Source organism: Notamacropus eugenii, chromosome 2, assembly GCF_028372415.1.
Source record: "Notamacropus eugenii isolate mMacEug1 chromosome 2, mMacEug1.pri_v2, whole genome shotgun sequence".
Taxonomy (NCBI): domain Eukaryota; kingdom Metazoa; phylum Chordata; class Mammalia; order Diprotodontia; family Macropodidae; genus Notamacropus; species Notamacropus eugenii.
In genome coordinates, this window is record NC_092873.1 from 8,419,857 (window position 1) to 8,564,035 (window position 144,179).

The 144,179-nt window shown below is 36.4% G+C and overlaps 1 protein-coding gene and 1 pseudogene across 1 annotated transcript; both read right to left on the minus strand.

The window, feature by feature from the left end:
- Window positions 1–31,213: 31,213 nt before the first annotated feature.
- LOC140524331 (bromodomain testis-specific protein-like) lies at window positions 31,214–71,971 on the minus strand (annotated as a pseudogene).
- Window positions 71,972–80,092: 8,121 nt separating this feature from the next.
- LOC140524330 (uncharacterized) lies at window positions 80,093–97,402 on the minus strand. Its single transcript, XM_072638734.1, has 5 exons — window positions 96,313–97,402; window positions 93,649–93,798; window positions 89,381–90,178; window positions 86,712–86,861; window positions 80,093–80,248 (listed from the first exon to the last, which is right to left on the minus strand). The coding sequence occupies exons 1-5, from the start codon at window positions 97,048–97,050 to the stop codon at window positions 80,132–80,134; spliced, it is 1,953 nt and encodes a 650-aa protein (XP_072494835.1). The 5' UTR covers window positions 97,051–97,402; the 3' UTR covers window positions 80,093–80,131.
- Between the last annotated feature and the right edge of the window lie 46,777 nt (window positions 97,403–144,179).

Here is a 144,179-nt window from a genome sequence, read left to right on the forward strand (position 1 = left end):
TCATAGACTGATTTTCCATGTGTGTAAAGAATATTTTCAAAGAATTGTCAGAAAGAAAACAAAAGAATGCACCTTTCCTCCTTACGTAATACAGAAAGCTTTCAATGGTCCTGGAAAGCTTTGGTAACAGGATAGGGACGCTGGGGAAGGGATTTTACATCTTCTGAAAAATTGATCAAAAAATCATTCTTTAGACAGGGTGGGAAGGTACATATATGGGAAGAGATTGTAAAGTCAAACGACTTATTTAAAAACATCTAGGTCAGCCTAATGTCTGCTTTATTATCAATTGTTATATGTCCCTTTAGCTTGCGTAGATTGTTATTTCAAATAGGTTAGATATATTTTCAATTTTTCTGTAGTGGAGGATAGTGGCATTTATGATCTAACGATTAACAAATTATGAGATAAAATTTTGCATGTCCTTAAGGAGACAAGTGATAGGAGTGTTTAAAATGATAAAATGAACAATTAAAGGGCATTTGTTTGTCATGCTGTAGACTCGTATTTCTGTGATATAAAATCGTTATGAGGAATAGGGACAATATCTGTAAGGGTAAGAAGTGTACGGAGAAGTGTAACACAACTGAAAGCACAGGAAGGAGGCAGTTTATGAAGTTATTGAAAAATCAAGTAGAGGATTTTGTATTTGATCTCAGAGCTAAAAACGAGCCAGTGGAATTTATTGTGTAGAGAAATGAAATGATTAGTATATTTAGGAGTTAGGAAGACCACTTTGTCTGCAGAATAGGATATGGACTTGAAACAGGTAGTGACTGGAGGCCAGCAGATCCATTAAGAAGGTTCCTGAATAGTCCAAGAGCCAGTTAATGAGGGTCTGTATGACAATGATGGGATATATACAAGAGATGATGTTTAAGGTAGAAACAAGACTCGGTAAGAGATCTGATATGTGGTATGAATGCAAAGAAACAGTCCAAGTGATGCCAAGGTTATAAGCCTCAGTGACTGGAAAACTTTACCTAGTGTAAGACAGTTCCTACAATAAGGTCCAAAAAAGAAAAGAAACTCCCTCAATCAGTAAAAGTTTCTCCTCCTTGACGAAGGTAATATAAGTTTGAATGCAAGATCCTTTTAAGGTTATTAGTACAACGAACTCATAGATAGTACAAAAAAATTCATGACAAATGCTTGAGAAATTTGAATGAATCCCTTCGTGACGTCAGAAAGGGGAAAAATAACTCTGCTGCAGGATAGATCTTTTATGTCCAAGGAATTTCAAAGTGTTTTTTTAAGTAACGCATTAGCTTTTTAAGAAAAACAGATATTGCACTTTGGATATGAAGAATTACTTTAGAACTGTTGAAATTTTTATTACAACTCAAAGGTTCTTAATCTGTATTGTAAGAGTCTATGTTAATGTTCAAAAGGCTAACAATGTGCTATATTTCAAAAGGCATTGGTTATGAAGGTCGAAATGGAATCTTCAGAGCTAATCAAGTATAAGTCATTTACAAAGACATCCAGAGAGACGAAGTGACTAAAGTTACATAGCTGGTCAAAGTTCCCATTTCCTATGCAATCATTTTTCTCTTACACCTATACCTCTTGCTCATCAAAATGTTTAAGATGTGTCATCCTATTATGATTAATCATAGAGAACAACAAAAATAAAGAAATGAGATAGGAGTTTTAGTAATTCCTGAATTTTTTACAGTAAATCGCAGATTCTTCAATGTAACAACTTCTGAATTCCTAACATTCCTATTGATCTGAACCTCCTCTCCCACAGCTACTCTTTCCCCTCCACCCTTACCCTTGTTGTAAGCTTAAGGAGAAAAACGGTTAGGAGCTTTTTTTTTTCCACTGCAGCAGCGATGAAAGGAGTGGTATCAGATATTGCAGTCTGCCGATATGAGGAGACAGACTTCTCTTTTCATTTTCTGTTTTTCCCCATACTTCCCATCACTAGTTCCATTATGGGTACAAAATTAGAAAGTTCATTTGATTTGGGCATTGATCGTCTAGTAGTCTCAGTGAGTGGATCAAACATTGCTCAGAAAAGAGTTACAAGACACTAGTGTACATATATTCTGTTAGACTGTATTGCATTGCATTGCAATATATTATAGTTATTTTTATATTTTGTTATGTTACATCACGTTACATCACATCACATCAAATGACATCACATTACATCATCACATGATATATTATGTCATATTTTATGATATCTTTTTATTATATCATATATTATACTTGTATTATGCCATGTTATATGGTATCACATTAAATCATATGGTACTTATAATATCTCATTAACTTATTATATTTACTATCTCCTCCCATTTATTCAGCACCTCAAAATGCTATTATTTACAAAGTTCACTCCTCAGAACAACTCAGTTAGATAATATATAGAAGTGGATGTAGTAGACAATAAGGAAATATGCAGGAGAGAGTGAGGAAATATGAAAATTCTACTCTGAAGAATTTAACAAGATTCACCACTGTCGCACGGGCTAACGACAGTGATAAACTGGAAAAGGGGAAATGTAACACAAACTACGTGCGAAAATATACCTAAGAATCAAGAACTCAAAGTGACCACTCAAAAGTCTAACACCTATATAACATGAATATTTTCCTTAGTCGAGTAGGGAGACAACAAATATAGTGAACATTCATATACTCACTCACTCACACACACACACACACACACACACACACACTCAGAGACATACACACACATGGAGACATTTATCTTATAATAAAGGAAATCATGGGTTACTGTCATAATAATTACTTAATAATGAATTATCTTTATGTGGTTTAATCATGTTCTTGGTAGAGGCTAATCTTGGTAGAGAAAAGCAGTAGAATTATCTTTGAAGAAAAAAAGGGGATATAGCATGGAATTACATCAGCTGCAACACCAGAAATATAAACATTCAATGTCAAGTATTTTGAAATGGTCAAAAGGAAAGATATAGACCCTCATCTATTTCTTTTTTAAATTCATTTCTTCAATATAATTTGCTTTCTTCCATCACCAGAATTTTCCCTAGTGTCCTTTCCTGTACCTCCAGAGCCATCTCACATAAAAAATAATATTTTCAAAGTAAACTATAACAAAGAGAACAAGGAAAAGTTCAATTTAACAAATAAATCTGGAAACATAACCAATATTCCACACTGATGAACTTCCCACCAGTGTAAATGAGTGAGGTGGGAGTGCCATTTTAACTCTTCCTTGGGAACAGGCTTATTTGTCATTCTACCACATTCACTTTTGATTGTTTTGTGCTTGTGGTTTCATTTACATTACCATAGTCCGAGTATATATTGTTTTCCTGGCTCTGATTTCTTCACTCTGAGTCAGATCATGCAAATGTCTCCATGATTCTTTGTTTTCATGATATTTGCAGTTTATTATAGCACAGATAAATATCTGACCACATTCATGTACCATAATCTGTTTAATTATTCTCCAATTCTTTGGCATCTACTTTCTTTTCGATTCTTTTCTATGACAAAAATTAGTGCGATAAATATTGTTTTGTGGATGAGGACTTGATTCTTGTCAAAGATCCTAATAGTGCAATCTCTGGCTCAGAAAGTATGAATGTCATACCCTCTTTATTTGCACAACTCCAAACTGCTTTCCAAAATGATTGAACTACTTTGCTGCTCTACCGGCACTATGCCTCTGTGCTTACCTTCTTACAATCCCATACCTTGCTTTCTAAGAGTAGCTTGATGCTTTATGAAGGCAAAATTCTTACCACAAGGAGAATGTCCGGAAACATCATTTTCTTATCAGTCAGAGATGGCCAGGGAAGGGAAGGGCAACATAGAGTTAGACTACAAGCCCAATTGTAAGAGTTCGTAGAAAGTTAACCAATCAACAAGAGTTTCATAAGCATTTACTATATGCTAGTCACTGTGCTTAGGGCCAAAGAACATAAGATGACAAACAACATAAACTCACAAAACAGTGAGAATGAAAAGCAGTAGGGGAAAACGTTAGTGTGGAGTTCTTAGGGTTCTAAGTCGATTCATAAGTTACAGTGGATGAACAATATAGAGACGTGAAATGGAGCAGGTCTGAACATTTTTTCTGATTAGTGGTGATAACGGAACTACAACATTTGAATTCTACCTCCTCTATGCCCAGTTCAGAATGTGAGGAAATGGCAACAGCAGCTGAACAGATAAAACTAGGAAGAACACTTGGATCTAACCAACATATCCAGAAGAATTGCATAACGATAAAATTTACAATTAATTAAATGAATACAACAAAATTTTGATGGAACTGAGGAATATGTTTTCAAGATATCTGAAAGGAGGAAAGAGTTCAGAAGGAGTGAGAGGCTCCTTTCCTTTTTAAAATGTGACTCAAAAATACAGCAGCAATTAAGCCTCACACACAGTCCTCATCATGATAAACCATAGGAATGGACTGTGCTTGCATACAAGGTATCCTGGATGGATGCATCATAAGGGAAGAAAAGGTTTTCAGAGGTTGTTATCAAGCAGACCATACCTTCTTAAATGGACGTGTTTGGATATCTTTGTTAATTTTTAAAAGTCCTTGACTCAGTAAAAACGTTTAATCTTCTCCTGAAACATGATATCTCCAATCCTATGCTAAAATCATACAAAATTCTGTAACACAGGCAACCAGTCGTTTAACAGAGGACAAAACACAGACATATTTGCTTCCTTTATTTATCTTTTTCTTGCAGGATGTCCTTTGAAGATTGAAAATGAAAGGATCCCAATCTATTCAATGAAATTCAACAAACGTCTTTTAAAAAAATATGTAATTTATTTATTTTTCAGTTCTCAACGTATAATTCCACAAGAATTTGAATTAAAAATTTTCTCCCCACCTCTCCCCAGCCACTACTCCAGGACAGCATGCACCCCATCCACCCCTTCCTCCAGTCTCTCCTGCCTTCTAGTACCCACCTTCTTCCTTCCATTCCCCTTCACCTCTATTTTCCTGTAAGGAAAAATAGATTTCTGTAATTCTTTGCCTCTACATCTTCATTTCCACTTGCATGCTAAAGCAATATTTAACATTTAGTATTAAAATTTTGAGTTTCATATTCTCTCCCGCCCTCTCCACCCATCTCGATTGAGATAACAAGCAATTCAATATAGGTCATATATGTCTAACAGTGCAGGGCACTTCCAGATAGTTTGGTTTTAAAAGACTTACCACATTACTCTCTGTCTTATCCTGCCCTCCACTTATTCCATTCTCTCCCTTGACCTATCTTGCCACAATAGTGTTTGCTTCTGATTATCCCTTTCCCAAATTTGCTGTCCCTTATGTTATCTTCCCTCTCCTATGCCCTTTCCCTTTGCCTTCCTGTAGGGGAAAACAGATTTACACATGCAGTTGAGTGTATGTTATTCGCCCGCTCTAGCCATATCCCATGACAGTAAGGCTCACTTATTTCCCTTCATCCCCCACCCCTCGTCTCCTCCGTTGTAAAAGCCTTTCCTTCTATCTTTCATATGAGATGATTTCCTACATTCCACCTCTCCCCTGCTCTTACTCATAATACATACCCTTCAATAGTAAGTTTCATCTTTTTAGGTATTCTCGCTTCATATTCAGGTCATCCTGTTTCCTCTGTCTATATTGTTTGTGTGTATACATATATACACGTATGTATACAAATATATACGTATATATATATACATATATATATATATATATATGTATATATATATACACAGACACATATATACTGAGACACACATAGGCATATATAATATACATATTTACATACCCATATATATCTGCATCTACTCACAGACATATGGAATTATATACATAATACATATATGTATATGTATGTATATATACACACACATACATATACATATACTACCTCTAACTGCCCTAATAATGTAAAAGGTCTCAGGAATTGTAAATAACAACTTTCCACGTAGGAATGTAAGCAACTCAGATTTAATGTGCTCTTTAAGACTTGGCTTTCTTGTTTATTTTTTCATATTTCTCTTGATTCTTGTATTTGAGAGTCAAATTTTCGATTCACCTCTGATCTTTTCTTTTTTACAAATTCTTATTTCTGAGCATTCATTTCCACAAGATTTTGAGTTCCACATTCTCTCCCCGTCTCTCCCCTCCCCCATCCCAAAACACCCTGCATTCTGATTGCCCCTTCCCTCATTCTGCCTTCCCTTCTATTACACCCCTACCTTCCCTTGTTCCCATCTTGTTTGTTTTATGATGGGACAAGATAGATTTCTATACCCCATTACCTCTATTTCTTATACCCCAGTTGGGTGCAAAGCAATTCTGAACATTCTTTCCTCAAACGTTGAATTTCAGCTTCTCTCCTTTCCTACTTCCCCACTCATACCTATTCAGAAGTCAAGCATTTCAATATAGGCTCTATTAGCAGGGTTTTGCCAAAGACTTCTATGATAATCGTGTTGTGAAAAACTAACTATATTTCCCTCCATCCTATCCTGCCCCGTATTTATTCCTGTTTTCTCTTTAGATTTTTGTCCCTCCCCTAATGTGTTTACCTCCAATTACTCCCTCATCCCATTTGCCTTCCCACACCCCAGGTATCCCTTGCTCCCCTATTTTCCTGTAGTGTAAGATAGATATTTATAGGAAATTGAGTGTGCATGTTATTCCCTCCTTAAGCCAAATGTGATGAGAGTAAGCTTCACTTTTTCCCTCCCACCTCACCCCTTTTGCAGTCCATTGAGAAAGCTTTTTCTTTCCTCTTTAATAGGAGATCATTTGTCCCCTTTCATTTGTCCCTTTCGCCTCCCAATATATTCCTCTCACCTCTTAGTTTTAATTTTTACTTATCATTACTTCCTGTTCAACATACCCTCAGCCCTCTCTCTCTCTCTCTCTCTCTCTCTCTCTCTCTCTCTCTCTCTCTCTCTCTCTCTCTCTCTCTCTCCCTCCCTCTCCCTCTCCCTCTCTCCGTATCTGCACGTGTGAGTGTGTGTACTTCCATCAACTAGCCAAATACTGAGAAAAGTTTCAAGAGTTAGGAATATTATCTTTCTATATAGGAATGTCAACATTTCAACTCTAGTAAGTCCCTTATGGTTCCTCTTTCATGTTTACCTTTTCATGCTTCTTCGATTCTTGTCTTTGAAAGTCCAATTTTCTATTCAACTCTGGGGTTTTCATCGTGAATGCTTGAAAGTTTTCTATTTCATTGAATGACCGCTTTTCCCCCTGAAGTGTTCTACTCAATATTGCTGGGTAGGTGATTCTTGGTTTTAATCCCAGGTCCTTTGACCTCTGCAATATCATATTGCAACTCCCCAGTCCCGTAATGTAGAAACTGTTAGATGTTCTGCTTTCCTGATTGTATTTGCACCATACTGGAATTTTTTCTTTCTGGCTGGGTGCTGTATTTTCTCCTTGACCTAGGAGTTCTGGAATTTGGCTGCAATATTCCTAAGAGCTTTTCTTTTTGCATCTCTTTCAGGAGGTGAAATTTTTACCTTCTGCTTCGAGAATATTGGGGCAGTTTTCTGAGATAATTCCATGAGAGATGGTGTCTAGGGTCTTTTTTGGGATCACGACTTTCACGTAGTCCCATGATTTTTAAATTGTCTCTCCTGGATCTATTTTCCAGGTCAGTTGTTTTTCCAAAGAGATATTTCACATTGTCTTCTATTTTTTCATTCTTTGGGGTTTTTTATTGATTATTTTATTTGCTTTCAGTGTTGTCCAATCACTTCCCATTATCTTAGATTTTTTTCAGCATCCTCGTCCTCATTGTCTCCTCTCTCCGTACTCCATCGCAAAGACAGCAAGCGGTATTAAAGAGCCTATACAATACATTCCTACTGAATGCAATTTCACCTCCGTCGTGTTGTATAGAAGACTTAAAATGAGTGGGAAAAACCATAAAACCAAACCAAAGGTAACACACAAAAAATGGTTTGCTTCGTGCTGTGATGTATCCCACAGTTCTTTCTTTGGACGTGAAAGGCATTTTGCCTCCAAAGTCCATTGGGAATTGTTGAAGTCCTTGCATTGCTTTGCAGGACGAAGTCTACCAGAAAAATTCCTCACACACTGTGGTTGTACACACGCACTGTGTACAAAGTTCTCCTGGTTCTCCTCCTTTCACTCAGCACCAGTACCTGTAAGACTTTCCTGGCCTCTCTGAAGTCTTCCTGTTCATCATTTCTTATAGCAGAAGAGCATTCCCTTACATTCATATATCACATCTTGGTCAGCCATTCCCCAAATGATGGGCATGCCCTTGATTTCCAGTGTTTGCACATCATAAATAGAGCTGCTTTAAATATTTTTATACGTGGGAGACCCTTTCCTATATTGCTGTATCAAAGGGTATGAACATTTTTGTAGCCCTTTGGGCATCGTTCTAAATGGCTCTCTAGGATGACTGGATCAGATCACAGGTCCACCAACAATGAATTAATGTTCCAACTCTCCTACATCGTTTCCCACAATTATCATCTTCGTGTTGTCTCATGTGAGCTTATCTTATAAGTGTGATATGGCACCTCCAAGTTTTTTATTATTTGCATCGCTCTAATCAGTATTGATTTACAGAACTGGTTCATGTGACTACAAGTAGCTTTAATTTCTTACTCTAAAATGTGCCTATCCCTATCCTTTGACCACATACCAGGTGGGAAATGACTTGTATTCTTGTCCACTTGACTCAGTTCTCTCTATATAGTAGAAACTAGACCTTTTACACAGACCCCAGTGGCAAAACTTCTTTCCCAGTTTCCTGTTTTCCTCCTAATCTAGGTTGAATTGGATTTGATTCTGCAAAAACTTTTCAAGCTAATATAATCGAATTTATCCGTTGTGCACTTCATAATGTTCTCTCTCTCTTCAGTCAAAAATTTCTCCATTCTCCATAAAATGGACAAATACAGTATTACTTGCTCCTCTAATTTGTGTATAGTATCAATCTTTATACCGAGATCATTTGGACTTTATTCTTGTGTAGGTATCAGGCTTTGATCTCTGTCCAGTTTCTGCCACACTGCTATCTAGTTTCGCCAGGAATTTTTGTCGAACAGTGGGTTCTTTTCCCAGAAGCTGGAATCTTCAGCTTTCTCGAACAATAAATTGGGACATTCATTGTCTATTGTGTCTTGTGTACCTATATTTTTCCCCTGGTCGGGTCTACTCCTCTGTGTCTTAGCCAGTAGCAAATGGCTTTGATGAATGCTGCTTTGTAATACAATTTGAGATCTGGAAGTACTACCCCCACTCCACTCGCATTTTTTAAATTAGGTCATTTGATTTTCTGGACTTTTGTTCTTCCAGATGAATTGTGATTCTTTCTCTATCTTTTGTAGGTCTCTAAAATAGTTATCTGGTAGTTTGATAGGTATTGCACTAAAGAAATAATGTAATTTCAGTTGAATTATCATTTTATTATATTGACTCAGCCTACCCATGAGCAACGGGTGCTTTAATACCTACTGAGATCGGCCTTTACTTGTGTAAAAAGTGTTTTGTCAATGTGTTCATATAGCCCCTGGTTTTCTTCTGACAGGTAGAATCCCAGATATATTACAGTGAATACTGTAGCTTTCAGTGGGAGAAGGTAGAGAAGTAGGAACTCAAAGTTTGAGGAACATATTTTGTAGAATTGTTTTTGCATACAACTGGGAAAAAGGAAATAAAGGGAAGATAATGGAGTACAGAAATTTATTTTGCCCTACAAGACAAGGGAGAGGACGGGGACAAGGGAATGTAGGGGTATGATAGAAGGGAGGGTATATTGGGTGAAGGGGTAGTGAGGATGTTCATTGTTTTGGGGTGGGGTTGGGGAGACATGGGGAGTAAATTTGGAACTCAAAATTTTGTGGAAATAAATGTTGAAAACTAAAAATAAATAAACACTTGAAATCAACGAATGAATCAATGAATGAATAAAAGCTGTAGCTTACCTGGCCCTGAGGTGGCTGTTGTGAGAAAGCAGAGGCTAGATGAAATCATTCAAGATTTCCCAGCAGTTACCAGAGAGCTAGCTGCCTTAAGTGTGTGGGAGGAGTGGTCTGGCCACAGAAGATCTCCTCTGTTGAACTAGAGCATAGGAACACTCGGTGGTTGGTGAACGTGTCTGCACTACTGTCTTCCCTAGTCCCCTAGGATGCTGAGGCATGTATAGATTCCTGGTGTTGGTTTGTGGACTCCAACGCACTGGGGTTTCACATTTCTTCCTTGTTCGCTGAAGTTCTTGATAATTTCTTAGAAGATATTGTCCAGGTCCTTTTTTGCACCATGGCTTTCTGTTAGACCAAGAATTCTTGCATTTTCTCTCCTGCATATATTTTCCAGGTTAGTTCCAGAACACCTACAATACTGGTCCCCTTCAGCCTTAGCAAGGTGGACCTCCCAGCCCTTTGAGATATTCTGAACCTCACAGGCTAAGAGACTGTTTTCCACTTTGGCTGATCCCACTGTTCCAGGATTTGTCCTGGGGAATTATTTTAAGGGTTTTTCAAAGATCAACAATGGGAAGGGCAGAGCATTGAACAATCACTCCTCCATCTTGGCTCCCAGAAGTTCAAGTAGATAACTTACAGACTTTGGATCTGTGGGCTGAGAGTCACAGGAGTGACTGCTGCTGTTACCAAGGGTCCTGTACATCTCTCTCCCTCACTTACACAGGACTCCTTTCCTGGGCTGATATGTTGGAGAATTCGCATACCTTCTTCAGTTTCAGTCCAGCCAGGTGCTCCACTATGGTGTGTTCTGTGCTGATGCAGCATGTGCACTCCACGCTCCCCCAGCCCCATGTTAGAGATTCTTCCCATCGAAATTCCAGACCGTCCTGGGTTGGAAATCTGCCACACTCCATCTCACAGTGGATTCTGCCACTCTCGGATTGATTCAGGGTAATTGTAACAGGGCAGCAGAGTCAAGATAGTAGAGTGAAAAGAACGACTCACCTAAGCTCTTGGCAAAACTCCTTCGGATACCTCTGAAGGCAGAATCTGACCAAATTTTGGAGGTGTGCGATCCAGTGAGAGACAGACTGTGGCGGATTCAGAGCCCAGGACAGACTGGAAGGTCCATGGGAAGGATCGGTTCTGTGAGGGTCAACCCACAGCGCACAGTGCAGTGTATCCAGCACAGTGGAGTGGAGGGGCCCCGGGAAACCTCATAGCAGTAGGCAGAACGGGCTGAGCTGCAACCATGTTTGAGAGGCCATCAAAGCCAAGCCAGTGAGACCTACTCAGTGCCAGATATCAGCAAAGCAGCTCCTGAGACTATCAGCCCTCAGATCAAACAAGGTGAACCTACTTGAACTCCTGGGAGCCAGGATGGCAGAGTGATCAGTAAGTGCTTTCTCCTCCTACCCTGATGACTGTGAAAGAACCATAAAATATTTCCCCATAAAAATCCTGAGTCAGCAGGAACAGCAAAGGGGGCAAATAGTCTCCCAACAGCTGAGGCTAGGAATATAGGTAAAGAGAATTTCTCCTACTGTGGCAGAGGCAAACCAGATGGTCAGAGGACCCAGGGCAGAGAAAAGTCGCACTGGGACCCAGCCGAGCCTCAGCACCGTGAGAGGGGCTCCAGAAGGGGTGGGAACTCAGACTAGCATCTAGGAGTGTCTTAGCACTTCAGGAGAAAACGGGAAGACAATAAGGCAGCTGTGATCACCATCCCCTGAGCTTACTTTTGCCTCAGTGCAACTGAGGAGATCTCCTGTGACTAGACCACTCCTCCCCACACTTAAGGAGCTAACCTCAGGGCTGATATGGGATACACAAAGCAAAAATTTGCTCTTAGCTTTTTCACAAGTCAGCTCAACACCACGTTGCGCAGCTTCTAACTGAAAGCATTAGAAGCCACAACACACAATCAATATCATGAACAAGAAAAAGCAGAAGGGCAAAAACCATAGAATCTTTCTATGGGAATAAGGACCAAAACAGAAATATCAAAGAGGTCAGTACTGGGGCTGTACTTCCTTCAGAAATTTCAGAATGGTCTCGAAACAGCTCGCATGCACAAACAACTCTCCTGGAACACCTGAAGAAAGAAATAGAAGAAAAACTTACCAATGATTTTAAAATGATAAAAAAAGAATTCACTGATGAGAACATCTCCTTGAAAAGGAAAATCGAACAAATGGAAAAGGAATACAAAATTAACTGGAGAAAATAACTCTCTAAAAGGAAAACTTAGTCAAATGGAAAAGGAAGAACAAAACCAAACTGTGAAAATTGGGCAAATGGAAAAGGAAGTACAAAAATTAACTGGAAAAAAACACTTCTTCAAAGGAAAAATTGGGCAGATGGAAAAGGAGATGCCAAAGTAAACTGAAGAAAACAATTCCATAAACATTACAATTGGGCCACTAGAAACCAATTAATCAAGGAGACAGCAAGAAGCAGTCAAACAAAATCTAAAGAATGAAAAGATAGAAGAAAATGTAAAATATCTACCCAGAAAAACAACTGACCTGGAAAATAGATCCAGGAGAGACAATTTAAGAATTCTTGGCCTGCCAGTGAGCCATGATGAAAAAAAGAGTCTGGACAGTATCTTCCAAGAAATCATCAAGGAAAACTGCCCAGAAGTGCTAGATCCAGAGGGCAAAATAGTCATCGAAAGAATCCACCGTTCCCCTCCCGAAAGGGATCCCAAACTCAAAACCCCAAGAAATATCGTGGCCATATTCCACAACTATCAAGCGAAGGAGAAAATACTACAGGCAGCCAGAAAGAAACAATTCAAATATGAAGGAGCTACAGTCGGGATCACACAGGACCCTGCAGCTTCTATATTAAAAGATCGAAGGAATTGAAACCCAATATTCCCTGAAGCAAAGAAGCAGGGATTACAACCAAGGATCAACTACCCAGCGCACTTCAGCATAACATTTTAGGCAAAGAGACCACCATTCAACGAAGTGAAGGATTTCCAGACCTTCCTGACAAAAACACCCGAAAGTAATAGACAATGTGATTTTCAAATGCAGGTCTCAAGAGAAGCATAAAAAGGTAAACGGGGGGGGGGGGGGGGGAGAGAAGACTTGTTACTCAATTTGGGCAAACTGCTTACCTCCATATGAGGAAAGATGATATGTGTTAATCTTGAGAATTGTGCATCTATTATGAAATATCAAAGGGATATATGCAGAGGGAACGGGCATAAAGTAAATGATGTCATGTTAAAAATATGATTGCAGTATGCCCAAAGGATTCTAAGAGGAGATGTGAAAAGGAGGAAGCAGAAAATGGTAAATTGCATCACAGGAAGAAGTACAAAAGTATAGTAGAGGGAAAGAGGGGAGGGTGATGAGCATTGTTTGAGAGGTACTCTCATCTGATTTGTTTCAAGCAGGGAACAATAACCTTAATTAGATAATCCTAACTAGTTCCAGAGGCAGTAGGAGGGGAAGGGGGAAGAAAAGGGAGGGAAGATAAAAGGGAGGAAAGAAGCAGTAAGGGTAAAGGAGAGTAAAAGGGAGTGGGGTCAAAAGAAGGAAGGGAAGGCTGCAGGAGGAGGTGGTGAAAAGTCAAGTTTATTCAGATTCTCCTTTTGGAGATATCTGAAGGAATTTCTGGTACAGCATAGGGGAGTACACGCTCTCCCTCTCCCATCTTGCAAAACAGCCCCCTCAGATTCTAATAAAAAGCAGCAATCATCCAAACCACTTGGTACTGGCTAAGACATAGTTGGTTGGGCATAGGTTAGGTACACAAGAGACATTAATCAATGCTTATAGGATCCTATTGTTTGAGAAACCCAAGGATTCCAGCTTCTGGGATACAAACTCACTGTCTGCCAAACCTGCTGGGAAAACTGGAAAATAGCATGGCAGAAACTGGGCATAGACCAATGCCTGACAGCATATGCTCGAAAAAGAAGTCCAAATGGTTCACAATCAAGCTATAAAGGCTGATAATATATAAAAATATCAGGGAGCAAGGAAGAGATTATTTCTCAGTTGAAGGAGAATGGAGACATTTATGACCAAATAAAAGATAGAGAATATTATGAAATGCAAAATGCATAATATTGATTACACTACATTTAGAAAAGTTTGCACAAACATAGCCAATGCACCCAAATTAGGAGGGAAGCAAAAAACTGGGATTTTTATGAATATTGGCTGGAGAAAGGCCTCATTTCTAAAATATATAGAAAACTCATTCAAGTTGAGAAGAATACAAGGCCTTCCCCAACTGATAAACAGTCAAACGATATGAACAGGTAATTTTTAGAGGAAGTAATTAACGTTACGTATGGTGACAGGAAAAATGTCCTAAATCATTCTTGGTTAGAGACATGAGAATCAACACAACACGAAGTTAACTCTCAGTTGATGCACTAAGATGTTAGCAATCAACAGCAGGAACTCATTTATGTTGGACCAGTGTTCTCCAGTACACAAAATGGAAGGAAAAATACATCTGAAAGTAAGCTTGTCTTCTTTTTTAATTAAAAAATGACAACTAGTTTAGCAATTGTATCTGAATAAGATGTAAACCTGTCTTCTCTATTATTTCTTAAATAGAAATTACATTATAACGTTCAATGATAGGTAATTAAAGTGTTCTAGCCAATTTAGTGGTCTCTAGAATTCCTGCAACAACTAACAATTTGAGGGACACTGTTAAAAATATAGTGAAATAAACTTTTTTAATAAAGGATTGTACAAACATATTTTCATACATATACACATGGTGCATATTAAAACATGACACAACATATTTTCGAAGTCAGGATTTGTTCACTTTTGTATATTTAATGGAAAAGCAGTAAACATTGTTAAACATAGTTCATTTGATACATAAACATTATTTCTTCCTCTAAGCGTATTTCCGGATGCTGATTCATCTTTGGCATTCTCAAGGATTTTTTAGTCTGTTGTCTACTGGAGAAGTCCGTCAAGGTTTGTAATCAAAGTTTATCAGTAGCTGCTGGGAAAGCAAAGAAGGAAAATCAATTGACCTTATATATATGTACGTCTATATGTGTGTATGTATACACATACCACATATATGTATGTGTGCAATTCTTTACTTTTACTTGGGACAAAGGATTCATTATAGGAAGGAATTCTGTGTGTGAGAAGCATGAAAATTGTCACTGGTCCAACTGAGCCTAAGAGTGTCCTGAGCCCTTTGAAGTGAAGGAAGTTGGTCATGGTGTCATAAGCAGCATGTGTCTTATCATAGGGATGAGTTGAACTCAAGCTCTTGGGGAAGTCATCTACCATACAAGGTGTTTTAAAGTTCAAACACAAGGCTTTCAATGTTTCAAGTGCTATAATAAAGTTCATCTTTTTATTACACTTAAGATATGTGTTGATTTGATTTCAGCCAATTGTTGCTATGATCTTCCTTTTAAATTTTTGCTGTAGAAATCACTATATACATAACAATCAGGATGATGTTCATAAAAACCTCTTTACTTATGCTCATATTGAACTATGCTTCCTACTTAAGAATGCTGATGTTTGCTTTTGAGTTCACCACACAATCAATCATGCCAATAATTTGATTTGCCTATTTCAAGAAAATAAGAACCACAATAGCAGTTAGCGGCAACTTCTTTGTATCTTTTGGTTAAACTAATAACCAGGGCGTCAATAAAAATTTTGGTTTGATTTTCAGTACTGTTGGTCATGGGAAAAAGAGTGTCAATTGAGGTACTAACAATCATATTGATATTTGTAAACGGTTTTTCAATCCTGGCATTCTTAGTACCGTTTGTCCCCTCTCTCTTCACCCTCATGAAATCATCGTAGAATCACAGGATTAAACAGAATAATAGAATCTCAGGACTGAATATGACTTCAATAGCTTTCTAATCCAGACAGTCCTTGATCCTCTATCATCCTGAGGGCATTCGCCCAATGTGACTCATTTCTCATTTGAAGATCAGAAGGTGCTACCGAGAACTCAGCACTATTCTTTCTTCTGTTTCATGGGATATGGTGGCCAAAGATTCATTACTTACTGACCAGGCTTCGGCATCTGAGTCTCTCTGTAATTGACCAGGCTTCTCTTCTGGAAACAGACACAAGAGGGCTTGTGCCACCTTTCTAGCTTATTGGAAAGAAGCTGCTAAATCTTGCACTTCACCTGCAAAGAAGAATCCCTGGATGCTTCAACGTGATGAAGAAGAGGGATGTGGAAATGAAACAGCACCTCTGTGGAAGTTTTTCACCATATTTAAAAATCAGGTATAGTATCTAATTATAACATTTTATTTGTGACCAGTTAGGACATACCTTCATTGAATTCCCTAGTTATATTTTCTTCCAACTCCTGTCACATCTGAAATCAAATGAAAAGACAAGTCAGAACAGTGAGGTAAATGAGGAAAGGGGAAGTCAAGATAATACACAGAACTCAAAAAATCTTATAAATAATGCAGACATCCAAAGAAATGACTAATAAAATTAAGACCTCAGTATATTTGATTTTAGACATTCAACAGAAAAGCTATTGATGTAATAAATTAATATTATTATGAACACAATCATGAATTTCTCACGATTAAATACAAAGAGACATGTGAACATTTTTAGCACAGTAGTCATGTCTCAGGTTGGGAATACAATTTTCGTCTGTGTTAAGCAAATTGTGCCCTCTTTATTTCCATTGGATCAATATAACATTTTTCGTTAAAAAGAAAATCAATTTCATATTCTATGCTTAAAATACTTAATTTCAAACATTAAAATTGTCTTCATTAAGTTTCAGTATAAACAGAAAATGACCCGTAAGTGGTCCTTAACAGAAAAGAAAATTCCTGGAAATGATGAAATACAATACACTATCGCCAAGGAAGGGCAGAGAGTACTAAATGAAAGCCGCTCCTGCATTGTCTGTTACATTCGAATTATTTCTTTATCCAGGCAGACACTGATTTCATTTGAATTTCAAAATACATGCTTTCTCCTTGTGCAGATTTTAGAAACCACGCTAAGATAAATTCTACTTCCATCTTTAACTTGTAAAGAAGGAAGGAAAGATTGTTTCCTCATTCATTACTTCAATTCTTAAAACCACTTCATAGATACAGAAAGAGAAGATGAAATGAGAAATCACTGTTGATAACGATTAAAATGGTATAGTTTCCCTTTCAGGAGACAAATGAAATAGTTTGAATAGTATAGATAGATATGAGGTCAATCTTACAACATACACATACACCATTATTTGGACATTTTGTTTGTATTGAGTGTGACCTGGTGTGGAGTATGCCGACTTCTCATGTACTATAATTTTGTGCCTCCACTCTTAAGGCCACTCTCGTAATTAGTTTTTGCGTTCTGTATTCTGCAAATGTGAAGTTCAAGACGGGTTTGTGGGAATTATTTCGTGTTTACCTAAGTAATGATAATGTTTGTTGCCTACGTAAGGGTCAAGGATGCCCTTCGCGCTGAACGTAAGGTGAATGTAAGGTTAATGGTACATGGGGGAAGAATTCAAGACCTCCCCATCCATTAATGGGCCTCAGACATGTTTTGCTAATTTCTAACGAGGCACAGAGTCACAATAGTCTTGCCCTTCAGCCCTGAAAAGAGTATCTATGCTTAGACGTGAGGGTTTATTTTGGGCCTTAGTATTTGGACTCTTAATAATCACTCTGAAGGCAGGAGTGTCCATACTCTGACTACTTCTTAAAGAGGCCTATTCAATGAATGAGCAAGGAGTCACCCTAAGGGAATACCTGTATAGCCATTGGCCTAAAAGTGCCAAGGTCTCCCATTGCATCTGTGGTCATCTCCAGGCTTCCTGAGGAATATCACTTCACTAGATTCAGATGGCTCTGGGGACGAAGTGATTCTATTGACGTTGCACAGCCCTCCCTCACTCAGAACAAATTCAAGTGTCATCAGTTCTTTGATGGGAAGGTGTTCTTCGGGGATGAAGAACAAACACATGTACGTGTCCATGGAGAAAAATATTTATAGCAGCTCTCTTTGTGGTGGCCCAAAACTGGAAATCAAGGCGATGACCATCAATTGGGGAACAGCTGAATAAACTGTGGTATTTAACTGTAATGGAATGTGAATATACTATAAGAAATGATAAAGAGGAAGACTTTGAGAGACCTGGAAAAACTTGTATGAAATGATGCTGAGTGAAAGGAGCAGAACCATCAGTCCTTTTCACACAGCACCAACTACAGTGTGTGAGAAATGTTTCTAGTAGACGTAGTCCTTCATTGCAATGCAAGGACTTAAAAAATTCAGAATGGTCTCTTAAGGTAAAACGCCTTTCACATGCAGACAAAGAACTACGGAACTGGATCACAGAATGAAGCAGAACATTTTCTTTTGTATTATGTTTTCTTTTGTTTGATGATTTCTCCCATTCGTTTTAATTCTTCTAAGGAACATGAATAAGGTGAAAATGAATTGAGTAGGAATGTATGTGTAGACCCCATATGAAATTGTATGTTTTCTCATGGAGGGCGGGTGCAGATAGGAGGAAGGGGGGGAAGGGACGAGAAAAAAATCTAAGATATATGGAAGTGATTGTAGAACACTGGAAACAAATAAAATAATAATTAAAAAAGAAAAAATGTTATTCCATCTTCTATCTCCAAGATGTTCCAAAGACTTTCTCCCATGCCAGCATATAATCCCACCTTCCCTGGGTCTTCAGAATACCCAGTATCATTTGAAAGCTCAGTTCAAGTGCGTCCAAGTCCTATTTTCATTCCGAGTTCATTTGCCCACCGTGCAAAACAAATGACCTTGTAGGTAGTGTGTATATGCTTCGTACTTGCTTAGATAAAAGCATAAATGGCTTTTAGTCCTTCTCAAAGGCATCCCTCCTTCCACACAGTGGAGATGGGTTGACAATCATAGTTTAAGTCATTTTATGAATATTAACTCAACCGTTGGTAATTTCAGTGTACGATGACTGAGAAATTGCTCTGTTATTGCAAAAAATCCTTAACACACTTAATGAAGTCACCACAATAAGCGAGAAGACAAAATAAAATTCTAGTGAAACTGAAAGATAGCTTAGAAGGATCGATCATTGTTGGTTTCACTACGTGCTCCAAAGCAACAAGATCCATCTTTCCACATAATTGGCCATCACATACAGCAATGATTAGGACAAGTCTTTATAAAAAGACCACCATGAAGATAATTGTTACCTCCATGCCAGTAATGTGTTGAATAGAGCAAAGAAGAGACCTTCTGTGAGAAATAAAGAGGTATTTATTCAAATCATAACTTCTTTTGATGTTTAGTGACTTCAGAACAAAGATGGAAAAAAAAGGGGATTCTAGAAGGTATGCTGAAAAACATAACTCAAGTTTGAGAAATGAAAGAGAACAAAGGCTTTTAAGATGATTTAGAATATTTCTCTGTCTGCATGTCTCTTCTGATGATTTTTTTCCAGAAGAATTTGAAGGTAACTACCCAAAGCAAAAGAAAACCACACACAAAGAAGAAATGAAATTGGTTATTATGAGAGAAGAAAAGATTGATTCCTGGAAATGACATCAGAACCAGCTGACTACAATCTGAATATAGACTAGCTGTTGTTTTTTTAATGGCAAAAATAAACTTCTATTCATAAGGCAATTATATGGTGATATAGATGCCCCAGCATCTATGGTGGTCCAAGCCATGAACAGAGAGCAAGTAAGACCATTGAGTAATATTGAGTACACCCATTTTCATGGATATAGTTGCAGAGAACAGAAGGGTGAAACAAATTGTTGATTAAGGAGCTGCAGAAGTAAGAACACATGTATAGATCTTATACCACACGGTTCAATGAAATAAAATGAAGTGAAGGTGAGCTGATTGGCAAAGGGAAGGAGTGATTATAATTCCTATCTATGTACAAGTAAAACAAAGTGGTCAACTATGGCTTAATAAGGAGACTTTCTCATGCAATATTTTCCTAAAAATTGCAAAACTATCTGTTTTCAAAATGAACGTTTTAATTAAAACTTCACGATGAAGACATGTTTATTAACTTTTATTCATGTTTCATTATATCAAAATCACTCAGAAGATTACTAGACACTGACCCAAAATGCTTAATCATTTGATCTTCCCTGAGTGATTAACACATTCAGTACATATATTTTTAAGGCATTTTAGTAGTGTCTTTAAAAAAAATGAAACATTTGCTGTATTGAATGTTGACTGCATTACATTTATCATGTTGGCTCTGGGAGGTCCTTAGAATTAGGCACGTTTTATAAAGGGAGAGAAAGATGCCATAGATATGCAATATCTTTTAAGTTTCTAAACTTAGTTGAAGAAAATACGCATACATATAGGATATTTACTAATATACTATTTTACTATTAGTACTTTACTAATACTAATAACTAAATTAGGACGTAATTCTGTATATTATATGTGATGACTTTGCAAAAGATTTCTCTACAGTATTGAATAAAAAAGATGTGTTGATATGGGTATGGTTTTTTTTTTATATAGATGTTGAAGACGTTCTAAAAAAAGCAGAAGGATCACAGAAAGACTGTGTTTTAAGTGGTAAGATGCCAGTACCATGGGAAAATAATCAGAGGAGATAAAACCCATCTTTAAGAACTGGTTAAAGAGGAAATAGAATTCATTTTATTTACTTTTTTTTATTTTGTAATGTTTAACAATCACTGCCATACAATTGTGATTTTATCCCCCCCACCTACCACCCACTGCCCCCCTCCCTCCCCACGACTGCATACAATTCTGTATAGATTCTACATATACTTTCCTATTGAGTATATTTTCACTATAGTCATGCTATGTAGTCAGACTAAGATAAATGAAAGAAATCGTATAACAAATCAGAACATGATACACAAACACATACACATACACAAACATGATCTGCTACAATATGTGAGTGACTTCCATATTTCTCTCTCTGAGTGTGGAAGGCATTTTGCCTTGAGATCCTCCATTGGGATTTTTTTTTTTTTTTTGGTAAGAAGTTCTTGTGTTATTACACAAATCTAAGTCTACCAGAAAAAACTCTCACATACTGTGGTTGTTGCTGTGCATAAAGTTCTCCTGGTTCTGCTCCTTTCACTCAGCATCAGGTCATATAAGTCCTTCCAGGCCTCTCTGAAGTCTTCTTGTTCATCATTTCTTATGGCACAATAGTACTCCATTACATTCATATACCATAATTTATTCAGCCATTCCCCAATTGATGGACATCCCCTTGACTTCCATTTTTTGGCAACTACATAGAGTGCAGCTATAAATATTTTTGTACATGTGGAACCCTTTCCCATTTTTATGATCTCTTGGGGATATAGTCCTGGTAGCGATATTGCTGGGTCAAAGGGTATGCACATTTTTGTAGCCCTTTGGGCATAGTTCCAAATTGCTCTCCAGAATGGTTGGATGCGCTCGCAGCTCCACCAACAATGAATTAGTGTTCCAACTTTCCCACATCCTCTCCAGCATTTATCATTTTCTTGGTCTGTCATGTTTGCCAATCTTATAGGTATGATGTGGTACCTCAGAGTTGTTTTGATTTGCACCTCTCTAATCAATAGTGATTTAGAGCATTTTTTCATATGATTATAGATAGCTTTAATTTCTTCCTCTGAAAATTGCCTGTTCATATCCTTTGACCATTTATCAATTGGGGAATGACTTGTATGATTATACATTTGGATCAGTTCTCTATATATTCTAGAAATGAGGCCTTTATCCCCAAGCTTAGCTGTAAAAATTCTTTCCCAATTTACTACATCCCTCCGGATTTTGGTTGCATTGGGTTTGGTTGTGCAAAAACTTCTGAGTTTACTGTAATCAAAGTTATCCATTTTGCATTTCATAATGCATTCTATCTCTCCTTTAGTAAAGAATTCTTCCCTTCTCCATAGATCTGATAAATACACTATTCCTTGCTTCTCCAGTTTATTCATGGTATCAATCTTTATACCTAAATCATGTACCCATTTGGACTTTATTCTTGTGTACGGTGTCAGGTATGGGTCTATGCCTAATTTCCGCCACACTGTTATCCAGTTTTCCCAGCAATTTTTGTCAAACAATGAGTTCTTATCCCAGAAGCTGGGGTCCTTGGGTTTATCAAACAGAAGGTTGCTATATTCCTTGCCTACTGCATCTTGAGTGCCAAGTCTATTCCACTTGTCTACCTCTCTGTTTCTTAGCCAATACCAAGTGGTTTTGATAATTGCTGCTTTATAGTACAGTTTGAGGTCTGGTAGCGCTAGGCCACCTTCCCAAGCATTTCTTTTCATTAGTCCCTTTGATATTCTGGACCTTTTGTTTTTCCAAATGAATTTTGATATTATTTTGTCCAGCTCTAGGAAGTAATTGTCTGATAGTTTAATTGGTATGGCACTAAATAGGTATATTAATTTGGGTAGAATTGTCATTTTTATTATATTAGCCCGGCCTACCCATGAGCAACTAATGTTTTTCCATTTACTTAAATCTGACTTTATTTGTGCCAAAAGTGTCTTGTAATTGTGTTCATATAATCCCTGGGTTTGTTTTGGCAGGTAGACTCCTAAGTATTTTATACTGTCTACCCTAACTTTAAATGGGATTTCTCTTTCTATCTCTTGCTGTTGGACTTTGTTGCTAATATATAGGAATGCAGAAGATTTGTGTGGGTTTATTTTGTACCCTGCAACTTTGCCAAAGTTGTTTATTAATTCTAGTAATTTTTTACTTGAATCTCTGGGATTCTCTAGGTAAATCATCATATCATCTGCAAAGAGTGATAACTTAGTTTCTTCTTTGGCTATTTTAATTCCTTGGATATCTTTATCTTGTCTAATTGCTACAGGTAACATTTCTAGTACCATATTAAATAATAGTGGTGATAATGGACAACCTTGTTTCACCCCTGATCTTATTGGGAATGCATCTAGCTTATCCCCATTGCATATAATGCTTGCTGAAGGTTTTAGATAGATACTGCTTATTATTTTATGGAAAGTTCCCTTTATTCCTACATTCTCCAATGTTTTTAGTAGGAATGGATGTTGTATTTTGTCAAAAGCTTTTTCTGCATCTATTGAGATAATCATGTGGTTTTTGTTAGCTTTGTTGTTGATGTGATCGATAATGCTAATAGTTTTCCTAATATTGAACCAGCCCTGTAGTCCTGGTATGAATCCTACGTGATCATAATGTATTAATCTCGTGATAAGATGCTGTATTCGTTTTGCTAGAATCTTATTTAAAATTTTTGCATCTATATTCATTAGGGAAATTGGTCTATAATTTTCTTTCTCTGTTTTGTCTCTTCCTGGTTTGGGTATCAAAACCATATTTGTATCATAGAAAGAATTTGGGAGGACTCCTTCTTCCCCAATTTTCAAGAATAGTGTATGTAGTATTGGAATTAACTGTTCTTTAAATGTTTGATAGAATTCACTGGTGAATCCATCTGGCCCTGGAGATTTTTTCCTAGGGAGTTCATTGATGGCTTGTTCAATTTCTTTTTCTGAGATGGGGTTGTTTAAGTATTCAACTTCCTCTTCTGTTAATCTGGGCAATTTGTATTTTTTAAAATATTCATCCATCTCATTTAGATTATCGAATTTGTGGGCATAAAGTTGGGCAAAGTAGTTTCTAATTATTGTTTTAATTTCCTCCTCATTGGAGGTGAGTTCACCCCTTTCATTTTTAATATTAGTAATTTGGTTTCTTCTTTCTTTTTTTTAATCAGATTGACCAAAGGTTTATCAATTTTATTAGTTTTTTCATAAAACCAACTATTGGTTTTATTTATTAATTCAATAGTTTTCTTAATTTCAATTTTATTAATCTCTCCTTTGGTTTTCAGTATTTCTAATTTGGTATTGACTTGGGGATTTTCAATTTGTTCTTTTTCTAGCTTTTTCAACTGCAAGCCTAAGTCATTGATCTCCTCTTTCTCTATTTTATTTATGTAAGCATTCAGAGATATAAAACTTCCCCTAATAACTGCTTTTGCAGTATCCCATAAGTTTTGGTATGTTGTCTCACTATTGTCATTCTCTCGAATGAAATTGTTGATTGTTTCTATGATTTCTTCTTTAACCCAACCCTTCTTTAGAATTAGATTATTTAGTTTCCAACTGATTTTTGGTTTCTCTTTCCATGGCCTTTTATTACATGTAATTTTTAATGCATTATGATCCGAAAAGGATGCATTGATTATCTCTACCTTTCTGCACTGGATTGTGAGATTTTTATGTCCTAGTACATGGTCAGTTTTTGTAAATGTTCCATGTACCGCTGAGAAAAAAGTATATTCCTTTCTATTCCCATTTTATTTTCTCCAAAGATCTATCATATCTACCTTATCCAGAGTTTTATTTACCTCCTTAACCTCTTTCTTGTTTATTTTGAGGTTGGATTTATCGAGTTCAGAGAGGGGGAGGTTGAGGTCCCCCACTAGTATAGTTTTGCTATCAATTTCTTCCTTCAACTCCCCCAACCTCTCCTCTAAGAATCTGGATGCTATACCACTTGGAGCATACATGTTTAGTAATGATATTGCTTCATTGTCTATGGTGCCTTTTAGCAGGATATAGTTTCCGTCCTTATCCCTTTTGATTAGATCTATTTCTGCTTTTGCTTTGACTGAGATTAGGATTGCTACTCCTGCCTTTCTTACATGAGCTGAAGCACAATATATTCTGCTCCATCCTTTGACCTTTATCCTATGTGTATCCCCCCGTTTCAAATGTGTTTCTTGTAAGCAGTATATTGATGGATTATGGCTTTTAATCCATTCTGCTATCCGTCTCCGTTTTATGGGAGAGTTCATTCCATTCACATTCACAGTTATGATTACAATCTGTGTATTTCCCTCCAACCTCTTTCCCACCATTTGTGCTTTTAGCTCTCCTGTCTCCCTTCCCCTCCTCAATAGTATTCACTTTTCTCCCCCTCCTCCTGCAGCCTTCCCCTCCTTCTTTTGACCCCCCTCCCTTTTAGTTCCCTTTACTCTTATTGCTTCTTTCCTCCCTTTTAGCCACCCTCCCCTTTCTTCCCCCTTCCCCTCCTACTACCTATAGAGCTAGTTAGGCTTATCTACTTAAGATTATTGTTCCCTCCTTTGAACAAATCAGATGAGAGTACCTCTCAAACAATGCTCATCTCCCTCCCCTCCTTCCCTCTACTATAGTTTTGTACTTCTTCCTGTGATATAATTTGCCATTTTCTGCTTCCCCCTTTCCACACCTCCTATTACATTCCCTTCTCATACTTAAATCATATTTTTGACATGACATCATTTACTTTATGCCCGTTCCCTCTACATATATCCCTTTTATCGTAATAGCTGCACAGTTCTCAAGATTAGCAGGTATCATCTTCCCTTATAGGGAGGTAAACAGTTTTCCCTAATTGAGTAGCAAGTTTTTGTTTTTGTTTTTTCCCCTCTGTTTACCTTTTTATGATTCTCTGGAGACCTGCATTTGAAGATCAAATTGTCTATTGAGTTCTGGTGTTTTGGTCAGGAAGCTCTGGAAATCCCTTATTTCGTTGAATGACTTTCTCCTTGCCTGAAATGTTATGCTGAACTTTGCTGGGTAGTTGATCCTTGGTTGAAGTCCCAACTCCTTTGCCTTACGGAATATTGGGTTCCAATTCTTTCGATCTTTTAATGTAGAAGCTGCAAGGTCCTGTGTGATCCTGACTGTGTGTCCTTGATATTTGAATTGTTTCTTTCTGGCTGCTTGTAGTATTTTCTCCTTCACTTGATAGCTCTGGAATTTGGCAACTATATTTCTTGGGGTTTTGAGTTTGGGATCCCTTTCGGGAGGGGAACGGTGGATTCTTTCGATGACTATTTTGCCCTCTGAGTCTAGTACTTCTGGACAGTTTTCCTTGATGATTTCTTGGAAGATATTGTCCAGACTCTTTTCTTCATCATGGGTTTCTGGCAGGCCAATAATTCTTAGATTTTCTCTCCTGGATCTATTTTCCAGGTCAGTTGTTTTTCCAATTAAATATTTTACATTTTCTTCTATCTTTTCATTCTTTAGATTTTGTTTGACTGATTCTTGTTGCCTCATTGAGTCATTAGTTTCTACTTGCCCAATTCTAATCTTCATCGTAGTGTTTTCTTCAGTTAGCTTTTCCATCTCCTTTTCCATCTGACCAATTTTTCCCTTTAGGGAGCTATTTTCTACATTTAATTTTTGTACTTCTTTTTCCAATCGACCAATTTTCCCAGTTAGGTTTTGGGTTTCCTTTTCCATCTGATCAATTTTCCCAATTAGGTTTTGGGTTTCCTTTTCCATTTGATTAGCTCTTCCTTTTAGGGAATTATTCTCTCCAGTTAATTTTTGAACTTCCTTTTCCATTTCTTCAATTTTCTTTTTCAGGGTGATGTTCTCATCAGTGAATTCTTTTTTTATAGTTTTAAAATCATTGGCCAGTTTTTCTTTTATATCCTTCTTCAGACGTTCCAGGTAATCTAGTTGTGCTTGCGAGAAATTCATAGTCCCATCTGAGGTTTCAGATGGAAGTACAGTCTCAGCTCTAACCTCTTTGGTGTTTGTGTTTTGGTCCTTATCCCCATAGAAAGATTCTATGGTTTTTTCACTTTTCGTCTGCTTTTTCCGATTCATCATGTTGGCTGAGTGTTGTAGCTTTTGGTTCTTTCAGTCAGAAGGTACAGATCTTTAAGTTGAGCTGATGTGTGTCTGGGCTAAAAGCAGGCTTTTGTTTTTTGTTTCCCCAATTAACCTTGGGGTTAGCTTGTTAGGTGTGTGGGAGGTGTGGTCTGGTCTCAGGATATCTCCTCAGCTGACTTGAGGCAAAGGCAAGGTCAGGGGATGGTAATCCCAGCTTCCCTATTGTCTTCCCTTTTCCCCTGGAGGGCTGGGGCACGCCTAGAAGCTAATGCGTGTTCCCGCCCCTCCTGGGGCTCGTCTCCCGGCTCTGAGGCTTGCCTGGGTCTCAGTGCGAATTTTCTCTGCCCTGGGTCATCTGTCCCTGAAGATCGCCTCCACCACAGTAGGAAGAATCCCCCTTTGCCACTTTTCCAGCCTCTGGTGTTATGAGACCACCTGCCCCATTCTGCTGTTCCCGCTGATCCAGGATTAATCTGGGGAAGAATTTTATGGTTCCCTCACGGTCATCAGGGGGGAGGAGAGAGCACTTACTGATCACTCTGCCATCCCAGTTCCTGGAAGTTCAAGTAGTGACCCACCGAAGTCCGTCTTCAGGCTGAAGATTTCAAGGGCTGCTGCGCTGATGTCTGGCACTCAGCGGCTCTCACCAGCTCGGCCTGGCTTATCTCCTGCTCCGCTGGTCTCGCCCGCCACTCTCGGGCTCCTCTGGTCCCCTCCGCCCTGCCGCGCCGACCACGCTGCGCTGTGCGCCGGGGTCTTACCCCCGCGGAACAGATCCCTCCCTTGGACCCTCCGGTACAGCCTGGGCTCCGAATCCGTCAAAGTCCGTCACCCACTGGATTTTACACCTCCAAAGTCTGGTCAGACTCTCCCCTCAGAGATATCCAGAGGAGTTTTTCCAGGAGCTTAGGTGAGTCGTTGCTTTCACTCCGCCATCTTGTCTCCCTGTGTGTCTAGAATTCATTTTAAGGAATATGAATGGCACTTCTCACGGGTACATGAAATGTGTTCATTTATATATGGCTACAACTGAGGAAGTAACAGATGGCATAGGAGAGTTGATCCATAAAAACATAAGTACATTTGCATGCATAAAATTTAAGTATCTGGCAATTGTTCTTCCAGTAGAGGTGTTACCTCCGCAAATTTGCATGGAGTGTTTCTCGTGTTAAGAAGAACACCACGGGATTAATCCCATCCACTGTAATCTCCAAATGTAGTGATCTCTCCCTTTTATAAATACGTATATGTATATCATTCCCTCAATAGTTGTTTATGTGTTACCTTATATTAAAAATGAAATTCCTCTATTTTGCATTGGCTTCCTATTGAGGCTGTAAATTCTTCACGGAGAGAGGGCATGTCTTACACAAAGTCTTTGCAACCTACTGAGGACCTACTATAGTGTAATTAGCATAATTAACATGCACTAGTTGATGATGTAAGTTTTGAACAAGGAAGAAACTGTAATCTGACTGAAAGCTGACATACTGAAAACTTGCATGCTCAGGGACATTAGACGAAAAAGGCTGCCAGTTTTCCCTGATCACAAATAAAATGAGGTAATTTGTACTGCCAAAGATGGACTCTAACTTATTACTTCCTTGCTTTACCTTCGAGGGCTCGGTCCACACCTAGTTTTTTGACTGCAGCCTGAAGCCAAAAGCTTTGGAAGGTTAATATTTCCATCAATGTGCTCCTAAAAGAAGGAGGGAAATGAAGACAATGAGTGATAGGGGAGTTAAATGGAAAGCAAAACTTATTTCTTTGCTATACTGATTTCTGAAACTTAGAAAAATTTCTCAAACATAAAAATGCAAAAGAAAAGAAGTTTCCATAAGAATGAGACTGGCCCTCACAATAATTTCTTAGTTAAGACAAGTAAACTGAAATGAACCAGGTTAAGAGAACACTTTTTTAAAATTAGGAAGTGCTTATGAAAATGTGGGAGGCCGTGATTAGTTTAACATAATCGACAATGGTCACTATGTTTTTGGAGCAGAGACAGTAGCATTTATCATGTGTCTAACATGTGCCTAAAATAAAGGCCACAAAGCTAAAAGATTTACAATTATTATCTCATTTGATTCTTACACCAATCCTGGGAAATAGCTGTTGTTATTATCCCCCAAATGAGAAAGATTAAAGGAGTTGTGTCACACAGATAGCATCTGAGGCCACATTTGATTTCAGATCTTTCTAACCCCAGGCTCAACTTTCTATCCATAATTCCTTCAAAGTACCTCTAAGTGGAAAAGAATCTCATCCTCAAAAATTCTGTTTTTGACCACATTGGCTTAAATTTCACTTACTTTATCACGTATGATGGGTACTAGGTTGAAAATATGTTTCGAAGAACATCGCTATTATCCACTTCCATACTTTTTGGTTGGCATAATGATGAATAGCACACATAACTACATACAAATATGAGAAAGCAACCAAGAATGGAGAAATCTATTTGATGGTAATAAAGTGAACACTTTAGGAAAATTTCACTACAATGTTATTCTACGCTTAACTTTGCCTTCATTGTAATAATTTCCAATAATAATAATAGTGACAATACAATAATTATGTCCTGAATATGTATTTTGTCATTGAGGGCTCTGGGAAATTGAAAATGTGTTTAAAAAAATCAGACTAGAAAAACTCAAAATGCTTTAGTCCAAATGTCACCTTGCAACAATTTTAATTTTAGCTTAACTTTCAACTCATGGCAAAGTCCACAAATAAATCTTTAGTTTTCTTCTTCTTCTTCTTCTTCTTCTTCTTCTTCTTCTTCTTCTACTACTACTACTACTAGTACTACTGCTAATACTCGTACTCCTGCTACTAGAATTACTGCTACCACGACTCTTACAACTACTCCTACTACTTTTACTACTACAATAATAAAATTACTTCTACTGCTAACATGCTGAGAAAAGGAATCCTTTCAAAAATACCAAAGTATAAGTAATCCCTGTCTTCTAGGAACATTTTTCTAGTTGAGTTACAAAGACTTAGAAAAAAGAAATGATAGTTTGATAACAGATGTGAACACCATAATGAATATACAGTTAAATCCTAAATTATGTGATATCTGATAACATGTGGAATTCAGGAGATAAAGAAAGCAAGAGAGGTGAAAAGTCCAAAAAGGAGCATGGCAATACATTCGGTCAAAAGTCTCTTGAAGTTGAAGAGTAGAGTAGGAGTAGTTGTTGTAGTAGTAGTAGAGGTAGTAGTGGTAGTAGTAGTAGCAGCAGCAGCAGCAGCAGTAGTACTAGTAGTAGTGGTAGCATCAGTAGTAGCATTAGTATTAGTAGTAGTAGTTTTCAGAAAATTTATAATGTTGGTGAAAAAAGAGAAACATCATACTGAACATACTTTTCATTAACCAGGTACAAATTACCGATTGCGTAATTTGATTTTAGTTTTCTTTATTTCCTTCTGTATTTTTTTCTGATTTTCATTATCCATTCGATAAAATTGCTGTGAAACTGCGGTCTGCAATTGATATTTGAGGGAAAGACGAAATTTTGTTGCAGGTATCTGACTTTAGACTGATAGAAATATGTCCAAATAATTTCTGTTAAAGATTTCATAAATCAATATTAGCTTCCAGAATCTGCAATTTTGGACACTGTGCAAGAATAAGTGCCAAAGCAATAAAAAAATGGAGATAAATGAAAAAATTCTAGGGAAGCACAATTAAAAAATAAGATTAATAACACAAAAAACTTAATGCTACATGCATAAACATAATCCTTTTGAACAGAATTTACTGTCCTCAATTTTCCAGAAAAGTGGTGGTTCATGTTAGGAATTTCACTAAAAATATGATACAATCTTTAGTGTTTCAAAAATTAGTTCAGAGCAGTCTGAGTTGCAACTACTCAGACCATTCAGCATGTTTACATTCTTGTAAAACATATAATGGTAATATGCTCTAGTATCTCAAAAGAGATGTCTGATTTGAATTGTGATATTATTCCTAGCATGACATTGTAGAATTTTTCTTAAGTTTTAGCATTTCAAATAATTTATTCCAGTGCAGTATTAAAATGGAACATTAGGAATATTGTTAGAACAATAAATTTATCAGTATTTCTGCATTAATGATTTCCCCTATCAATATTTATTGTCAAAATTTCATGCAGTACATAATTTCTTTCAGCAAAGTGAGCCATCTAGCCTAAAAGATGATTTTAAAATTTTATTTGTATAATTTTATTTTCATTTTATTTTTATATTTAAGATTATTTTCATTTGTTTATTTAATTACCTGTATTTTATTACACTAATTTATTACATTCATATTAAATAAGAGACTATTGTGTCATTATTTTCTTATCATATGTCATATTATTGATTCTCATGCTCCTTTCTTACATAGCAGAATTTTTACAATAAAGTTAAAAATGTCTGCCTGCCGAAAATTTAAATTCCTTAATTAATTTGATCAAAATTAGTTTAACTTCCATTTCTGAAAGTTAAATGCTTCTCAAATACATTATTTAAAGACCTACCTCTGCTCAGCTTTCTCATTTTCATATTTACATATTTGCTCTTTAAATTGGTTACATTCACTGATTTAACCATTTTTTTCTCTCTTCTATCACAAGAACTTCCTTTTTAGTATCAGCATAAACTCTATTGAAGAGATCAAGAAACTGTACCTGGGCAAGACTCAATAGCTTTTCTTGAAGGATGACTGTCTTTTGGGTGTCTTCAAGCTGTAGCTGAAGTGACATAGTTTCACACTGAATTTGGGCACATATTTCTTGGATAGAGTCGTTTTTGACAGTATGTATTTTTGCGTATTTTTCCCAAATTATTTACTTATTTTTAATCTTCAACATGCATTTCCACAAGATTGTGAGTTTTAAATTTTCTCCCTATCTCTCCCCTCTCCCACCCCAAAACAGCGTACATTCTCATGACCCCTTCCCCCAGTCTCCCCTCCCTCTGTCACACCCCTTCTTTCCCATATCTCTATATTCTCTCTTTTCCAGTAGGGCAAGATACATTTCTATACCCCATATAAATTTCTACACCCCATTACCTGTATTTCTTATTCCCAGTTATGTGAAAAAACAATTCACAAGAGTCATTTCTGAAACTCCTCAAAACTGATTGCTTGTAATTACTTCCTCCTCCCATTTACCCTCCCTTCTCTCATCTCCCAAACCCTACTTATCCCTTTCCCCCATACTTTCCTGTAGTGTAAGATAAATTTTCATGCCAAACTGAGTTTGCATGTTCTTCGCTCTTTAAATCATACATGATGAGAGCAAGCTTCATTTTTTCCCTCTCACCTCTGCCTTACCATAAGTTTGTTTACATATCATCTCTTCCTATTTAAGTCAATCTCTGCCCTCTCTCCCTCTCTCTCCCCCTCTCTCCATATATACGTATATACTTACATATATATATATATATATATATATATATATATATACATATATGTGTGTGTGTGTGTGTGTGTGTGTGTATAACCCCTTCAACTACCAAATACTGAGAAAAGTTTCAAAAGTTACAAATATTATCATTCCATGTAGGAATGTAAATATTTCAGGTTAGTATATAGCTTATGATTTCTCTTCACTGTTTACCTTTTTATGCTTCTCTTGTTTCTTGTGCTTGAAAGTCTGATTTTCCATTCAGCTCTGGTCTTTTCGTCAAGAATGCTTGAAAGTCCTCGATTTCATTGAATGACCCTTATTTTTCTCTTAAAGTATTATATTTAGTTTCGCATCCTAGGTGATCTTTCGGTTTAGTCCTATTTCCTTTGACATCTGCAATATCATATTGCAAGCACCTTGATCCCGTAATGTAGAAGCTTCCAGATCCCGTGTTGTCCTCATTGTGTTGCTGCAATACTCAAATTGATTCTTTCTGGATGCTTGAAATATTTTCTCTTTGACCTGGGATCTCTGGAATTTGCCTACAATATTCCTAGGTGGTTTTTTTTTCAAATCACTTTCAGGAAGTGATTGGTGGATTCGTTCAGTATTTATTTTGCCCACTGGTTCCACAATATCAGGGCAAGTTTCCTTGATAATTTCATGAAAGGTGATGTCTAGGCTCTATTTTTGATCATGGCTTTCAGGTAGTTCCTTAATTTTTAAGTTGTCTCTCCTGGACCTGTTTTCCAGGTCAGTTGATTTTCCAGTGAGATATTTCACATTATCTTCTTTACTTTTCATTGTTTTGGTGGTGTTTTGTAATTTTTTGGTTTCTCATAAAGTCATTAGCTTCCATCTGCTCCTTTCTGATTTTTCAAAGACTATTTTCTTCAGTGAGATTTGGAACCTCCTTTTCCATTTCACTAATTGTGCTCTTTAAAGCATTCTTCTCCTCATTGGCTTTTTGGGCTGCTTTAGCCATTTGAGGTAGTCTATTTTTAAAGGTGCTAAATTTTTCAGTATTTTTTTGGTTGTCTTTTTGCAAGCTGTTGACTCGTTTTTCATGATATTCTTGCATTACTCTCATAACACTTCCCAATTTTCGTCACCTATCTTAGCTGATTTTGAAAATCATTTTTGACCTCTTATATGGCCTGAGACCACTGCATATGTATTTTAGAGGTTTAGGATGTAGAAGACTTGACTTCCCTTGATGTTATGCATTATTCTTCCTCATCCAAAGAATGGAAGAAATACCCGTTCACAAAGAAAATAGTCTTTTATACTGATGTTTTTTCCCTTGTTTGAACTTTTCCCCAGCCAGTTTCTTGACTTTTGAATCCTTAATCAAGAGAAGGGTATACTCTAGGTACATGTAAGTTCTCAGTGCCTGCGAGGTGGCAAAAACAAGGGGGAGGGATTGATTCCTCTCCTGGCCTCTGATCAGGTCTTGAGCAGTATTCCCTCTACAGAGACTCCACCAACTCCACCACACCAGCTACCACTCCTTCTCACCCCAAGGTCCCCACTCAGGATTGAGATCCACATCAGTTTCTCAATTCACCCAGGGGTTTAGGCCAGGGCTCCAACAATGGAAGATGCAGCTGCCTGGGTCCTGCATTAGACTGTTGCATTCCCTTCTCACCCAAATGAAAGAGCTTTCTCACTGACCTTTGAAGCTGTCTTTGGCATTTGTGAGTTGAGGAATATGGGACATGCAGCTGCTGCTGGTGCTTTCTTGAGGCCTGCTCCAGTCTTGTCCCTGTCACTGTGCCACCTATTCTGTGGTTCACTCTGCACAGCATGACAGACCTTTTCTGTGTACTTGCAGGCTGCTCTGGGCTGGAAATCTCTTTCAATCTGACATTTTGTGGCTTGTGCTGCTCTAGAATTTGTTTAGATTTAATTTTTACACGTATCTAATGGGCTGTGGGAGGAGAGTGCTAGAGGTGCGTGCTTCTACTCCATCATCTTGACCATGCCCCTTTGACAACACATTTGATCGGTTCATTCTTTTCCTGTTCTATTGTGTTTTCAAATTCCTTTGCCTTCTGTTTTTCATGGTGCAATTCTCTCTGTATGATTTCTCAAATGGATGTCTTTTTTCTGAGGGAATCATGTACATGGTACACCACTTTTTCTAACCTACTGGTGATGTTCACCTTTAGAGAGCTCTTAAGAAAGGAAACCACGGTTTTCTCTTAGGCTAGAAAAGTCATGACTTAGTTTGTGTTGTAAACGAAGCTATTCTTCACGTTGTCCCTGAAAGGAATTTTCAAGAGCTCTCTCTGATGTCCCATTTGGCTCATGAGCATGAACAGCAAAAATCAGAAGGGAACAGTATGATGCAATTTCTTTCTCTAGACTGCTGTCCTTCCCTTTGCATTGTTTAATTTAGAGTTCAGCACTGCATTCCCAGTTGTCAGAACTTTTATTTTTTCCACCCTAGTGGAATATGAATTTTATTAATGCTTCTTTAATCAGTTGTAATTCCTTTTGAAGTTCATCATTCTTTACTTTTAAAACTTCAGTGTCTTCTATATATTGATTTTATTTTTCCTGATCCTTAATCATTTCTGTGTCTACATCCACTTTGAACGTGGCAAATTCATCCTGTATGATTCCATTTTTATCCAAAAGATATTTTTCTTTTTCATTCCTAACAGGAACCTAAACATAATAAACAGAAAATATGTTACTCAAGATCAATTCATGTATTGTGAGTTTTGCTTAGAAATTCAAAATCAACCCCAGGAGGCCAAGAAGGATAGTGTTTTCAGTAAACTGAGGATGTTTCATCTATTTCACATTTCTGTCAGACTCAATTTTCCTAAAGAACAGGTCTTAAAAGTGCTTCATCAGTCAGAAAATATGGACTGTAATTTTAAGCCCACAAAGCTGTCTGCTTTCGGTATATTTGATTTCTTTTGCTCTATCCATTCTATCCCACACGGATTAGTCACGGTGTTACAATAAAAGTAACAAAACCTAATTATTTATGTGGGCCTTCTAAGGTTTTTCAAAAGTACTTTCAAAACATCATGTCACCTACAACTTGGATGACCCTTATGAGACACATATTTGTAGTCATCCTCCCCATTTTGCTGATGAGAATTTATGAATGAAATATCCCACACCAGAGACAACGTTTTGTAGGCTTGCTTTCCATGAGGAACCTGATGATAGTCACAGTCACTATAAAGTGACATGCCTTTAGCAACCCTTTATTACTGTGATAAGCTGATGGAGATTTCACATTTTCAAACGTTTTATTAAGCTATCGTCCCTGTTTTCGTCAACTGTTAATATCTCTGGAACATTACCAGTCTATGAGAGTCTTGTACAAGTTCACATACTTGAAGGTGGGAAGGAAAGATTGGGATGGAAAGCAAGGCAAATGGACCTGGCAGTACAAATCACACGTTGCTGTTGCATGCAACAAATACTCCATAAAGAGAACAGTTCTGGTCTTTCAAGGAACAGGTGTGCCACCTACACAGAGAGATGGAAAAGGGACACTAACCTGAATGGGAATCGCTGCTATTAGAAGATGTCGAGTTGCTGCTGCTGCTACCCCAGGGTGAGGAGCTGCTGCCACCGCCGTCGCTGCTGCTGCTGTTCTGGCTCAACCTTGTGCCCGCCCCCCGCGTGGCCTTGGACACTTGTGTTTTCACAGTGTGACATTTCCTGGGTCTCTTTCTCAGACACACCATAACGTATTTTTCTACTTCTCTCAGGACTGATGCTTTTGGTGTTTCAAAATCAATTTCTATCTTGTCAGGATTAGAATTCAGTAAAGATGATTCTCCTGACACTATTATGTGGACGACTCACACAAGTTTATCTCTGCGGCGTTTGTTGATAGCCAAGCTTAACTGCCTTTTCTCATCATAGTTCCTAGGCTTAGCATTATCTTCCTCCCCAGATTTATTGCCAACATTTGTTCCTTGAATTGTTTGGCAGGCAATTTTTCAGCTCTTTCTGTAGTTATTTGCTTATTTTTTTCCCTCTGACTTTCATCTTTCTTGATACATTTCTTTGTTTCTTTCTGCTTCTGTCTTTTAGATCTTTCATTCTTTTTCTTCAACTTATGGTAAGGTACTTTAGACAGAACTTGCACGTGTTGATGAATACATTTAAGTTGCTCCTGAAGTTTTGCACTCGCTCATCAGGAGACTCTCCAAAAGAGTTGTCTTCAAAGGAAGCACCACTGCTACTTTCTCTACAGAATGCTTTGGTGACATCCGTTTCTATATAGCACATAGACATTCTTGCAATGGGTTCATCTGTGATCTTGGAAACTGAATCTCAAAAACATCTGAAGTGTTGTTGCCATCACTACCACCTCAAGATCTGGTAGGTTATACTTGGAGCAATTCATAAACATTAACTGAACATCTGCAGCAAATTCACGTGCATCCTTACATTTCTGGTTATACCTTTTTCTTTAGTTGTGCCAAGGTCCATTGGATTTTTGACAACATCATTGTACTTATGGAGTTCTAGAGCAACAGGCTTATGGAAAGGTCAAGTATATGCTACCTTGTCCTTTGAAAACATTTCTTCAAGAATTTCATTACGGTATTTTAATTACTCAGTTAATTTAACATGTTCCCAACTCTATATTTTTGCTGAGAATCTGGTATGATATTCTTCCCTACTTTTTCTATTACAAGTGGTATTTTAGCAGATTTGTGCTCAACCAGGCTTGATGAAGATTCGCTACTTGATGTATCTATCCACGTTATACAGGTTGTAGTATCTGCTTTCCTTTTCACACCCCTTTTAACTTATGTTACAGTTGTGTGTTATAGCGTGGTGGAGCGGCTTTAGCAATGTGCAATGCAGAAAGTAATGTCTCAGGACATACTGGAGATGGAATCACTTGCTGTTTAGCTACCTTTTCTGATGCCCTAGGGAATGGTTTTTCTTTCATAGTGGAAACTCCTAAAGATTGTTGAGTACCTTTTCATTTTCTTTTCCTTTCCACCTGCCACTAGTTGTTCTGAAGGCATTTGAGACAGTTTTTGCAGAAACAGTATCTCTAAGACTTGTGTCATTAGAACAATGTCATCACCTGGCTTGCAAAACAATTGCAAAACAATATTTTCAAGTCTTCTATACATTCTGAGGCTTCCGCATAGTATTTATGTTCCAAGAGCTTTAGGAGGCTGTAATAATCTGGGAGAGTGAGCTTGGCCGCATCCACAGTCTGCTGGAAGGGTAAAGAGAAACTGTGCTGCCATAGAGCCTTCAGGACAATCTTCTGCAATTACTGCAGTTGGTTTGTGAGGAGGCCAGTCTTTCTGGCATTTATGTACTCTGGTGGAAGGGGGTTGGCAATAGCCATCTGTTGGCTTGACAGAGACATTCTGAACAGCTTTTTCCTGATGGAGTGTTGTCTTCCATATATTTGTATCGCCACTCACCCATCGGCGTTACTGCTCACTTGAAATGGTGACCAGCCTGAGTCATTTTGGAAGTAGTAGCTTCTATTTCTTTGTTCATTCATGGAGGTTTATTCAGAATTCCATCTTGCAAAGAACTGACACTCAGACCCTGCCTTTGTCTTTGAGTGTCATTTTGCTCTTCTTCAACCTGGGGAGAACAATATTGTAAAGTTTTTCATCACTTTTTTCTTCAGAATTCTGCAGAGACATTTTAACTTTAACTGGAATATAGAATGTGAAAAAGGATGGAAAAGAGATAAAAATTCTAAGAAAAGGAGGCTACTGAAAACGAAAGGGAATAAGGATATCATTTCAAAATTGCAAGGGATCCTCAACAACTATTCAGTCCAATTCATATCCATTGCTAGGTGTGTAACAGAAGTGCAGTTTACTCTTTTAGAACTATAGATTGTGAAAGCAGAAAGGGATACTAGCGATGAGTCAGCACATCATGGAATAAATGAGGAATCAGAGGCCTGAAACAGGAAGCCATTTGTTGAAAATCATCTGGATGGCAATGGACTGAGCTAGGACTCAAAATCTGGTAAAAGTCACACTCAGACGCAGATTTTGAACAAATTTGTGTATGTACACATGCATATTTTTCTGTGTACATATATATACATATATATATATATATATATATATATATATATATATATATATATATATATATATACAGGAACAGATATACATATATACACATATGCTTATATATATGCATGTGTGTATAGATATATACAGATATATACATATATACATATATAATGTAGGTACTTGGCAATTGTACTTCCAGCAGAGGTACTAACTTAGCAAATTTATACGGAATATTATTGGTGTTGGGAACCCAGTAATGGATCAACACCACCTGCGCGAATCTCCAACTATAGTGATCTCTCCTTTATATAAATACTTACAGGTATAGCATTTATTTAATACTTCTTTAAGTTCTACCTTGTATAATAAATGAAATTCCTCTATTTTGTATTGGCTTCCCAGTGAGATTGAAAATTCTTCAAGGCAACAGGCCATGTCTTACACCAAGTCTTTGTAACCTGTTCAGAACCTATCATAGTACTATTCACATAATTAACAGTCACTGGTTGATGAAATAAGTTTTGTTCAAGAAAGTAACTATCATTTCACTGAAGTCTTACATAGTGAACACTTTCATCATCAGGAAAATTAGACAAGAAATGGTGCCACTTTCCCCTGAATGTGAATTAAATGACCAATTTCATGTTGTCAGAGATGGACTCTAAATTGTTGCTTCCTTGCTATACCTTCGAGAGCTCAGTCCATGCCTACTTTCTCGACTGCAGCCTGAAACCAAAAGCATTTGAAGGTGAATATTTTCACCTATGTGTTCCAAAAGGAATGTGAGGGAAATGAAGACGACCTGTGATAGGGGAGTTAGTACAGAAACAAAAATATTTCATTCCAGTACTGATCTCTGAAACCAAGAAAAATTTCTCAAGCATACAAATGCAAAATAGAAGAATTTTTTTAAGAAGTAAATTGGATCTCACAATAATTTCTTAGTTAATACAGATATACTTATATCAACCAGGTTGAGAGAACTCTTCTGCAATATTAGGAGGTGCTTATCAAAATGTGGCAGGCAGTAATAATTTCTATATAATTCACAGCTGTTTTATCTTTCTTTAGCACAGAAACTAATATTTAATAACTGTCTAATATGTGCCAAGTATAAAGGCCATAAAGTTAGGAGATTTACAATTATTATCTCCTTTAATTCTCACAAACTTCCTGGGAGGTAGGTGCAATCATATTCCCCATTTTATGGTTGTGGAAACTGAAAAAGATTAAGTGACTTGCCTAGGATTGCACGGATAGCACCTGAGACCATATATGAGGGCAGATCTTTGTAAGTCTAGGTCCAAATTTCTATACAAAATTCCCCCAATGTATCTCTGCAAACTCTCACCATCCAAAGTTCTATTTTTGACTGCTTTGGCATAGATTTTGCTTAGTTTTCCACGTATGATGGCTACTAGGTTGAAACTGTGTTTTGAAGGTTATCAGAAATATCTATTTCTATACTTTTGGGCTGGTATCATGATAAATAGCCTACTACATAATGACACGTAACTGTGGGAAAGCAACTGATTATGGAGAAAGGTATTTGATAGTAATAAAGGGAGCAGGTTGTGAGAATTTGACTGCCATGCTATTCTATGATTAACTTCACATTCATCGTAACAATTTCTAATACTAAAAATGTTGAGAATGAAATAATTTTATACTGAATTTCTATTTTGCCACTGGGTCTCTGGGAAATTGAAAATGCATAAAAAATAAGACTAGAAAAACAAAAAATGCCAACTATTGCCTTAGAACAAATTTAATGTTACGTAAACTTTCAATTCATGGTAAAATCAACAAATAAACATTTACTTTCCTTGTTCTTCCTCTTCTACTACTCGTGCTACTACTGCTAGAACAACTACTACAACTTCTTGTACTACTACAGTAATAACACTTACTTATACTGCCAACACTTTGGGAAAAGGAAGCTCTATTGAGTAAATGAAGAATAAATAATTCTTGTCCTCAAGGAACCACAATCTAGTTGGAAAAGAAAGACTTAGAATCAGGACATGATAATTTGTTAACAGATGTGAACACCATAAGGCAATCAGTATAAAGTTAACCACTAAATTATGGTTTGTCCAAATCTAAGTGGAATTCAGGAGATTAGGAATTCAATAGGTATGAAAAGTTCAAAAAGCGTTATGGCAAAAGAATCATACTTTTGTAATTCAAAGTCACCTTGAAGTGAAGAGTAGATAGGTTTTGGATAGGTATACTAAGTAGGGAAGTGTTACTGAGTGAGAAGAAGAGGGTGATGAAGGTATGGAGCTGGAAATCAGCATGGTGAGGTCAGTTTGATTAAGGTAGAAGATAATAATGAGATTCTCCACCTAATTACTTTCATTCTCAATGGCATTTTGCTTGTGTATTTTACGTATTTACAAATTTTGACGAAATGACATTTTGCTTTTATTCAAGGAGTAGTTCGAAGAGAAGGAGACAAATAATTTCTACTTCACAGTGCTGTTTGGGGGAATAAATCAGGAAATAAATGTAAAGGTCCTTCTAAATATGAAGTATGATAGAAATGATTTACTTATTATTGGCAGTTGGAAAAATACCTGATTCTTTGTGTAAGGCTAGATAAACAAAATTGTCAAATACATAAACAGTGAATGCTATGAAATGATTAAATATTGGGTGGGGCCAGGATGGAGGAGTAGGAAGATGCATATACTTTAGCACTTCCCCCACAGCCCACAAAATAACGGTAAAAAGGTCTCTCCACAAAGTGTAGAGCAACAGAAGCCCCAGAGCAACAGAGCGAAAGAGGTTTCCAGTCAAAGGCAACCTGCAGGCTTACAGGAAAGGTCTATCTTACAGGAAAGGTCTCTCTCATAGGACCCTGAGCAGAGCAGAGCTCAACCCTGGCCATGTGGCACTGGGAGGAAGAGGACCTGAACAGACCTCTGGGAAGAGCTCCTAACAGGGAGGATCCCACTTACTTCAACCCACAAGCAACACAGAAATCACCCAAAGTCAATGGGGGAGCGATTTCCCAGCTGGGGAGAGATAAAGGGATTTCTTCAGCAATAGCCCAAAGTGATGGCAGAGGCCAGGAGCAGACACGGGAAGCCACAGAGGGTGGGAAGTAACCTGGGTCCATTGTTCAAGAAGCTCAACTGAAAGCCTCTGGCAGTAGGGAGCAGCTGATCTAAACGTCATCCCTGAGTGAGAGTAAATGGCTGTGAAAGTGCCCCAAAAAGGGAACAAATGTAAGACCATCAAAGGTTACATTCTTGGTGACCAGCTGTCTCCTCCCATCCTTTCAGACAAGAAAGAACAAGACTTACTGTCACAGGAAGTTAAGACCTCTGCCTCCAGGGCCTCCAAACTGAACTTAAAGTAGACTCAGGCAATGGAAAAACTCGAAAAGCAAGGTAGCACCTGGTTCAAAGACAATCACAAAAATGCTGAGGAAAATAAAACCTTTGTAAAGAGACTGACTCGATTGGGAAAAGAGGTCCAAAAAGCCAGGGAGGAGAAGGAGGCAATAAAAAGTTGAATTAGGCAAAAGAAGGAGAAGGTTCAAAAGCTCAGTGAGCAAAACAGTTCTCTGAAACAGAGAACTGAGTTCAGGGAAACGAATGAGTGTAAGATAAACCGAGCAGTTAGAAAACAAACAAAAAAGAGTTTGAAAAAATACAAGATAATTTGAAACACCTCAATGGAAACACAAATGACCTGGAAAATAGATCCTGGGAAGAAGATATAAAAATTATGGGACAACTTGAAAGCCATGATCAAAAAAGGAGCCTAGACATTATCTTCCATGAAATTATTGAGGAAAACAGTGCTGATATTCTAGAACGAGAGGCCAAAATAAACATTGAAAGAATCCACTTACCACCTCCAGAAAAACACCCGAGAAGAGAAACTCCTAGGAATATCGTGGCCAAATTTCAGAGTTCCAAGGTCAAGTAGGAAATTCAGCAATCAGCTAGAAAGAAAGAATTCGAGTGTTGTGGAAATACAATCAGGATAACACAGGATGTGTTAGCTTCATCATTAAGGGATGGAAGGGCTAGGGAAAGCATATTCAAGAAGTCAAAGGAAATGCGATTAAAACCAGGAATGAGCTACCCAGCAAAACTGAGTACAATACTTCAGGAGAACAAATGGTCATTCAGTGATATAGAGGACTTTGCAGCATTCATGTTGAAAAGACTTGACTTGTATAGAAAATTTGACTTTCAGACACAAAAATCAGGAGAAGCTTGAAAAGATAAACAGGAAAGAAAAGTCATAGAAAACTTTCTAAAGCTGAACTGTATATCTTCCTACTTTGAAAGAAAATATTTATAACTCTTGAGACTATTCTCAGTGTTTGGGTAGGTGGAAGGATTGTATACACATGCACACACACACACACACACATTGACAAAGAGTACAGGCTGTGTTGAATCAGAAGAGAGGATATCTACAAAAAATATATATAAAAAACCTAAAGTGTGAGGGAGTAAAATACTGGGAGGAGAAAGGGAGAAATGCAATGGGACAGGCTATAACTCATAAAGAGATAAAGAAAAATCTTGTTCAATGGAGGAGAAAAGGGAGAAGAGGACAGGGGGTAAGTGATGCTACTCTCTCTACATTCATCTAAAGGAGGAAATTAAATGCTCACTCAATTTGGTATAAAAGTCTCTATTATACTAGAGGAATGTAGGGGAGGAGACAACAAGAGGGGTGAGGGGAATGATAGAAGTGAGGGCAAATGGAAGAAGGGAATAACTAGATATAAACACTTTTGGGAAGGAGGAAGGTTAAATGAAGGAATAAATCATAACGGGGAATAGAACAGGATACAGGGAAATATACTTAGTATCAGAAAACATGATCATTACAGAAGTCTTCTTCAAAACGACCTGTATTTAGTCTGTATTACATTATTTGCCTTCTCAAGGGGAGGAGTAGGGAGGAAGGGAGGGAGAGAAAGAGTGAGGGAAAGAAGGAAGGTTGAATTCAAAGCAGTAGAAAGGAATGCTGATAATTATTATTGCATATAACCCATAAACAAGTAACACAGGTAGTGAGGTACAGAAATTTATCTTGCCCTAAAAAATAAGACAGAAGATGGGGAAAAGGGAAGGGTGTGGTGTGATGGAAGGGAGAGCTCATCGAGTGAAGGGGTAATCAGAATGCAGGGAATTAGTTCGTGTGGGGACGGGAGAGATAGGGAGAATAATTGGACATGTTACAAAGTGATGTTAAAGCACTTAACATTAAAACAATTGACAGAATTAATTACTGAGACTACATCAGAGACATCGTTAGATTGGGGAAATGAATTTTGTTCTAAACCTCCTAGAGTCAGGTAACCTGGGGTAAAATTGGCATTGATGGAAAGGTTAAGGTTTGATTGGTAAATTTGTTTTTATGATTATTATTTAAGTGGAAACTAAAACAGGTATAGAACGGCATGGAAGTCACTTAAGACTTCTCTCAAAAGATGTGCCTTAGCCAATGTGAAATTATAGTCATAACTGAAACCGTGGTCATTGCAACTTGCTATTGGAAGATGCTATGAGACTACTAAGTGACTGTTCTTCTGAATCTAACTCCATATATGGATAGCAAAATAGTAATCTGAGCCTCCAATCCATGATGCCATTAAACCTGTATAGGAATTGAAAAAGGTGATCTCATGGGAAGGGTGGGAGAGCGGCTGTACAGCCTGGGCTGAGGTAGGATTCTCCTGACTCAATTTCCCCACTGATATCTATCAGACTCGAAGCCTCAGTGAATGCAAGTTGACAATCTATTCCTGCCTGAAACTGACAGGAATTTGGGGAGATTTGTTTTTCGCTGCAATGTCCTAACACTTAGTGGCAATTTCCTCAAGTCAAAAGGGTGGTAAGCCTAATACGAGATCAATTAAATTATAGCTTGTTGGTAGGGGAACATCCAAGGTCAAGTCTAAAATTAAGCTATTAGGCTTAGGAGTTTAGAACAACAACAGTAAGCTAAGGTCGTCTACTTCTTAGTAGGAATGTGGAGACAATTAGAACAAGGGCTTTCATAAGCATACATAGTTATCATTACTATCTCAGTTGAATACCGCTAAAAAAAATTACATTGTGGTCTACATTGTGAACACTTTAAAAGAGACATCACCCGACCAAAGGTGGGAATTGTTTTATGTGATATGAAATATGTTACAAATGAAAAATAAAAAAAAATATTAAATATCAATTTAATTTAATATATTAAAATTCAAGTGTACAGGTGATGGAGTTTTTATGTCTGGCTTTATGTGAGTGTAAATGACAGGCATAGTGTTCAGAAAATTTATAATATTGATGAAATAAAGGAAATAGCACCCTCAACACACTTTCCATTAACCAGTGAGAAATTACAGATTTTATGCATACATACATTACTTTTCCTTTGATCTAATTTCTTCTGTAGTTTTTTCTTATTTTCAAAATCAGTTCGATAAAATGATGCAACTTGTGAAACTACTGTCATGGACTGATATCACAAAGAATCAGCAAGTTCTTCTTGAAGCTTTCTTACTGTAACCTGAGTGAAATATTTCCAAATTATTTCTGTTCATGATTCCATGACATGATATTAGCTCATAAAAAAACGAATACACTTTTAAAATGAACAGAAATTAATATTTTCTCATTCAACTTAACTTCATTTATATATTCATAATTACCATAGATTTAGAGCTAGAGATATCTTAAGGACTATTTAATACAAGCACCTCATTTTGCCAACATGAAAACTGAAGGCCAAAAAAGTTAATTGAATTACTCACGGTCCTAAAGGCAGTCATTGAGAGAGAAAAGGATTAGAACTTGGCTCCTGAGACTACAAAGCTCAATTAACTATACAACTTCACCTCCACTCAGCATGGATCAAATGCTGTCTTCTTCTTGCTCAGTGTACTCCCCATTAAGCAATGCATTCAACCTGATTTCCCCATTACCTCTTTCAGAGAAAAATTAAAAGACCTCCAAAGTTACCTAGGGACTAAACCCTTTTATCTGAAATTGACATGGAAGGGGATGTAATGGAGTGGGTATAATCAATAGTTTTTATATTTGATAGAAACATTAGGGGTTTCCCCTTCCCTTTTTCAGAAACGTGAACTACTTTCTTTCTCTGCTCCTGCCTTTACAATGAAGAAGACATGCATAAGAAAGGGATGAATTTTCGTTCCTCTCGGAGTTTCACCTGGAGAATGAACATAGGCGCTGATATCCTTATCAGGCTTAGTAAAAGGACTTGACAAGTATGTTTTAGTTTGCTCGCAGCCAAAACCGCAACATATATCGTTGTTAACTACCTTTCACATGTTCAACTCTCTTTGCCAAGCCTTCAAAGCAATTCTCTTATCCATTAGAATAGGAATTACACGTCTGGCTGTAGCCAATGGGCAGAGAAAATGGAAACAATAAAAATAGGGTAGTTTTCCACTTATGTATACACAGTATATTGCAAGGTCAGTGTTTCTACATACATAAGTATATTCATTCATATGCACATATCCATATGTCCAAATATGCACAGAAATACACAGTCACAAATGCATAGAGAGATATGCTACAAAATATCATCTTCACTTCACCATACAGCAAAGTATATGAATGCACCAATGAGTAAGAGAAAATGAAACCAAAAAATAAAAGGAACCAAATCTTTTTTATCTCTTATTAGATAATATTAAGTGCCTTGTAACACTAAATTTAAATAACGTCTAGTAAATTTTTGAAGGAAGGAGAAAGCAGAAAGATGGCAATAAAAACTTGTGAAAATAAAACTGACCTAATTAACTGAATTCATACAAGTAAACTGAATTGTAGTATGGAAGGACTGGATTCAAATTCATGACCATATATACTAAAAATAAAATTTAAAAATTTTTTTATGACGTGTTTCCCCATTGAATTGATGATGAATCAGAGAGAATGAGAACTGCTTGTAGATTGTAAGGGGCAATGCATATTCAACAAATAAAAGGCAATGATTCCAGAAACTGCAATTTTGGACACTGAGCAAGGATAGTTATTAAAACAATAAAAAATACTGAGATAAAAAAAAAATTAGTAGGGACGCCCAAACAATTAAAAAGTAAGATTAGTGAGGACACCTCAGGGGCTGAATCTGCAATTGCAACAGTGAGGCCTCAGACCCCTTGGCCCACAGGCACCAAAGGTCAGTGACGGGGTTCAATCAGCAGGCCAGGAAGGGAGACGGCTTTCCCATAGCTCTGACAGCAGGCAGTGGCCACAGATCTCGCACAGCAGCCCCTATGGAAGCTCCCTTGTTGGAGCGTAAAAACCCCTGGGGCCATTGAAGAGCTGAGTCTTGCCTCTGCCCTGGGTGGAGGCCCTGGGCTAGCTGCTCTTTGCCTCACACTGAATGATGGCCCTGCCATCCAGCCTATCTGAAAATCAGCCCCAAGTGCTGACTTGGGAACTCGAGGCCAAGTGCCAGTGGAGAGGTATCTGCTAAGATTCTTGGCATAGAAATCCCTCTCTGCATCCAGACCAGGACACGCTTGATTGTGCCACTTTGGAGGAAGTGAAATCTCACAGATTCCCGGAGAATACCCTACTCTTGACAAAGGACCCAAAAGTCAAGTAACTGGTTGGGAAAATGCCCAAAAAAGGGAAAAAAAATAAGACTGTAGCAGGTTACTTTCTTGGTGAGCAGATATCTCCTCTCATACATTTGGATGAGGAAAAGCAATGCTTACCGTCAGATAAAGACGTAAAAGTCAAGGCTTCTGTATCCCAAACAACCAAAATAAATTTTCAATGGGCTCAGGACATGGAAAAGCTCAAAAAGGAATATGAAAATCAAGTTAAAGAGGTGGAGGAAAACCTGGGAAGAGAGATGAGAGAGATGCAAGAAAAGCATGAAAAGCAGTCCAACACCTTGCTAAAGGAGACCCAAAAAAATGCTGAACAAAATAACACCTTCAAAAATAGCCTAAGTTAATTGGCAAAAGAGTTTCAAAACGTCAATGAGGTGAAGAACGCTTTAAAAAGCAGAATTACCTAAATGGAAAAGGAGGTCCAAAAGCTCACTGAAGAAAATAGTTCTTTAAAAATTAGAATGGAACAGATGGAGGCTAATGACTTTATAAGAAAACAAGGAATCACAAAACAAAACCAAAAGAATGAAAATATGGAAGATAATGTGAAATATCTCATGGGAAAAACAACTGACTTGGAAAAGAGATCCAGGGGAGACAATTTAAAAATTTTGGGATTACCTGAAAGCCATGATCATAAAAAGAGCCTAGACTTCATCTCTCATGAAATTTTCAAGGAAAACTGCCCTGAGATTCCAGAACCAGAGGGCAAAATAAATATTGAAAGAATCCACGGATCACCACCTGAAAGAGATCCAAAAAGAGAAACTCCTAGGAACATTGTGGCCAAATTTCAGAGTTCCCAGGTCAAGGAGAAAATATTTCAAGCAGCTGGAAAGAAACAATTCAAGTACTGGGGAAATACAATCAGGATTACAGAAGATCTAGCAGCTTCTACACTAAGGGATCGAAGGTCATGGAATGTGATTATCCAGAAGTCAAAGAATCCAGGACTAAAACCAAGAATCACCTACCCAGCAAAACTGAGTATATTAGTTCAGGGGAAAAAATGGTCTTTCAATGAAATCGAGGACTTTCAAGTACACTTGATGAAAAGACCAGAGCTGAAAAAAAAATTTGACTTTCAAACACAAGAACGAAGAGAAGCATGATAAGGTAAACAGCAAAGAGAAGTCATATGGGAGTTACTAAAGTTGAAATGTTTACATTCCTACATGGAAAGACAATATTTATAGCTCTGCAAACTTTTCAGTATCTGAGTAGTTGGTAAGATTACACACCCACAGACACACACACACACACACACACAGCACAGAGTAAATTGAAGAGGATGGGATCATATCTTTAAAAAAAATGGAATTAAGCGGTGAGAGAGAAATACATTGGGAGGAGAAAGGGAGAAATGGAATGGGGCAAATTATCTCTCATACAAGAGGCAAGCAAAAGACTTTTCAGTGGAGGGAAAAAGAGGGGAGGTGAGAGAAAAACATGAAGCTTACTCTCATCAATCCGACTAAAGGAAGGAATAAAATGCACACTCATTTTGGTATGAAAACTGATCTTCAACACAGGAAAGAGGGGGACAAGGAGATAAGCAGGGTGGGGGGGATGATGGAAGGGAGAGCATTGGGAGGAGGGAGCAATTTGAAGTCAACACTCTTGGGGAGGGACAGCATCCAAAGAGAGAATAGAAGCAATGGCGGGCAGGATAGGATGGAGGGAAATATAGTTAGTGTTACACAACACGACCATTATGGAAGTCATTTGCAAACTTACACAGACATGGCCTATATTGAATTGCTTGTTTCCCAAAGGGAATGGGTGAGGAGGGAGGGATGAAGAGAAGTTGGAAGTCAAAGTTTAGGAACAACTCTCAAGTATTGTTCTTACTACTAGGAAATAAGAAATACTACTAATGGGGTATAGCAAGTTATTTGGCCCTACAGTTCAAAAGAGAAGATCGGGACAAGGGAAGGGAGGGATGTTAGAAGAGAGGGCAGATCGGTAATAGGGGCAATTAGAGTGCTTGGTGTTTTGGGGTGGGGCAGGGGAGAAATGAGGAGAAAATTTGGAACCCAAAATTTTGTGAAAATGAATGTTAAAAGCTAAATAAATAAATTTTTTTTAAAAATCCCCCCAAAAGTAAATATGTACTGGTTGACTTTGCAGCTGCAAAAAACAAAAAATAATAAGCTTAGTAACAGAAAATATTAATGCTTAGTGCATAATTATATTCGTTTTAATAGAAATACTGTCCTAAATTTTAAAGGAAAGTAGAGACTAGTCATTGGAATTCCACTAAAAATATGATTCGTTCTTCAAAGTTTCTAAAATTAGTTCAAAGGAGTATGAATAAAAACTCGTCAGACTGATGAACATTTTAAAATTCTTATGAAAAGGGTAATGCTAATACTCACCAGTATCTCAAGGGAGATATGTGATTTTAATTGCTACATTATTCCTAGCAAAATTTTGTAGGATTCTTCAGAAGTTTTAGCATTTCCAATAATTTATTCCATTTCGTTAGGAAAATGGAATATTTGGAAAGGAATTAGAATAATCAATTTATCAATATCTATGCACAAGAGATTACACTATCTATACTAATGAAAAGAAAATTTCATTGACTATACAATTTCTTTAAGCAAAGTGAGTCATCTTATCTAAAAGATGATATTGACACTTTATTTTTTAATATTATTTTTATGCTTACATATTTTTATTTTTTTTATTTCTACATAAATATTTTCTTTATGAAAATTTATTTTTATTTCATAAAAATTTTAATTTTATATATTAAGTATTTACTTTTATTAACTTTATTACCTGTATTTTACTGTATTACATTTCATTACTATTATTAAATTCACACTTACTTGTGCATTCTTATGGTATTATTTTATCATTCTATTGTTTCTCGTTCTTCTTTCTTACATTTCAAAATTTTGACAATAATAGTTAATAATATTGGGTGCCTGCTGAAAATTCAAATGCTTAAATTATCTTCATCAAAACAATTTTGACTTTGATTTCAAAAAGTTAAATGTTTACCCAAGCTGAATATTTAAAACCCTACCTCGCTTTCAGCTTTCGCATTTTCATATGTACACATTTGCTCTCTTAAGTACATACATTCACTGGTCAACACTTTATTTCTCTATTCTACCGTAAGAACTTGATTTTCAGCGTCAGCACAAACTTTATTCAAGAGATCAATGAACAGTACCTGGGAATCACTCAAGAAATTTTCTTTAGTCATGGTTTTCTTTTGGGTGTCTTCAAGCTGTTGCTGAAACAACATATTTTCACTCTGGATTTCTGCTAATCTTTCTTGGATAGATTCCCATTTGATAACGTATTTGTTCAGTTTCCCCTTTTTCAGTTGATTTGTGTGTTGAAGTGCCTTTTCTTCTGTTGGGCAAGGTTTAATTCTCTCTGTATGCTTTTCAAATGAGTATCTTTTCCCTGAGGCAATCGTGCACCAGACAGCTCATGCTGTAAACTACTGGTTTTTCTTTCAGCTTTAGACAGCTCATGAGGAAGGACACCATTGTTCTCTCTTAAGCTAGGCGTGTCATGATAGCTTGTATTGTAAACAAAGCCACTCATCTCATTCTCCCTGAAAGGAATGTTCATGGGCTAGTTTGATGGCTGACTTTGCTCATGATCGAGAACAGCAGAAATCACATGGGAACTACATGATGCAATTACCCTCTCTAGTCTGTCTCTGCTTTGCATTGTCCAATTTAAAGTTCAGCACTGCATTTTCAGTCGTCAGATCATGTACTTTTCCACTGCACTGGAATGTAATTTTTCTTAAGACTTCTTCATTCAGTTGTAATTCTTTTGAAGCTCCACAATCTTTTATTTTCAAACTTTTATATCTTCCATACAATGACATTCTTTTTCTTCATCCTTAATTATTACTGTGTCTAGTTCGAGTTTGAGGTTGGCAACTTCGTCGTGTAGGATTAGATTTTTATGCAACAGACATTTTTTTCTTTCTCATTGCCATTAGGAATCTAAATATAACAAACAGAAAAAATTATTACTCAAAAACATTATGTATTCTGATTTTCTTTAGTAATTCAAAATAAATGCTAAGATATCAAGAAGCAGAGTTTCCTCAGAAAAAATTAAATTAAGGGAGTTTCACCTATTTCACATTTCTGTCAGACTCAGTTTTCATAAAGAACAGGTCTTAAAAGTGCTTCATCAATCAGAAGATATGAAGTGAACGTCTAGTCCCACGAAGCTGCCTTTCAGCATATTTTATTTCCTTTGCTGTATCCATTCTATTCCAAACTGCTTAGTCAAAGCGCTACAATAAAAATAAAAATATTTAATATTTACACATTGCCTTTTTTATATATTAAATTATTTTTTTGTTTTCTGTGTTCTACAGTCACTTCCATATAGGTTAGATGTTTTCCCTTTCCTCCTCCTCCATCACCTCTCTCTACACACTCTCTCCCTGATTCTGTGTACAATCTTATATAGGTTCTACACGTACATTCCTATTAAACACATTTTCCTGTTTGTCACGTTGCAGAGAACAATTAAAATGAATGGGAGAAACCATAAAACAAAACGTAATCCAAAGGAAAATGGTCTGCTTCATTCTGTGATCCAGTTCAGTATTTCTGTCTCAGGATGTGCAAGGCGTTTTGCCTCTAAAGGCCATTCAGAATTTTTTAGGTACTTGCATGGCAATGAATTACTAAGTGTACCAGAAAAATTCGTGGCACACTGTGGTTTTTTCTGTGTACAGAGTTTTCCTGGTTCTGCTCGTATCACTAATCATCACTTCTAATAAATCCTTTCAGGCCTGTGTGAAGTCTTCATGCCACATTGCCTTTTAAGGTATTTTAGAAAGTTCTTCCAATATATTATCACGGCTAAAATTTGCAACACACTTATGAAGGAAATATTTATATTATTCTCCCCATTTTACACAGCAGGATTTACGGTAGGACACATTACTGAATAACCTGCCCATTGTCACACTCAGTACGTAGTAGTAGCAGTGTTTCAAACCACATCTCTTCAAACTCCAAATCAAAGATGCTGTTGGAATAGCTAATTCCTCTTAGGAGCTGAAGACAAGCATTTGTCCTACGTTTAGAATCATTGTCTTGTTACAATTATATTATCTCCAGAACAATGAAGTGATAAGTCATAAATTTCTTAGTAGAAGTCCTCAGAAAATTCTCTTTGCTGATAGCTGTAACGTTTTCACAGCAACACTGATTTAAAACTTTTAGAAGTTGTTAAGTCAAAACCTCTCATTTTCGGGATGGAAAAAGTGAGATCTGCAGTGCGGTCTCCTCGTGATGGTAACCTACCCTTCACCATCATATTTTAAAAGAATGATGAAAGCATTACTGAGGCCAAAGTGTAAAAAGTGCATATTGCACTCCTATCATAGTAAAACTGGTCCAGGATCATTGTTCCCCATTCAGGACTGGTGAAAAGAGTTATATCAAAAAGCTTATTAGCTCCATTCTGTGACATCCTTTCTGGGAGTCTAGCAGGAGGGTATGAGGAGGTTTCAGCTGAGTTAAAACCAGCACTCCAAGGCACCGTTAACCAAGGATTACTGGGGGCCACCAACACAAATGATTTCCTTCAAACAACTTTTGAAGAAAATATGAAAATGCAAAATTGTAAATTTAGAATTTGATGAATATGTATTACTATCATGGTGAGCAATATTGAATTAGAACGAATGTAGGAATTCAGGTCACAGATAAAGCCAGAGGTCAGGAATCTAAGAAAAGTTTTTCTGCGGCAAATATTTTTTTACTTCTCTTTCATGGAACATGAATGAGACAACAAAGTGAAATACAGCAAATTAATAATATGTGTGTGTGTGTATATACATATATATGTATATATATATGTATATATATTATATTATTGTATTACATATTATATATTATTATATATTATTGCTCTATTTATATGTATTTGGTCTCTCTCTCTCTACATATATAAATAGTAACCCTTAATCTCTCTCGTGAAAAGTACAAAGAGATGAATCACTTAATCAAGGAATAAAAATGGTTTGTTTTGGAGGTGTCACTTTCTACCTCTTTGCATTCCTTTCTCCCACTAATTTAGGGGTTAATGACACTGATGATCTCCTCCTTTTCTCTGACCAGAAAAGGCAAAGGCATTACTGAAATCCAGGAATTTTTTGAGTTGAAGTAGAGTTGGGTCTCAGGAATGGCCATTGAATGAAAAAGGAAAAAGGAACAACCAAACTTAACAAACAGCGTGTGCGGATTTTGATAACCAGCCATGTCCCGACTTGTGTGCTGTAGACAGATGGACGGGACTGAGGATGACAAATATGTCCCAAAATGAAGAAGCACGATCCTGATTTTTAAAATACGGACTTAGGTTGGAAAGTGATCAAAGTGAATACCTCAGAAATCTCAGTGATTTGGGAAGAAGCTACTTCTTTTTCTTTCTGCTTCCAAGAGGATTATTCACAATTCCACCTTGTTCAACTCTGGCTTTCAGCTCCAGAAAAAAGTCTCTTTGAGATGAGCTCTTCTTCGTCCTGGGGACAACAATTTCAGAAAATTTTTAATCATCCTTTTTCCTTCCAAAGTCAGCAACAACATTTGACCTTCAACTGGAATATAGAATGTGAAAAAGCAAGGAAAATAGCTTTATAGATTCAAAGAAATGCAGGCTACCGAAAATGAAAAGCCAAAATATTATAGCACTTCAAAGATGGAAAGCAACCTCAGTCAGTAACCAAGGCAAGCCTTATCAATTCTTAGGGACCTAACTCTTACAAGCCTCAACCTGAAGTCTTCACAGGTGGGGGTGGCCACCACGTCTCAAGTGAGCGCATTCTGTTTCAAGATGTTTCTGTTGGTTAACAATTTTTTCCTGACATTCACCCTAAAAATGTACAATTTGGAAACTCTGATCCATTGCTCCGAGCTCTGATCCTCAGTCTGAAGCACAGAATGCTTCATCTTTCTTCAAAATGACTGTCCTTCAAAATCCTGAAGACATAAGAATCAATATCTTTAGTTCCTTTAACAGATCTTCAGAAGTCATGGACCCCCAGGGTCTTCCTGTTAGGCATCGTTCTTACTATTTATCATAATTCTGTGAGAGTCACAAATGAATTAATCAGGATAAGTAAATCTATTCACTTCAGAGTACACAGGGATTTTCACCTTGTCTGTTTTGAAAGCTATGCTTCTCTGAATAGGATGCAAAATTACACTAGCTTTTGGGTTCTCAGATAACAGTACTAACTCAGCTTCAGTTTAGAACTGACTAAGATTAACATCTTCTCAGACAAAATGCTGTCCAATTCTATTTCTTCCAATTTATGCATATGAAACTATTTTGTATTTAATTATATAATTTTGTATTCATTCTTACTGAATTTCATGTGATTAACAGGTTCCATCCAGTGCTCTGACTTATGAAGACTTTGCCTTTCCCCCATGTAGAAAGACTTGAATAATTTTACGTAAATCAATAAGAAAATAAGTAAAAGATAAAGATCCTAGAGAACAACGAACTATTCTGAAATAGTGAGGGATGTATACTAAAGTGTAATGTAAGAAAGAGCAAAACGGAATGATCTTGAAATTTCATTCGCCAAGAATTTTCAGGTAAGGAAATACTCTCTGCAAAAAGAGAGGATTTCTCTGGAACTTACATTCTTATGGAAGGTGAGGAGAGATCAGTGGTGTCAAATAGATTCCCCCAGGACTGAGTTTTGTGGAGAAATTCGGGCCAATTTCAGACCTCTGGCTCAGAGTCAGGTAAGATGAACTCTGTGTCAACATTTGAAACCAGATCTTTCTGGACTTGAGGCTTATTGTATTCATTACATCATGCTGATTCTGTATTGGGAGAAATACTTCACAAAGTATCAATTCCATTGTACTTTTCCATGGCCTTTTAGACTGTAATTTTACATTCAAACGCTACTATACAGGAATTTTTTTTTGTTTTATATTTATGTGTGCATATTTACAAATGATTGAACATAACTCATTTATTTAAGACATTGTTTATTTTATGTCTTGTTTAGGATGAGGTAGCTTGGTAAACTGCGTTGCCTGTTGTATTTCCCATTTACACGGAAAAACAATTTTATAACATTTGTTTTCAAAACTTTGTGTTCCAAGTTCTCTCCCTTCCTCCCTCCCCACCCACCTTTATTGAGAATTCAAGCAATTCAATATATGTTAGACATTTGAAGTCATACTAAATAGTTCCAAAATAATCATATTGTGAAAGAGTAGCTATATTTCCCTCCATCCAATCACACTTGCCATTTATTCTCGTCTCTCATTTCACCCTGTTCCTCCTTCAAAGTGTTTGCTTTGGATTACCCCCTCCCCCAAACTTCTTCCCTTCTGTCAATCCCCCCCTCTTATGCCCTTCCCCTTACTTTCCTGTACGGTAAGATAGATGTCCATACCCAAGAGAGTGTGGATGTTATTCCTTCCTTAAGCTAATTCTGATGATGGTAAGGTTGACTCTCTCACTCTCACCTCCCTCCTCTTCCCTTCCATCGTAAAAGCGTTCTCTTACCACTTTTGTGTGAGATAAATTACTCCATTCCACCTGTCCCTTTCTCCTCCTCCCGGTACATTCCTCTCTCAACTTTTATATTACATTTCAATACCATCCTTTGATATTCAGCTCACCCAGTGCCCGCCAGCTATCATAATGAGACAAGTCTCATGAGTTACAAATATTTTTCCATGTAGGAATGTTAACAGTTTCATTTTAATAAGTTATTTATGATATCTCTTTCCTACTTTCCTTTCCATGCTTTTCTTAAGTCTTGTATTTGCAAGATTCTTATTCTGTGGAGCTCTGTTTTACTCAAATATGTATTAAATTCCTCTGCATCATTGAATATAATTTTCCCCCACTCAATTTTGATAGGTAAGTAAGTCTCAGTTTTAATCCTTGCTACTTTGACCTCTAGAATATATTCCAACTTCTCTGACTTTTGTTAATACCCAGGCGCCCAATTCTTATGTTATCGGGATTGTTGTTCCACAATATTTGGATGATTTCTTTCTGGCTGCTTCCAATATTTTATCCTTGACCTGGGAACTCTGGAAGTTGGCTATGACATTCTGGGAGTTTTCCTTTTCATATCTCTTCCAGGAGATGATAGGTGCCTGCTTTCAATTTCTATTTTATCCTCTGTTTCTAGAATATCTAGAATATCAGTTCTCCTTTAGAACTTCTAGAAATATGGATGTAGAGACTCATTTTATATTATGTCTTTAAAGTAGTCGAAGAATTTTTCAATTATCCCTCCTGCATCTATTTTTCCAGGTCAGATGCCTTTTCAGTTAGATATTTCAGATTATATTCTGTTTTATATTCTTTTGGTTTTGCTTAGTAATTTCTTGATTTCTGATACACTCGTTAGGTTCGATTTGCTCCATTCTAATTTTAAGGAATCACTTATTCAACGAACTCTTGAATTTCCTTTCAAATTTGGATGATTCTGCTTTTTAAGGCATTCTTCTCCTCATTGATTTTTTCCACCTCTTTTGACATTTCGTCTAGTCCATTTCTTTTTAACACGTTATTTCCTTCAAGATGCTTTTGGTCTCGTTTAAGAAATTTTTGACTCCTATTTTGCGTATGATTCTTTTTGCCTTACTTTCCTTTCTCTTCCCAGTTTCCCTCTATTTCTCTTATGTGATTTTCAAAATCCTTTCTGAGCTCTTCTATGACCTGAGACCAATTTATACTTGTGTGATATAAAAATCGTATCCCTTTCTTATGATTAAAGAGACTATAATACTCACCTCCCTATTTCCAGGAAACCCATAAGTATTCTTAACAAAAAGAGATGGAAATAGTGACTTTTAAATTCCATTTTCCCTGATTCAAATGATTTGCTACTGTTCTCAGTTCAAGGTCCAGAATTCTGAGAAAGCATTGAAGTTTCTGTTGAGTTCCACTTTTTTACATCATCATTCTTTTTTCCTTAACTGATGTCTAATATTTTCAAATAGCATTTCTGCAGTCACTTGCTTCATTTCCTCTTGTTTCAGAATAAACCTAGGTAAAAATTGCCTTTTTTCAATGACAGTTCAGTGGAAGGAAGTAATAAATGCCATTTGAATATACTCATCTGGATGTCTAAAGGAAAAAGAACGTTCATTTCAGGGGAACTAAATCCATGTAGGGAACTCATTGTCAAGAAACTCCCTCTATTGATGCAGAGTGGTCCGTGCTCTGCCCTTTGAAGTTTACCTTTTTGAATTACCTGTGGCACTGAGAATTTATTGGTCTGCACAGGCCCACAAAGTCAGGACATGTCAGAAATTGATGGGGTGCTTGACTGGATGTGATTGGACTCCAATTCCAAAATCACATTTCTCTTCAAAGATAACATTTGTTCTTAGCCTCAAAACACTATTTCAGGCAGTTCCTCCCCAGTCCAAGGACACGGCCTGCCCCAGCAACAACTATTTTCTCATTTACTGATACCATAGCAAGCTCCAACTATAGAATTCATGAGTTTAAACAGCTGTATGCTGGCTGACCTGGTTGTGTACTTCATCATGACATTTACTACTCACTGACCAATCATATGTGTCTTAGACTTGCATATAAGTACACTACCTTTCATTTATCTTCTCCAGCAAGATATTCATGAGAGCAGGACGGTATTCCTTAGTCAGTCCTGCGGTCAGTGGTCAGTCCTGACCACTAGCTGACTTAGTGATGTTTCAGGCCTAAAATCATACCTCCATGGAGTGGCCCTTATTCGTTTCCAGACGAATGCTGGGTAAAATACCTCCACAGTAGCAAAACTACATGTTCCTTTAAGAGCCTATTTGGCCCATGTTTTACTATAGAAAATGCTCTAGAAACATTACCTGTACACAGATGAGGTTGCAGGTGCCCTAAGGACCCTTGCCTGCTGAAAAATGTAAATCTTTACTTTGAGTTCAAAAATGCTTGAGTCCTTGCATTCATTCGAAGGGAACTGCCGCTTGTACTATGATCTTGGGAACGGTCTCACTGCCCCCCCTTCTAGCCTTCATCAAAATCAGTGAGGAACACATTTTTTATCCAGGCTACTCGAGGCCATTATACTTCTATCAAAAATGGGTCATATTCTTATTTGTGTACAACTTCTTTTTTGTATTCAATGAAAAGAAATTCCATACATTCTATTTAGCTAGAACAACAGATTTTTTTCATTATTCCTGAGTTTTGACACATTGGGATGACTGGAGAAAAGTGTAGAGGGGGACGTATATAAAATTCTACCCATTTTCCCATTATTATTGATTATTCAGAGTTGATTTTTTTTACTTCATTTTGAAAAATAAAACACAAATAATTCTGCTACAATTTTCAAATTTTACTAAAAATGCATCTCTTCCTGATATCCCTAGAGTACAAATGAAAAAGTAAGGCTCAAAAATAATACTGCTTTAATGACGTAGTCCTTTTGCCCTTCTAACCTGAAATCCTCTGTCACCTTTCTTCAACAGTAAGAAAAATGCTTCCAAGGCTTTATTTAAAATCTCGAGTCTCATACCTGAGGCAACGGAGTTCTCTGTTCCATTCTGCTTTTTGGTGCTTGAACCCAGATATCCTTTGCCCTGTTTCTGGTAATTCCATGAATCTTGGTTTATAAACTCTTAACTTTTCTGGTGAGTAGTGGGCAATTCCTTTTTCACGTTGTATTGATCAGTCCTATCCAAGAACAGCATCGTCAAGTTTCACAAGTTTAATAAGATGTATACAGACAAAAACACAAAATGAAAGTACGAGTATTTTAAAATCTGCAAGACAGTAGCAGTATTCCCAGAACTGAAATACTCTTGCAATGGCAAAATAATATTCACGCATAAATCCGGAGAATATATCAAAATATTACTTTGTCAAAAAAATCACATTGCATATCAGAATAACCTATTTGTCTATGAGCATTGAAGAAAATGAAAAAAGATCCCTGAGGGATAAATTACTTAACAGAAAAAAACATGAAAGCTCAGAATTCTTCACAGTATGAGAAAAATATGTGTGGAAAGAAAATATTCTGATGTGTACTCTGGATGGGACAAATAAGATTAATATAATAGATGATATACCTAATATCTATATATTTCAAATATACTGAATGATTTTATAAGTATCATAAATGCGTTTTATTTTATAAAGTTGTGTGGAAACACGGCTTCTCCTTTAGAGATGTATAATACCAAAAACCATGCAAGATTCATAGGGTAATATCAATCTTCATTTATTCATTGGCCAGACTTCTAGTACCTTGAAACAAATATAGCTGAAACAGCAAAGCGAAAAATTCTTCAGAGTATTAAGCAAAAGAGCTGCCCCTTTGCTCTTCAGAGAGGCATGGAGCCAAATTGTTACCTAACCCAGAGGTAGTAACGTGTGTTATGTCAAGTTACAGACTCAACAGATTTGAATATTTGGTTTCCCTTGGTAACTTTCAATTCTTCATGTATTTCAGTGTTTAGCAAAACTGAGGCAACAAGAAAAACTCGGTTGCTAGATGGAGCCACACTGATTGTAGCAGGAAGTGAAGCTGACGGTAAGAGAAATGATAAGCTGAAACATTCAAAACAAAAGAAGAAGCTGTGCACAGAGAAGTCAAAGGACATGTTAATACTCACACAATTGGTATGTGTATAAGGCAGAATCTGAAGCTAGCTGTTCCTGGTATGGTGTCCAGGACACTGTACTATATGTCATGTTGACAGAAGAATTACAAAAATTAGGCAGAACACTGACAAGATTGTTGACATTTTGGGCCATTTTATGGAAGATTTCAGTAATTTAACCATTGTTTTCATGAAAGAGATCACTGCCTGACATCTTGATACTTGAAGTCAAGTCAATCTCTTCAATGGTTCTCCTTTCACCAACCAAGCAAATAAAATTAATGCACCTTACCCTACCATGAAATATTAATAACACACATTATATAATACAACAGTTAGAGGCTTACAAGATACATCCTCCAAAAAAAAAATGCTGTGAAGTATGATATTTTCTTGATTAAGAAATTGAAGCTTCAAGGTTAAATGACTTGGCAACAGACAAAATCTAGGCCCTCGGGTAATTTATAATCCCCTAAGTTTCCATATTTAATTCTCACTGCTAAATAATGTCCAGAAAAACTCGATTTTTCGCTGTCACTTTTCTGCCTTTTTACTCAGTTTCCATAGTTCAAAGGTTCATTTCACCTCCGTATACTCCCAGGATCTATAGCTACTGAATTCATACCTATCCTTTAAAACTCAACTCACATGCTACCTTCACACAGAGGTTATTTTTTCTTGAAAGTTAGTGTTCTTTCCCCCACTGAAACTCGCAGAGCATTATGACTGTGCTTCTCATGCATATGTGTATATACACAAATATACATTTGTATGAATATATATATATATAAATACATATATAGGACATGTGTACACATATATCTACTTATGTACACATGCACTTATATTTATATGAATATACATATCGGTATTCGAGTTACTTAGGTAGGGTATAGCCCCTATTAGATTGCATATTCAGTGAGATAACTTATACAAACTTTGTCTATTTAGCACAAAATAGGTACTTAATACTTCTTTTTGAACTGACACAAGTAGAAGATGGCTGAAAAATTTATGACCCTGCAATCAACACAATCCCTTTTGCCTTGGCCAAGGCCTTTCAGTGATTGGCTTGCCTCTATTTTGCTGTGAATGAATGGGATAGGATTGCAGTAGTATCTTCTTGTATACACGCACATCCTTGATTTCTGTTTAGTAGTTATTATGTTTCGAAATTTTAAACTGTACTTACCTTTGCAATCGACACTAAGCTGTTCAATCAATAACAAAATATTCTTACACTTTAAGGGAGATAAATCTTCATCCTTTATCTTTGTCTCAGAGGACTAAGTGAGGTCATCCCAGTCATTTGCACAGCACTTTGTCCTGTAAAATAGGTAACAGTAGGGGAAAATTCAAAAAAAATCAGAAAACTTTAAAAAGATAACAGTGGCTAACATTTCTCTCACACATGAAGGTTTTCATAACACTTTATATACATTATCTTGTGGCATCCTCACAGCCATTTTGTGAGACAAGCATTACTCAAACTCATTTCTCAGTTGTTAGGTGGCTTGTCCAGCACCACAGAGTTAGCTAGGATTCCAAGGACGGATTTTAATGTGAGTAGAAGATAAGGTAGTTCAAAGTTTAATCTAAATTCTTGATGATGAACCTTTTAACTTTCAATGTGCATTACAAATCTAAAATGCAAATAACAGTTTATAGAGTTTATGTATTCTCATTTCAGATATTATAACATGACCTTTATACTAGGCTCGAAAAGTGAAAATAAAGGACAATGACGTATGAAGGTGATATAAACACCAAACTATCCAATATATGTTTAATTTCTGGGTTTTTAAAATTTCTCCTATCTTCATTGAATTTGGCATCCTTTCAGGTTATTTTTATGTAGTGTCTCCCCTCATTTTCCCCGTCTAAATATTAGAGTTATTTACAGTCACACCTCAAATCCATTTATCTGACTGTGACCCTAAAACTCTACTCAAACTGCTTACCCCAAGGTTGCCAATGGTATCTTCACTGCTAAATCCGATTGCACTTTTTGAAGTCTTTCTCTTTCATCATCTGACCTAGCACCACAGCCTTGGTAATGAGGTTGACACAGGCACTGACTGACCTAACTCAGTGTTTGGGAGGGTCCGAAGAATATTATGGGAGAGAAACGGTATTATACTCTTGTACGCCTCTGAAACCTGGACACTATAGCAGGTCCATGCCGGGGAACGGAATCTCTTCTATTTGAATGGTATTAGGATGATTCTGAAGATTATCTAGAAGGCCAAAGAACCAGACTGAGGTCTTTTCTAGATATTGAACTTTCAGGCCTTCAAACTCTCCAACTCTGATGGGCTGGTTATATGGTTGGAATGAAAAACTTACGCTTGCAAAAAAGACTCTTTTATGAAGAACTCACCAAGGGCAAGCATTCACACGGTGGTTAGAAGAAGCAATGCAAGGACATTCTCATGGTCTCTCTTAAGAACTCTGGAATTCATTATGTGACATCGGAGACACTGGCACAGGACTGCTCATCATGGGGTGCCCACATCACAAAAGTTGTTGTGCTCTGTGAACAAATCTGAATTGAGATAGCTCAAAGGAAACACAGGATACCCAAATTTGTTCACAAATACTCACAAGGACCATTTATGCCTAAAGTGAGGTAGACCATTGCCTGTCGGAACCGGTATCATCAGCCACAGTCAGACACACTGAATCTGGACTCAAGCACAAGGACATACATACTGGAAGCATTTTCAGGTTGAGGAAGGATACACTGGAATTGTTATTGGCAACTGGAAGATGGGTTTAATTTCCAGGAGAGAGGGATAGCTTATGCTACTGGATGTGATCAAAGTTGGTCCGTATGTGTACATTCTTGTGGGGATCAATCAAATCCTGGCAATAAGGTGATGATTGTTTTTGTTGAGAAACGAATAAAAAAGTCTCTAGGTAGCTCAGACCAGATGGGGAAAGACACTCGGGTTCAATCTGTATCAGTTTTAGGGAACCTGGGCTAGAGTCTAGACCAATGAATTCAGGGATCCCTGGGATAATTGAACATTTACATATAATCATTTTCATTTCTATTTAACATTTGTTCAGTATTTCCCTTTCTGAAAATTTCAGGGAAAAAAAATGGCTGTTAGGTCAAAGTTTGGTAAACCTTGGGATGGATTACATTATCATATATGTAGTAGTAGGTACTCTGTAACATGAATTGATAGGGTTTTTATTTAGTATGCCTTTAAAAGAAACCAATAAATCAATTTATTGGGAAATGATTATCAGGGAGATGAGCAAAATCCAGGAAAGCTTCCCGGACTTTACACCTGTGGAAGTTTCTGAAGGAAGACAGAGATTTCAACGGATGGCCTGAATGGATACAGAGCAGGACAAAATACAGAGTAACTGAGAGAGCAGTTTGGCTTAAAAATGAGAGTGAAGACGAGCAGGATGAATTAAGACTGGTCAGAGTCCTACTGTCAAGGGTCCTAGAAGGCAGAGCTCCTTCATCTCCTGAACATTTGCTGGAAGGTGTGTTTTTCTGCTGGGCATTGGAAATATTTTTTTAACTTTGTGCATTATCCTATGCACACCACTTTTGAATATCCTTAGACTACATATCAAGATAGCAACATGCCAAGAAAAGGAGGCAAAAGGTGCAAAGAAGGGTGAGAGCAAAAAGCATGATCTATTCTTGAATAAATGAATTTAGGGAGGGAAAACATATGTCTGGGTAAAAGTCAGTAATAAGAACTCCCAGAACAGACTGAGGCCTTCATACCCTCCCTCATACTTTATGAAAGTAAGGGAATTCTTTGTTTCTTTTTCTTCCTGATTCCAATGAACTCATTTCCTACTATCTATATTTCTGACTTCCTATTGCCTACATTTTTCTTCAGTCACTGTTTGCTGTCATCAGCCTATGGAATCTCTTGTCCAAAGTTACAAGAGTGTGAACATTAACAGCCTTTCGAAAGCAGATACATAAGATTGTTTTTTAAAGATGAAGGTTATTACTCATTTTCTTCAGTTTGTGTTTTATCTGATGGACACAGTGAATAAAGAACCAGAGGTATCGGGATCAGGGGATGAGAGAGACCAGGGAGTAAGCATCAGAGTGAAGACTTGAATTCAGGTCCTCTGCTTCTACAGCCAAGGAAACGTTTCTCCAATGGACCACACTTCATTCCTGTCTACTTAGTTAACATTGAAAAAAAAATTGGTTTACTCATTTGTATTAACGAATATAATCTCTACACTTGACACCGAGTTCCCAATGGTGTCATGGGTTTGTGAGTTAAGGATTTGTTCAGAATCAACATCGAAAAGTTCAAGAGCAATCTGATAAGCTCAAGTATTATTTCCTTAGTGTCTCTGCCTCAGCTTACCTGTATAATTTGTTTGACAATAATTGTCTCATTTTTAAATCTTCAGAAGAAAGCTGGGTATGTTTCTCTCTCTCTCTCCCTCAGTACCGTCTTGATATGAGTTTGTCATTCCTGAGAGTTTGGATTCCAGATCTCTTATTGGTTGCTCCATGTGGTTCCTGAGATAAGCATTCTTATTTTCTAGTTTATAATTATAAATATTTATAATTTATTTTCTCTTCATTGTTCTAACTTGTCTGTCTCTGTTGAGTCTAAAGCAAACGGAAAACAAAGAATGAAATTAAGGAGAAACTGCCCAGTTGTATCGTGGAAATTAACAGATGTCTACTTCTTAGCTTTCATTTTAATTTCAGTCAGGGATTCAGAGACCGATTCTGAATTTCTAAAAATAGATTCGAACTTTGAAAGTACTGATCATAAAGTTCATCTGAATTGAATTTTAGCTAAAAGCAACAACAGCCCTATTTCTACAGGAAGTTAGTCATTAGTTTGCACTTTGGTACTTACTCTGGTGCTAGTATTAGGATCATTACAAAAAACATGTATAATTCCAAAAGTTGTCTTCAACTCCAGAATCTCTCAGAATGTTTAATGTGGGCGTAGAACCGGGAAAAATATCCTAAAATTTCATTTACATTGAAATATTTCACAATCAGAGTGGTGGTAAATGAAGTTACCTGTAGGAATGTATGGAGTTTCTTTGGTTTTTCATCAATTTCCAGCCATGCTCGTTCATCAAGATCATGTTTCTATTCTGTGCCATTTAGCTGCATTTTAGCATAGGAATTTCCACATGATGTCTAATAGTAACGACGTCTTCTTCCAGGTGTTTGCTGTCTGCTTCCAACTGGTCACATTTCTTTTGCAAGATTGTCATGAAAAAAACCTCGTCTTGAAGATTTTGATTTATTGATCCCAAGTGTTTTTAAAATGAAAATGCTGCTTCCAATTGTTGTGTAAGGTATTTAATCTGTATAAAATAACATTATCAAATTACACCAGTTCAATTTAGGTCTTTCAAACTAAAGACTAATTTTAAACTGATAACATTAAATTATTTGGAATTCAGTTGTAATTAAATGCATCATTCTCTACGTATTATAGCTACAAATTGTATTTCTTGAAATGATTATTGAGGTAAAGTGACAAATCAAAAACAAAATTAAGACTGAAATGACAAACCAAGAATTTCTTTGATTCATTCTGATACTCTGTGCAATCCACATTTTGCACTTGATCCCATATTGTCTTCTGTGATCTCTCATTTTCTCATGCATCTTTTTTTCAGCCCTTAATACAGTGAGCAGATATCAAAGAAATTCATATTCGAAGGAGATTAATAAATTCTTCCTCAGGTATGCCAGGTCTAAGGCAGCAAGACATCTCAAAAGGAATTTGGAAAGACATGAAATTTCCTTTCTCATTCTAATGAGAACACTGATTCTATGTTCAGAAACTTCAGTGAGAAAGTAATTACATTTATAGCCATTTGAAGGCCACATGGTAGGATTTTGGGTTACAGAGCCAGGGAAAACCAGAGAGGTCTTTCTCAACACTCAGGTGACAGTACCCAGGGACAGCACATCGTTTCTCAGAGCTTCTGTTGTCAAATGGCCCTCTTCCTGCTCCCCATGTGCTTTAAGAGAATAAACCAACAAGCTAAACAGGACTCGATCATTATTCCTTCAGACCCAGGGGTTAGAGGACAGACTGAAATAAGTGATCAATAAAAAAATATGCCACCACTGCCTTCCAGAGGACCAATCCTCAATAAATGTTAAGAAGTTAATTCTTTATGGTAAATATTGATGAGAACTGCAAGACAGAAGATATCATCTATCAACATTGATGAGAGTTAAGATATGTTTCCAAGGAGTCACTTGACATAGAAAAAAAGAGTATTACTATTAGTTAGCATTTAAATACCACTTTAAGCATTATCAGTGGGAACACATTTGAACACTTGTTTTTCAAAACCTCTCTAGGAGTTTCCCCCAACTCCTGCTGGGAGTTGGGAAAATGTCTCAATATTACCAAACACTAGAATCCTTACAAATTAAGAAATCGTTCAAGATGATTTAGTCAACTTATTGTTCCTCAAGTTCGGGAAAATCTTTGCTTCCCTAAAACAGAAGACTTGAGGCTTATTGTATTCATTACATCATGCTGATTCTGTATTGGGAGAAATACTTCACAAAGTACCAATTCCATTGTACTTTTCCATGGCCTTTTAGACTGTAATTTTACATTCAAATGATACTAGACGGGAATTTTTTTGTTTGTTTTATATTTATGTGTACTTATTTACAAATGATTGAACATAACTTATTTATTTAAGACATTATTTATTTTATGTCTTGTTTAGGATGAAGTAGCTTGGTAAACTGCATTGCCTGTTGTATTTCCCATTTCCATGTAAAAACAATTTTATAACATTTGTTTTCAAAACTTTGAGTTCCAAGTTCTCTCCCTTCCTCCCTCCCCACCCACCTTTATTGAGAATTCAAGCAATTCAATATATGTTATACATTTGAAGTCATACTAAATACTTCCAAAATAATCATATTGTGAAAGAATAACTATATTTGCCTCCATCCAATCACACTTCCCATTTATTCTCGTCTCTCATTTCACCCTGTTCCTCCTTCAAAGTGTTTGCTTTGGATTACCCCCTCCCCCAAACTTCTTCCCTTCTGTCAATCCCCCCCTCTTATGCCCTTCCCCTTACTTTCCTGTACGGTAAGATAGATGTCCATACCCAAGAGAGTGTGGATGTTATTCCTTCCTTAAGCTAATTCTGATGATGGTAAGGTTGACTCTCTCACTCTCACCTCCCTCCTCTTCCCGTCCACTGTAAAAGCGTTCTCTTACCACTTTTGTGTGAGATAAATTGCTCCCTTCCACCTGTCCCTTGTTCCTTTCTCCTCCTCCCGGTACATTCCTCTTTCAACTTTTATATTACTTTTCAATACCATCCTTTGATATTCAACTCACCCAGTGCCCGCCAACTATCATAATGAGAAAAGTCTCATGAGTTACAAATTTTTTTCCATATAGTAATGTTAACAGTTTCATTTTAATAAGTTATTTATGATATCTCTTTCCTACTTTCCTTTCCATGCTTTTCTTAAGTCTTGTATTTGTAAGATTCTTTTTCTGTTGAGCTCTGTTTTACTCAAATATGTATTAAATTCCTCTGCATCATTGAATATAATTTTCCCCCACTCAGTTTTGATAGGTAAGTAAGTCTCAGTTTTAATCCTTGCTACTTTGACCTCTAGAATATATTCCAAGTTCTCTGACTTTTATATTGCCCAAGCGCCCAATTCTTGTGGTATTGGGATTGTTGTTCCACAATATTTGCATGATTTCTTTTTGGCTGCTTTTTATCCTTGACCTGGGACCTCTGGAACTTGGCTATGGCATTCTGGGAGGTTTCCTTTTCGTATCTCTTCCGGGAGATGATAGGTGCCTGCTTTCAATTTCTATGTTATCCTCTGTTTCTAGAATATCTAGAATATCAGTTCTCCTTTAGAACTTTTAGAAATATGATGTAGAGACTCTTGTTATATCATGTCTTTGAAGTAGTCGAAGATTTTTTCAATTATTCCTCCTGCATCTATTTTCCAGGTCAGATGTTTTTCGGTTAGATATTTCAGATTATTTTGTGTTTTATATTCTTTTGGTTTTGCTTCGTCATTTCTTCATTTCTGATACACTCTTTATCTTCTGTTTGCTCCATTCTAATTTTAAGGACTCACTTACTCAACGAACTTTCGAGTTTCCTTTAAAATTTGGGTGATTCTGCTTTTTAAGGCATTCTTCTCCTCATTGATTTTTTCCACCTCTTTTGCCCTTTGGTCTAGTCCACTTTTTTAACACGTTATTTCCTTCAAGATATTTTTGGTCTCGTTTATGAACTTGTTGACTCCTATTTTGCCTATGATTTTTTTTGCCTTACTCTCTTTTCTCTTCCAAATTTCCCTCTATTTCTCTTATGTGATTTTCAAAATCCTTTCTGAGCTCTTCTATGACCTGGGACCAATTTAGATTTATGTGATATAAAAATCATAGCCCTTTCTTAAGATTAAAAAGACTATAATACTCACCTCCCTATTCCAGGCAACCCATACATATTCTTAACAAAAAGAGATGGAAATCGTGTCTTTTAAATTTCATTTTCCCTGATTCAAATGATTTGCTACTGTTCTCAGTTCAAGGTCCAGAATTCTGAGAAAGCATTGAAGTTTCTGTTGAGCTCCACTTTTTTACATCATCATTCTTTTTTCCTTAACTGATGTCTAATATTTTCAAATAGCATTTCTGCAGTCACTTGCTTCATTTCCTCTTGTTTCAGAGTAAACCTAGGTGAAAATTGCCTTTTTTCAATGACAGTTCAGTGGAAGGAAGTAATAAATGCCATTTGAATATACTCATCTGGATGTCTAAAAGAAAAAGAATGTTCATTTCAGCTGAACTAAATCCATGTAGGGAACTCATTGTCAAGAAACTCCCTCTATTGATGCAGAGTGGTCCGTGCTCTACCCCTTGAAGCTTACCTTTTCGTATTACCTGTGGCACTGAGAATTTGTTGGCCTGCACAGGCCCACAAAGTCAGGACATGTTAGAAATTGATGGGGTGCTTGGGTGCATGTGATTGGACTCCTATTCTAAAATCACATTTCTCTTCAAAGATAACATTTGTTCTTAGCCTCAAAACCCTATCTCAGGCAGTTTCCCCCCAGGCCAAGAACACAGCCTGCCCCAGCAACCACTATTTTCTCATTTACTGATACAGTAGCAAGTTCCAACTAGAGAATTCATGAGTTTAAACAGCTGTATGCTGGCTGACCTGTTTGTGTACTTGATCATAATGACATTCACTACTCACTGACCAATCATATGTATCTTAGACTTCGATATAAGTACACTCCCTTTCATTTATCTCCTCCAACAAGATATTCATGAGATCAGGACGGTATTCTTTAGTCAGTCCTGTGGCCAGTGGTCAGTCCTGACCACTAGTTGACTTAGTGAGGTTTCAGGCCTAAAATCATACCTCCATGGAGTGGCACTTATTCGTTTCCAGACGCATGCTGGGTAAAATACCTCCCCAGTAGCAAAACTACATGTTCCTTTAAGAAGTAACCATTCCCTAATCCCACCTTGAATCATCTAGTTAGCCTATTTGACACATGTTTTACTATAGAAAATGCTCTAGAAACATTACCTGTACACAGATAAGGTTGCAGGTGCCCTAAGGACCCTTGTCCGCTGAAAAAGGTAAATCTTTACTTTGAGTTCAGAAATGCTTGAGTCTTTGCATTCATTCGAAGTGAACTGCCCCTTGTACTATGATCTTGGCAAGGGTCTCACTGCCCCCCTTCTAGCCTTCATCAAAATCAGTGAGGAACCCATTTTTTATCCAGGCTACTTTAGGGCATTATAGTTCTATGAAAAATGGGTCATATTCTTATTTGTGTACAACTTCTTTTTTGTATTCAATGAAAAGGAATTCCATAAATTCTATATAGCTAGAACAACAGACTTTTTTCATTATTCCTGAGTTTTGATGCATTGGGATGACTCTGGAGAAATGTGTAGAAGGGCATGTACATAAAATTCTATCCATTTTCCCATCACTATTGATTATTCAGAGTTGACTTTTTTACTTCATTTTGAAAAATAAAACACAAATAATTGTGCTACCATTTTCAAATTTCACTCAAAATACATCTCTTCCTTACATCCCTAGAGTGCAAATGAATAAGTAAGGCTCAACAATAATACTGTTTTAATGACGTAGTCCTTTTGCCTTTCTAATCTCAAATCCCCTGTCACATTTCTTCAACAGTAAGAAAAATGCTTCCAAGGCTTTCTTTAAAATCGCGAGTTTCATACCTAAGGCCATGGAGTTCTCTGTTCCATTCTGCTTTTTGGTGTACGAACTCACATATCCTTTGTCCTGTTTCTGGCCATTCTTCCTGTAGTCCACGAATCTTGCTTTGTAAACTCTTAACTTTTCTGGTGAGTAGTGGGCAATGCCTTTTTTCACGTTGTAGTGATCAGTCCTATCCAGGAACAGCATCCTCAGGTTTCACAAGTTTAATAAGATGTATACAGACAAAAACACAAAATAAAAATATGAGTATTTTAAAATCTGCAAGACAGTAGCAGTATTCCCAGAACTGAAATGCTCTTGCAATGGCAAAATAATATGAAAGCATAAATCCGGAGAATATAACAAAATATTACTTGGTCAAAAACTTCACATTGTGTATCAGAATAACCTATTTTTCTGTGAGCATTGAAGAAAATGATAAAAGATCACTAAGGGATAAATTACTTAATAGAAAAAAATATATGAAAACTCAGAATTCTTCACATTATGAGAAAAATATATGTGGAAAGTAAATATTCTGATGTGGACTCTGGATGGGACAAATAAGATTAATATAATGGATGCTATACCTAATATCTATATATTTCAAATATACTGAATGATTTTATAAGTATCATAAATGCGTTTTATTTTACAAAGTTCTGTGGAAACACGGCTTCTCCTTTAGAGATTTATAATAGCAAAAACCGTTCAAGATTCACATGGTAATATCAATCTTCGTTTATTCATTGGCCAGACTTCTAGTAACTTGAAACAAATATAGCTGAAACAGCAGAGGAAAGTGAAAAATTCTTTATAGTATTAAGCAAAATAGCTGCCCCTTTACTCTTCAGAGAGGTATGGAGCCAAATTGTTACCTAACCCAGAGGTAGTAACGTGTGTTATGTCAAGTTACAGATTCAACAGATTTGAATATTGGATTTCCCTTGGTAACTTTCAATTCTTCGTATATTTCAGTGTTTAGCAAAACTGAGGCAACAAGACAAAACTCGCTTGCTAGATGGAGCCACACTGATTGTAGCAGGAAGTGAAGCTGACGGTAAGAGAAATGATAAGCTGAAAGATTCAAAACAAAGGAAGAAGCTGTGGCACAGAGAAGTCAAAAGGCATGTTAATACTCACACAATTGGTATGTGTATAAGGCAGAATCTGAACCTAGCCATTTCTGGTATGGTGTCCAGTACACTGTACTATATGTCATGTTGACAGAAGAATTACAAAAATTAGGCAGAACACTGACAAGATTGTTGACATTTTGTGCCGTTTTATGGAAGATTTTAGTAATTTAACCATTCTTTTCATGAAAGAGATCACTGCCTGATCTCTTGATACTTGAAGTCAAGTCAATCTCTTCAATGGTTCTCCTTTCACCAACCAAGCAAATAAAATTAATGCACCTTATCCTACCATGAAGTATTAATAACACACATTATATAATATAGCACTTAGAGGCTTACAAGATACATTCCACCCCCCAAAAAATCCTGTGAACTATGGTATTTTCTTGATTAAGAAACTGAAGCTCCAAGTTTAAGTGACTTGGCAACAGAAAAAATCTCGGCCCTCGGCAAATTTGTAATCCCCTAAGTTTCCATATTTAATTCTCACTGCTAAATACTGTCCAGAAAAACTCGATTTTTCGCTGTCACTTTTCTGCCTTTTTACTCAGTTTCCATAGTTCAAAGGTTCATTTCACCTCCCTATACTCCCATGATCTATAGCTATCCTTTAAAACTCAACTCACATGCTACCTTCACACACAGGTTATTTTTTCTTGAAAGTTAGTGTTCTTTCCCCCACTGAAGCTCACAGAGCATTATGACGGTGCATTTCATACATATGCGTATATATACAAATATGCATTTGTATGACTATTTATATATATAAATACATATATATGTATTTATATACGTGTATATACATGTGTACACATATATCTACTTAGGTACACATGCACTTATATTTATATGAATATACATATCAGTATTCGAGTTACCTAGGTAGGGTATATCCCCTATTAGATTGCACACTCAGTGAGATAACTTATACAAACTTTGTGTATTCAGCACAAAATAGGTACTTAGTAATTATTTTTGAACTGACACAAGTAGAAGATGGCTGAAAAATTTATGACCCTGCAATCAACACAATCCCTTTCCCCTTGGCCAAGGCCTGTCAGTGATTGGCTTTCCTCTATTTTGTTGTGAATGAATGGCATAAGGTTGCAATGGTCTCTTCTTGTATACACGCACGTCCTCGATTTCTGTTTAACAGTTATTATGTTTGGAAATTTTAAACTGTACTTACCTTTGCAATCACTACTGAGCTGTTCAACCAATAACAAAATATTCTTACAGTTTAAGGGAGATAAATCGTCATCCTCTTTATTTGTCTCAGAGGACTAAGTGACGTCCTCCCAATCATTTGCACACCACTTTGTCCTGTAAAATAAGTAACAGTAGGGGAAAATTCAAAAAAAAAATCAGAAATCTTTAAAATAATAACGGTGGCTAACATTTCTCTCACACATGAGGGTTTTCACAACACTTTATATACATCATCTTGTGGCATCCTCACAACCATTTTGTGAGACAAACATTACTCAAACTCATTTCACAGATGTTAGGTGGCTTGTCCAGCACCACAGAGTTAGCTAGGATTCCAAGGACGGATTTTAATGTGAGTAGAATATAAGGTAGTTCAAAGTTTACTCTAAATTCTTCATGATTAACCTTTTAACTTTCGATATGCATTACAAATCTAAAATGCAAATAACAGTTTATAGAGTTTATGTATTCTCATTTCAGATATTATAACATGACCTTTATACTAGGCTCAAAAAGTGCAAATTAAGGACAATGATGTATGAAAGGTGATATAAACACCACACTATCCAATATATGTTTAATTTCTGGGTTTTTAAAATTTCTCCTATCTTCATTGAATTTGGCATCCCTTCAGGATATTTTTATGTAGTGTCTCCCCTCCTTTTCCCTGTCTAAATATTAGAGTTATTTACAGTCACTCCTCAAACCCATTTATCTGACTGTGACCCTAAAACTCTACTCAAACTGCTTACTCCAAGGTTGCCAATGGTATCTTCACTGCTAAATCTGATCACACTTTTTGAAGTCTTTTTCTTTCATCACCTTACCTAGCATCACAGCCTTGGTAATGAGGCTGACACAGGCACTGACTGATCTAACTCAGTGTTTGGGAGGGTCCAAAGAATATTATGGAAGAGAAACTGTATTATACTGTTGTATGCCTGTGAAACCTGGACACTATAGCAGGTCCATGGCGGGAAACGGAATCTCTTCCATTTGAATGGTATTAGGAAGATTCTGAAGATTATCTAGGACAAGGTACCAGACTGAGGTCTTTTCTAGATATTGAATGTTCAGGCCTTCAAACTCTCCAACTCTGATGGGCTGGTCACATGGTTTGAATGAAAAACTTACGCTTGCAAAAAAGACTCTTTTTTGAAGGACTCACAAAGGACAAGCATTCACACGGTGGTTAGAAGAAGCAAATCAAGGACACTCTCATGGTCTCTCTTAAGAACTTTGAAATTCATTATGTGACATCGGAGACACTGGCACAGGACTGCTCATCATGGGGTGACCACATCATAAAAGGTGTTGTGCTCTGTGAACAAATCTGAATTGAGATAGCTCAAAGGAAACACAGGATACCCAAATTTGTTCACAACTACTCACAAGGACCATTTCTGCCTAAAGTGAGGTAGACCATTGCTAGTCGGAACTGGTATCATCAGCCACAGTCAGACACACTGAATCTGGACTCAAGCACAATGATGTCATTTTGGTCTGCTTTGAGAACAGAGGACATACATACTGGAAGCATTTTCAGGTTGAGGAAGGATACAGTGGAATTGTTATTGGCAACTGGAAGACGGGTTTAATTTCCAGGAGAGAGGGATAGCTTATGCTACTGGATGTGATCAAAGTTGGTCCCTATATGTACATTCTTGTGGGGATCAATCAAATCCTGGCAATAAGGTGCTGATTGTTTTTGCTGAGAAGTGAATAAAAAAGTCTCTAGGTAACTCAGACCAGATGGAGAAAGGTTCTCGGGTTCAATCTGTATCAGTTTTAGGGAATCTGGGCTAGAGTCTAGACCAATGAATTCAGGGATCCCTGGGATAATTGAACACTTACATATAATCATTGTCATTTCTATTTAATATTGGTCCACTCTTTCTCTTTATGAATAGTTCAGAAAAAAATGGCTGTTACGTCAAAGTTTGGCAAACTTTGGGATGGATTACATTATCATGCATGTAGTAGTAGGTACTCTGTTACATTAATTGATAGAGTTTTTATTTAGTATGCCTTTAAAAGAAACAAATAAATCAATTTATTGGGAAATGATTATCAGGGAGATGAGCAAAATCCAGGAAAGCTTCCTGGAATTTACACCTGTGAAAGTGTCTGAAGGAAGAGAGAGATTTCAACAAATAGCCCGAATGGATACAGAGCAGGACAAAATACAGAGTAAGTGGTAGAGCAGTTTGGCTGAAAAATGAGAGTGAAGACGAGCAGGATGAATTAAGACTGGTCAGAGTCCTACTGTCAAGGGTCCTAGAAGGCAGCGCTCCTTCATCTCCTGAACATTTGCTGGAAGGTGTGTTTTTCTGCTGGGTATTGGAAATATTTTTTTTAACTTTGTACATTACCCTATGCCCACCACATTTGAATATCCTTAGACTACATATCAAGATAGCAACACGCCAAGAAAAGGAGGCAAAAGGTGCAAAGAAGGGTGAGAGCAAAAAGCATAACCTATTCTTGAATAAATGAATTTAGGGAGGGAAAACATATGTCTGGGTAAAACTCAGTAATAAGAACTCCCAGTATAGACTGAGGCCTTCATACCCTCCCTCAAACTTTATGAAAGTAAGAGAGTTCTTTGTTTCTTTTTCTTCCTGATTCCAATGAACTCATTTCCTACTATCTATATTTCTGACTTCCTATTGCCTACATTTTTCTTCAGTCACTGTTTGCTGTCAAGAGTCTGAACATTAACAGCCTTTCGAAAGCAGATACATAAGATTGTTTTTTAAAGATGAAGGTTATTACTCATTTTCTTCAGTTTGTGTTTTATCTGATAGACACAGCGAATAAATAACCAGAGGTTTCAGGATCAGGGAATGAGAGAGACCAGGGAGTAAGCATCACAGGCAAAATTTGAATTCAGGTCCTCTGCTTCTACAGCCAAGCCAACGTTTCTCCAATGGACCACACTTCATTCCTGTCTACCTAGTTAACTTTGAAAAAAAATGGTTTACTCATTTCTATTAATGAATATAATGTCTACTCTTGATACCGAGTTCCCAATGGAGTCATGGATTTGTGACTTAAGGATTTGTTAAAAATCATCATCGAAAAGCTCAAGAGCAATCTGATAAGTTCAAGTATTATTTCTCTGCCTCGGCTTACCTGTATAATTTGTTTGACAATAATTGTCTCATTTTTAAATCTTCAAAAGAAAGCTGGGCATATTTCTGTCTCTCTCTCCCTCAGTACCGTCTTGATATGAGTTTGTCATTCTTGAGAGTTGGGATTCCAGTTCTCTTATTGGTTGCTCCATTTGGTTCCTTAGATCAGCATTCTTATTTTCTAATTTGTAATTATAAATATTTCTAATTTATTTTCTCTTCATTGTTCTAACTTGTCTGTCTCTGCTGAGTCTAAACCAAACGGAAAACAAAGAATGAAATTAATGAGAAACTGCCCAGTTTTATCGTGGAAATTAACTGATGTCTACTTCTTAGCTTTCACTTTAATTTCAGTCAGAGATCCAGAGACCGATTCTGAATTTCTAAAAATAGATTCGAACTTTGAAAGTATTGATCATAAAGTTCATCTGAATTAAATTTTAACTAAAAGCAACAACAGCCCTATTTCTACAGGAAGTTAGTCATTAGTTTGCACTCTGGTACTTACTCTGGTGCTAGTATTAGGATCATTACAAAAAACATGTATAATTCCAAAAGTTGTCTTCAACTCCAGAATCTCCGGGAATGCTTACTTTGGGTGTAGAACCGGGAAAAATATCCTAAAATTTCATTTACATTGAAATATTTTACAATTATAGTCGTGGTAAATGAAGTTACCTGGAGGAATGTATGGAGTTCCTTTGGTTTTTCATCAGTTTCCAGCCATGCTCGTTCATCAAGATCATGTTTTTATTCTGTGCCATTTAGCTGCATTTTAGCTTAAGAATTTCCAGATGATGTCTAATAGCAACAACTTCTTCTTCCAGGTGTTTGCTGTCTGCTTCCAACTGGTCACATTTCTTCTGCAAGGTTTTCGTGAAAAAAAACCTCTTCTTGAAGATTTTGATTAATTGATGCCAAGTGTTTATAAAATGAAAATGCTGCTTCCAATTGCTGTGTAAGGTATTTAATCTGTATAAAAGAACATTATCAAGTTACACCAATTCAATTTAGGTCTTTCAAACTAAAGACTAATTTTAAACTGATAACATTAAATTATTTTTAATTCAGTTGTAATTAAATGCATCATTCTCTACATATTACAGCTACAAATTGTATTTCCTGAAATGATTATTCAGGTAAAGTGACAAATCAAAAACAAAATTAAGACTGAAATGATAAACCAAGAATTTCTTTGATTAGCTCTGATACTCAGTGTAATCCACATTTCATATTTCATCCCATATTTTCTTCTGTGATCTCTAATTTTCTCATGCATCTTTTTTCCAGCTCTTAATACAGTGCGCAGATATCAATAAAATTCATACTCGAAGGAGATCAATAAATTCTTCACTTATGCCAGGCCTAAGGCATCAAGACATCTCAAAAGGAATTTGGAAAGACATGCAATTTCCTTTCTCATTCTAATGAGAACACTGATTCTATGTTCAGAAACTTCACTGAGAAAGCAAATACATTTATAGCCATTTGAAGGCGACATGGTAGGATTTTGGGTTACAGAGCCAGAGAAAAGCAGAGAGGTCTTTCTCAAAACTCAGGTGACAGTACCCAGGGACATCACATTGTTTCTCAGAGAGTCTGTTGTGAAATGGCCGTCTTCCTGCTCCCCAAGTGCTTTAAGGGAATAAACCAACACGCTAAACAGGACTCGGTCGTTATTCCTTCAGACCCAGGGGTTAGAGGACAGAATGAAATAAGTGATCAATAAAACATATGCTACCACTGCCTTCCAGAGGACCAATCCTCAATAAATGTTAAGAAGTTAATTCTTTATGATAAATATTGATGAGAACTGCAAGACAAGAGATATCATCTACGAACATTAATGAGAGTTAAGATAAAATGTTTCTAAGGAGTCACTTGACATAGAAAAAAAGAGTATTACTATTAGTTAGCATTTAAATAGCACTTTAAGCATTATCAGTGGGATCACATTTGAACACTTGTTTTTCAAAACCTTGCTAGGAATTTCCCCCAACTCCTGCTGGGAGTTGGGGAAATGGCTCAATATTACCAAATACTAGAATCCTTACAAATTAAGAAATAGTTCAAGATGAATTACTCAACTTATTATTCCTCAAGTTCGAGAAAATCTTTGCTTCCCTAAAACAGAAGAGCAATGTATAGGCCATACTGCAAGGAAGTCGGTTTCACCCACGTCCTGGTGGAATGATATGAAAATCTTCTAAGTATTCCACTCCTTTCTCCTCTTAAAACAACTCAAGTCCTGTTTTCACTTTTAAATCTTTTAACTCAATTACCTTGTATTATGAAGGTTCTTAATCAGCGGTAATCACCTTGCAATCAAATTGCTTTCGTTGTTGTTTTTTTTGTGGGGGGAGGGTGTTTTTGCCATTTTAAAAGCTCTTAAAGAGCGAGTGCTTTTCAAATTGTTTCTGCTTAGTAGTCATCTTTTTGGGGGAGATATGATTTGGATCTTTAGAAATCCAGAAGAAGTGTCAGAAGAAGTTCAGAAGTTCTAAGAGATCCTGCAATCAGTGCCCCTAAAAGACTTTCTATCATGTGTTTCTTCAAATAGCTTATCTCCCTCTGGTAGCACTCTGATTGCTAGAAAGTTTTTCTTGAGGTCCAATCTAAATTTCTGTCTTTGCACACTTCCATTGATGAGTAGAACAAGTCTAATATTTCTCTCACCTGAGAAAGCTTTTTAATCCTTGAGAAGTACCATTAACACAATATATTTAAATACATTCTATTTGATATAAGTTCCAAGACGGCAGAAGAGGAAAACCTTCTAGCATATAAATCTAGAAAGAAAGTTAGTAGAGCCCAGAATTTTCAGGGAGATTATCAATTCCCAAGCTTGTTTACTGAGTTGCTAAGAACAGCAAGAGGAGACTAGGCCTGAAATAGTAATTGTTGTCTTCCTATCATGGGGAAGATGTAAATCTCAAGGACATTGGTGTCCAATGGCCTGGTGCATATTGTAACTATTTCAAAAGGTATATCAAGGGAAGTCATTTGACACAATTCAATATTCAGAATTACCTGATTTTTTAAAGCATTAATTTCTCTATCCATTTCAGAATGAGTTCACTTCACTCCCACCCTGGTCAACAACATCTCCATTTTCATATTCTTTTAATGCCGTCATGGCTGTTTGCAACGCGTTGAAACATCTGTGACAATGAACAGAATAATTAAGTCAATGTCTTCATAGCTTTCATATTATACATTTCAAAAGGGTAATTTTTGAACCACTACCTTAAATTATCCTCAATCATAGAGAAGAAAATAAATATAAAAAGAGTTCTTGTCATTACTCAACACATCTGACGATATTTTGGGAAATAAAACCAGAGAAACAGTAGCCTCACCAATGATTTCATCTCTCTTTCAAAAGATATATATTCGTCATCAGCTCTACATTAATGTCACTTCATTTTAGAACACTGCCCACATGATTTCTCGTTATGCTGTCATATTTGTAGAACGAAGGATGCCTTCCAAATAATATAATACAACAAAGGATAAGGAAATTCATTTTGAATAAAAAAAGTTTTACAGTGCTGTGTTGTTTCTTCGTTATTTTCATTGTCGATCCATATAAATTGGCTGGGCAAGTGTTTAAAGGTCCTAGGCTACAAAACACAAATGATCTCATTTAATGCTATTGGAATACCAAGTTGCTTTAGTGGATGGAATTACAGGTAGTCTCTAACTTGAAAAATCAGATGGATCTCAAACGCTCCTTTGCAAACTGACTTTGTGGAACAGGGGAGGCATTTCTCCCTCCCACTCAGAGGTAGTACTCTTAAAAGCAGTTCAATCAAAGCCCCGCAAAAACTAATTCTATCATAACACTGCTAAATTAAAGTCCTGGAAAATGCAGGACCATTTGGAGATTCTCCTCTCCCACTAATACGGCAACCTCTCTCCTGTGGTAAGAAGATCTGATACCTCAGCGGTGATAACTTCTTGCCACATTCAATTAGAAGTCATCCACTGGAATTCAGTTACAATGCAATTTGAAAGCATTAAATGCTTACCTTTCAAAAGTGTGACAGAATACAGAATTTAGACAGACTATGGTCGATGCTCTCATCCAAGTGGGATATGAAATAAATGTGCAGATAATGACAATATACAACCACGTGTAAGAGCTTTAGGGGAGTGTAATCGAAATTTCAATGTCAACTCTGATGGGGAAGGTCATTCATTACCAAAAACAGAGATCAGAGTAGGCCTCAGTGAGGAACTGCATTTGGGTGAGGATGAGTGTAGATACCATGGGTAAATATCACAGGCACAGGACAGATTTGGGAAAGCCCAAGGCATGTTTTGAAGCACAGAGAATAGTCCAGTTGAACAGGAGTGTAAAGTATAGAAGACAGAATAATATAATTGAAGAGAGAAAAGGCACGCTGCTGGCACATCGTGAAGAGCCTTATATCCCAGGTCAAGAAATGCTGTGGGGTCTAGCTCAAAAGTCATATACTTAACTTAGTTTGGCTGATCCCACAAAATTAGAAGATGCCTTTTACTCCTTCAGTCTCTGACTGCATTTCATTTCGACCATTCTAAAGCACTTAATACATTCTCATTTGCACAGCTTATTTGGGTCCCTACATTACCTCTTTGAATAGCCTACAATCACTCACTGTCAAAGCAGGGACTGCACATTAGTAATGGACCCCTGTCACTCCAGGACCAGCACAGTATTTTATATAGAATGGATGTTTGATAATACTTTTTGACTGAATGACAATTGAACAAATTAGATAAATAATGAAGGAAATAAATTAGGACAGAAAACATAGAAATTTACCTTAGAGAAGCATTTGTGTCCAGAAATAGTATACAGAACAAGCGACTGTCAAATGCTGTATAGTATCATTCCACCAAACATACTTTAAGGTACAGGTGCTATGCAGCATTTTACTATAGCTTCAGAGATGCAGGACACAAGGTATATTTGTCAGCGGTAGGTTAGTGAAGAAAATGAAAATTAAAAAAAAAAACCCCTTTGTTCACTTAGAATCATCCATGGTGGAATTCTTTAAGTGTTAATATACAAAATGAATTTGTACTCAGTATTTAACAAAAGAGTGAAATCCTTGCTTACTTAATGTTTCCTTTGAAAGGCCTGCCAAAAGGGGTCTTACCGATTTAAATCTTCCTCTAATTCATCATTTCTCTTCATTTGTAGTTCTAGAGAATCTTCCAGACATTGCTTCCACTCATTGAGTCTCGTGAATTTTTCCCTTTCAATACGAAGCTTTAAAAAAATTTTACAATGAAAAATATCACAATTGAACTGGCATTTCTCAAAGGGATTCTCTTCATTAACTCTAGCTGCAACTGTAAATATCAATTTAAGCATAGATTGTTAAACCAAAACAAATATGGAAAGATTTGAAAATGATTGATCTTCCTTGACATGACATACCTTTCCTGTGATTTCACTACAAACTATTTCTTTTCTTTTGAAATTTAAATCAATGAAAGTTCTGATTTGATTCAATATAGGTATTACTTTTACTGACAATATTCATAAATTTAGAAATGATTGAAATGAATAGGAATGAATAGAAAGTGGGCCAAGTTTCCCAACACACCACACCTTGGAGGAACATTGGCCTTTCCTATTTCTCTAGAGCCCATGATAATTATCCGTTCAGCTCCACTTCCCCTTTGCGTTGGCACACCTGACCCATGTTCCACACATTCCTATGTTGAAATGACAATGTATGTCTTTGTAAGTAAGGGTGTAAAACAGTTCTGCTAATCTCTTTGTACTGAAATAAGAGAGATGCAACGTGAGTAAATTGACGTTTTCTTTTTCTCCTTGAGTGGTTATCTGTTGTTCCCGATTATGAGCCAGGTGCTCTTTACTCTCTTGCAAAGAAAGACAGAAGCCTGCTCATTGTGGTGAATACTGCATGATTGTATTGTAGACTCACTCCTATTTCTCCTCTTTGCTTCCACATTTCTCCAATGAATTTTTACCACAGCTGCATTTCTTCACTTCCTATTTCCATTTCATTCATCTATTTATCTGTAACTCTTCCCTTATTTATTTTCTATTTATCTGTGACTTAATTGGTATAGGAAATGCCCAGTCATAACGTTTATAACGTATCAGTACAAAGAGGTCCTGCCCTCAACCGACGTCTCAGAATCTGCAACTCTCAGAGTTTTACTGAATAACTTAGGGCACCAAAATTATGCAAAACTGGCCCAGGATCATGAAGCCATTTGTGTCAACATTGGGATTTCAACCTATGCATACGTCTGAGGCAAGATCTCTATTCCTAAAACATAGTGCCTTTCTTCATTGCCATAAAATCAGTTATTCCCTCCTTACTAGTCTACTACAACTGCATTCTCAAGAGGTAGAAGTCATACTGGTATCCAAAAACTTTTCTTCTTAGTCTCTGACTTCACTGAAACATAGATCCTCTTTCTCTTCTGTGATTGGTAATTTATTTTCCCTATAAATTATCCTTTCACCCTGTTTCTCTTTCCTCTTCTATCTCATGGAGACCCCTTTGGTCCTGGATCATGACTTCAAGCCGAGGATCAAAGAGTGAGGGAGGTGAGCATTTAATCCCACCTTCTCATTTTACAAAGGAGGAAGCAATCACACTGGTGTTAAATCAGTTGCATACAGTTTAATTAAAAACAAAAGGGCTACAGAGTCTTTCTGTTCTAATTTTGCCCGCACACCAATCTTTCCTACAAAATGCTAAGCCAAGTACTATCAAACATCGTTGAGATCATGTTACTGCCATGTACAGGAACTTCTATGGGCTATCAGATTGAGGCTTAAATTCTCCGTCTTCTTTTCTCTTATATCTCACTTCATCACATTTTTCCAACTTTTAATTCTAATTGCTTTACGGCTCCCCTCCTCACACTCCTATGCTTTTCGTATTTTCCTATCGCTCCCTATCCTACTAATCCATCACTTTCTTAGCCTATTGGACTCCATTGCTCTCCTGTACTGCTGATCCCTTCCCAAATCTCGAAGGCAACTCAAAGTTCTCACTTTTCTTCAATGCTTTCCTTACTATTTTGCTTCAATGAACCTTGCCTTCACTACATTCTTTGAGATTTTTGTCTGCAGCATTGAGTGAGTATGCTATTCGGGTTAATGCCTACATTGAGAATCACCTCTCATTTTAGTTCTTTATTATTTCAGTGTCTACTGGTGATATATTGTATAGGGACCTAGCAGGAATTCACTAAATATTTTCAGGATAATCAACTGCACTATACTCATTTAGAACTATAAGCAGAGCAAAAATGGACAAGTCATGAGTTAGTACAGATTTTTTTATAAATGAAGAATCCAAGGTTTGAGAGAGAAAAACATTCATAAAAACAAGTTGTATGCCAAGAGGCTGAGCCAGGACGCAAAATTTTTAAAGTTCACCCTCCTATATATGCTATCAATAATTCATATACATATGAACAGATGTATAGATGTGTGTACGCATATATAAAATTCAGATATTCTGCAATTTTTCTTCCACTAGAGTTGCTACCTCAGCAAATTTGCTCTGGGAACTTCTTGTACTGAGAACAGGACTGGATAATACCATCTGCTCTAACCTCCACCTATAGTGATCTCTCCTTTTCATAAATGCTTACATGTTTACCATGCACTTAGTAGTTGTTTATATGCTACATTGTATTAAACATGAAATTCCTCTATTTGGCATTGGAATGCTAGAGAGACTGAAAATTCTTCAAGGAGAGAGTGCATGTCTTACACATAGCTTTTGCTACCTGCTCAGAACCTCTCATAGTGGAATTCACATATGGATTTTCACTAGTTGATGAGGTAAATTTTGAACAAGGAAGAAATTGTAATTTGACTAATTTTTACAGAACGAAAACTTGGATGATCTGGGAAATTAGATTAGAAATGAGTGCTAGTTTGCACTGAATACCAATTACATGAGGTAATTCGTACTGACAAAGAGGGACTCTGACTTTTTTCTTCCTTACTTTACCTTCAAGGTCTCAGTCCACACCTAGTTTCTGGACTGCAGCCTGAAACTAAAAGGTTTGGAAGGGTAATATTTCAATCGATGTGTTCCACAAACAATGTGAGCGAAATGAAGACAATGAGGGATAGGGGAGTTAATTGGGAAAAAAAAAGTTGTTTCACTCTCGTACTGCGTTCTGAAACCTAGAAAAATGTCTCAAGGGTCAAATGCCAGAGTAAAGAAGTTTTTCTAAGAATGAGATTGGACCTTGTAATAATGTCATAGCTAAGGGAAGTATACGGAAATTAACGAGTTCAAAATAAGGCTTTTGAAAAATTAGGAGGTAGATATGAAAATTGGGGAGGCAGTGGTTATTTGTATGAAAATGACAATGGTCTTTTGTTTTCAGTGTAGAGAAACTAGCATTTAGTCGGTGTCTAACGTGTGCAAGGAACAAAGGCCATAAAGTTGAGTGATTTGCAATTATCATCTCATTTGATTCTCACAACAACCCTGGGAGGTAGGTGCTATTATCAACCCCATTTCATGTTTGAGAATACTGAAAAGATTAAGTGACTTGCCTAAGATCACACCAAGAGCATCTGAGGCTATATCTGTAATCAGATCTTTCTCAGCCCAGGCTCAAGATTTTATCCATAATTGCTGCCAATCCCCTTCAAGTTGAGAAACATCTCATCATACAAAATTCTCTTTTTGATCACTTTGGCTTAGATTTCCCTTGCTTTACCACTTATGATGGGTACTAATTTGAAAATATGTTTGAGGAATGTCAGAAATATCCACTTCTATACTTTTTGGCAGGCATAATGATGAATAGCACACACAACTAGATATAAATATGGGAAAGCAAATGAAAAAGGAGAAAGGCACTTGACCTAATAATGGAAACCCGTTAAGGGAATTTGATTGTGTTGGTATTCTATGCGTAACCTCCCCTTCATTTTAATAATTTCTAATAATAATAACAACAATATTTTTTTTTACTGAATTTATATGTGGCCATTGGAGGCTCTGGGAAACCGAAAATATATAAAAAACCAGAATAGACAAACTCAAGGTGCTTTCGTCCAAATATCACCTTGAGCCAATTTTCATTTTAACTCCATTTTCAACCTAGGCAAAGCCAAGAAATGAATATAGAGTTTTGTCCTTCTTGTTTTTCCACTATTAATACTACTATTATTACCAGTACCACTACTACTTTTACTAGAAGTACTACTACCAAATCTATTACAACTACTACTACTACTTTTGCTACTACAATAATAACAATTACTCTACTGCCAACATCCTGGGAAAAGGAATTTCTATGGAAAATAAGGAAGCATGAATACTCCCTGTCCTCAAGGAACTCCATTATAATTGGGTAAAAAACAATGAGATAAAGCAATTGATAGTTTGATAAGAAATGCGATCACCATAGGACAATCTATCTGTAATTAAATACCAGATTTTGTGGTATCAGATGAAAAGTGGATTTGAGGAGATTCAGGAATCAACAGGGGTGAAAAGCCCAAAAAGCATTATGAGAAAAGAATCATACTTTTGTAATTCAAAAACATCTTGAATGTGAAGAGTAGAAAGGTTTTGAATAGGTAGCACAGATGAGGAAGTGTAACTAAACAAGAAGAGTAACTAAACAAGATGGAGGTATGGAGGTGGAAATCCACAGGGTGAGATCAGATTGATTAAGTTAGGGAATATTAATGAAAGCATCCATCTAATTACTTCAACTCCAATTTATCCTTTCCATGTACAATTTCTATATGTACAAAATGTGAAGAAATAACATTTTCTTGTTATTCAAGGAGGAGTTTGAACAGAAAGAAACAAAGAATTTGTACTTGACAGTGCTGTTTGGGGGATTAAATGAGAAAATGAAGGTCAAGGTGTTTCTAAAAATCAAGTATGATAGGAATGATTGAGCTATTATTGGTCCTGGGACAAACACCTCACTCTTTGCATAAGGACAGATAAACCAAATGGTCAACCACAGAAAGAGTGAATATAAGTATTAAAATTTACGTGTACAGATTGTGGAAGTTGGAGGAGTAATTCTAAGTCAACGGAAATTACAGACACAGTGTTCAGAAAATTGACAAAACTGGTAAAATGAGAAAGCAGCAATTCCCCAAACCACTTGGTAGTAGCTAAGAAAGAGAAGGGTAGAGAAGTGGAATGGGCTAGGTACTCAAGAGATAGCAGGCAATGAATATAGCAGTCTCTGGGTTGATAAACTCAAGGACCCCTACCTTCTGGGATAAGAACTCACTGTTCGAGAAAATTGCGGGGAAAACTGGATAACAATGTGGTGGAAACTAAGCATAGACCAATTCATGACACCATGCACAAGAATGAATGGGTACATGATCTAGGGATAAAGATTGATATCATGGACAAAGTGAAGGAGGAAGGAATAGTGTATTTATCAGATTTATGGAGAAGGGAAGAGTTTTTGACTAAAGAAAAGACAGTAAGCATTATGAAGGGAAAGGTGAATAATTGTGATTGCACTAAACTGAAAAGTTTTTGCACAACTAGACCCAATGCAATCAGGATTCAGAGGGATGTAGTACATTGGGAAAGAATTTTGACAGTTAATGTTGGGGACAAAGGCCTCATTTCTAGAGTATATAGAGAACTGAGTCAAATGTACCAGAATACAAGTCATTCCCCAATTAATAAATGGTAAAAGGATATGAACAAACAATTTTCAGAGGAAGAAATTAAAGATACCTATAATCATAGAAGAAATGCTCTCAACCACTTTTGATTAGAGATGCAAATCAAAACAACTCTGAGGTACCACAACACACCTATTAGATTGGCAAACATGACAGAACAGGAAAATAATAAATGTTGGCGAGGATGTGGGAGAGTTGGAACACTAATTCATTGTTTGTGGAGCTGTGAGTTCATCCACCCATTCTGGACAGCGCTTTGGAACTGTGCCGAAAGGGCTACAAAAATGTGCATACCCCTTCACCCAGCAATATACAGCAATATGACTGTATCCCCAAGAGATAATAAAAATGAGAAAGGACCCCACATGTACAAAAATATTTACAGCATCACTCTTTGTAGTGGCCAAAAACTGGAAATCAAGGGGATGCCCATCAATTGAGGAATGGCTGAAGACATTATGGTATCTGAATGTAATGGAATACTATTGCGCTATAAGAAATGATGAGCAAGATGACTTCAGAGAAGCCTGAAAATATTTACATGGTTTGATGCTGAGCAAGAGGAGCAGCACCAGGAGAACTTTGTGCACAGCAACCACCAAAGTGTGCAAGAGCTTTTTCTGGTAGACTTCGATATTCAAAAAAAAAAAAAAATTCCCAATGATGCCCTAAGGCAAAATGCTTTCCACATGCAGGGAAAGAACTATGGAATTCAATCGCAGAATTTAACAGATCATTTCTGTGTGTGTGTGAGTGTGTGTGTGTGTGTGTTATATTTTGGTTTGTTATATGATTTCTCCCATCTATTTAATTCCTCTACACAGCATGACTACAGTGAAAATGTACTCAGTAGGAATGTATATGTAGATTCTATATAGAATTGTATGGCTCTTGGGGAGGGAAAAAAATCTAAGTTTTGTCGTAGTGATTGGAGAATATTAAAACTAAATATATTGCTTAAAAATGTGAAATGTCACACTGAATATACTTTCCACTCATTTGTTTCCAGAACAAATTACTGATCTTTTTGCATACGTACTTGACTTTTGGTTTCATCTACTTCCTTCTGTAGTTTTTCCTTATCTTCATAATCAATTTCCTTAAATGATGTGACTTGTTGTGAAACTCCTGTCAGGGACTGATAATTGCAGGAAACAGGTGGCTCTCGCTGAAGATTTCTTACTCTAGCCTGATAGAAATATGTCCAAATTACTAATATTACAGATTTCATAAAGCAACATTAGCTCGTATAAAATAAATATAATTTTAAAATTCAAATCAAAAGTCTATATAATTTTGCATACAACTTAATTTCTTCAGTATGTTCATAATTATCAAAGATTGAAAGACAGAAATCTCTTAGGGATTAAGGAAACAACCTCATTTTGCAGGTGAGAAAAACTAAACTCCAAAGAGGTTAAATGAGTAACCAAGGTCCTAAAGGTAGACGTTTAGAAAGAAAAAGATTAAAACTTGGCTCCTGAGACAGCAAAGTTGTTTAGATCATATCACTCAACTTCCATTTAGCATGGAGCAAATGAGATCTTTCTACTCCCTCAGAATACTCCTCAGAAATCAGTACAGTCAGCCTGCTTTCCCCATTACGTCTTAATTGACAAGAATGAGACTACCTCCAAAGCTATCTAGGCACTAAAACATTTTACGTGAAATTCCCACGCAAAGTAAAGGAAAGAGGAGGGAAGAACGTACACTTTCTTATGCTTGGTAGAAAATGTAAAGGTTTCCCATTCCATTTTTCGGAAAAGTTGACTACCTTATTTCTGTGTGCCAGTCCGTAGAAGAAAGACATCTACAAGAAAAGGTTTTGCTTTCTTTCCTCTCATGGTTTACGCTGGAGAATGAACATAGGCACTGATATGCTTGTCAGGCTTGGTAAAAGCACTTAACATGCCCAAAGTCAAAATGTCAACAACAAATATGGGCGCTAGGTATTATTCACATCTTCAACAGTCTTGCTAAGCCTTCAAGGAAGTTGCTTTCTCTGTTCAGATAAGAGTTACACTCCTGGTTTCAGTCAATGGAGAAGAAACAGGAAACTATGGAAAATATGCTAGTTCTACACGCTATGTGTACATAGCATGTTAGAAGTACAGAGTTTTGGACATACAGACGTATTCATCCGTTCACATATATGTATATGTAGATATCCACACAGAAAAACATAACTGTATGTGTATAGAATGATATACTGCAACAATTCTTCTCCTCTTTCACTACAGAGCAAGGGGAATTATTACATAAATTATGAAAACCAAATGAAGCCAAAAATCAAAAGAAGCCAAATGTTTTTTTTCTAATTAGACAAGATGAAGTACTTTGTAAAAGTCAATTTTAGTAGAGTCACGCCAAATTTTTTGAAGAAAACATAAGGCTAAGAGAAGACAATGTAAAGTTCAGAAAGTAAAATTGGCTCAATTCACTGAATTTCTACAAGTAAACTGTACTCTATTATGGAATGACTAGATAAAATTTTAAATTTTTTAGATGAAATCATTACCCAGGACAATACGTGGTAGAATCGACCCTCACTGCATATATGAAAAATCACAGATAATGTGATCTGCTATTAGACTGTATAAATTATTCATATTAAGGAACTAAAAGGAGTGATTCCAGAACCGGCAACTTTGGAAACTGAGCAAGACTTGTTAGTCCAACCACAAAAAAAAAAATAAAAAAAGAGATGAAAAAATAGTGGAGTACAATTAAAAAATAAGATTAGTAACTGAAAAATTAACGCTTAATGAAGAATCATAATGTTTCTGAATAGAAGCACTGTCCTAAATTTCAAAGAAAAGTAGTGGCTCGACTACGGAATTTCACTACAAATAGAATCCAATCGTTAATGTTTCAAAAATTAGTTCAAAAGTGTCTAAATTGAAACTAGTTAGACAGATGAGTATGTTTAAATTTTAATGAAACTCGTAAAGGGCATATTGCACAGTTATCTCAAAAGAGATTTTATACTTCAACTGTAATATTGTTCCTAGCATTATGTTGGAAGACTTTTCTTAAATTGCAGCATTTGAAAAAATTTGTGATATTTCAGTATTCAAATGGAATAATAGAAAAATTAATGAAATAAAAATTTATCTTTATTTGGATACTAGAGATTTCCTATACAAATATTTATTAAGCCAAATGTCATGGACTGCATGATTTCTTGAAGCAAAATGTGTCGTTACCTAAAAGAAGAATTTGTAAATTATTTTTATACTTTTAGCTTTTATATTATTATTTTTATGTTTAAAATTGCTTTCGATTGTTTGCTTTATTACTTATATTGTATTACAGTACATGTTATTTTCATTTTTATATTCATTTGATCTTAAAAATTATTATATTACTTGTTCTATTTATCATATCATGGATTCTCACTCTCAATTCTTATATATCAGAATTTGTACAATGAAAGATAATAGCATCACCAGCCTGTCGAATATTCAAATTCCTAAGATATCTTGATAAAAATTAAATTGAATTTCATTTCAAAACGACTAAAACTTATCCAAGCAAAACACTTCAAAAGCGAACCCTCTTGCGGCCTTCTCATTTTCATATTTCCACGTTTGCTCTCTGAAGTGGTTCCATTCACACATTAACTAATACTTTATTGCTCTCTTCTACTATAAGAGCTTGTTTATCAATATCAGCATAAACTTTATTGAAGAGATCAATAAATTGCACCTGGGCATCACTCATTTGCTTTTCTTGAATTATGATTTTCTTCTGTGTGTCTTCAAGCTCTTGCTGCAGCACCATATTTTCACTCTGGATTTGGCCTAATCTTTCTTGGAGAGATTCATTTTCCAAACTATATCTCTTGACCTTTTCCTTTAACACTTGATTTGGTTCTTCAAGTTCCTCTGCCTTCTGTTCAGCATGCTTCAGTTCTCTCTGTGTGTTTTCTAAAATGTATGTCTTCTCTCTGAGGGATTCATGGACATGGTCTAGCTCATTTTCTAAACTCTTGGCTCTACTTGCAGTCTTAGAGAGTTTTTCAGAAAGGACACCGTTATCCTCTCTTAGACTACACAAGTCATGGTTTAGTTTGTCCTTTAAATGAAGCCACTCATCTCTTTTACCCTCAAAGGAATCCTCAAGGGCTAATTTTGATAACTCATATTTGCCAACGATTTTGATCAACCTGGACGCGTATGATGCCCCATCGTCCTCTAGTTTCTCAATGTTTTGTCCTGCATTCTGCAGTTTAGAGTTCAGCATGGCATTCTGAGCTTTCAGAACGATTATTCGTCGACGGCACTGAAATCCGATTTTTCTTAACGCTTCTTTATTTAATTGTAATTTCTGTTGAAGCTCTTCAATCTTTTCTTTCAACGCTTCAGTTTCTTCTGTGTGGTGCTTTCTGGTGCGCTTATCCTTACTTTTTACTGTGTGTAATTCCATTTGGTGCATGGCAACTTCATACTGTATGATTTCCTTTTTTTTCTGCAGGTATTTTTCCTTTTCGTTCCTAAGAGGAACCTAAAGATAAGAAAAAGAAAAAAATGTTATTCAAAATAAAATTATAAATTCTGATATTCCCATAAAAATTCAAAATAAACGCCAAAGGTCCAAGAAGCATAGTGTCTTCAGAGGAAAAGTTAACTGAGGGAGTTTCACCTATTTCCCATTCTGTTAATTTGCGCAAAGAACAGGACTTAAAACTGCATCATAAATCGAAGATTTGGAACGCGTTTTTGGACCGACAAAGCTGTCTGTCTTTCAGTATATTTGATTTCCTTTTCTCCATATACATTTTATCTCACACTGCTGCTTTTATTTCAGACATTTCAAGGTGTCTGGAAAGTACTTTCAATACATGATCTCACCTACAATTTGCACAACCTTTATGAGGGAAATACTTATATTTATTTATATTGCTAAGTGTGGAACAGAAGTGCAGTTCACGCATTTGAAACTATAGATTATTAGAGCAAAAGGGGACACTACTGATGAGTTAGTACATCATTTTATAATTCAAGAACCAGAAGCCTAACGACAGAAAACCATTTGCTGAAAGTCGTGTGGATGGCAATGGACTGAAGCAGAACACAAAATCTTGGAAAAGTCCCCCTTAGATTGACAGTTTTACCAGATTTCAGACATATAATTATATGAACACACACATGTGTGTGTAATTCCATATGTGTACATGTATAATTTTGTGTGTACATATACACATCCACACAGGAACAGATATATCAATATAAATAAATATATAAATGTACATAGATACGTATAAATATATATACATATATATATATATATATATATACATATATATGTATAATACGTAGGTATTCAGCAATTGTTCTTCCACTAGGGCTGCTAACTCAACCAATTTGCATCGAGTAATGTTCTCATTAATAAAAACATGAATGGATTAATACCATCTGCTCTAATTTCCACCTGTACTGATATCTTCTTTCATAAATACTTACAGGAATATCGTTCACTTAGTAGTTGTTTAAATTCTACTTTTTGCTACAAATGAACTTTCTCTCTTTTGTATTGACTTCCCAGAGAGAGTGAAAATTCTTCAAGAAGACAGTGCGTGTCTCACACACAGTCTTCGTATACTTCTCAGGGTCTATCACAGTGTTGTTCACATAATTATTATTCACTAATTGATGAAATAACATTTGAACAAGGGAGAAACTGTAATTTCACTGAAATCTTCCATAGTGAAAACTTGCGCGATCAGGGAAATTAGACAAGACATAGTGCCAGTTTGGCCAGAATGCCAATTAATTGACCTACCTCTTCCTACCAAAGATGGATTCTAAATTACTGCTTCCTTGCTGAAACTTCCAGGAGTCAGTTCACACCTAGTTTCTTGACTGCATCCTGATGCAAAAAGCTTTTGACGGTTAATATTTTAATCCAGGTCTTCCAGAAAGAAGGTGAGGGAAAGGAAGACAAGGAGTGATAGGGGAGCTACTTGGGAAACAAAACTTATTTCATTCCAGTGCTGATTTCTGACACCTTGAAAAATTTCTCAAGAATACAAATTCAAAAGAAAAGTAATTTTCAGAAGAATGAGACTGGAACTCATAATAGTTTTTTAACTAAGCCAAGTCTACTGAAATTAGCCAGGTTAAGAAAAGTCTTTTGCAATATTTGGAGATGCTTATCAAAATTTGGGAGGTAGTATTATTTGTATAAAATGGACAATGATCTTTATGTCCTTGGAGCAGGGAAACTAATATTTCTTAAGTATCTAATACGTGCCAAGAACAAAGGCCATAACCTTAAGAGATTTACAATCATTATCTCATTTGATTCTTCCAACAACACTGAGAAGTATGTGCTATTATAATCCCCATTTTGTGGCTAAGGAAAGGGAGAAGAATTAAGTGACTTGCCTAGGATCACACAGATAGAATCTGTGGACACATTTGAAGTCAAATCTTTCTAACCCCAGACGCAAATTTCTATCCCTAATTCCCCCAACATACGTCTAAGTGGAGAAATATCCCATCATCAAAAGTTTTTTTTTTGCCTGCTTTGGAAGAGATACGTACTTACTATGCAATTTATGATGACGACTAGGGTGAAATTTGTTTTGAAGAGTATCCGAAATACCTCTTACTATAGATTGTGCCTTCTACAATGATGAATCTATACCTAAATACTTGGAAATGTGGGAAAGCAACTGACAATGGAGAAAGGTATTTGCTAGCATTAAAGGGAACAGGTTAGAAGAATTTGACTGTCATGCAATTGTACGCTTAACTGTACCTTCATTTTAAAAATTTCTAAGAATAATACGAGCAACTGAAAAATAATTTTGTTTTCAATTTCTACTTTGCTCTTTGTGGTCTGGAGAATTCAAAATTTATAAAAATCAGACTAGAACATCTTCAAGTATTTTAGTCCAACCACTTTCAACTGCTGGCAAAATCAACAAATAAACATTTAGTTTCCTTGTTCCTGTTTTCCTACTACTAGGACTACTACTACAAGTACTCCTATCACTAGAACTAATAGTACTGGAACTACAACTAGTACTACTTGTACTACAACAATCATAACAATTGCCTCTACTGACAGTGTGCTTTGAAAGCAAAGTTCTACCGAGAAAGAATGAAGTATCCATTGTTCTGTCCTCAAGAAACTTTATTACAGTTGGGCAAAAAACAGTTAGAAAAGGGAAGTGATAGTTTGTCAACAGATGTGAAAACCATAAAGCAATAAATGCTCACTTACATACCCAATTCGGTATTAGGTAATTAGGTGGTATCAGATGAAAAGCGGATTTCAGGAGATTCAGAAATCCTTAGGGGTGAAAAGTCCCAATGGCATTATGGCAAAAATATCGTGGGTTTGGAATGCACAAGCCTGTTGGAGATGAAGAGTAGATAGGTTTTTGATGGGGAGTGCAGATGAGAACGTGTAACTGAGCAAGAAGTGAAGAAGGTATGGAGCTAGAAATGCACATGGTGAGATCTGATTGCTGAAGTTAGAAGATATTAATGAAATCATCCATCTCATTACTTTAATTCTCAATTGTATTTTGCAGGTACAATTTACATATTTAGGAATTGTGAAGAAACAACCTTTTCCTGTTATTCAAGGAGAAGTTTCAATGGAAGTATACAAATAATTTTTACTTCACAGCATTGTTTGGGGATTAAATGAGAAAATGATGGTAAAGGTCTTTCTAAACATAAAGAATCATAGAAATGATTTAGGCATTATGGGTCCTTGGAAAAACACTCATTCCTTGTGTAAGGACAGATAAACCAAATTGTCAACGACATCATGAGTGAATATTAGTATTGAAATTCATGTGCACAAATTGTGGCGGTTGTAGGTCTAACTTTAATTCAACTTAAATGACAGACAGAGCGTTCAGAAAATTTATACTGTTGACGAGCAAAAGGGAAATGTCACACTGCACACAATTTCCATTCATCAGGAACAAATTATTGATCTTTTTGCATACATACTTTACTTTTGGTTTCGTCTACTTGCTTCAGTAGTTTTTCCTTCTCTTCATAATTCCTTCGATAAAATGATGTAACTTGTTGTGAAACTATTCTCATGGATTGATAGTTGCCGGAAACAGGAACTTCTCGCTGAAGATGTCTTTCTCTGGCCTGATAGATATGTGTTCAAATTATTTCTATTGCTGATTTCAGAAAGCAATATTAGCTCATATAAAATAAATATAGTTTCAAAATTCAAATCAAAAGTCATTATAGTTCTGCATGCAATTTAATTTCATCAACATATTCATAATTTTCATAGATTTGAGATATAAATATCTTAGATGGTATTTAACAAAATTCCCGCATGTGGCACATGAGAAAAACGAAACTCCAAAGAGGTTAGTTGAGTTACCCAAGGTCCTAACGTTAGTCGTTTCTAGGGAAAAAGATTGACACTTGGCTCCTGACACAAGAAAGCTCTTTTGATTATTCTACTCAACCTTCATTTAGCATGGATCAAATGCGCACTTTCCACTTGCTCAGTATAATCCTGAGATATCAGAACATTCAGCCTGGTGTCCCCATTGACTCCTTTTTGAGAATAATTACAGCCCCTCAAAAGCTATCTAGGGACTGAAATATTATAGGTGAAATTCACATGGAAAATACTGGAATGAGGGGGGAGGAATGTATACTTTTTTGTACTTGATAGACACATTAATCGTTTCCCATTCCTTTTTTCAGAGAAATTAGCTGCCTCATTTCTATGCACCAACATTTAGAAAGAGGAGGACATCTACAAGAAACGTTTGAATTTTCCTTCCTCTCATTGTTTAACTGAGGAGAAGGAACGTAGGTACCGGTACGCATGTCAGGCTTGGTAAAAGCGTTTGACATGAATGATTTGTTTTGCTCAAAGCCAAAATGAAAACAACAAATATGGTCACTAGGCACTGTTCACATCTTCAAGAGTCTTTGCTAAGCCTTCAAAGAATTCCTGTTCCTGTTCAGATAGGAATTACACTCCTGGTTTCAGTCAATCGACAAAAAAAAGGAAACTATGAAAGAATATGCTAGTTCTCCCACTAATCTATACACAGCACGTTGCAAGTTCAGCGTTTTGTACATACAGACGTATTCATCCATTCTCATATGTGTATGTGTACATATACACGCAAGATGCAAAGTCATGTGTGTATAGACTGATACACTGCAAAAATTCATCTCTAATTTCATCATAGTGCAACGCAAATTATTGCATAAGTTATGAATACCAAATGAAGCCAAAAATCAAAAGAGATCAAAATTTTTTCTCTAATTAGGCACGATGAAGGAATTTGTGAAACTAACTGTAACTAAAGTCTGGGAAGCTATTTTGAAGAAAACATAAGGCTAAAAGGAGACAATGTAAAGTTGAGACAGTAAAATGGGCACAATGTACTGAATTCCCATAAGGTTACTAAATTCTGCTTTGGAAGGATAAGATAAAATTTTCAACTTTTTTAGATGAATTATTGCCCAGTACAATATATGGTATAATGGACACTCATTGTATATATGAAAAATCACAGAAAATGAGAGCTGGTATTAGACTGTGTAAAGTTATTCTTATTCAACAACTAAACGGCCGTGATTCCAGAACTTGCAATTTTGCACATCGAGCAAGAATTATTCGTAAAACAATAAAAAAATACTGACATTAAAATATTACTAGTGAAGCACAATTAAAAAATAAGATTATTAACGCAAAAAGTTAACGTTTAATGCAGAAAAATGATCTTTCGGAATAGAATTGCTGTCCTCACTCGGAAAGAAAAATAGTGTCTAGACTGCGGAATTTCACTACAAATATAATCCAGTTGTTAATGCATCAAAAGGTAGTTGAGAGGAGTCTGAATTGAAACTAGTCATATTGTGGAATATGTTTAAATGCTAATGAGATGTCTAATGGGAATATTCCACAGAATCAAACAAGAAATTTTATCTTTCAACTGTTATATAATTCCTAGCATTTTTGTGTAAGATCTCTCTTCAACTTCAGCATTTGAAATAATTTATTCCATTTCAGAGTTCAAATGGGATATTAGGAAAATTATTAAAATGGAAAAAATTATCTGCATTTATGAGGCAGCGATTTCCCCTACAAATATTTATGAAACCAAAATGTCATGGACTCTGAGTCTTCTTAAGGTAAAAAGCATTTTTTTATTTTTATTTTTATTTCGTTTTTATGTTATTATTTTTATGTATCACATTATTTTCATTTCTTAATTTCATTGCTTACTTTTTATTACAGTATGTTTAATTATTATTGCATTCATATTATCTTAAAAATCATGACATTACTTGTTCTATTTATCATATTATGGATTCTCATTCTCAATTCTTACATATCAGCATTTCCCCAATGAAAGTTGATAACCTCACCAGCCTGTTGAGAATTCAAATTCCTAAATTATCTTGATTAAAATTACTTTGACTTTCATTTCAAAAAGCTATATCGTTATCCAAGTATGACATTTAATGACCGAACCCTCTTTCAGCCTTCTCAATTTCATATTTACACATTTGTTCTCCTAAGTGGTTACATTCACTGACTAACACTTTCTTGCTGTCTTCTACTAGAAGAACTTGTTTTTCACTATCAGTAGAAAGTTTGTTGAAGAGATCAATAAACTGTACCTGAGCATCACTCAGTTGCTTTTCTTTCATCGTGACTTTCTTCTGTGTGTCTTCAAGCGCTTGCTGAAGCACCATATTTTCACTCTGGATTTGACGTAACCTTTCTTGGAGAGATTCATTTTCCAAACTACATCTGTTGAGTTTTTCCTTTAACACTCGATTTGTTTCTTCAAGTTCCTTTGCCTTCTCTTCAGCATGGTTCAGTTCTCTCTGTGTGTTTTCTACAATATATGTCTTTTCTCTGAGGGATTCATGAACATGGTCTAGCTCATTTTCTAAACTCTTGGCTCCACTTTCAGCCTGAGAGAGTTCTTCAGAAAGGAAAGCATGGTTCTCTCTTAAACTAGACAAGTCACTGTTTAACTTGTCCTGTACATGAAGCCACTCATCTCTTGCTTCCTGAAAGGAATGTTCAAGGGCTAGTTTGGACGCCTCACTTTGCTCATAATCGTCAATAACAGACATCAGACGAGACCTGTATGATTCAATTTCGCTCTCTAGTCTCTCTGTGTTTTCTTTTGCATTCTCCAATTGAGAGTTCAGCGCTGCATTCTCAGCTTTCAGAACCTTTACTTGGCCACTGTATTGAAATCGGATTTTTCTTAATGCTTCTCTATTCCACTGTAATTCCTGTTGAAGCTCCTCATTCTTCTCTTTCAAAGCTTCAGTTTCTTCTCTGTGGTGCTTTCTGGTTTGCTGATTCTTAATTTTTACTGTTTTTAATTCCACTTTGTGCATGGCAACTTCATACTGTATGATGTCCTTTTTCTCCTGCAAATATTTTTCCTTTACATTCCTAACAGGAACCTAAACATAAGGAAAAGAAAAGATAAAGTTATTCAAAATAAAATGACTTATTCGGATATTTCCTTAAAAATTCAAAGGAAACGCCAAGGGGCCAAGAAGCATAGTGTATTTAAAGAAAAAGTTAACTGAGGGACTTTCACCTCTTTCCCATTTCTATCAATTTGCTGAAAGAATACGGCTGAAAACTGCTTCATCAACCAGAAGATTTGGACACCATTTTTGAACTCACAAAGCTGTCTGTCTTTCAGTAGATTTGGTTTCCTTTTCTCCATACATTCTGTCTCACACTGATGATTCTATCTGAGACATGTCAAGGTTTTTGGAAAGGACTTTCAGTACATCATCTCACCTAAAATTTGCACCACCCTTGTGAGGGAAATATTTATATTCCTTCATATTGCTAATTGTGTAACAGAAGTGCACTTCACGCACGTAAAACTATAGATTGTTCGAGCAATAATGGACACTACTGATGAGTTAGTACATCATTTTACAAATCAAGAACCAGAAGCCTAAAGACAGAAAATCATTTGTCGAAAGCCAACTGGATGGCAATGACTGAAGCAGAACACAAAATCTTGGAAAAGTCACCCTTAGATGCAGAGTTTTAACAAACTTCAGACACATATTTGTAAAAACACACACATATATGTGCATGTATCAACGTATGTGTACATGTATATTTTTGTGTGTGCATATACACATGCACACAGGAACAAATATATCAATATAAATAAATATATAAATATAAATGTACATGTTAATATAGATAGATAGATATATAGACAGATAGATAGATAGATGATAGATAGATAGACAGATAGATAGATAGATAGATGATAGATAGATAGATAGATGATAGATAGATAGATAGATAGATAGATAGACAGACAGACAAATAGACAGATAGATAGATAGATATAGATATACAATAGGTAGGTATTCAGCAATTGTTCTTCCAGTAGGGCTGCTAACTCAACCAAATTGCATCAAGTAATGTTTGCATTAGGAAAAACATGAATGGATTACTACCATCTGCTCTAACGTGCAACTTTAGTGATATCTCCCTTTTGTAAATGCTTACTGGAAAATCGCTCACTTCGTAGTTGTTTAAATTCTACCGTTTGTTATAAATGAAGTTTCTCTATTTTGTGTTAACTTCCACAGAGAGTGAAAATTCTTCAAGGAGACAGTGCACGTCTGACACACAGTCTTTTATCCTGCTCAGGATCTATCACAGTGTTGTTCACATAGACAGTATTCACTAGTTGATGAAATAACGTTTGAACAAGGAAGAAACTGTAATTTCACTAAATTCTTACATACTGAAAACTTACACGATCAGGGAAATTACACAAGAAATGGTGCCAGTTTGGCCAGAATGCCCATAAAATGACCTACTTCTTGCTGCCAACGATGGACTCTAAGTTACTGCTTGCTTGGTATACCTTCCAGGAGTCAGTTCACACCTAGTTTCTTGACTGCAACCTGAAGCCAAAAGCTTATGAAGGTTCATATTTTAATCCAAGTCTTTCAGAAAGAAGGTGAGAGAAATGAAGACAAGAAGTGATAGGGGCGTTGCTTGGGAAACAGAACTTATTTCATTCCAGTGCTCATTTCTGACACCTTGAAAAATTTCTCAAGCATGGACATTGAAAAGAAAAGTCATTTTCAGAAGAATGAGATTGGAATTCATAATAGTTTCTTAACTAAGCTGAGTACACTGAAATTGGCCAGGCTAAGAAAACTCTTTTGCAATATTAGGAGATGATTATCCAAATGTGGGAGGCAGTATTATTTATATATAGTGGACATTGGTCTTTATGCTTTTGGAGCAGGGAAACTAGCATTTCCTAAGTGTCCAATATGTGCCAACAATAAAGGCCATAAACATAAGAGATTTACAATAATGATCTCATTTGATTCTCACAACAACCCTGAGAAGTATGTACTAGTATTATCCCCATTTTGTGGCTGAGGAAACTGAGAAAAACTAAGTGACTTGCCTAGGATCACACAGACAGAATCTCCGGACACATTTGAAGTCAGATTTTTCTAACCCCAGACGCAAATTTCTATCGCTAATTCCCCCAACATACGTCTAAGTGGAGAAATATCTCATCATCCAAAGTTCTTTTTTAACCTGCTTTGGCAGAGTTACTTACTTACTTTTCAAGTTATGGTGACTACCAGGGTGAAATTGCGGTTGGAAGAATCTCAGAAATCTCCCTTACTATACGTTGTGCCTTCCACCATGATGAATAGCATGCAGAAATACATGGAAATGTGGGAAAGCAACTGACAATGGAGAAAGCTATTTGATAGTATTAAAGGGAAGGGGCTAGAAGAATTTAACTGTCATGCTATTGTACGCTTAACTGCACTTTCATTTTAATAATTTCGAAGAATGATCACAGAAACTACAATACTTTCGTATTGAATTTCTACTTTTGGCGTCTGGGAAATTGAAACTTTATATAAAATCAGACTAGAGAAACTCAAAGTACTCTAGCCCAACCATTACCTTAGAACAAATTTAATTTTAGGTAAACTTGCAACTCCTGGCAAAATCAACAGAAAACATTGAGTTTCCTTGTTCCTGTTTTTCTACTGCTAGTGCTACCACTACAAGTACTACTATCACTAGAACTACTAGTACTAGAACTACTACTAGTACTACTTGTACTGAAAAAATAATAACAATTACTTCTCTTGACAGCATGCTTTGAAAACAACGTTCTATCAAAAATAACGAAGTCTAAATGATCACTGTTCTCAAGGAAATCTATGATAGTTGGGCAAACAAGAGGTAGAACACGGAAGTAATAGTTTGTTAACAGATGTGAACAGCATAAAGCAATAAATACCCAATGAGGTCATATCAAATGAAAAGTGGATTTCAGGAGATTCAGAAATCCATATGGGTGAAAAGTCCCAATGGCATTATGGCAAACGAATCATGCTTTTGGAAGGCACAAGCATGCTGGAGGTAAAGAGTCGATAGGTTTTTGACGGGTAGTGCAGATGAGGACGTGTAACTGTGTGTAAGCCAGAAGAAGAGTGTGAAGAAGGTATGGAGCCAGAAATCTACATGGTGAGATCAGATCGATGAAGTTAGAGGATATTAATGAAATCATCCATCTCATTACTTGAATTCTCAATTGCATTTTGCAGGTACAATTTACATATTTACAAATTGTGAAGAAACAACCTTTTCCTGTTGTTCAAGGAGAAGTTTCAACGTAAGTAAACAAGTAATTTCTACTTCACAGTATTGCTTCGGAATTAAAAGAGAAAATAATGGTAAAGATCTTTCTAAACATAAGGAATCATAGAAATGATTTAGGCATTATGGGTCCTTGGGAAAACACCTCACGCTTTCTGTAAAGACAGATAAACCAAATTGTCAAGGACATTATGAGTGAATATTTGTATTGAAATTCGTGTGCACACATTGTGGAGTTTGTAGGTCTAATTTAATTCGACTTAATTGACAGAGCGTTCAGAAAATTTATACTGTTGACGAGAAAAAGGGAAATGTCACACTGCACACAATTTCCATTCATCAGGAACAAATTATTGATCTTTTTGCATACATACTTTACTTTTGGTTTCATCTACTTGCTTCGGTAGTTTTTCCTTCTCTTCATAATTCCTTCGATAAAATGATGTAACTTGTTGCGAAACTATTCTCATGGCTTGGTAGTTGCCAGAAACAGGAACTTCTCGCTGAAGATTTCTTTCTCTGGCCTGAGAGATATATGTCCAAATTATTTCTATTGCTGATTTCAGAAAGCAGAATTAGCTCATGTGAAATAAATATCATGTCAAAATTCACATCAAAAGTCATTATAGTTCTGCATGCAATTTAATTTCATCAACATATTCATAATTTTCATAGATTTGCGGTATTAATATCTTAGATGTTATTTAACAAAATTCCCACATGTTGCACATGAGAAAAACCAAACTCCAAAGAGGTTAGTTGAGTTACCCAAGCTCCTAACGTTAGTCGTTTCTAGGGACAAAGATTGACACTTGGCTCCTGACACGAGAAAGCTCTTTTGATTATTCTACTCAACCTTCATTTAGCATGGGTCAAATGAGATCTTTCTACTTGCTCAAACATTCAGCCTGATTTCCCATTGCCTGTTTTTTGAGCATAATTGTATCACCTCAAAAGTTATCTAGGGACTAAAATATTATAGGTGAGACTCACATGGAAGGGAATGGAATGAGCGGGGAGGAATGGATACTTTTTTGTACTTGATAGCCACATTAATGGTTTCCCATTCCGTTTTTCAGAAAAGTTAACTGCCTCATTTCTATGCACCAACCTTTAGAATGAAGAGGACATCTACAAGAAACGTTTGAATTTTCCTTCCTCTCATTGTTTAACTCGGGGGAAGGAACGTAGGTACTGGTACGCATGTCAGGCTTGGTAAAAGCGCTTCACATGAATGATGTGCTTTGCTCAAAGCCACAATGAGAAGAACACATATGGTCACTAGCTGCTGTTCCCATCTTCAAGAGTCTTTGCTAAGCCTTCAAAGAATTCCTTTTCCTGTTCTGATAGGAATTACACGCCTGGTTTCAGTCCATCGGCAAAAAAAAATCAAACTGCGGAAAATATGCTAGCTCTCCCGCTTATGCATATATAGCACATTACAAAATCAGAGTTTTGTACCTGCAGACGTATTCATTCATTCACATATGTGTATAAGCAAATATACACACAGAGATACAAAGTCGTGTGTTTATGGACTGTTATACTGCAGAAATTCATCTCTGCTTTCATCATAGTGCCAGGCAAGTTATTGCATAAATTATGAATACCAAATGAAGCCCCAAATCAAAAGAAATCAAAATGTTTTCTCCTATTAGACAAGTTGAAATACTTTGTGAAACTAAATTTAACTAAAGTCTGGTAAGTTGTTTTGAAGAAAACGTAAGGCTAAAAGAAGACAATGTAAAGTTGAGAAAGTAAAATGGGCGCAATTCACTGAATTCTTACATGTTAACTAAATTCTACCATTGAATGACAAGATAAAATTTTCATATTTTTTAGATGAAATTATTACCCAGTACAATATATGGTACAATGGACGCTCATTGTATATATGACAAATCACAGAAAATGAGAGCTGCTATTAGACTGTGTAAAGCTCTTCTTACTCAACAACTAAAAGGCAGTGATACCAGAACTTGCAATTTTGCACACCGAGCAAGAATTATTAGTAAAACAATAAAAAGTACTGAGATTAAAAAAAAATTGGTAGTGAAGCACAATAAAAAATAATATTAGTAACCCCAAAATTAACCTCTTTTTGAATAGAATTACCGTCCTAAATTGAAAAGAAAAGGAGTGTCTAGACTCTGGATTTTCACTACAACTATCATCCTGTCGTTAGCGTTGCAAAGAGTAGTTCAGAGGAATCTGAATTGAAACTCGTCAGAATGTTGAGCATGTTTAAATGTTAATGAGATGTCTAATGGGAATATTCCAGAGTATCTCAAAAGAAATGTTATCTTTCAACTGTTACATTATTCCTAGCATTTTTTGGTAAGACTTCTCTTAAACTTCAGCGTTGGAATTAATTTATTCCATTTCAATATTCAAATAGAATATTAGGAAAATTAATAATATAAAAAATTATTTGTGTTTATACACTAGCGATTTCCCTTACAAATATTTATGAAACCAAAATGTCATGGCCACTAGAATTTCTTCAATCAAAATGAGTCATCTTATCCACAAAAGCGTTTTCTAATTTTAGTTTTATATTGTTTTTAAATTATTATTTTATATGTCACATTATTTTCATTTAAGTTAATTACTTATATTTTATTACAGGATATTTACTTATTATTGCAATCATATTATCTTCAAAATCACGATATTACTTGTTCTGTTTATCATATTATGGATTCTCATTCTCAATTCTTACATATCAGCATTTTCCCAGTGAAAGTTGATAACCTCACCAGCCTGTTGAGAATTCAAATTCCTAAATTATCTTGATTAAAATTACTTTGACTTTCATTTCAAAAAGCTTTATCTTTGTCCAAGACATTTAATGACCGAACCCTCTTTCAGCCTTCTCAATTTCATATTTACACATTTGTTCTCCTAAGTGGTTACATTCACTGACTAACACTTTCTTGCTGTCTTCTACTAGAAGAAGTTGTTTTTCACTATCAGCATAAATTTTGTTGAAGAGATCAATAAACTGTACCTGGGCATCACGCAGTTGCTTTTCTTTCATCGTGACTTTCTTCTGTGTGTCTTCAAGCGCTTGCTGAAGCACCATATTTTCACTCTGGCTTTGCCCTAATCTTTCTTGGAGAGATTCATTTTCCAAACTACATCTGCTGAGTTTTTCCTTTAACACTCGATTTGTTTCTTCAAGTTCCTTTGCCTTCTCTTCAGCATGGTTCAGTTCTCTCTGTGTGTTTTCTACAATATATGTCTTTTGTCTGAGGGATTCATAGACATGGCCTAGCTCATTTTCTAAACTCTTGGCTCCACTTTCAGCCTGAGAGAGTTCTTCAGAAAGCAAAGCATGGTTCTCTCTTAAACTAGACAAGTCACTGTATAACTTGTCCTGTACATGAAGCCACTCATCTCTTGCTTCCTGAAAGGAATGTTCAAGGGCTAGCTTGGACGCCTCACTTTGCTCATAATCGTCAATAACAGACATCAGACGAGACCTGTATGATTCAATTTCGCCCTCTAGTCTCTCTGTGTTTTGTTTTGCAGTGTCCAATTTAGAATTCAGCACTGCATTCTCAGCTGTCACAACATTTACTTCTTCACTGTACTGTACTCTGATTGCTGTTAGTATTTCTGCATTCAACTGTAATTTCTGATGAAGATAATCATTCTTTTCCTTTAAAATTTCTATATGGTTTTCTTTGTCTCGATTCTTAATTTTTAGTGTATCTACTTCGAGTTTGAGCATGGCATTTTCATCCTCTAAGATTTGATTTTTGTCGAACAGATATTTTTCTTTCTCATGGCTGTCAGGAATCTAAACATAATAAACAGAAAAAAAGTGCTACTCAAAATAAAGTTATGGATGCTGATTATTCCCTAGCAATTCCACATAAACGCCAAGGTACCAAGAAGCATACTTTAGTAAAACAAAATTAAAATGAGGGAGTTTGCCCTATTTCACATTTCTCTCAGAGTCAGTTTTCACAAAGAACACATTTTAAAAGTGCTTCATTAATCAAAAGACATGGAGTGTACTTTTAGGCCTAGAAAGCTTATATTTTATTTCCTTTGCTCTGTCCATTCTATTCCACGCTGATAAGTCATATTGTTAATAGAATTAAAATACTTAATATTTTCAAACTGCCTCTTCTATGTTGAGTTATTTTACTCATTTTCAGTGTTGTGCAATCTCTTCTGTATATCTTAGATTCTTTTCCCTTTCCCCCACCTCCTTTCTTCTTCTCTCTCCACTTACTGCCTTACACGGTGTACGATCTTATAGAGCATCAATATCTTGTCTTATATCTTATCTAGTATCTTGTATCTATACATACATTCCTATTAAGTGCATTTTTACCTTAGTTATACTCCCTAGAAGAATTAAAATGAACGGGGGAAACCATAAAACAAAATGTAACAGAAAAGACAATGCTGTGCTACATTCTGCGATCAAATTTCATAGTTGTTTCTCAGCATGTGGAAGGCATTTTGCTTCAAGAAGCCAAAGGGAATTTTTTAAGTCCTTGCAATGCAACGAGGTACTACATCTACAAGAATATTTCCTCACACACTCTGGTTGTTCCTGCATACAATATTTTCCTGGTGCTGCTCCTGTCACTCATCATCAGTTCACATAAGTCCTTCCAGCCCTCTCTAAAGTCTTCGTGACACATTGCCTTTGGTGGTATTCAGCAAAGTACTTCCCATACATTGTCTCACCTAAGCCTTGCCACACCCTGATGCGGGAAATATTGATATTCTTCTCCCCGTTTTACAGATTAGAACTTAGGTTAGGATACATTATTGAACAACCTGTCCATTATCACACTCAGTAAGTATCAGCAGCAATATCTCAATCCAGGTCTCTTCAGACTCCAAATCTAGCACACTTTTTTCAATAGCTTATTTCCTTTCAGCAGTTGATATTAAGAATTTGTCCTAAATGGAGACTCCTTGCCCTGGTACAATGAACTTCACTCCAGAACAATGAACTCATAAGTCTTATGTTTCTTAGTAGAAGTCTTACGAATAATCGATTTTCTCATGGATGTGTCGCATTTTCATAGCATCATTGATTTAAAACTTTTAGAAGTTATCAAGTTGAAATCTCTCATTTTAGGGAAGGGAAAAGTCAGGCCTAGAATGTGGTCCCCTACTGATGGTAACCTAGTCTTAACCATGACATGTTAAAGAAATGATGAAAGAATTATTGGGGCCAAATAATAAAATATGACTATTGCACTCCCATCACAACCAAACTCCTCCATGAGCGTTGGATCCCGTTCAGGACCAGAGAACAGAGTTTTGTCCAATAGCTTAGAAGCTGCATTCTATGATATCTTTTCTAAAAAGCCAGAAGGAGAGCATGAATTGGTCACAGGTGAGTTCAATGAAGCACTCCAGTGTGCAAGCACCAAAGGACTACTAAGGGCCAACAACCCAAATGGTTTACTTCAAACAACTGTTGAAAAACAGAAGAAAATGAAAATTTCTAATTTTGGCATTTGAGAAACTTGTGTTTCTATCATGCTGAGCAATGATGAATGTGAGCGAATGGAGGAATTCATGGCCCGGATAGAGCCTTATGTCAGAAACCTAAGTGAAATTTATTTCTGTGGCAAATACTTTTATTCCTTTTCTTTAATGAAAGATGAGGGAGACAAGAAGGTGAAATAGAGCAATCTATTAACATATATTTCAGAACCCTCACTCTCTTCCCTGAAAAGTACAAGCAGATGATATCCCTTAATCAAGGAAGAAAAATGGTTTGTGTTTGAGGTGTCACCTTCTACCTAGTTGCATTCCTTTCTCTCTCTAAGCTAGGAGTTAGTGACACTGATGTGCTGCCCCTTTCCTATGTCCAGAAAGGAAGAGGCACTGTTGTGCACCAGGAACTTTTTTCAGTAGACGTAAAGTTGGGTCTCGGGAGAGATCATTCAATTAAAAGAAAAAGAAACGGTCAAGCAAGACAAACAGTATTGTGCTGATTTTAGTCACTAGCTGTGTCCTGAACTATCTGTTGCAGACAGATGGACGGGACTGAGGATAACAAAGATGTCCCAAAATGAAGAACCGAAATCTGAACTTTCAAAATATGTAGTTAGATTTGAAAATGACCAAAGTAAATACCTCAGAAGTCTGAGTGATTTTGGAAGCAGTTGTTTTGTTTTCTTTCTGCTTCGAAAGAGGATTGTTCAGAATCCCACTTTGCAAAGCTATAACATTTAGCTCCGGAAAAAGTGGTCCTTGAGTTTCCTTTAGCTCTTCTTCGTCCTGCGGACAAGAAGTTCATAAAATTTTCATCACCATTTTCCTTCAACAGTCAGCAACAACATTTTACCTTTAAATGGAATACAGAATCGGACAAAGCACGGAAACTAACTTTAAAAACTCAAAGAAAAACAGGCTACTGAAAAGGAAAAGCAACAAGAAGGAAAGCATTTCAAAGTTGGAAAGGAACCTCAATCACTCCTCAGGGCGATCCACACCCAGGGTTAAGTCCTTAACTCTTACAAGCCTCAGCTTGAAGTCTTCACAGGTGAGGATAGATACCATATCTCAAGTGAACTCATTCGATTTGTGGATGGTTCTCTTTGTTGGCAAGTTTTTTCTCATTAATCTTAAAAATGTACATTTGTGCAACTCTTATCCATGGCTCTTAGCTCTTATCCTTACACTGAAGCAGAGCAAGCTTCGTCCTTCTTCCACATGACTCTCCTTCAAAAACTTGAACATAAAAGGATCAATAGCTCTATTTTCTTGAACAGATCCTCAAAAGTCATGGTCCCCAAGGGCCTTCCTCATCCTGTTTGCCATTCTGCTTATTAGCGAGCATAATTCTGAGGAAGCCACAAATGAGTTAAACAACATAAGCCTATCTACTTATTCACTTCAGAGTAGAGAGTGCTTTTCACCTTCTCTATTTTGGTAGCTATACTTTTCTGAATAAGATGCAAAATTACGCTAGCTTTTGGGTTCTCAAATAACATCAATAAATCAACTTTAGTTTAGAACTGGCCACGATTCTTATATCTTTTCAGGCAAAATGCTATCTAAACCTATTTCCCCCAACTCATACGTATGAACCTAATTTTGTAACTAATTGTATAATTTGACAGTAATCCTCACTAAATATCATGTTATGAATAGGCTCAGTCCAGTACTCTGACTTCTTGAGAGTTTGCATTTCCTCCATGTAGAAAGTCTGCAATAATTTTAAGTAAATCAACACGTAAATAAGTAAAACATAAAGACCCTAGAGACCAATAAACTCTTCTGAAAGCCTGAAGGATGTGTGCTAAAGTGTAGTGAAAGGAAGAGAAAAAGAGAACGAACTTGCACTTGCATTGCCCAAAGTATTTTCAGATAAGGAGACTCTCTCTAAAAATGGAGAGGAATCCTCTGGAACTTATGTTGCTATCAAAGTTGAGGATAGAGCAGTGGTGTCAAACAGATCCTCCAGTACTGAGTTCTATGGACAGGTCTGGGGGACTTTGAAACCTTTGGCTCAGGGGTAGGTGAGATGAACTCCGTGGCAACATTTGAACCCAGGTTTCTCTGGATATCAGGTTAGTTCTATTCACTACGCCATAGTGATCCTCTACTGTGAGACATACTTTAAAAAGTACTAATTTCACTTTACTCTTTCATGGCTCTTTAGACTGCAATTTTACATTCTAATGCTACTGCATGGGATATATATTTTTTTATATTCATGAGTACATATCTACAAATGATTAGACCCAACTTACTTACACTAGACATAAAAATCCTAGTCCTTTCTCAAGATTAAAAAGAGTATGATGTTCACTTCCCCACTCCCAGGGAACCCACAAGTTTTCTTACCAAGAACAGATGGAAATAGTGACTTTAAAATTCCAATTTACCTGTTTCGAATGATTTGTTTCTGTTCTCAATTCCAGGTCCAGAGTTCTGAGAGGGTATTGAAATTCCTGTCTTAGCTCCACTTTTTCACCACATCGTTCTTTTTTTCTGAACTGGTGACTCATTTTTAGAACTAGCTTTTCTTCAGCGTCTTGCTCAATTTCTTCTTGCTTCCCGGGAACCCTAGAAGAAAATTGTCCTTTTTCAATGACAATGCAGTAGAAATAAGGATGAAATACCATTGAATATACTCATCTGGATTTCTAAAGGAAAAGAAGATTAATTTATTGGGAACTCGATCTATGTAGAGAACTCCCTGTCAAGGAACTCCCTCTGTTCATGCAGAGTGGTCCGTGCTCTACACTTTTGAGTTGACCTGTTTCTGTTCTCTATTACACTGAGAATAAACGTAACTTGCACAGGCTCACAAAGTCAGGATGTGTCAGAAACTGATGGAGTTCTTGGGTGCCTGTGCTTGGACACAATTCTAAAATCACGTTTCTCTTTCAAAATCGCATTTCTCCCTAGCCTCAAAACATTATCTCAGGCAGTTTCTCCCCAGTGCAAGAAAACAGCCTGTCACAGCAACAACTATTATCTCCTTACCTGATACAATAGCCAGTTACAACCATAGAATTCAGAAGTTTGAACAGCTGTGTGCTGGCTGAACAGTCTGTGAACATGGCCAGAACGACATTGACTACTCATTGACCCATCATATGTTTCCTCGATTTAGATATAGGAACACTCCCTTACATTTTTCTTGTCCAACAAGATATTCGTGAGACCAATCTGGCATCCGTTAGTCTGTCCTGACCACTAGTGGACTTAGGGATGTTTCAGTCCTAAAACCGCATCTCTATGCAGTTGCCACTCCTCCTTATGCTATTTCCCTGTGAACTCTGCGTATAATACCTGCCAGGTAGATACCAAAATTACATGTTCCTTTAACAAATAACCTCTGCTTAACCATTGCCTAGTCTCACCTTGAGTCATCTGCTTAGCATATTTGGCACATGTTTTCCTATAGACTATCGTATATAAACTTTACCTGTACCCAGCTAGGGTTGCAGTTTCCCTAAGAACCCTTGCTGCTGAAAAGTGTCAGAAAGCTTTACCTTGATGTCAAAAATGTTTGAGTTTGTGAATTCATTCCAGGTGACCTGCCCGTGGTACTCTGGTCTTTGCGTGGCACTTATTGCCCCTCTGCCAGTTGTCATCAAAATCAGAGGGGAACCCATTTTTTTTATCCAGGCTGCTCCAGGGCATTTTAATTCTATCAAAACTGTATCATATATTCACTTGGATGCTTTTGTTTCTTGTATTCAATGAAGAGAAATTCCATAAATTGTATGGAGCTGGAACAAAAGATTATTTCCAAATTCCCGAGTTCTGATACATTTCAAATTCGCCGGTGAAAAGTGTAGAGGGGGATGCATATGAAATTACATCCACTTTTCCATTACTATTGATTAGTGAAGTGATTTTTTACTTCATGTTGAAAAAAATGAAACACAGCTACTTGTGTTACAGTTTTCAAAATTCACTACAAATGCATCTCTACCTGATATCCACAGAGTAAAAATGAGTAAGTAGGGCTCATTCATAATACTGTTTGAATGAGGTGGTATTTTGGCCTTCCTAACCTCAAATCCTCTATCACATTTCTTCAACGGTAAGAGAAAAGCTTCCAAGGATTTGTTTAAAATCATGAGTTCCATACCTGGTGCTAAGGAGTTCTCTTTTCCATTCTGCTTTTTGTTGCTCTAAGTCAGACACCATTTGCCTTGTTTCTGATAATTCTTCCCGCAGTCCACAAATCTTGTTTTCTAAACTCTTCACTTTCCTGGTGAGTAATGGACAATGTCCTTTTTTACGTACCACTGATCGATCATATCTAAGTATTGCATCTTCATTTTTCACAAGTTTAATAAAATCTGTACAGAGAAAAACGCAAGTCAATAAAAACATGAGTATTTTAAAATCCGCTGAACCGTAGCAGTATACTTAGAATTCAAATACTCTGGCAATGACAAAATCATATCCACGTATAAATCCTCACATATTGCAAAATAATGCGTTGTCAAAAATTTACATTGAAGATGACAATAACCTATTTCTATGTGTGCACTGTAGGCAATGAAACACAATCTCTAAGTGACAAATTAATTGATATAAAAAAATCTGAAAGCTCAGAATTCTTCACAATGAAAGAAAAATATTTGTGAAAAGGAAGTATTTTGAGGTGTATTCTGGGTGGGACAAATAAGATTCATCCAAGGGATTATATACTTAATATCTACATAATGAAAATATAGTGAATTATTTTAGAAATATAAACATGTTTTGCTTTACATAATTGTATGGAAACACTGTTTCCTCTTTAGAGATTTATAATATCAATAAGTATGTAATATTCACACATTGAAATATCCATCCTCATTTATTCATTGGCGAAACCTCTGGTAACTTGAAACACCAGAGGAAGGTCAAAAATGGTTCTGAGCACTAAAGAAAATAGCTGCCCCTTTATTCTTGAGAGACATATGGAGTCAAATTGAGACCTAATCCAGAGTTAGAAATGTTCGTTATGTCGTTACAGTTTCAACGAACTTGATTATTGGGTTTTCCTTGGGAACTTCCAATTCTTCATATATTCATTCACTGTTGAACTGAAGTGAGGCAACAAGAGAGAACCCAATTGCTGGATGTAGACATACTGGAGTAGAAGCGAAGCTGACACTGAGGGAACTGGTTAGCTCACCGATTCAAAGAAAAGAAGGTACTGAGGCACCGAGAAGTTAAAAGACTTGTTAAGATTCGCACAACTGGAACGTGTTAAAGGCAGAATCTGAACCTAGCTATTCACGGCATCGTGTCCAGTGCACTATCCTATATGCCATGCTGAGAGAAGAATTATAAAAACTAGGCAGAATATTTACAAGATGTTTGATATTTGGGGCCATTTTATGAAAGATTATCATATTTTGACTATTCTTTTCATGAAAGAGTTCACTCCTTGAGATCTTTATACTCGTAGTCAGTTCAGTCTCTTCAATGGTTCTCCTATTACCAACCAATATTACTAACACAGATTATATAATATAGCACTTAGAGGCTTACAAAATACACCTCCTCCAACAACAATCCTGTGAAGTATGACATTTTATACGTTATGAAACTGAAGTTCCACGTTTAAGTGTGTGCACTACAGACAAAATCAAGGCCCTGTGCAAATGTGTAATATCCTAACTTTCCATATTTAATTCTTACAGGTATATATTGTCCAGAAAAACTGGATTTTTCAGTGTCACTTTTTTACCTTTCTACTCAGAGTTTCCATGGTTGAAAATGTTCATTTCATCTCATTATTTTCCCATGATCTCTACCTACTGAATTCATACTCATTCTTTAAAAGTCAACTCAAATGCTACCTTCACACACAGGTTATTTATTTTGTAATGTTGATAGTCTTTCCCCCACTGAACCTCAAACAGCAATATGACTGTGCTTCTCAAACATACATATATATATATATGCATATATATGCACACATATATGGTACATATATACGTATATGTACATATACATATATATATGAATATACATATTAATTTTTGAGTTATCTGTGTAGGCTATATTCCGTACTAGATTGCACATTGAATGAGGAAACTTATCTAAACTTTGAATATTTAGCACACAATAGGTACTTAGTGATTCTTTGGTGAAGGCCTGCCAGAGATTAAGCTGACCTCTACTTTGCTATGAGAAAATGGGTTAGGACTTCAGTGGTATCTTCTTGCATACACACACATCTTTGGTTTCTGTTGAACATTGTTATTTTCTTAGGAAATTGTAAAACGTTCGTACCATCACAACCAACACTAAGTTGTTCCATCACTAACAAAACATTCTTATAGTTTAAGGCAGGTAAATCATCACCCTCTGTAGCTGTGTCAGAAGACTGAGTGAGGTCATCACAATTGTTTGCATCCATCTGTACTGTGTCCTGTAAAATACATGACAGCAGGGGAAAATTAAAAAAACAAATATTTAAAGAACAACAATGGCTAACATTTCTGTCTCACTTTCAGATTTTCACAAAACTTCGTGGCATTCTCACAACCATTTTGTGAGACAAGCAATATTCATAATCATTTTACAAATGTAAGGTGGCTTGTCCAGTATCATAGACTCAGCTAGGAATCCAAGGATGGATTCAAAATTAGGTCTTATTGACCCTACCTAGTATGCCACCTAACCCAATTAGAAGCTACATTATTTAGGAATCTTGTGAAAATTATCATATATATATATGATATCATGTATGATATCATATAACGTATATAAAATAACGATATATAATCATATATTATTATATCATATGTATAATATATATAATCACATCTTCCTGATTATAAACATTCTTCTTTAATATATAGGGAGAAATGAAGTAAATTCCAGCTTTATCATCAAATTTCTAGCATTCACAATGGACATATTTGACTAGGAGACAATTTCTAAAATTATTCATTTTCAGATTAACTATTCCTATTCGTTGTCACTGAAACATGCATTATTTTCTAAAGTTATTGCAAAAAGCATTGAAAAGTAAACCAAGTTATGAAAGTCTTGCAAGCAAACTAGCATGAAAGGCACTTTGCATAATACAAAATATCAGAAATTGGAATATTATTATTACATACCTGTTCCAGGTCACTTTTATCAAAACTTTCTTGACTTTCCTCTGATGATCCTTTAAATTCCAATTATTGGGTTAAATGGGCATTAATGTTTAAGTAACAGGTGATTTTATTCAGAAGCATTTTTCTCATAGAAATGAAACCTCCCCCTCTTATCAGCAGTGGCAATCAGGACAGCTATAAGTTATCCATTGTATTCTCTTTTCAAGAAAGGAATGAATATAAGAAAATTCGATTTCACTAATCATGCATTCATCAAATTATTCTGTAATCTCAATCAACTGCTGCATTTTAAGTAGCTTGTGAGATGTTCATTTTATACCAAATCACAGGAAGCTGTGAGGATTGATTTATGTATTCATTCCAGATGAAATTGTAAAATTTGAAAATTAAAGGTAAACTAATGAACAATGGTCATGTGTGATCATTTTGGTAGTTAGGCCAGGAGTAATCAATCCATTGGGTTACTTGTTTTTCTCAATGATGAAAGAGCAGGAGAGAGGCTTGCTAGCCTTCACGGAATGTGGGGAATATATTATCTGATATCTGCCCTCCTTTTCACTGTCCAAGTAGTAGAGTTATTTATATTCATTTGTCAAACCCTTTTGTCTGCCCTGGATCTAACCTTCTACAGAAACTGCTGATTCCAAGATTAGCAATGGTCTCTAAAGGCTAAATCTGATAGCCTTTATCCTCGTTCTTACTCTTTCTTGACCTTACATGATCGTGATCACATACTGTTCAAGTTCTATGCTTCATGGATAACCTCCTCTGATGCTATTTGTTAGCAACTCTCATGATTTCTTGAGATAGGGTCAGAACACGTCATAGCAGACTATATTCACATTTTGACAATCTTACTAGACTGACGGAACAGGGTATTATTGTCATTATACTTTGCCTCCCTTTCAGAAAAGCATTTGACAAATTCCTACAAGTCATCTTTCTGGACAGAATAACAAACGCAAGTACAAGAACAGGATAGAGAATTACATAGAAATGGTTGTCAGAATTTCTTGGGAGTTTTTTGGATGATGTGCTTTCTCTGAATCAATATAATAGCCGTGAGAGACAAAGCAATTTTAGATTTCATCAAAATAGAAATCACGTTCAGAGGAAGGGAGATATAAATCCAGCTGACCCCTGCCTTCGTCAGACCACACCTAAATACTGTTCTGTGTTTTGGGCACCATCTTTTGGGACTGGCTCCTGGATCTCTCAGCCTGTATGTCCTCCTGGAGCTTCAAATTCAACATGAACAAGTCTGAACTCATCATTTTCTTTTCTCTCCATTCCAGCTCTTAAATCTACAGTCTTTAATACTTTTTATCTTTGGTAAACGCATGCCATCTTCTCAGGAATATGGGCCCGTATCTTTGATACTCCTCTCATCCATACATGTATGTGTGTGTATGAAGAAACATACACATGCAAAAGCTGCTAAGTCCCTGTTGATTCTACCTCCATCACATCTGTCATCCTCTCCCTTTTCATCAGTATCAAAGAACCCCCATTTCACGAACTCCTCAACTTTTACCTGGATTTTTGCCATAGCTTACTAAGCAGTCTTCATATTTCTGAATTCTACCTTCTCTGCTTCCTTCTACACAAAGTCATCAAGTAATCTCTTTAAGACCCTGAACTGGCCATTCTCTTGCTCTCAATCCTTCTGTGGTACCTTATTGCTGCAGTTCTCGGGGCTATGAAACCTTTCTTCCACAACCAATACCCTTTCTCCTGATCTCTCACCCCTCAATTTTCCTGGAGCAGTGTAATTCTTCTCCCTTACCTTCCATACTACTGACATTTTAACACAGTTTGTACGTTGTACCCCTTCAGAGAAAGTAAATTTCTTGAGGCAAAAAAACTGTTTGTTTTTATCTTTCCATCGTCCAATAAAGCAGCAAGAATGTGATATTCACATGATAAATAATCGTTCCTTAATAAATACTAACTTGAATTGCGATAATACATACATAACTCAATTTATGTGGCTTTGGGAAATGTAGAAAGGAGGCAGCAAGTACAAAAATGCCACTTGAAATACGGTACTCATAACACAACAGCAAAAACTGAAAACTGCAGGGCACATCTCCTATTAGGTGTGATTTTTTGAAAATAAAAATCACTTAATCTCCTACTTGTAAAAAAGGGGAAAATGAGACAATACCGTCAATATCATCTGAGTCATCTAAGTTCCTTTCTTCCACTAAATCTGTAAGATAAGTAGGGAGAAATGGAAGGAAAAAAGGATATGAATATTTACGTTTTTAAAAATATACTTTCTTTCTTCCTAAATTATAGAATTAGGACACTTACATGACTTTCGTTTTTCCTGAACTCCATTTCCCAGATTATCATTCGTGTAATAAACATGCTTTTCTGTAGTGGGTTGAATGGACTATGAAACCAATAAGAAGAAGATAGTTATATTGAAAGCTTTGAATAAATATCAGATGTAAATTAACAGTATCATTTTTATTACCTTCACATTTTGATGTCTCTCAAGAGAATCTGAAAGAAAAAGAATGAAAGGTTTATCAACAAGTGTATTTCAGCAATATAATACCATCACAACTTCCCACAAAACGAATAGCCTTGTTGGATACCCTTATGTGAATTAAAGAATGAAAGCCATAATTTGGTGTACTTCCGGTTATGGCGTTTGCATCACAGCAATTAGAATCAATTATCAGTTCTTGAAATAAAACAAGAATATAGTGTTAACACAACATGCAACGCACATTTCAAGTAGACCCTACTTCAAGGGTTTTACATATTTGTATATGGAGCAGTACATAACATGCTCCACAGTGACACATGTAAAGGTGATTCTTTTGAAGGGATGGATACTCAAGATTCCCAGGGGGCTCTTATGAAGTTGATGCTGCAACACAGCATCATATCTTCCAAACAATGGCAGTGATTGATGCAATTATATCACAAGGGACCCCAGTGTGGATGATTCCTTAATTAGTTGTATAATTTGGAAATTCGCGTAATATGTAAGCAGTCACAATAAGGTACTTTCAAACAACGTATAAATGATATTCTTATCTCAGAAATAAAGAGCTAGAATTATGTTTTGAATACATCCACTTCGATGCACACTTGTAGAATAACAGTTAATAATACAGTTTCATTTCTTTCCTTACCAGTGCTGCCTACTGGCATCTCTACACCTCTGGTATCCATTAATTTATCAGTCTTAAAAGGTTTTTCTTTACTCATGACGGAAAGTGCCGTCCACAGCCAGAGAAAGTACTAAGGAGTGTGAATTCAGAGTCAAGCAGACAATTTTCCTTTCGTTTTATTTTCTTTGTCATGGCTCTTCCCATTCACTCCAGTTCTTCTATATAACATGACTAATGTGAAAAAACGTTTGATAGGAAAATACATGTACAGCCTATATCTGATTGCAGAATGTCTTGAGGAGGGGGAAAGGGAAGGAGGGGGAGAAAATGTAAAATTAATGGAAGTGTATGTTCAAAACTATAAAAATATAAAAGCTACTTTTTAAGTTTAGTTTATCCATATAGGAAAGAACGTATATAAAATATTTTTAAGACATGATGGAAAAACTTTTGCCATTTGGAGAGTTATTTCAAGAAAGAAAAATTGTTTTAGTCATCTCCTTTAGTAATTCAAAGTTATTAATATATAAACACCCTTTCCACATATGTATTTTACCATTAATGAAAAAGAAAGCTATGTACATGTTGGAGATATATCTCAGAAATCAAAATTTGAAGCTTTGAAACTATTGTATACTTTTAAAATATCATTTGTTTTCAGTATTCAACAGTCATTTCCATATATCTTAGATTCCCCCCTCCCTGTAACCCCGTATCTCCCCATGTCCATGCTGAGACAGCATACCGTTTGTTATAGATTCTACACTTACATTCCAATTCAATATATTTTCACCTTGGTCATGTTACATAGAAGAGTTAAAACGAATGAGAGAAATCCTAAAACAAATCAAAACAGAATATAAAAGAAAATGATCTGCTTCATTATGTGATGAAATTTCGTAGTTCTTTCCCTGCATGTGGAAGGCATTTTGCCTTAAGAGACCACTGGAAATTATGTAAATCCCTGCATTGCAATGAAGTGCTACGCCTAGCAGAAAAATTCCTCCCATATAGCGGTTGTTGCTGTGTACAAAGGTCTCCTGGTTCTGTTCCTTTCACTCACAATCTTTTCACATTACTATTTCCAGGCCTCTCATTAATCTTCCTGTTCATCATTTCTTATAGCAAAACAGTATTCCATTACATTCCTGTGCCACACTTTATTCAGCTATTCCTTAAATGATATGCATCCCGTAGAGTTTCAGGTTTTGGCCACCCAAAGGAGAGCTGCTATAAATATTTTTGTACATTTGGGACTCTTTCTCATTTTTGTGATCTCTTGGGGATACAGTGTTAGAAGCGGTAGTTCTAGGTCAAGGGCTGTGCACATTTTTTAGCTCTCTGGACATAGTTCCAAAATGTTCTCCAGAATGGTTGGATCAGGTCCCAGCTCCACCCACAAGAGATTAGTGTTCCAACTCTCCCACATCTTCTCCAACATGCATCATCTTCCTATTTTGTCATGTTACCCAACCTGATGGCTGTGATGTGGTATCTCAGAGTTGGTTTGAATTGCATCTCTCTAATCAAAAGTTCTTGAGAGCTTTTTTTATATCACTCTAGACAGCTTTTATTTCTTCCTCTGAAAACTGCCTATTCATAACCTTTGACCGGTAATGGGCTGGGGATTGACTTCTATTCTTGTACATTTGACTCACTTCTCCATCTATTTTAGAAATGAGGCCTTTATCACAGACGCTAATTGCAAAAATTGTTTCCCAGGTTTCTGCTTTCCTCCTAATCTTCGTTGCATTGGGTTTGGTTGTAGAAAGCTTTTCAGTTTAATGGAATCAACATTTTCCATTTTGAATTTCATAATGCTTTCCACCTCCTGTTTAGTCAAAAATTCTTCCCTTCTTCATAAATCTGAAAAATAGACTATTCCTTGCTCCATTAATTTATTTATAGTATCAATCTTTATTCCTATAGCATGTATCCATTTGGAATTTATTCCTGTGTACGGTTTTGGGCAATGTTCTAACCCTAGTTTCCACCACAATGTTATCCAGTTGTCACAGCAATTATTGTCAAGTAGTGAGTCCTTATCCCAGGAAACTGGGTTCCTTGGCTTTCTCGAAGTGTAGATTGCTATATTCTTTGACCACTGCGTCGGAAGGACGTAAGCTATACGACCGGTCTGCCCTTCTGTTTCTTGGCCCGTATCAAGAGGTTTTAATGATTGTTGCTTTATAATGAAATTTGGGATCTGGTAGATCAAGGCCACCTTCCCTGGTATTTCTCTTCATTAGTTCGCTTGATATTCTGGGCCTTTTTCTCTTCCCGACGAATTTTGATCTTATTTTGTCTAGCTATAGAAAATAATTATCTGATAATTTGATTGTTATGGCACTGAATAAGTAAATTAACTTAGGTAGAATTGTCATGTTTTTTTAACATTGGCTTGGCCTAGCCATGAGCAACTAGTGTTTTTCCGCTTTCTTAGACCTGTCTTTATTTGTGCAAAAACGGTTTTGTAATTGTATTCAGATAATCCCTGGATTTCTCTTGGCAGGTAGACTCCTAAATATTTTATAGTGTCTAACCTAGCTTTACAAGGAATTGTTCTTTCTATCTCTTGCTCTTGAGCTTTGTTAATAATATATAGAAATGCAGAAGATCTGTTCATTTTGCAACCTGAAACTTTGCCAAGTTGTTTATGATTTATCATTTCAAGTAGTTTTTTACTAGAGCCTCTGGCATTCTCTAAGTATATCATCATATCATTTGCAAAGTGAGATAGCTTAGTTTCTTCTTTGCCTATTCTAATTCCATCCTTTTCTTTTTCTTCTCCTACTGCTACCACTAATATTTCTAGTACCATATTGTATAACATGGGTGATAATGGACATCCTTGTTTCACCCCTGGTCTTCTTGCAAGTACATCTAGCTTATCTCCCTTGCATATGATGCTTGCTGAAGGTTTTCGGTAGATACTACTTATTGTTTTATTATTTTATGGGAAGTTCCATCTACTCCTATGCTCTCCAGTCTTTTCAATAGGAATGGGTGTTGTATATTGTCCAAGGATTTTCTGCATCTTTTGAGATAATCATGTGGTTTCTGTTAGTTTTTGACATGATCAATAATGTTAATAGTTTTCCTAATAATGAACCATTCTTTTCAAGGTAAGTTGCTGTATTTTTTTTTTTTTGCTAAAATCTTTTTTAAAATTTTTGCACCAATATTCATTAGAGAAATTGGTCCAGGATTTCCTTTTTCTGTTTTGGCCCTTCCTGGTTTAGGTATCACAACGATATTTGCATCATAAAACGACTTTGAGAGGACTCCTTTGCCAATTTTCCCAAATACTCGATATAATATTGGAAGTAACTGTTCCTTAAATGTGTGATAGAATTCAATTGTTAATCCATCCAAACTTGGAGATTTTTTCCTAGGGAGTTCATGGATGGCTTGTTCAATTTCTTTTTTCCGAGACAGGGTTATGTAACTACTCAACTTCCTCTTTTGTTAATCTGGGCAATTCACATTTTTTAAAATAGTCATCCATCTCCTTTAGATTGTCGAATTTATGGGCATACAGTTGGGCAAAGTAATTTCTAGTTAATGTTTTAATTTCCGGCTCATTGTAGGTGAATTCAACCCTTTTCATCTTTGATAGTGTAATTTGCTTTTCTTCTTTGGTTTTGTTTTGTTTTTTTTATCAAATGGCTCAAAGGTTTCTCAATTTTGTGGTTTTTCATAAAACCAACTTAAAGTTTCATTTATGACTTCAATAGTTTTCTTAATTTCCATTTTATTAATCTCTCTTCTGGTTTTCAGTCTTTCTGATTGGGGATTTACTTGGGGATTTTCAATTTTTTCTTGTTCTGGCTTTTTCACCTGCATGCCCAATTCGTTCATGTCCTTAGAGGAAGAAATTTTACATCTTTAAATTCCTACATCAGCCATTGTCTATTTTGAAATATTAAATGACTTTACTATATATCAGTCCAAAAACGTCTTAAGATGTTGTTTAATATACAAAACTATATAATTACCTTTACTATTCATCAGTCCACAATATATTACTAAATTCAAAGCTTTTTTTTTATCAGGGGTTTCTTGTTTATTAAGTATTTACAATTAGTTTGACAAGAGGAATTGGTTGCATCAATGAACATATGCAAAACTTTTTATTAACTTTGGGAATTTTCAATTATTGATATATATGTATATGTACACGTATACATAGATACACACACATACATAAATATGTATGTATGTATAGTCAAAGTCAGGTCCTCTGGTCCGCTGAAATATGGGGCCGTGCTCTAGAGCCCTTCTGGAGGGGAGCACAAAGGTAAATGCATCAAGAAACAGGTACTACTGTGCAAGTTTTTGTATATAGGATTATTGTTGCACCTTTGATTGTGATATTGCCTACGTGAAAATTAATATATCCCTTCACCTTTCAGTGCTCAAGTCAATTCTCTGCCACCCGAAGTTTCACAGAAGGTGCTAACCTGCTCTTGCAGAAGGAGATAATTCATGCCAACGGAAATACAAGTCTTGTCTTTATCACCAAAAAGAATTGTGTGATATGGGCTTGTATCCTGAGGCAGACATTTATATAACCCACTCATTAAACTGAAATTCATCTCATTGTTTCCTAAAGCTAAGGACAAGAAGAGAAAAGTAATTAACAAGAGCACTGGATTTCTTAATTCAACACAATACCTGGCAGAGCCAGGACTAGATCACTTAGTCCTAAATCCTGCCTGTCTTATCTAGCTACACTACAGCACTGTCTGACTTGGGAAGGACAACTTTTACTTGTCAGCATTTCCAATTTGTATTACCCATGAAAAGTTGTGCAACAAGATGACATTACTCAATTAAAGTAATGGCTTCATGAAAACAAAACTGAATATCAATCATCAGGGAGAGAGAGAAAAAAGACTTTTGGATTGCAATGTTTTGGGATAATTTGTGACTTTGCTACCATAACCCTGAATTAAAATATCAAAGAAATGAGAATTACTGATTAGGGAATGCTCCACCCCAGAATACAATAATTTGTCAAAATGCCAGAAAACCAGAAAATTTCGAATTTCTCTGACAAATAATTTGGGCTTATTCTCAATTAATGTGAACAAAAGAAAACAAGAAATAATTACAAGGAAGGAAGATGTTGCTTCAGGGAACGAAAAATGACTACCAGGCCCCAGGATCGGAACTCTATCACACTCATACTTCATGATAAGAGCCTGGTTTCCTTTGCCAATATGATTTATAAGAAAATGTGTACGCAAAGGGTTCACTACTAATAAAACTCAAGAAAATATGTCCTCACTTTATTACTACTCTCATCTTCCCCTCAAAACAATGAAGATTTGAGGTTCATGGTCACAGCTCAGTGACTCCTCAAGTTCAAAAAAGTCATCACCAATTTTGTCTAATGCTGCATGAAGCTATGCTGTACTGCCACACTCGTGTATCAGATAACAAATTTTACTAATTCTTTGATGAACATAAATGAGATAGAACAAATAAATGTCTTATGGTACAGAATGAGTATTTCAAGGAAAGCATACATATTTAATAAAAATATATTTAAAAAAAGAAATTTTTTTCTTCCTATTCCTATCCCTAGTTGTTTGAAGCTTTTAAAATTCTAACCTTACTATGGTTGCGCTTACACTCTGATTTGGGTTTCTATAGAAAATGATTCTGGTTATTATATATTTCATAAAGTCAGTGTCTGCATTCAGATATCTGTCACAAACCTACTTATGAATAGTTCTATCAGTAACAATCCTTTCAGTTTTCCCTATATTTATTTCCGTCTTGTAGACTATAAATTTTCTTGTTTGATGAAATTCATAGACATTCCACCTTCATTGAGTTTCCTAAGTACAATTATTTTTATTACAATTTGATTTGGAATTTCAAAAAATTTGATTAAATTTCTTTCTCTAGATAACATAATAGAAATTGAGGAATACAACTTGACATTTTTAATCTTAAAAGTTCATTCTATTTGCATGTATGTAGCTAGAGATATACTATTTTACAAACGAAGAAAACGAAGAAAAATGAAGTTCATTCATCACCTGACAAGCTATAAGCAAGGAATGTTTTCTGAAAAGGATGTGATTTTAGACTGTACTAGATATACTTAAAATTAAATACTGTTTCTTGTGCCATTGTGATTTCTTATTTCTTTTAAGGAACGATTTACATAGCTCATCTCTTTCAGATCTGTAGTGTAATATGCGCATGATCACACTTTCTTTTGAGCTCTGTTGGCATGAGCAAGGCATCTAAGCTAACTGCTCCTTAGTTTCATCACCATTCAAATGGAAGTAAACAGAATACCCACACTGCTTTTCTCACAAGGTAAAGGGTAAATTGATTTGAAACAGAAAACTCATAAATACGGGATGAAGTTATTATTGCAAGCCCAGGTCATTGAGATTCCCAATGGCCCAGCTGGCAGGATTCAATATTAGGCAACCACTCAGAAAAATCTCTTCTCTTTGAAAGTTTAACGGCCTGAATCAGGAGATTGGAAGTGTTCCTAGGATGATGTTGGAAGTGGGCACATGTGCAAATATCTACCAAAAATCTAGGAACATATATGTATTACCTTGCAAACCTTTGTCCCCTGTTCCCCCTAACTTCTGTGTCTTTTGCATCCTCTTTGGTATCTCTGAACTGAAAGCTTTATGAACATTTAGAAATGTTGGAAACGTTTAAAATGTATCCATTTCCAAAGCTTGGATAAGTGATTTTCATAGACTTCCAAAAAGGAAGAAGGCTTTGCTCTCCAGCTGTTTTACCGTTCTGCCTTTATATGTCCAAATATTAGATGAGCCCATCTGTGTCGGTGTGCCTCTGTGTGTGAACATGCTACAGTTACAGGAGACGTTTACGTACTTATTTTTCCCATGTTTTAGCATCAAAAATAACTAATATCACTACATATAATACATGTGAAATATGTTCAAAATTTTTCACATGATTTAATTAATTTCATTTATAACAATGGAGACTTCTGAAAATTGTTATTTTAACTTGTTTAAAGAAATTTTTGGAGAAAGTAGATATTAATAACACAAAGTACCTTGAGGCTGTTTTGTTCAGGATAATCAACCTACAACGATAATTAAGTAAATAACCAAAAGTAGACCAATTCCTAACCTTTAAAAGTATAAAATGGAAAAAGAACATACATACATATATTTATATACATATATGTTTAATATATATGAAATTAAAGATTGCTCTTTCATTATTTTTTAAAATTAGCTATTTTTTTAAATTTGTCACTCTTACCTTCCTGATTCTTGGCAGGTCCAGTCACGGTAAATCTGGAATCAGAAGCCCTTTCCAAACTGCTGATTTGGAGTGAAAGGGGCTGATTAAGTGCCTTCTGTTGTCCATATTGATTAATTAGTTCGTAATGACTATATACAAAGTAAAAGATAAAACAAAATATTTGTACATCAACCAAGATAAAATTATATGTACCGGGTCTCTGCATACCTTAGACTTTAATATCAGATTATCAGCAAAATTGTTGTTATTCTTTTGATAAAGTCTGCAGGGTATAACTAATTATTCAGCCTAAACCTAATATACATGTACTCAGAGTCACAGTAATAGAGAATTATAGATTCAGAGCTTTAGATCATCTACTCCAAACACTTTATTTTCTAGATTAAGTAACTGAGTTCCAGAAAAGGTTAACAGTTTTCCAGGGTGATCCATAAAGTGAGAGGCATCATTTCTCCTCAGGTCCTCTGATTCCAATTAGAGCACTCTTTCCCCTGACCAAACTGCCTCATTGTAAATTTTGATGTTGATTATTATATTTATTACTTATTCTCTTTAGCTGTCACTCACTTTCAGGTTTCCAACATATAATGTGGCTTTTCCTAAAACTAACTTTAAATCTACTATAACTGGAGGTATCAGCAAAGATTAAGAAACAAACAGGAAAAAAAACCGTGTCTTTAAAGCAGACTTTATAAATAAATTTTTGTGAAGTGAACTTTTGGGAAGACCAAATACTAAAATGTATGGAAAACATTGGAAAACCTTATAGAACTATAAAAATGGCACCTATCATCCTCGTTATCCTTACTTCTGAAAAATCTGATCTCACATTCCCTGACTCTACTTTGTAACTCGTCTCATGCTTATGTCCTCCTGAACTTGGATAACCGAAATTGGCCTTTGGACCAACTTCTTCACAGTGCCTTGAAGTATGCTTGCCAGATGCTTGCCATATTATGCAACTATGAAAGTCCCAGACAGTCTCCTTTGTATGGAGGAAAAATGATTTTAAATGCAATTCCATACAAATTATTAGAATTAAAACGTTGATACTTACATGGAATGACCACTGAAAGCAGCATGTTCCTCAGCTGTCTGTCCAAATGTATCTCGGCAAGAGAGATCAATATCATATTGAAGAAGAAGACTGACTACACCTGTTGGTTTACAACGGGCAGCAATCATCAGGGCTGTTCTAGAATAACAAAGAAACCATCGACATTTCAGAATTTAAAGGAGTCACACGTAATTAGATTTCTCTCGATATGTTGCAACAAGAGGATATCTCATATATGAGGTTATACGCATGTGCAACATGAATACTTCGTGAGGGATGAGTACTTTTTGTGCTTATATGCAGCATGAAAAATGGCAGTTAGGAAAAGAAGGAAAGACAGGATTGAGAGGGGTATTTTTTTGTCCTCTTAGAGTTCTAGCAGGAACTGTCCAATTCAAGATTTTCATGACAACAAGAAGGTAGTGCATCAGAGTAACTTGTGTACAAAAGTGAAGAACTTTCAAGGGAGCCTACACCAAGTTTCCACTTGTTTACTAGCCTTGAAAGGAAAGTGGAGGCTCTTTGAAAGTAATGTTTATGGACAAGCTCATGTAACTGAAGAAAGGTTCATCACCAGATAGCTAGGACCATTGGATTTCAGGAAGGCCCATTAACCCATGAAGGCAGTTGATAAAGAGTTAGTGTGATTACAAGCTGCACTAGTAGAGAAAATATCCAAAATCGTGAAAACAGAGATCTTTTGAAGTTCCGAGTTTGTGTTATGTTGAATAATTCACTGTCTTTCTGCCTAAGGCAGTATTGTAGGTATATCAGTAATGTCACGTAGAGGTGTGCTGTTCCTTGATTACTTCGTGATAACTCATGGGGCAGCGAGGTGGTGCAGTGCATAGAGCACGAGTGCAGGAGTCAGGAGGACCTGAGCTCAAATCTCACCTCAGATACTTGACACTCACTAGGTGTGTGACCTTGGCCTAGTCACTTAACCCTAATTGTCTCATCCTGGGTCATCTCCAGTCATCCTGATGAATATCTGGTCACTGGATTCAGATGGTTCTGGAGGAGATGTGAGGCTGGCAACCTGCACAGCCCTCCCTCGCTCAAAATAAAGTCAATTGCAAGTCATGGCAGTATTGCCCTGATGGCATGGTCTTCCTCTGCAAGGAAGGGTGAACACTCACGCAGTGATAACCGATATAATAGGCTAACTCTGTGGAAGGTGGAAGTAGTGTCAAAAATATCCATGTAATGTAAATATATTATATGGGGAAATTATGGATATTTTAAGGTATATTCAAGTGTTAATAAACTCTTTATGGCAGGTAGAAATGTTGATTCTGTTTAAATGTTTTTCTCTGATCCAAAATCTCAATACCAAACATAGCAAAAGGAACGAGTACAATATATTTGGGGGTGGCGCGGAATAAAGGATTATGGGAAAGATTGAAACTGATGGAGTTATGAAATATAGTATTAGCTCTTAATATTATCCTATCTTTTAAAATATTAGGTTTGTTTTTTAAAAGATTATTTTTAGTTTTGCGATCCAAGATGATGGAGTAAGCAGTAAATCGCCATAACTCTCCAATATTCACCTCGAAACAACCATAAAATACTGCCCTCAAACAAATCCTGCCACAGCAGAACCATCAAAGGTATAGGGTGAAACAATCTTAGAGCCCCCAAACCTTGGAAGATTGACAGGGAAGTTCTTTCTCACTTAGGTAAAAGGGAGCATACTCCAGGACAGGAAGTATCCCAACAGGGCAGCAGCAAGCCTCATCTCAACAAAGCAATGGTAGATTCGGAGTCCCAGTATAGGGAGTGGGCAGACTCCAGTTCTAAGAACTGACATGCCTCAGAATAGACTCAGCCAAACAGGTAGGGTCTATCCCTACAGGTGATTAAGGAAACAGGCAGCCACCAATGGTTACAATGCCAAGAACTTCAGGGTACATCTAGGGAAACTCAAGAACACTCCACCAGTCGTAGCACATGACAAACATCAGCAGTAGAACTCCGGGACAGCATCAGGTAAGCTGCCAGAACCCTACTATCTGCAGCAGTGCCTTTCATTCCCACTCCCATCCCCCGAGCAAACCACCGTAAAAGAGGGCTCCCACACGAGTCAGCAAAACATTGCAGCACCAGGTAAACAGCCAGGACCTGGAGACCCTGCTACAAAATTCTGAAACAGTGCCCTTTCCACATTGTGAGCAGAGCTCAAATTGAAAAGAAAGGGGAAAAAAAGACGAGCAAAAAGTCATTGGAAAAAATGACCATAGGAAGTTATTGTGGCCACAAAGAATGTGGAGGAAAAAAATTCAGAGAAGGAGAATGACGCCAAAACACGTATAGGCAAAATCGCAAAGCAAAAAGAGAAGTGAGCTCAATCCCAGAGAGAGCTCATGGAAGAGCTCAGAAAGGAAATTAAAATCATATAAGAGAGGTAGAAGGAAAAGTGTGCAAAGAATTGAGCGATGAAAGAGAATTGTGACAATATAAAATACTTGGGAATCTCTCTTCCAATACAAACCAACCAACAATGAACACAATTACAAAACGTTTTTCACTCAAATCAAGTCAGATCTGAATAATCTAAAAAATATCAGTTATTCATTGGTAGGCCAAGTTAATATGATACAAATGACAATTCTACCAAAAGTAATATCTTACTCAGTGCCATACCAATCAAACTACCAAAATTATTGTATAGAAATTAAAAAATAAAATTCATCGGGATGAACAAAAGGTCCAGAATACCAAGGGAATTAATCAAAAATAATACAAGTGAAGGTGATCTATCTCTACCATATATAAAATTCTATTGTATAAATCGACAATCATCAAAGCCACTTGGGACAGGCTGAGAAACAGAGTGTAGGATTAGTGGAATATGTTTGGTATCAAAGAACCAGGGTCAATGACTACAGTAATCTTCTATATGAGAAATCCAAAGATTCCAGCTTCTGAATTCACTAGTTGACAAAAAATGCTGAGAAAACCGGGGGAAAAAGTCTCATGACAGAAAATGTTATTCACATCCAGAGAAACAATTATGGAGTCTGAATGGAGGTGGAAGCATACTATTTTCTCTCCCTTTTGGTTTTTTGTTTTTTCTGTCTTCAGATTTTCCTCTTTTATTCTGCTACTTCTGTCAAACATGAGCAGTGTAGAAATAGGTTGAATATGATTGTACATGTACAGCCTATATCAGTTTGCATAACATCCTGGGAAAGGGGGAGGCCCAGGAAGAAGAGCAATTTGAACTCAAAATTTGAAAACTGCAAAAAATTGAAAAGTAAAAATAAATAAATTTTAAAAGAATAAAAGAGAGAAAATGTGACAATGTAAGTGCTTCCATCGTCCTCAAATATTAAAAGAACCAGGAGAAGGCTTCAATGCCTTTCTTGGATCCTCTATGTGGAATTTCTGGTATTAGGACAAAAATCCTGTAGCATAAGAAAGTATGGAAGGACTAAAATCTCAGCCAGTGGCATAAATATTCACAGTGATAAGGTCACAGGATCATGAAAGTCAGTCATCTTATTATTGTATTGATTTGTATTTGTCAGTGCACATATCCTTAAGAACAATGAAAGGAAGAAGAAGGAAAAATTACACACATCAATTCTCATGATTGACATGAAGATTATTTCATGTAGAGAATCAATTGCATCACGAGTACACAAAACAGCTATGTGATGATCTTAAGTCATTGAAAATCAAACAATGAAACCTGAGAAAATAAATCACTAATTGATGGTGGATGGCATGCCCACATGAATGGCTTTCTCTGCTGCAGAAGCATAAATAGTAGCCCTTTTCATAATTGATGTTTGTGCACATTGTCACCCTTTCTCAGTGATGAACAATTTCAATTATTGTTGCTCACTAAGAGTTCCCTGATTGAAGTTGTTCTTATTCCTCTAATAACAGTTACCTCTTTTTTTCTTGGAAGCTTTAATTACCGTACCTGTCAAGCCTATCCGATGTATTCACATTTGCTCCATTCTTTAAGAAAAGATCTACCATATCTCGGTTATTTTCTTTAACTGCAAGCAAAAGTGGTGTGCAGCCTTCCTGCAAAATCATATTAAAGATCAAGTTAAGGTATGCAAGAATTGTTTATATGATAGAATTCAGTTGAAGGCATGTTGTGAACATCCTGTGAACTTGCTAATGACATGCTAAGGAAGTAGGCTACAATGGAACTCTGGAATGAGAAGAGCAGGGCATAAATCCAGCTTCTGTTAGTTAATTTCCATGTGACCGTAAGTAAATTATTTCACTTCTTTGGGCCTTAATTTCCTCACATGTAAAATGAGGGAATGAAGTTAGATAGCCTCTGGGATTGCTTCCAGTTATTAATTTGTGATCAGGACGTAGAAAACCAGGATGTGTAAGAGATTTTCCTAATCTTTTAGGGGTACCTTCCTTTCCTCTGTCTTCATGTCATGATCAATGATCGTTCTGCGTGCAGTCACCCTTATTTCCCCAGTACTTGGCCAAGCTACAACTAAGTTCTGGTCAGTTTTCAAGTTGCCTAGTTCTCTTCATCCTTTCCCCTGAAGTGTGTTACAACCAGCCTCAAAACTCAAGAAAATCTTGCCTTAAGGTGGCTGAACCTTGAAGAAAGTCATTCTCTTGATATTTTCCCTCCCTTCACAACCCTCCTAATGTATATTTTGATTTTTATTTTCTTTCTTGAGCAGCAGTGACGAGGAGTCAAACCTTTTCTTAAAAATCAGGAGATACTCAATAAGTCTAGAAAGGAAACGGCATAGCGTGTAGGAAATAGAAAAAAAAAAAACACCTACATACACTTAAGAATTTGTTCTTGTAAAATGTCTGTCTGCAGTTTTATGCTGAACAAATTTTTAACAGAATATTTTTTAAAACATTATGACATTTCTTCTTGACCAATTAACATTGTACTATCATAGGTAAAGGTTTATATGTAAAGTATTGCAGACAGATATTTGATGGAACCTTTGAATTCTGGGTACCAGACCTAATATAGCATGCAAAGAAAATTCTAGAGAGATAGATGTGGTGGACTGAATGGAGAGCCAAACTCAAAATCAGTGAAACAGAGATTCAAGGCCTGCTGCTGAGACACTTAGAGTGGCTAGGTGAGCCTGGGAAGTCACTTCACATTTCACCATTACAAACCATTCCCTAAGTCACGTTTTCATAACTTTTTGTGTGTGTGTGTCATGCACCCCTTTCCAGAATAATGCTTTTAAATACCTAAAATACAGAGAATGCAAAGGAAGCCAATAACATTGAAAGAACTATAAAATAAATGGTGATTTTTTTTGAAATTAATGGATCCCAGGTTAACAACCCTACTCGAAGATTAAATCTTAGAACAGGCCCTGGTCCAAAGCAGTCGAGGGAAGTTCCTCATTAAGAGTTCCGTTGTGAATGGAGTCTCCTCCCCGTTTTGCCTGGCCATCAGAAAATTCCCAAGGCCAATGAACTTTGAGTAGAGATGGATTTTAAGATACTTGCATTAAAGAAATGCTTCCAAGAATATAATGTGCATTGGAAAATACCTGATTTACACATTTGATCTCAGAAAATATTTTCTCACACAAGAGGTAGACTTCTACCTTGTTTTTTGCTTCCATGTCTATTGTATGTCTAAGCAGCTTTGCTGCTATGGCTGTGTTAAGTCCAGAGGCAGCATAGTGAAGTGCAGTGTTGTCATGGGTATCCATCAGAGCAGGGTCTGCACCATAATCCAGCAGGATCCTTGCACACTCCTCCTGCTGACACTGTACTGCCTGTGAATGGAATGTAGAGAAAGAGACAATCAATACTCTAAAAAGTATTTAGTATACTAAAACATCATTAGTGATATTTAAATAATTTAGTAAAGCACATTTTCTTACTCCAAACGCATTCTATAGACCAGCAAGGTTAACTAGGGCATACCTTCATTAAAGATGTCTGATAGTGCTTGTCACGCAGGTTTATTTTGCATTTTCTCTCTACTAAGAGAGACACAACATCTGGATGGCCATTTGCAGAAGCCAGGTGTAGAGGTGTGCTATGAAAATGAGAGCTAAGTCAATGCTTGGTAATTACGAAAATCAAAATTGTACTCTTGTTAGGTACTATACTTGTAACATAAAATGCATTATTGTTACTCCGCCTGAAATCGAAATCGCTGCCCAAATAAATATAAGTGGCCACCCTTCTCACCCGAGGACATCTACAATGTGCATTAGTTCTTCTGACCGGATATGATGAACAAAAACGTCTGGGAAATAAATAGCAGACTCAGAAGAACATTTCACTGGAAGAGAGCAGCATTTGCTCCCACCACGTCACTGAGAAAGAGTAAGTCAGCTGGAAGCAGACTACAAGTAAAAGGAAGGAGTTTCCCCTCCATTAAAAATGGGCAGGCAGGAGGGTCAGGGGTCACCAGCACTCAGAACTTGGGATCCAATCTCCAGGAGGCAGAGCCTGCGCCTGCTCTGGCCCAGGTGCTCAAAGGACAAGTTTTCCAAGGATTAGCCAAGGCACATGCAGACTCGTGGAGGGAGGGTGGAGGAGGGGGTGTCTTACACTGTTCCTGGGGGGGGCCATCCCTTCTCTCACCCCCAGCGCCCTCTCACCGCTTCTCTTTATCCAGATCGTCCACGTGTGCCTGGCCCAGCAGCAGCAGGTGCTGCACCCTGGCCACATCCCCGAAGGAGGCAGCTTTATGGATCTTCCCGAGGTCCTTCATTCTGATGACATAACCGGCACCTGGGACCAAGGGTCGGACCTCGCTGTCTCTCCTGGGAGAGGAGGAGCCAGATGGAGACCGCTCTCTCCTTCTCAAGATTTTGAAAATCTTCCTCATCCTGAGGGCGGGCTTCAGAGATGGTCTGGAGAACTCACTTGGAGACCCTCAGCCTTCTCCGGGAGCTCGCTTACTCTCCAAAACACTTCGATAGTCAGAGACTCCAAGGAAACTGCGTCCAAACAGGGCAACAGTTAGAAAGGAATCGATCCTGGAGATGCTTGGAGCCCTAGCAACGCCTCGAGCGAGACCGAAGTGCGCGTGAGCTTGACAGACGCTCAAGGCATGCGCACGCGCCCAACGGGAAAGATTAAGCCTGCACGAGTGCTCACGTGCCAGGTCCATTAACTCTCTGCTGGAAGGCTCCAAAGGTCATGATCGCGAGGGTGGCTGGGCCCAAGGCTGGCTGCTTCCCCTGCTAGAGGTTCTGCCGGGTCTCACGCTGGGACAGGATGCATAGGGGCGGGGCTGTGAAGGGGTGGAGGAGACCTAATGGGAAAGCTGGAGCAGCTGGATTCAGAGGACTTGGATTCGAATGTCGAACTCCGGACTGGCTCTGTTGTTTCACTTGGGAAAGCACCTCCTCTCCCAGCCTCAGTTTCTGCGTCTGTAAAAGGAAGAGGTGATTCTCCATAGCCCGCCAAGGGTCTACAAGGCTTTAAGAATTCGTTGACGCCCCGACTGAAAACGAGTAGCATGTTACTACTCTGATGTCTGGTAGCCTAGGTTCCTCTTTGCTCTCATTCTTCCTTTTCCCTTCTGACCTTCAGGAGAGGAGGGCAATGATTCCTCAGGGACAGGCTGCCTGGCACGGGGAGGGTGGAGCTGGCCTTAGACAGGAAGCCCTGGGTTCAAGCCTAGCTTCTGCAAAATTATCATTGCCCTAGATATGTCCTAAGTAAGGGTAGGGGAAGAGTGGGTTGCAGCAGTTTCTTGGAAAAAGTGATGTTCATTTTAGCTGATCATAAGAAAGGCTACGGTAATAGAATAATACAGTTTAAATCTCGCAAGTTAACAGTTCCATTCACCTCTGGGCTGCAGGGTCCCCGTCCACAAGACTATGATAATAATGGGGGCTACATATTAAGAGGAATATTGATAAGTTAAGAGTTGTGATTATGGTTTGTCCTTCCTTCTGATAGAGGACCTTGACCTCAGTAAGAAGACAACATGACTTATACTTCAACTGGATTGGAGGGAGGGCTGTGCAAAGCCACCAGCTTGATTTTCTCCTCTGGAGCCATCTGAGTCCACTGGCTACATATCGATCAGCATGACTGGAGATGACCCAGCGTGTGCCGAGGAAACTTGTTCGTTTGAAATAAATGTCTTTTCAAATTCTCACTTTGAGTGAGGCAATGCCAGTTCAGTGAAGAAGCCTGTTTAAAAGGTAAATCAAAGGATATCTCCTTTAATGGAAATTTAAAAAAAAAAATTCAACTCTCTTCTCTCCTGAAGAGAAACAATTATTATTTACATTCACTCTGAAGCCAGGATGGCCAAAAAATACTCATTAAGTGGTACTTCGTCAGCGACCTATAGTTCACTTAATCAGAGGCAGAGTGAATTGAGTTGAAGGCATTATCGTTAAGAAGCGAATCCAACCAGTAAATGTCCGGTAACTATGTAGGTTTGAGTCATGAAATCTCACCTTTCTTTGGGCAGAACCCCCTACAGGAAAGAGGTGATACCCTATGTCGGGGAGAAAAAGAGGAGAGAGGACAGGACGAGCTGAGTAGCCCAACTAGAACTGCTCAGCTGGGTCCCTATTGAGCTAAAGTGAGCTACTCACAGGCTTTGGTATCTCCTTTATTCTTGAGGAGCAATAGAACTTGAAGAAGATGATGACACGGCTTACCACTGAATTGGATTTCAATAAGGAATGGCTGTGCAAAGTCACCAGCTTCACTTTCTCCTCCAGAACCACCAGGGTTCTTTGGCCATATATGAATCAGGATGACTGGAGAAGGCTGAACTCAATTCAGAGACAAGTGATATGGATGAACTAAGAATGAATAAGACAGTTGAGGGACGGTATGATGTCTAATTTCAGATCCGTGAAGAGCTGCTGTGCTGACTTGGGTATCTCTAGAACAGATTGGTCAAATCAGTGATGAAAGGTGCCTAGTTGTGACTTTTATAAGAAAAATGAAAATTTATGGCAATGGAATGGATTGGTTGTGAGACAAGTTCCTTCAGGAGACACTATCTGACTATGGGTGACTACTACAGACACAATTCTTACATTGACTGCAAGGTTGGACTCTGGAATTTATAATGTCTCTTCCGACAGGGATATTTTCATTCTCTGTATTTGTTTGTATCGTCCTGTTGCAGACTTCCATTAGAATAGATCATGAAAGCTGCCTTGGTTTTGAAGGTACATATAATGCAGAGCAGATTGGCGATCTTTATTGATGTTACCTCAGGAAGTACTTGCAAAGGGGAATACAACCAGCTATGACCACATGGTCTTTGGCTTTTCCCCTTTTTTTCCTCTGCAGCTTTCCATTCATGATGTGAAATTTGTACTCTGCACTACTAACATTCATTCTGTTCATTCAGGTCCATGATCACTGGACTTCTGAATACAACAATAACGGATACTCACAAGATGATGTCCTTTTCTCCTCCTCCTCCTCCTCTCCCTTCTACTTTGCCTCCTTCTACTCCTCCTCCTCCTCCTTTTTCTCCTTTTTGTTCTTCTTCTTCTTCTTCTTCTTCTTCTACTTCTTCATCATCAACATCATCATCTTCTTCTTCTTCTTCTTCTTCTTCTTCTTCTTCTTCTTCTTCTTCTGTTTCTTCTACTTCTTTTCCCCTTTTCTTATCCCTCTCCCTCTTCCTTTACCTTTAACTTTTTCGCTCACTTTCCCTTTCCCTCTCTCTCTCTCCTCCCCCTCCTTCTTCTCTTTGCTCTCCTCCTTTTTATTCTCCTCCTTCGGTAATGGTAATTTAAATGTAAACATCTTTCCCATTCCTTAATATGATCTGCTGAGGTCACATTCTTCTTTGTCTCCTCCTCCTCCTCCACCTCCTCTTCCACTTCCTTCTCCTAGTCATCAAAAATATCCACCCATCACTTCCTAAAAGAGATCTCAAATTTGAAACTGCAAGGAACATTGTAGTCAAATTCCAGAATTATCAGGTGAATGAGAACATACTGCATGCATTCAGAAAGAAGCAGTTCAAATACCATGGAATTACAGTCAGGATCACGAAGGTCCTTGGAACTTGTACATTAAAAGGTCAGAGGCTTTGGGATATGCTATTCTGTAAGGCAAAGAAGGTTGGACTATATCCAAGGGTCAGGTACCTAGCAAAAATGAGGGTGATCTTTCAGTAAAGGAGATGGATATTAAATGAAAGAAGGGACTTCCAGATCTTCCTGATGAAAGGGCAGAGATTGATGGGAAATTTGACCTTCAAATACAAGACTCAAGGGAAGTATGAAAAAATAAACAAGAAAAACACATTTTAAAAAAATATCAGCTTATTCAATAAGAGAAAACTGTTGACATACCTATGTGGGACAACAATACTCTTCACAATCTTGACCATTTTATCTTTATTCTGACATTTAAAAATCTTGAAAATTTTATCTTTATAATGACATAGACAGAGGCTGTGGGTATAAACTAACAGATGTGACAAAAAAAGGAATTAAGTATCACAAAAAGATTGCAATGGGAGAAGGGCAAAGGAGGACGCAGAAAACTGTAAATTACTCCACTTAAGGAGACACAAAAATATATGACTGTAAAGGGAAAGAATGGAGGGAGATGAGCATTGTTTTTACTTTGCTCTCATTAGATATGATTCAAGAAAGGAAGAACATACTCAGTTAAGTATGGAACCTAACTAGGCTCAGAAGCAGTAAGAAGAGGAAGGGGAAAGAAAAAGGACGGGGTCTTTAGAAGGGAAGGAAGACAAAGGGAGCACCTCTGCCCTTTCTGAGAATCAGAAAGGGGCAGCTCATCAGTGTCACTAATACCTACAGGGAGGAAGGAATGCAACCAATAGAAGGTGATATCTCAAACAAATTTCTTTCCTTCCTTCATTAATTGATTTCATCCGTTTCTGCTTTCATAGGCAGAGGGAAAGAGTGATAAAATGCATGATAATAATTTGATCGATTTCACGATGTTGTCTCACACATGTTCCATGAAAGAGAAGGAACATAAGGATTTGTAACAGGAATAACTTTCAGTTAGATTTCTAAAATAAGGCTCCTTCCATTACAATGATTCAGTAATTGACATTCATCATTGCTCTGTATGATAAAAAATCAAGTTCCTCAAATGCCAGATTTAGGATTTTGCATTTCTTTTATCCAAAATCGATTGGAAGTAAATCATTTAGCAAGTAAATCATTTAGCCCTTAGTAGTCCTTTGCCGCCTGGGTACTGGAGTGCTCCCTATTCATGCTCTCCTCGTGACTTTATAGAAGGAATCTCATAGAATGGATCTTCTAAGCATTTTGAGATAGCTTTTCCACCTATCCTGAATGGGGCCCAGTTTGCTTGAACTGATGGCACTGCAACATCAAACTTTTATACTTTGAACTCAATAATTCTTCCACTATTCTTTTGAAATTTGATGGTAAAGGAAGTTTAGGTTACAATCTACTGACCACACTCCGGGTCTCACTTTTCCCATCCTTAAAAGAGATGTTCAGACTAGAAAACTTCTAAAAGTTTTAAATCAATGATAAAATGAAAATGCTACAGTTCTCCCAGAAAAGAGCTGTTTCTCAAGACGTGTATTAGGAAAGTTTAAGACAGTCATCATTTCATTGGTTTGCAGCTAAGATGATTGTACCAGAATAATGACTCTAAATATAGGACAAATTCTTATCTTCAACACCTAAGAGGAAAATAACTTTTGCAAAAGAGTGTTAGACTTCGAGTATGAAGAGCCCTAGATTGAAATACTGCTACTAAAACCTACTGAGTGTGATGATATGGGCGGGGGGGGGGGAACATTTAACAAGTTCTCCTCACCTAAGTTCGATTCTGTAAAATGAATTGAACAATATGAATATTGCCCTCATAAGTGTGTTGCCAGTCTGAAGTGAGATAATGCAATGAAAGTCATTTGCACAGAACCCTACTATGCCTGTGCAAATAGTAGGCATTGTTACCTTTGTCATTACTGTAGGATGAATCAGTGTGGTGTCCCATCGATAGAGCAAAGGAAATGAAATATGCTGAAAGGCAGACAGTTTTACAGGCCTAAAAATCCAACCCACATCTTCAGATTGATGAAGCACCTTGAAGACCTATTCTTTGGGAAACCTGAGTCTGACCGAAATGTGAAATACGTGCAACTCCCTCGATTTACTTTTTCTCCGTATGCTTCTTGGCCCCTTGGAGTTTGTTTTGAATTACTAAGGAAAACTCAGAATATACAATTTAATCTTGAATAGCATTTTTTCCCCTTTTAATTGTATTCAGGTCCCGAATGATAGTAATGAAAAAGAAAAATATCTGCCGGACAAAATTGGAACCCTACAGTACAAAGTTGCTATGCTCAACCTGGAGCTAAATACAGTAAAAATTAAAGATCATGCAAAAGAAAATCAAGATCCAGAAGAAACTGAGGTTTGAAAAGAAAAGAAATATGGGCTTCAAGAGGAATTACAACTGAATGAAGGAGCAGTAACAAAAATCATATCCCAGTAGAGTGGACAAGTAAATGTTCGGACAGCTGAGAATGTAGTGTTGAACACTAAGGTAGAGAATGCAACAAAGAAAAATAGGAAAGGCTTGAGACAGAAACGAAATCATACCACCCCTTCTACTATTGAGGTCATGAACAAAGTGAGACATCGAAACTAGCCTTTGGACATACCTTTCAGGGAGAAAGAGATGAGTGACTTCATTTACAGGACAAACTAAACCATAACTTGTCTAGGTTAGGGAAAGGCAATTGTGTCCTTTGTCAAGAGCTCTCTACACCTAAAAGTAAAGCCAACAGTGTAAAAAAATGAGCTGTACCATGTACATGACTACCTTAGAGAAACGATAGCCATTTTGGAAAGCACACAGAGAGAAGTAAAACAGGCCCAACATAACGCAAAGAAACTTGAACACACAAAGCAAGTGTAAAAAGAAAAACTGAACAAATATATTGTCAAACATAAATCTATCCAAGAAAGATTAGCTTACATCTGGAGTGAAAATATATTACTTCAACAACAGCTTGAAGATACGCAAAACAAAGGCATCATTCAAGAAAAGGTATGGAGTGATGACCAGGTAGAATGTATTGATGTCTTCAGCAAAGTTCGTGTTGATACTGAAAAACAAATTTTTAAGGTAGAAGAGAGAAATAAAGAGGTAATCAGTGAATATAATCCCTTAAGAGAACAAATGTGCAAATATGAAAATGGGAAAGCAGAAAAAGAGATAGCTCCTTATTTGTCATAGTTTGATAAGCATTTTCTTTTTAAAATGAAAATCAAAGTAATTTTAATCAAGATAAAAGAAGATTTGAATTTTCAGCCTGCAGATGATACAACCTTTCATTGAAAAAATACTGATATGTAGGAAAGGAGAATGAGAAACAATAATACGATGAATATGCTACTAAAATAATAATGTAGCACTGTGTAATAAAATATGAACCGAATCATTATAAGAAAAAAATAATTAAACAGAATGTAATAGAATATAGATATTTAAATAACTAAATGGAAATAATTTCAAATATGAAACTGATAGAATAAAAATAAAATTAAAAAGAAAAGTATGAAAATAAAATTTAAAAATCATCTTTCAAATAAGATGACTCTTTTTGATAATGAAATTATGTAGCCCATGAAATGTGGCTTTCATAAATACACGTAGGGTTAATCCCTTGTGCATAAATACTGATGAATTGATGTCTCTAATAATATGCCTACTTTTCCATTTTAATTCTGCCATGGAATAAATTACATGAAATGCTATACCTGAAGAAAATCCTGAAAAATTATGCTAGCAATTATGGAATAATTGAAATGGTACATCTGAATTTTGATTGTGTGGAATAATATAGTTACACTTTTCATAATTACTTGAAAATATTTATCAGTCGATCTATGTTCAATTCAAAACACTTGGAAATAATTTTAGAAATATTAATCCCTGGATCATATTTTTAATGTTATTCCAAATGCTGTCCACTATGTCCCTTTAAAATTTAGGACGGTGATGCTGTTCAAAGATATTATGATTCTGCATTAAGGATAAGTATTTTTTCTACATTAATATTTCCAATTAAAAAATGTTCTTTGCATTGCCACTCCATATTTTTATCTCACTATTTTTTCTCTGTTTTACTAACACTTCTTGCTAAATGCACACAATTGTAGTTTCTTGAATGATTGCCTTTTATTTTTTGAAGATGGTTAGTCTTTTGTGGTATAATAGCAGTTCTTATTATTTGAGATTTCTTCGCACATGCAGTGGGAGGCCAGACTACAACAAATTGTGCTGGGTAAAAAAAATTTCGTATAATAATATATATATTTAATTTTAATATATACGATCATGTGATTGAATCTCATGATTTCATGCTAGAACTTAATTTGTTTTTAGGCATTCAATTCATTATGCCAATTTTTCCTTTCACAATTTTATATTGGCTTCCTTTAGTTTATGTTTCCTTTCTAAAACTTCCTAGACTTTAGTTAAATTTTTTTTTACATGATACTTAATTTTATCTAATGATGGAAAAATATTAATTTCTTTTGCTTTTCAGTTTTATTTGCTATTAATAATATGTACAATAATTTATTGTCTAGTGAAATAAATAGGATTTTATAGCATATCTGTATATATCTATAAAAATACAACTGTGTATTTGTGTTGTGTGTAAATACACACACGTATGTATGCAGTTTTGCTACATTAGGGCATGAAATGAAATGAAATGATTTCCCTTTACTTAAGTGGTGGAATTAACATATTTTCCCCTTTTTCTGCCTATTGACTGCAGCCAAGAGCGTACTTCCTATTCTAGCAGAAAAAGGAATTGAATTGTATGTTTGCCAAGGACAGTTCAAGATGTGAATGATAGCGAATGATCTTTTTTTCTGTTTTTCTTTTCTTTTTTCTTTTTTTTTTCTTTTGGCTTCCAGAAATCCAAATCAATCTGTTCATGTGTTTTTACCAAGCTTGACTAGCGTATCAGTGCACATGTTCATCCTTCAGGGAAAACTATGGGAGTAAAGAAAACGCAATTTTTACAATAGATGTCCTTATTCAAATAAAGTACTCTACCTTTTTGAAAAATGGAAAGAGAAACCCTGAAGTTTCTATGTAGAATAGGAACCTATAAATTCTTCCTTTCCATTGCCCCATCTTCCATGTGAATTGCACTAAAACAAATTTTAGCCCCTAGGTGGCCTTGGAGGTGTTGTAAATCTCAGAAAGTGGTAATGGGGAAATAGGGCTGAATGCATGACTTTATGAGGAGTATACCGAGAATGTAGGAAGATAGCCTTTGATCCATGCTGAATGAAGGATGGGTGGTATAGTCAAAAGAGCTGTGTAATCTCAGGAGCCAAATTGCACTTCATTTCTCTATTAATTGCAACCGTTATGGCTGTGCGTAACTCATTTGGCCTCTGTGGTGTAGCTTTTCTCATCTGCAAAATGAGGTGGTTGTATTCACTAGTCCCTGAGAATATTTCTAGTTCTAAATCTACCAAAAGTGTGAATACATTAATGAAATTATGTTGCATGTCATAATGTTTATATCTGTTAATTTTTAAGGTTTATTCTTCTTATATAAGCTGATATGAATTCATGAACTAATTAATAGAAACAATGCGAACATATTTCTATTAGGTTACAGTAAGAAAGCTTCAACTAGAACTTACTCATTCAAAAAAACATGCAGGACAGAAGCTTAACTAGAGGGTAAATCACTTTTTTGAAATAATTTGAGGGATATGAAACAAAACTGCAGAAGGAAATACATCAAACTAAATGCAACCTATGTATTCAAAAAGTCAATAGTTGCTCATTGATTAATGGAAAGTGTTTTCAATGTAACTTCAGTTTTTACCATTATTATCTGAACACTGCGTCTGTTGTTCAAATGGACATAAAACAAGATTGATAAACTCCACCATTTCTACTCTTCAACTGGGATAATTATATTCACTCTTTAGGTGTTTGACAGTTTTGTTTTTCTGTCCTTATGCAAAGAATGAGATAGTTTTCCAAGTAACAGTACTAACTAAGTCATTTCCATCACTTTATATTTGGAAATTCCTTAATCTTTATTTTCTCATTTAATCCCCATAACAGTTCTGTGAAGTGGAAGTTGCTTACTTCTAATCAAACCACTTGAATAAGAGAAAAATGATATTTCTTCATAATTTGTAAATATATAACTTGTGCATGCCAACGGACATTGAGAATTAAATTAATTAGATGAATAATCTTATTAATATTCTCTAATTTATTCGTAATGATCTCACCGTGTTGCTTTGCATCTCCACAACTTCAGTCATGCTCTTCTTCTTGCTTAATTATACTTCCCCATTTCTGCTACCTATCCATAATCTATCTGTTCCTCAGCACCCTGATGCACGAATACCTCTTTCACCTCCAAGATCCTTTTGAATTCCAAAAGAATGATTCTTTTGCTACATGTCTTTTTGGACTTTTCAGTCCTATTGATTTCACAGTCTTCTGAATTCCACTTTTCATCTCATACCACATGATTTCCTATTTAACTGTGTACTGATAGCCTTATGTTGTTCCTGTTATCAACCTACCATTCTGTGTGCCTAAGGCTTGTTTCCTCAACTAGACTGTAATTCCTTCAGGACATGGATTGTTTATAAAACGTCATCTTCCATAGAATTTGTTTTTCACAGCTTGTTGGAAACAAAAGTCATGGTCATTATTGTAGTAGTAGTGGTGGTAGTGGCATTAGCAGTAGTAGTCATCTTCATAGTGGTAGAAGAAGAAGAAGCTAAGTAAATGTTTATTTCTTGATTTTACCCTGAGTTGAAAGTGTAGCTAACATTAAAATTGTTCCAAGGTCATATGTGGACTGTATTTGGAATAGTCCACTTTGAGTCTTTCTAGTCTCATTTTTTATTAGTTCCCAATTCCCTAGAGTCTCCCAGTGGCAAAATAGAAATTCAATAAAAAATGTTTTACTGTTACTATTAATAGCACTACTACAAGTACTACTACTACAACCACCACCAATACTACCACTACTACTTCTACTACTACTACTAAAACTACTAGTACTAGTACTGCTACTACTACTACTACTACTACTACTACTACTACTACTACTACTACTACTACTACTACTAAAATTATTATAATAAAGGCTAAGGAAAGCATAGAAGAGTTTGACAGTCAAGTTCCCTAAAATGTTCCCTTTGTTATTGCAAAATACATTTCTCTGTTATCAGTTGTGTTTCACATTTATGTGCTTTTAAATGTAATATATTCATCATTACACCAGCCAAAAATTACAGAAATATATATACTTGGTATCCTTCAAAACCTATTTTCAGTCTTGTACCCATTTTCAATGGTAAAGTAATAGAAATCTATGCCAGCACACTGAAAAATAAAATTTTCGACGACGAGGTTGTTCTCTGCTTGGAGGTACGTTGCTGGAATTATGGATAGAATGTTGGCCTGGGGTTAGAATGACCTGAAAAATATTTCTAAGTCTCAGAAATCAATACTGGAATAAAATATGTTTTGTTTCCCAATTAACTCCCCTACCACCCATTCCTTTTATTACCGTCGCATTCTTTTTGGGACACATTGATTAAAATATTAGCCTTCCAAAACTTTTGTCCTTAGGCTACAATTGGGAAGGTACGTGTGAACTGAGCAGTAGAAGGTATAGCAAGGAAGCACTAAGTTAGAGTCCATCTTTGGCATTATGACTTAACTCACATGATTGCCTTCCAGGGAAAACTGGCATCATTTCTTCCCTGTCTAATTTCCCTGACTATGCTGGCAACTAAGTTTTTACTACATAAGAATTAATCCAAATTACTGTTTCCTCCTTTTTCAACACTTCATCAAATAGTGAATGCCGGTTATGTGAATTAAACTATGGTTAATTCTGACCAGGTTACAAATACTATGTGTAAGACATGTCCTCTTTCCTTGTAGAATATGCACTTTCACTGGGAAGCCAATGCAGAATAGTGGAAGTTCATTTATAATACAAGGTAAGATATAAAGAACTACTCACTGAATGGTATATATGTAAATATTTATAAAAAGGAGAGACCACTATAGTCGGGGGTTAGAGGAGGTGGTAGTTAAGCCAGTCCTGTTCTTCCCTACACAAAAAATGGTCAATGAAAATTTGCAAAGTTAGCAATTCTACTGCAAGAACAGTTGCCAAATAGCTACATTTACTGTGTAGTATATATTTGCATGCATAATATCTATTGATATGATACATATATACTAAGAAATACCTGCACTTGAAGGTGACTTTTCCAACATCCCCAGGCTTGGCTCAGCCCCTTGCTGTCCATATGAGTTTTCACAAAGTGTTTTCTGTCTTCAGGCCTTGGTTTCCTCATTTTCAAAATGTTCTAATTGACTTTTCATGTTAGGGACTGTCTATATTTACATCCACTAAAGGAACATTATAAATGCAGCTTTGCAGTCTAATAACATTAAATGATATCATTTGTATTGTGTGGAGTAGGACCTTTAAATACTTCGCTAGCTCCTTTATCCAGATCTGCAACTAAAATTACAAAGACACAAAAACACATCAGTGTAAAACGTTTTTCAAAAGAAATTTACTTACGTTTTAGATTTTGGATTATATTGGTGGAAGCTATCCGGCTTTCTACAAATATTAAAACATAACCAAAACTCATTTGGGGAATATTGTACAATGAAGTTATATTGATGAAGAGCTGATCTTGAATATGCATCTCTTGCAATAGGGATGAAAAGATAAGTTAGGCTACTGTTTCTCTGGTTTTGTTTTTTAAGAAAATGTTGTTGGATGACATCAAGAATTCTTTTTAGATTTATTTCCTTCTCTGTGATTCAAAATAGTTTAAGGCACTTGGTCAAAATTAATACTTTTTAATTATATAATATTTGAGCTATAAAGAGTTTGACTCAACTATCCTGCTCATTCACACAGATTAAAAAAAAAAACTTTTGGAAACAAGTAAAAAGAAATCTGGAGAATCTGAAAAAGGAGATTTTCTTGACAAGGGGGAAGTGGAGCAAGTATAATCTGAAAGGGATAGACAAATTAATAGGTTGAAAAATAAGGTAATCCATAACATAGAAGAATGTGAAATATCTTCTCTTTATATTCCTCTTGAAGTAGTTAGAACACGTAGCAGGTCATTGGAGAGCTACATCCTTGGGATTTACATCTTCCCCATGACTGCAAAGCAATACTTTCTGTTTAAGTCCTAGTCACATGTTTCTTGCTCCTCTTAGGAACTCAGTAGATAAGTTGGGGAATTTATATTTACATGAATCTTCTAGGCTCCAGTGACTTTCTATCTAGATTTGTATGTTAGAAATTTTTCACCTTCTGCCATTATAAAATTCATGTCCAATAAAATGTATCTAAATATAGTGTGTTAAAAGCACCTATCAAGGATTTTCAAATTGTCACGTGTGAGAAATATCAAGCTTGTTTTGCTCATCAGTGGAAACTGCAAAGACACAAATATTGATTTCACGTATACACAAATTTTCTAAGAATTGGAGTCTTCCCAAAAGGAGATAGACTGTTTGAAGAAAGCAAATGATGGAAAGCCTTTCATGTGCAGTCTTTCCAGGGCTCTTAGAAATTCTGAGCTCCCTCTCATTCTCCGCTTCTCTAATCCTGAAGATAAAAAAATATCCCTGACAAGGAGGACTGAATCATAAAGTATTCGGAAACTATTTGAAAAGAGATTTGAAAATTACCAAAAATAGGTGAAACAAAATTTGATTGCAAGATGATTACCGCTAATATTAAGAAACTTCATAATACAACATAGAGTTAAAAGTGA

Bases quoted from the DNA above. Each gene is read 5' to 3' on its own strand.
- LOC140524330 (XM_072638734.1), bottom strand. From the start codon at position 97,050: ATGCACAAAGTGGAATTAAAAACAGTAAAAATTAAGAATCAGCAAACC. The intron at 93,799-96,312 runs GTACAGTTTATT...CATATCTATCAG, and splicing joins AGCAACTGAGTGATGCTCAG to GCCAGAGAAAGACATCTTCA. The intron at 90,179-93,648 runs GTATGTATGCAA...TCTTATCTTTAG, and splicing joins TAGACGAAACCAAAAGTAAA to GTTCCTCTTAGGAACGAAAA.